Here is a 144,179-nt window from a genome sequence, read left to right on the forward strand (position 1 = left end):
CTTTTCCACAAACTGTAACTTAGTTTTTGTTACTCAAAGACCCTTTTTCCCTAGAAAGTTTAATAGCTGAATGGTGGCAGATCAAACTTCTGTTTCCTTTTCCCCTGATACTAACAGATCATCTACATACTGCAGCAGTTTGATTCTGGGAGAAAGGGTAATTTCCTCAGGGACTTGTTCCAAGACCTGTCCGAAAAAGTTGGGGGATTCTGTGAATCCTTGGGGCAGAGTAGTCCAGTGAAACTGTTGCTTTCTCCCTGTCATAGGATCCTCCCATTCAAAAGCAAACAGGTCTCGGCTTTCTAATGCCAAAGGGCAAGTCCAAAAGGCATCTTTAAGATCTACTACACTGAACCATTTACGGTCATAGGGAATTTTACTTAACAGTGTGTAAGGATTGGGCACAACCGGGTGATGAGCTTGCACTATCTTGTTTAATTCCCTTAAATCCTGTACTAATCTCCAATTTCCATCTTTCTTTCTGACTGTTAAGATAGGGGTATTATAACAGGACATACGTGGCTCCAAGAGGCCATCCTTCAATAGCCCTTCAATTAGAGGCTGGAGTCCCTTTCTCCCTTCTAGTGATATGGGGTATTGCTTTACACACACAGGCTGACTTTCCTTCCTTAATTCCACCTTCAAAGGGGGTATATTTAACCCTCCCCTGTTTCCCTCCGCAACCCAAACTATCGGGTCTCTCTCTTCCTCATCTTGAATTGTTAATTTGAACAATCGAACTGCCATTCTATTATCCTGTGGGACTATCCCGATCCCTAATGAAATTTGCAAGTCTCTCCCTAGCAAATTCACTTCTGCCTCTGGTACCACTACTAAATCAGCCATAACTTCTCTGTCATTTCCTTGGACCGTTACTTGTTCTACAACAGGAACTGGGAATCCTTCCCCTTTTATTCCGACTATATTAGTTGTAAGTCTTCCTGTTTTACATCCTTGTGGGATCTTTATAACACTTGTCCTTTCCACTCCCAAGTCTACTAAAAATACGTATTCTCCTTTCTGGGGTCCTAATTTTAAATTTATCAAGGGCTCAATATGATGGTTAGACCCCAGAAAATAGAGCCCCTGACACCCCTAGTCTTGAAAATTATCATCCCACACCATCATTTGGAATGCTCTGTTTTCTCTTTGTTGCGCTGGGCACTCCCTCTTGAAATGTCCTTCCCTCCCACAGTAATAACACTGCCTGGGGCCTCCTGTCCAGCCGGAAGAGGCTTCTCTTTGCCCTGGTGTGGTCCTGGCCCCCCCATACCTTGATTTATAATGGGGCATTCGACCTTGATCAGATAACCTTTCCTTCTTTTTCTCAACTTCAGGCTGTCTCTTTATTAACTCCTCAACAGTCACTACCATCAACTTAGCTTTTGCCTTCTGCTTTTCATCATCCCTCCTGACATACACTTTCTGAGCCTCCCGTAATAATTCATTCAAACCTCGATCATGCCAACCCTCCAGTTTTTCCAACTTCTTCTTTATATCTGGCCAAGCCTTTATCACAAAATTCACTTTTAACAATTCCTGCCCTGCATCACTCCCACAGTCTATTCCTGAGTATTGCTGCATATCTTTCCTTAGCCTCTCCAACCACTCTGCAGGTGGCTTCTCTTTTTGCTGTTTCCTTTCAAAAGCTTTTTCAAAATTCTGTCCATTAGGGACGGGTTCCCTTATTCTTCGGATAACCAGCCTTCTATAATCGGACATATTATTCCTCCCCTCCATATCATTTCGGTTCAAAACAGGTCTAACTACAGGAAATTTTTGCTCTACAGGAACTCCTCCTTGAGCATTTGGGGGATTCTCCTGCTCCCAGATCCTGATTCCAGCTGTCCGTATCATTTGTCTCTCCTCTGATGTAAATAGGGCCCCCCAAAGATAAACTGCATTTCATCCCAAGTATAGAGATTGGGGCCTAAAAACTGATCAAGCTGTTCTGACAGTCCCAATGGGTTTTCTAATAACCTCTTCATTTCCTTTTTAAATTCCCGGACCTCAGTGCTGGTCAGGGGCACATTCACAAATCCCACTCCTCCTGGGGCTTCTGGCATGGGTACTTCTCTTAAGGGAAACATTTCTCCTCTAGATGCCTCTTTCAAGGAAGGCAAAGGGAAATTCTGAACATCCCTTTTAATCTGATCCAAATCAGTGGCCTGAGACCTCCATACTTCCCCTGTCAAGGGGGCAGATGGTTCTGCAGGATCATCCTCCCCTCCTGCACTATTTTCTTCACTTCTCTCTTCTTTAGTTTCCCCCATTCCATTTTGATTATTGCATACTTCCCTAGGATTGTATGGGGGTGGTAAATGGTCTAGGGGTTCCCATTTATTCTCTTTGTCCTCTCCGAGGTCCCTTGTAACATACATAGCATGGGACCCCTTTGCGTGTGTACTATAAGCACTCTCCTCTTGACTTACAGGTTTTTTGTTATTTAAGTATAGATTCAAAGCCAGACAAATCCAATCATCTGTCGACCCAAACTTCAGACAGTAAAGTGGGTCAGGCCTAATGGGTTCCTTTACCCACTCAAACCTACAACATTGTCTTTTAATCTCAAAGTATATTGTCTCTGGCCCACTCCTTTCATTAGTATCTGTTAAATTAGTATCTGTTAAAATCCCATTCGCTATTGTCTGTGCCTGAGCCTAGCAGTTGCTGATCTGATAAGAGACACTGGAGCGCAGAGTGTTACTAAATCACTTTGCTATAAAAGGGGGGAGAAAAAAAAAAAAAAAGGAACCCAAACCCTTTTCTTGTAAGATCACACATATACTTTAAAACAACTTTCCCCAAAAAAATTCAAATATTTTCTCTAGGTTAGGGTCGACCAAAAAGTCCACCCCCTCAAACACATGTAAACTGTTGAACAATGAACAATCTCCCTTAAATCTCAGTGTTCTAAGAAGGTGATCAGAGTTTTAAAAGTTTACCAATCAGAGACATGTGCCTTTGTTGCTTAAACTTTTTACACACGACCAATGACCACTGCTACCTTTTCTCTCTCCTTCTCTTCATGTATCTTTTCCACCACTGATCACACTTTCTATTACACATAATACACACACACACACACACTGAGCCTGTGCGTATTGTTCCCAAGTTATACACACACAACAATAAAACTGCCTGCAGAAATAATCGCACAACAAATTTTGGATAAATCAATAGCTGGCACTCCATTAAATTTTTTAAGGATCATTTCCCTCATCTTGACATAATTTACCAGTTTCTGTTCTTGACATGCTGTCTGTGCAACAGGTGTTAGGTTAACAACAGTGTCATAAAAATTCTAAGACAAAACTTACACTCATTTCATTCATCTCCTCCCATCAACTTTAGTTCAAAACCACAATTGCTTCATAGCAGTGCTATGTCTCAGGCACACACATACAGAGTTACAAAGTATACCAAAGTTAAAATCAGTTATCAATATTCGATTTCTCATTATACCTTCCGAGTTCAAAACCAAAATGGCACACAATTCTTGTAACAATTATTAGTAGGGACTCAGAACCACCCCCTACCAAAACCAAGACAGTGGGAACTTTAACCCCTGCTACCAAAACCCAAGAAATGGTATGTTTTCAATCAGTAAGGCTCTTTGAATGATTCTTGAAGAGTCCCTACGGCACTGCAAATTCAAAATTTCCAAAGGCATACTCTGGGTTCCGGTACCCGGTATACCAGCACTGCACAGGACGTCTCCTGGCTAGCCCCAAATTTAATTCAGTTCAAGACTACCTTTATAATCTGCCATGGCCCTTGTCTTTTCCCTGGGTGCTACCTTGCCCCCATTCCCTGAGCGTCACCCCTAAAGGACTGTCGGGTGGAATGCTCAAAGAGGGATCCTCAGATTCCTCTCTCCTTTTTGAACCTCTCTTAGTGAGTCTGTTTCCCATCACACCATTTTCCCCCCCGCAGGACACCGTTCACCTGGAACCCTTTCGCTTTGTCCCTTCACCGGCCAGTCTCCTCGTGGAGATATGGAACCGCGGTTAGGACTCCACAATCGCTTCGCAGGAACCCTGCGTCTCACTCACACACACTTTCAGTCCCGCTCTCCCAGCCGCCCAGATAGTACTTAACAGTCACTTTTCTTACCTGGGCCCTGTGTACAGGATTACTCGGCTGCCGCGCGCAATTCAGATCCGTTAATTCATTAAATTACCTTCTCCCCTTCTTTGCTTCGAGAGTCCTCCGCCCAGACAAGGTTCGCTGCTCCTCTCGGGGCAGGACAGTAGATTGGAGACTGCTAGAAGCAGCAGGGCACGCCTCTCCGCTCCCTCTGTCCCATCCCGCAGAGACAGGATCACTTATCCCAGACGAGCCCCCAAATTGTGAGAAACACTGGTAAAATATTAAAAAGGACAAAGTCTTCGAAGCAAAGATAATAATATTTTTATTTTACAATTCAGCACTGAATTGGATGCCCTTCTAAAATAGGCATAAGGTCCTACAAAAAACAGCGAGCATATATACTAGTTTTAAACAAAGAATATATTCAATCACGTCCAGAGACTCCTGTATATCTTTTCAAGGTTGCTCATCGTATTTTTGGCGTATTCAACCATGTCCAGAGACTCCCATCAGGTTATTGTTGCCAACTGTATCTTGTTAGACAGCTAAGCATCATGTCTGGATATTGTCTACATATTATTTCTTGATACATGACAGATTTATATGACAAGATAATTAAACATGCACACCAGCTGCAGCAAAACTTATCAACTAATTCCCACACAGGCAATCTTGACTCCACTCCTATTACTTCCTAATATTTTCCTTGGCAGTCTATATACTTTGATTATGGTAAGCATCATTTAGGGGTGGAGTTAGAATAATTAACAGAGAGAAGAGAAACAGAGAGGTAGCACTTACAGTGTTGCATTTTGTTCCACACACTACTTGTCAGTAGTTCAACCACTGGGAGGCAAATACTTTATTAAGGGTTCCAAGGTGAAACTGTTTCTCCTTCAGGAGGCTGGGAAGCTGCTGGGCTGCATAGCCTTGTAGCAAGTGGCGATAGCTAGACTCATTCTGCATCTTGACCTCTCTACCTTTCAGGTAGTGCACCAGAGAACTTGTCATTGAGAGGAGTCTTTTCCTTTTGTGAACTGAGCAATCCTACCCATACTGTGGAAAAGAATGATGGAAATTAGATAAAGCAACTAGAACAATCTTAAAACATAACCCTTATAAATTCAAAGACAATCTCAGCAAAACATTGAAGACTTCCAAACTACCCACAGAACACTAGACACAAAGATTAACTTGTAAACGCTGATACAGCCTTCAGAAACATAAAATTAAATATAAATATTTGCTAGACAATTAACACTGCAATGGTATCAGAACCAGGCCTCACACCAGCTGGGCATCGCTGAGACACTAGATGCTCATAGACACAGGGAAAACTGAGGAGCGCTTTTAAGAGAGCGGCCCCGGGCCCCACCATAAGCCCAGCAGCTTCGGGGTGACCACGTGGGGCCGCCGGGACCTAGCACAGCGTCCACGGGCCACCACCGGCCGGCCCGAAGGCAACGGGGAGCAGGAAAACCGGAGGAGGCATTGGGACGGGAAAGTGAGGGAGCTGCCTACTGTATCACACCGAGACACTCCCCGCCACCAGAGCTGGGGCTACTTCTCCCCACCCCTCCATGGATGCATCCTCCAGGCACTGGGACTCCTCTACCCTTCTTCCCCACCAGGACATAGCCACTCCCGGTCAGGATTACCCCTACCCCCGGGCACCGGCACGTTCCACCCCACCGGAGACAAGGGCTTCCCCCCCGCCATACACCCGTTCCCGCTCCCAGTAGCCTACCTGCTCCCCCTGGAGCCCCCCGGGACCCGCAACGGCAGCCGCCACCGCTTTTCGCTTCCTGCTAACTGTTTTCCGCGACATAGTAGAAGGAAACAGAAAAATAAGAGAAAAAGGAGAAAGACGAGTAAAGGAAACCGAGAGCCCAGACAGGGCCCCACATAGAGCAAGACAAAGAGACAGCCGCCCAAGAACACGGCATATAAGCACAGGGAAGCCGAGCCGGGCCGGGCCGGGACTGGCCACTCTCTCCGCCACGGACCCCGCCGACCGCACGTCACGACATTACCCCCAAGCTTGTTTGGGTTTTTTACGACAATCGCGTCGCACCTTTAGGGCGGCTCCCCGGCTGCGCCCGAGAGCCTCGTTTCCTAGCAACCGAAGGAGGCAGGGCGGCGAGCTTGCCCGCCCCTTCGGGGTTGTCACACCAACGGGCCCCGCCCCCCGTTCAATGGGCTTCACAACTGCGCGCTTTCCCTTGTGCCCCCGTCGCTCGTTTGCGGTTCCGTGTCTCACAGTGGCAAAAATTGGGGTAACCCAACCCCAGTTATGGCCGTTTTGCAAGTGACATCGCAGAAGAAAGAAAAAGGTCGAGGAGAAGAGAGGCAAACTGCAAAAAAAGCCAGCACTTGAAACCCTTGGGTGCCTCCAGCCACACAAAATCAGTAAACGTGCTGTTTTCATGATAACGGAAAAAAAATTGTTTTGTGTTTTCATCTAACAAAATGCCAAGACAAGGGTGCTGTGAAAAGCAAACTGAAAAAAACCCACAAACCACCTATAGAAGAACCTTACAGCCCTTCCAGCTTCCCCCAAGGGTGAAAAGCCCATGGGGTAATTGTACTTTGGCTGTTTTCAGCTATGATTTACATCTCCACATCCTCCCTCACGCACACCTGCCACCTGCATTTTGGATAAAACTCCTCCATTTTGGACCAAGGGCCTCTCCAAGGGCCAAAACCTTGTGCCAAAGCTGCTCTTGAGGGTCAGTGCCATGCTCCAGAACATTCATCCCAGTGGGAGGGCCCCCTCCACCATGCCCTAGCTCTGTCAAGGTGGCAGCTAAGGGAAGGGGCCAAGGTGTTCAAGATTAAACTGCCACCTTCACTCAGCGCCAGGGCAGCCTGTGGCTGTGCCCAGTGGGGAGAGGGGCAGGAGGTGGCTTTACTGGCTTTCTATCATGGGTAACCACATCAGTGGACACAGGAAACGCAATGGATGTTGTGAGAAACACTCATTCACTAGTAAAATATTGAAAAGGACAAAGTCTTCAAAGCAAAGGCAATAATAATTTTATTTTACAATCCAGCACTGAATTGGATGCCCTTCTAAAAAAGGCATAACATCTTACAAAAGCAGTGGGTATATATACTATGATGAGGGGATTAAGACACGGACTTCAATCTGATGGATCGAAGACCCCTTATTGAGTTAGCTGTTTCTTTATATACCCTTTTGGGTTATGTAACAGGCTGTCCACGAGGCTATCTACAGTGTATTATTGGCTAAAGGTAGCTGTCCATAAGGCTATTAGTAACATATTATTGGCTAAACAACTGCGCATGCTAAAAAAACAAGTTACACAAAAATTAACTATGTTGATATTTTTCTTCTTTTGTTTTTCTCTCAGTTGGTACTTGTTCCCACCGAACTAGCTCTTGCTTTTGTCTCAACTGTCTCTTCTTCCCACCGAACTGGCTCTTGCTTTCCTCTCAGCTCTCAGTTTCAAGGTCTTGTCAGAGTTGCTTGATATCAACAAGGCCTACAGGATCGAGTCGTTCTTCCCTGTAAAATGTCTCCACAATACTAGTTTTAGACAAAGAACCATATAAATCTTCAAAGAATGCTCATTATTTTTTTGGATTATCCAACCACATCCAGAGACTCACTTCATGTTATCTCCTACAACAGTTGCATCTTACAAGACAATTAAGCATATTAATAAATTCTCACATCCCTAAGAGAGGTTATCTCTTAACCTGAAACAGCTACATCTCACAAGACAGATTTATATGACGAGATAATTACACATACAAGCCAGATGCAGCAAAACTTATCAATTAATTCTCACAATGTCATTGATTTGGACTTCTGTAAAGCCTTTGACACAGTCCCCCACAACATCCTTTTCTTTGGAGGGATATGCATTTGATGGGTGGACTGTTCAGTGGATAAGAAATTGTTTGGATGGTTGTATTCACAGAGTAGTGTTCAACAGCTCAATGTCCAGATGGAGATCCATGACAAGTGGTGTCCCTCAGGGATCCATACTGGAACCAGTGCTGTTTAATATCTTCATCAATTATATTGACAGTGAGATCAAGTGCACCCTCAGCAAGTTTGCAGAGGACACTAAGCTGAGTGGTGTAGTTGCCACACCAGAAGGACGGAATGTCATCCAGAGGGACCTGAACAGGCTGGAGAAGTGGGCCTGTGAGAACCTCATGAGGTTCAACAAGGCCAAGTGCAAGGTCCTACATCTGGACTGGGGAAATCCCCAAATTCAGTACACGATGGGGGATGATGTGACTGAGAGCAGCCCTGCAGAGAAGGACTTGGGGGTGCTGGTCAATGAGAAGCTCAAGATGAGCCGGCAATGTGCACTTGCAGCCCAGAAGGCCAACGGTATCCTGGGCTGCATCAAAAGAAGCATGGCCAGCAGGTTGAGGGAGGTGATTCTGCCCCTGTATTCCTCTCTTGTGAGACCTCACCTGGAGTATTGTGTCCATTTCTGGAATCCTCAACATAAGAGGGATATGTGAAAGAAGACATAAGTCTGAATGTTAACTAAAATATAGAGTTCAGGCAATAAGGAATTTTAATGGGTCTGTGACTATATCTGGCTAAGCCAAGATAACAAGGACTGGTACAACGATAAGAGAAAAAAGAACCAGCTGGGCCAGATATGGCCTTGAAGAGGACCCAGAGAGCCTAAGAGCATGTGCAAGGAAGAAAGATGAAAAGTTCAAATGTGATGATGACTAGTTGCCTTCATCCTCAAAGACCCTATTGACCACTACCACGAGAAAACGCACAAGCACTAAGAGGAGGAGACCTATGATAATGAGTTCCTGTGACTAATCTTACTAATCCTACCTACTTCTCAGAAAAGTCATGACTATGTATGTTAACCCAATGCATATGTATATCACAGCACAATAAATATGTGTCTGCTCTGACTCACGGTGTGCAAGTTTGGAGGAAGCATCCCCCTTGCACCCTGTGCACAGCCACATACCTGCACCTAAATCTGTGTTTGGTGTTGTTATTCTGCAAGTCATATGGAGCTGTTAGAACAGGTCCAGAGGAGGGCCATGGAGGTGATCAGAGGGCTGGAGCACCTCCCATATGAGGACAGGCTGAGAGAGTTGGGCTTGTTCAGCCTGGAGAAGGCTCCGAGGGGATCTTATAGTGGCCTTCCCGTACCTGAAGGGGGCCTACAAGAAAGCTGGGGAGGGACTTTTTACAAGGGCATGTAGTGATAGGATGAGAGGGAATGGCTTCAAGCTGGAGAAAGGTAGATTTAGACTAGACATAAGGAGGAATTTCTTCACCATGAGAGTGGTGAGACACTGGAACAGGTTACCCAGGGAAGCTGTGGCTGCCCCCTCCCTACAAGTGTTCAAGGCCACGGTGGATGGGGCTTTGAGCAGCTTGGTCTGGTGGGAGGCGTCCCTACCCATGGCAGGGGGGTTGGAACTGGATGATCTTTAAGGTCCCTTCCAACACAAACCATTCTATGATTCTATGACAGGGTCTGGGAGAAGGGCAGGGACAAGCCCCGTGACCTCAGCCCCACCCCTCGAGGAAAGAAGCGAGGCTCCCCTCGCTGTTGCGCTGCCCCTCTCCTCGCCGAGGTGACGTCACTGCAAGCACCTTCCGATTGGGCCGGTGGGGGCAAGTGACTTCGCGGCGTGACGCCAGTGCGTCGCCTGGCGAGTAGGAAGGCGGGTAGACAAGATGGCGTTGCCCGGTGGCGGGGCGGCGCCGGTTTCGTAGGGGTGCGCGGTGGGCAGTGACTGCAGGGACAGCCGGTGCCACCGCGCAGGTAATGAGTGGGCCGGGAGGGGCTGGGGGTTTTCGGTCCCCATGGTAGAGGGGCCTATGCAGGGGGGCACAGCCGGCCGCTTCCCGGGCCCTCTTCGCTGCCGCCGGGCCCAAACCTCGCCGCCGCTTCTCCACGTCCTGGGCGAGGGTACCTTCGCAGGCCCGTGGTGATTCACAGTAGGTGTGAGGTGCCGGCGGGGCGGCTGCGGGGCCGCTGGCCTCCCCGCGGGGGAGCTCCGCCGGCCGCGGAGGGGGCGAGCCTGCAGGCCTTGCCTTGGCATGTGGCCTTGCTCCGCCCTGATGGCGTCTCGCTGTTGCTGGTGAGGATGCGTTTAATGGAGGTGAGAACCTACACCAAAAGCTTGGAGGGACGGGTCCCTGGACCCGTGGAGCAGAGGGAGATCAGGCAGGAAAGGTGATGCTCCTTTCTCGATGTTTTGCTTTCTGGCGGCTTTAGGGACTGCCTGTGAGAAACGCACACGATTCAAATAGGTAAAATGAGGCGCTCATTTTGTGAAGCAGCGTTATTTATTTATTTGTGATTGCAATCGCTGGAGCGCCCCCTTTTGGCAAGAAGGAAAGTGCTCAACCTTTGTCGAAAACCAAAGACGTTTATATACCGTTTCTTTTCAATGCAAGACCACCCTCTCCCCAAATTTACAACCCATCGCAAAGCTATTACAAGGCACTTAATAGGCTACTTTTTTCATATTAAATTTTTTTACCCAATGTGTTGTTTATAAGTTCTCACATTCCTGAGCATACCTTGTACTGTACCAGAAAGGTACCAGGAGATAACACTTCTCTTCTCCAAATTACTTGTTCAGCCATTTCTTAGCGAAAAAAGCTTATGCAATCATATTTTGCAAGATTTATAAGTTCAGTTCAGCAATTACAATAGGATGGAACATCTTATTGAAGAGCCCTGTAGCAGTAGGCAACCATCCAAAAAGAGTATTCCACCACTGGTGTTCTCCGTCTTTCTTCATCCGCTCCAAAACACGATGTATTTCTTCTGCATCATGATGTACAGTAATCAGAGTTCTTTGTCCATTTTCTCTGGCCTTCTTCAGCAACTGCTCCAAATCCTTGTGTTCTAATAATTTCTTCACCAGCATAAGATTCATTCTGACATTCAGAGGTAATAAATTTTGAATTAGCGTGTAATTAGATCGTAGTAGCTGATATGATGCAACAGGAGTCACATCCTACTATGTTAGTGAAATTGTAAATGCAGAGATTAGCATGATTACTAGTATTCACAGCAATGTCATCTACAATAATAAAATCACAAAGTGTTCTCATACAAGCACAACCCTTGCCTGTATAAACCAGCACAGTTTCAGGATGTTTGTTAGGGTATATTTCAAAGTGATACACCTTTTGTTCAGTGTCAAGGCAGATGTCTTGAGCTTTGATGGTGTTACTTTCACAAAGGAATCCTTGCTGTTCTCTTACTGTGCAAGTACTTATGTCAATTGTCTGCCATTTCCCTGCCTCACGATAGACCCATGCCCGATGTTCAATTGGATAAAGAACACATCCATTATGGTTTAGGCCTAAAGCAATTATTGGATATATTATATACCCCGAGGCTTGGGTTATGGTCATCACAAAGGCAGTGGTTATATCATTAACCAGGTCATAGGTGAAATTAACCAAATTCCACCAAGATTGGAATTTTCTTTCAAAATCATTTGCATTATCCCAGATGATTTTTCAAATTTCTTTGTGTAGGGTGCCTCCATCCCCTTCCCTTATTATTGCCAATTTCATAGTCTGCATCCATAATTGAGACTGTACACAATTTGGAGCCATAGAAATGTTAGTCTGGAGTGTGTCAAGTGCATTTGCCAGCAACTGATGATCCTTTTCATGAAATTCCTCCCATTGAGGTAATATATCTGAAAATAGCCATTGGTTATTCCTCAACGCTAAAAGAGAAGAGAGTAAGGGATATTCTAACTCGTTCAAGTCTGTAGTCATTGTGGACATCTTATTTCAGAATCAGTACTGTTTAGAACACGCAGTCCTGTTCCTAAAATGCCAGTAGCATCCCTCTTTCTTCAACTTCTTGGAGAAAGAGTTTGCTTGTGTAACCAGGCTCTCTATCCTATATAGGAAGTTTTCAGGAATGGGGTACAAGCAGGCTGAATTACAGAAATACTGCCTTTTGTTAGTAATTCTATTTGCTTAAGAGACCATACGGAGTTAAGCAACATCTGTTGTTGCCCTGTATTCTTGACTATGTAAAGATCTGTGTTAGACACATGGGGAGTCAATTGAATACAAGGTTGAGTGGGTGCCAATAGTTGCTCGAACTGACTTGAACACCAGGCAGAAATGGATGTTAGAATTGGTCCAGAAGCAAGTTATAAGCCTTGGGTGCAATAAGATAGAAGTATACTAACATTCATGTCCAAAAGGACAAGCCTGTACTTGATCCTTTAACTCGTCCCCAACATACTTTACAGTAATCTGTGAGGCTGCTGCACGTTCAGTGTGGTTTTTAATCTCGCATCTTATTGAAATAATGTCCCCATTGTTCCCTGTTAAAGAGGGAATTTGTTGGCCTTTATCCTCTTCTTCTATGTCCCATTCCTGTCTAGGAAAAGTGAAATTATTTCTCAATGCCACTATAGATAGACTTGGCATGTACCCAGTACAAATACATGGATCCACAGCCATCCTGTAATACACATATCCCATATGTCAATCATAAATTCAAATATCAACTCTGTATCTTTATAACCTTAATTGCAATATACAAGTATAGGTTTTGTGAAAGTGAAATTGTACCAGCAGTCTAGTTTCGATTCAGTTATTTTATAGCAATCAATATTAGGATTTTCTGGTTTATCACCCGTAATATATATAGTTTTAATTTCTGCAGGTCTATGGTAAGTGAGCCCATTAACTACTCAGTGTCCAACTTGTATTTTCTCTCCTGGCACAACACAGAGTTTAGCTGCTTGATAAGAGTTGTCCCATCCTCACTCTTGTTCTGTATACATTTCAGTCCTGTAAATAACTATGGTAGCCAATTCAGATCTTTGTACTCCCAAACGCCCGGAATGATTAATGTGAGCTTGGGACCATGGCCATTGAACAATCTCTTCAATTATATGTGTTTTGCTTCCTGGCAGTTGCAGAGTGAGAGTATTCTCAGGAATAGAGGTTGGTTCAGAAAGAGAAGGCACTGTGGTGGAGACAGATGTGTTTATGATCTGGTATGTTCTAAACATAAATGAAAGCCCAAAGTTTTGGTGGAACCAATGACAAATTACAAGAACAGGACTTGTTAGCATGAAATTATGCCAACAATCTGGTTCTTGATTGGCACAAAACACCTTGCACTTATTCATAAGTTCTTTTACAGGTGTAATAGATATCTGGGATGCATTTTTGTAGGTTGTTCCTTTTATCATTCTGCAACTTACTTGGATTTCCTCTCCAATTTTCCCCACTAGGGAGAATACTCTATTAAGTCCATCCCAGACCCACTCTTGTTTAGAGTATGCCTCATCTTCACACATAACCACAGTAATCAAATTCAAGTCCCAATATCCAGTATCAGCTGGACTAATCCCTGCAATTACAGTGTATTGAGTATGTGCATGCAGCCATGGCCACCTCAGGTCTTCCTGACTACAGGCTTTCCCTATTACAATCAACAGAAATATTATCTCCTTCATTACAAATTTTGTTTATCCCATTAAAATATATTTCTTAGTGCTGAGTCTAACCTGCACTTTGTCCTTCAATTTGGACTATAATAATTTGCACTCGTTTGCCAAATGCCTGATTCAATCTATAAACAATAGATTGGTTTACAATTTTAGCTCATTTAAGAAAACAAAAGCCACAAACCAACAAAAGCTTTTAACTGTTATTTCCTCATAAAAGCATTTGTATCCTTTTACTGGTCCTCTTGGCCAATTCCCAGTTTTCCAAAATTGGATTTACTGATTCACACTTTCCCCTAATGATAGATCCACCCAAATTTCCCTATGGCATCTTAATACTACCCCTAGGGGGAAGTATACTGCTGGAGAAGCCTTTGAATTCCCCAGCTAGACCAAAAACCTGGGAATTTAGGTTTGCAGATTATTATTCCAAGTACAATCACACAATTAAGAACACCAACAATGCCCCTTTGGGACACTTCAGGTGCATATATGCTAGTCCTTCTTTCCAGTCACAGGTTACATTCATTCTCCCCAGTTCTCCAGTGTGAAGGCTATTGATCTTTTTCCTCCTGTGGATCTTCTGTTCCCCAAGTACTGGGATCTGTCGAGGCTTTTACTTGTGTATAGTGAGTCCACCCCTTTTCTGCAGTTCTCATGGCCGTTTCAGTGGTTAACAGTACCTGAAATAGTCCTTTCCACTTGGGTTGAAGCTTTGACTCCTTTCAAGTGCATATCAGGACCCAGTTTCCCACCTGGAATGAGTGTACTGGAAATTCCAAAGGTGAGGTTTGGGCCAACAGTCCATGAACCTTAAGAGATGATAAGGAAGAAGACAACTCAAGTATATAGTTCTTAAGAAACTTATCTTTTGTTTCGAGAGTAGGCACCTCACCACTCACCCCTAGGTATAGTGATCCAAGCAGTATTTCATGTGGTGATACTCCTAGGTCCTTCCTAGGAGCAGTCCAAATCCTGAGGAGAGCTAAAGGCAAACATTTTGCCTATGGTAATTTGTTTCTAGTACCAATTTTGACAGTTTTTTTTTTAATGTCCGATTCATTCATTCTACTTTTCCTGAGGAGGGAGGATGCCATGGAGCATGAAACTCCCATTTTGTCCCTAAAATTGTAATTAATTCCTGTAGGATATGCAAAGTAAAGTGACTTCCCCTGTCTGAATTTATATTTTCCACAGTCCCATATCTAGGGATTATTTGTTCTAGAATTGTTTTCGTCATTACACTGGCTGGTACTGATACAGAAGGAAAAGCTTCCACCCATCCTGACAAATGATCTACTAATACTAACAGATATTTAAATCTTCCTATTTACGGCAATTCAGTAAAATCTACTTGAATGCTCTGAAAAGGTCCAAGTCCTGGTTCTTGTCCACCCAAAGGTTGTCTACTCATAGCTTTCTTATTTACTCACTGACATGTTACACAACTGTTACATATTTACTTAGCTATTGTATACAATCCTATACAGGCATATTTTCTCAAAGCATTGCACATTGCCTGAACTCCCCAGTGACTTCCTTGATGCAGAATAGCTAAAATTTCTCTCATCACTGGTTTGTTTACCAGTTCTCTTCCATCAGGGAGAATCCACTGTCCTTCCGACTCCTCTGCCCCTAACTCCTTGAAAGCTGTTATCTCCTTTTTGCTGAGTATTTATTTTTCAGGCAGAGATTTTATTTCCAGCACTAGAGACAACTTCATTATCGTTTCAGAGTACAAAGCAGCCTCCTTTGCTTTCTCATCAGCAACTCTATTTCCTTGTTCTACTAAAGAGTTTCCTCTTTGATCTCCCTTTACATGTATCACAGCAATTTCATCAGGTAGTAATAAGTTTTCTAAAACCTGTCTGATTAATTCCTCATGAGCCAATCCTTTTCCTCTGCTATTTATTGAACCCCTTTCTTCCCAAATTTTTCCAAATGTGTGTACCACCCCATATGCATATTGTGAATCTGTATACACATTCCCCTGTCTTCCTTGTAATAATTTCAATGCTTGATTCAAGGCATACAGTTCACAAATTTAAGCTGACCAGTTACTGGGTCAAGTTCCCATTTCTTCCACTTTCCTGTCTGTCCCATTGATAACTGCATAACTATTACATCTTTTTCCGCTTATGACTCTGGATGATCCATCTATAAACAATATTTCCCCTTCATCTAAGGGTACATCTTGCAGATCTAACCTTATTTTTGTTTAGTGATTTAGTCCATCTATATTGCTGTTTGCGTCCTGTTTCTGGGTCTTCCCATTCAAATGCAAAAAGATCCCTGCTATCTGTATCCAGGGGGCAAGTCTATTACACCGAACCATTTATGTTCATATGGAATTTTACTCATAAGAGTATAAGAATTAGGAACTACAGGGTGACACTTTATCACTATTTCATTAATCTTTCTCAGATCTTGCACTAACCGTACGAGCCATCTGATTTCCTTACTGGAAAAATCAGGGTATTGTATGGCAACATACATGGTTCTAAAAGACCATCCTTAATCAGTGTTTGTACCACGGGCTTAAAACCCATTTTTCTTTCTAAAGGGATGGGATATTGTTGCTGTTTCACTATTTCACTCCCCTCTTGAACAGTTATTTTTAAGGAAGTAATATTGAGAACTCTTCTATTTCCTTCCCTCACTCACACTTTTGGATTTATTTCTTTTTCATCATCCCTTGTTAATAAGTTCATCGACACTTTTATTCCCTTTTCACAAGTTCTCAATTGCAATCCTAATTTGACTATTAAATCTCTCCCTAACAAATTGGTCCCTGCCTCAGGCACATATAACAAATGTCTAGTAACAGTTTTAGTTTCCCATTTTAATTCAGCCATTTCAAAAAAGTGATACCACCATTCCCAATCCTTCTACCCCAGTTATTTTTAGAGTATCACTAGTCAAATTAAGTCCAGGTATTTTATAAGCTAAGGATGGTTTAGCTTCTCCTGTGTCCACTAAAAACACAATATCTTCCCCATAAGGCCCCACCTTCAAATGTATCAAGGCCTTTTGGTGGGACCCATCCTCAGAGAACCCCTGATCCCCCTATTCAGAATCTATAATCATGAGCAGCCAGTCTTCCCTTTTTACCTTGGGGCATTCTCTTTTAAGGTGGCCCGCTTGTCCGCATTGATAACATTTTTCCTGTATCTGGTTTTGTGGTGGTCCGGGAAAGGACCACCTTTTCTCATTCCTTACATTCCTGTCATTTCTATTCCCTCTCCCTTGGTTCCACCCCCCACCTTGCTTCCCTTGAATTCCCTTTTTCTGCTGGGGTTCTATTCCCTGTTTCACTATGTGATTTATGGTAGACATCATCATTTTTGCCTTCTGCTTTTGCTTTTCCTCTTCCCTTCTAACACACACTTTTTGTGTTTCCTGCAAAATATTTTCCAATGATTGCTCATTCCACTCTTCTGTTTTCTGAAGCTTTTTCTGCATATCTGGCCAGGATTTTGTGACAAAGTTAACTTTCAACAGCCCCTGAGCCACTGGTTCATTAGGATCTAGCCTTGAATACTTTTGCAGTTGAACTTTAAGCCTCCCCAAGAATTCAGTGGGAGTTTCATCCTTGCCTTGCTGAATTTCATAGAATCATAGAATAACCAGATTGGAAGAGACGCACCGGATCATCGAGTCCGGGACTGAGGTGTTGCCACCTTGATTCCTACAATAATTCTCTCTTGTAAATCCTTCATATGTTCTCTATATGCTGGATTGTTATTGTTCCAGTGTGGGTCTGCTATGGGGTACTTGTTTTCTGCTGGAATAACCCCTTGTCCTGGTGGATGCAGTCTCTCCCACTCCTGCATATCAGCTCGCCTTATCATCCCTCGTTCCTCTCTGTTAAACAAAATGCTCAGAATGGACATCATTTCAGCCCAGGAGTAAAAACTGGGTCCCAGGAATTGATCAAATTGCTCAGCTAACCCAATGGGATCTTCCATCAGGGATTTAATTTCCTTTTAAAATCTTCTCACCTCCCCACTAGTTAGGGGAGCAGTCATAAACCCTATCACTGTTGGGACTTTAAGGGGTACATGGAGGTGTTAGCAGGGTCAGTATGTCTGCGGTTAGTTTCAGAGAAAGGAACATTAACAATATCTCTCTGGCACTGCTCCAGTTCTCTCCTAAGTCTAGCATATTTTCTCCCTTCAGCAGCGGCACCAGGTTCTTGCTCAGTTCAGCTAGTAAAGGGGGACCCAGAACTCACCTCCCCTGTCCCCTCGGCAACCTCTGGCTCTTCTTCAGGGATGAGTATTGAGACTGCCTCAGATTCTGAGACTGCTGCTGGTGTTGAAGTTGCCATGGGTGGTGTCAGTAAAATTGAAGGATTATAAGGAGGGGGAGATAGTCAAGGAGGATTGAGTGCATACATAGGTAAATTATCTAAGGGATCCCATTTAGACTTTTTCTGCTCCTCTACTTCTGCAGCATTCTGGTGAGTTATGAGAAGCTGTTTAACCTCATATATCCAACAAGCTGTGTAAACCGATTCTTCTTCTGAAGGAAGGGGTTTACGGTTTACATAGAGATTTAAAGCCTGACATATCCAGTCTTCGTCAGACCCGTATTTTGGCCAAAATACTGATGGTCCTTTTATTGTTTCTTTGGACCACACAAGTACACAATACTGAATCATTTTCTTCTTATCCTTATCTTTTGGTTTTGGATTCCTTTTCCAATTTTTCAACATTCTTCCTAAAGGGCTATCTGCAGGCACTGCCCTAGGGACCTTCTCCCCATCCCTATTTCCCCTGGAACTCTTATTCCCCATTTCTTTTAGCAACCTTTAGTCATGCTGCTGCAGAAATCTGCCCCCTGTAGAGTACCACGTACCAAATTCTTGGTCCTAGCCAATGTGTTGCACTGTCAAGCTCTGTCCCCACACAAGACAATATAAGAGCATATAAGTGCAGCATAAGAGCCCAGTTCCCGAGACTCTCTTTCACTCTTTATCACACACTTCATCCATCTTCAGCCTTGCTCCTCACGGGACTAAGGAACCGCGGATCTGGATCTTGCACTTGCTTCGTACTACAGTACATCTCAGCCACACAATTTACACAAGTCTCAACCCAACCCCCCAAGGTAGTACATCATCACATTTGATTTTTCTTACCTTGGTCTGTGCACAGTTACCAGGTCAATGTGCAAAACCAGAGTGCCTACCACCACCCTTCTCTTCCCCAGCTGCTCACAGATCTTGCCTCTTTAAACAGCCTCGGGTCCTTCGTCAGCTCTCCGCAGGGCCACCACCGCCAGCCTACTGGATTGCTGAATCTGAGCGGTGGTGCACCTTCCTGTTCCACTGTGATGAGGGCCCTCTGCAGGCAACTTCGGTTCCCGGGTTTTGACACCACATTGCGAGAAACACTCACGATTCAAATAGGTAAACTGAGGCACACATCTTGTGAAGGAGCATTATTTATTATATTATTTGTGATTGCAGTTGCGGGAGCGCCTCCTTCTGGCAAGAAGGAAAGTGCTCAACCTTTGTCGAAAAACACAGCCTTTATACCTTTTCTTTCAAGGCAAGACCACCACCCTCTCCCAACATTTACAACCTATCCCAAAGCTATTACAAGGTGGTTACTAGGCTGTTTTACATATTAAATTTCTTACCCAATCTGTTGTTTATAAGTTCTTACATTCCTGAGCATATCTTGTACTGTACCAGAAGGGTACCAGAAGATAACTGGGAGGTAATATTTCTTATCTATTTTTTTTCTACAAACTACGTGCTCAGCCATTTCTTAGTGAAAAACAGCTTATGCAATCATATTTTGCAAGAGGGTTATAAATTCAGTTCAACAAGGCCATGCGTCTTAATGCTAAAACTTCCATTTTGTAAAAACACAAGTAGCTTAACTCACATGCCTGAATCAGGGGAGTGTCTTTCTGCTTCATAACCCTTGGTGAATTTGCCTTCTAAGAGCTGATTGCTGCTAAAGTCTGAGTAAGTGGTTAGTGTCCATGATATTTGGAAGTAAGTTCCTCCCCATGGTAACTAAATCTGTGAAGAATTGAAACGCCAATTTTTTTTCTGGGGGTGCATGCGTGTTTTTTCTCAAGCCTGCCTTCAGGTAATTTGTTAATTTTTTTGTCCCTGTGTGTTCACTCCTTGGTTGCATCTTTTTGTAGGCTGAAGGGCCATAACCTTCTTTACTTCATGGGCTGTAGCCCTCCACATATATGTTTATGCTTATTGCCTATTTCTGGATCTTTTCCAGTTAGCCATTCTGCTTTTCAACAGGGAAGATCATATCTTTCTCTGCATTTGAGATGCAGACATATCACAGGTGTATACACTGGTGTAAGAATGCTTCAGTTTTGTAGTTTCTAACTTCCTGATAATGCCTTGTGTTCTGTTTAACTCAGTGCTTACTAAAAGGAAAACGCTTAACACTTGTGAAGCTTTTTAGTATAATACAAGAACTAGCTTTCTGAGTTTTGATAGCTCAAAATCTGTCAATTTAAATGGAAAGTTAAGATTGCTTTGGTTTTTTTTATTACAAAGAGAAATTACATTAGATGGAAATGAGCAATCACCTTATCAAGTGTTTGTATTCCTCACATCATTTAAAAATTCTGAAGAAGCAAAAAAAAAAATTTAATATCTCATTAGAATAGAGATAAGTGGGTGGACTCTGGCACTTGGCTGTACAACTAATATAGCTGCCATCCTGGACTTAGTAAAAATCTATTCATGATGAATTTAAGCACTTTGAGGTGGATATTCTTAAATGGAGTGTTGCCAAATTAAGGAGAAACTGAGTTGTGACTGGTGATATAACTTCAGTGGCTGTGCTACTGATAGAGGGAATACTGCATCTTGCAGCCTGTTATGGGATTAAGAGGCTTTTGTGGGAGCTTTGTGAGGGAAATCTTGTTTCAACTGTGACCTAAGGTGTTAAGGAAAAAGAGGAACCGGTGGTACTGCAAGTAGCCAGACCTCTTCCTCACATTCCTTCCATTGTCCTTGGAGCATGGAACTTTGTGCCCCTGTGCAGGCACTCCTACAACTGATGGCTTCCTAGGGCTGACCCTGCATACCTGTTGGCTCTGCAACACCATTTTTCAGGGGTGAGGGAACCTGTTTGGGCCACCTCCTCTTCTCCAGGCAGAACAGAGCTATGTGTGTACCACTGTATTAGCCATGGGGAGAGGAATGGAGCTGAGACTGTACCGTGGTATCAGCATAGCAGAGTGGGACTGATTTATTCAAGGCCATGTGCAGGATGGTGTTAGGTTGTAGTACCGCAGTAGTACTGCTACTTAATGACTTTAGTTTTCTGTATGTGCAGAATTGTGATTCAAAAGTGCAGTGATGCAGTAGATGACCATTGCAGTTGGGTGGCTTAAACCTTTTAGGCAAAACCTTAATTATAATGATAGGGGGAGAGAAAACATGTAGTTATAAACTTAATGTTTGTGAGTTTAGTCACAGAAACAAAACTGAAACTGATTGCACAGCCCCCCCCTTCCCCGCCGTTGAGAGCACTGTGGAACAAAGGAGTCAGGGAAGACGTTGCTTCTACTAAGATCAGACACTCTGGAAGATATGTAAATGAATAAATGTTAGTTTCTCTTTAATGAACTGAATTTCAATTTTTAGAATATTTTAAGAGTATATTGATCAATATAGAGAATATAATTATCAGCTGAGAGAATTGTTGTATAGTATACGTTGATGGATAGATAAATCTTAATGATGAAAAAGCATCAAAAATGTAGAAGAGCTCTATTTCCAATGTTCACATGGTGTTTTGCAGTGTCCAATACTTGTTATCCTAGAGACAAAACTCTCAAACTAGCAGAATAGGTAGGAGTCAGGTTTCTGGACCAATCTAGCAGACCACTGAAACAAAGAAACTTATGCTTAATAGTTTAATTTAACCATTAAGGCAGGTACACTTTATACAGCACTGGATAAGACCTGGGATTTGTCCTCAGAGTGCTTCTACCCAACAGTGATTTCAGAGAACTTTATATACTCAGAATTGTTTTCATATTCATATTTGTCCCTGAAAAGACAAGCACACTTCATTCCTGGAACCTCATTGCATATCCAGGGGGGGTGAAATCAATCCCACACAGAGTTGTTAAGGTGGCCATATCTGAGTGGTCCTTATCCTTATCTTAGTCATTAATCTTGTTTTTTAACACATTGCAGTTGACATTCCATCTCACCATTTCCAAATCACCATTTCTATCCCCCCCTTTTCAAGGTTTTTGCAAAAGAGTCACAACAAGTCCTCTTGTTTAAAGTTCTCTTGAAATATTTTCCTGATTCTACTGTGTGTCTGATCTGTTTTCTTTTCCATGTCTCATAATCTTCTACTGTTCACTGACAACACCAAAATGCACATTGAAACACTATACGGGTTAACAAAACTAATAATCCCAATGCTACAACACAAAGAAAAAAAAAATTTAACCAGGGCAAGTTTAGGAGCCAGGAAATTAGCCAAGAAAAATCTATACCTTCCTGCTCTTGTATGGAGCTAAGAAGGCCATACAAATTTTTATAGAGGTTCCTACAGTCTGGGATTGATTGGTCAAATTGAAACAACCCATGCCCTCAAAATCAGAGCATCCTTTATGGTGTCTTAATAACAGGTAATCAATTGCGGCTCTATTTTCTAAGACTGCTACATGAAGTTGTCTAGTTTCAAGATTTAAGGCCTCCAAGGCTCGAGAGATATAATTGAGGCTCCTTGCATAGCTACAAATAAATCTCTTCAAAGTATTATAATTCATGGGCACGGCTACTCCTGGTGTTAAAAGGAAGCCAGCGTAATTTCAGCTTTATATGACAAAGTTTTATATGACAAAGGTTTGACAACCATGTGTAGTTTCACAAGGTTTGAATGCTTGCGGGGCTTCCCAATGCACACAAAGTAAATATAAATATGTTTTGTGCTGAAGAACCAGCATTTAAACATAAGGGCATACTATTGTATATTGTACAAGCCAGTTCTTCCCAAATGTTTATTTTATAGAGGCATCCCACTTACGGGAAATGATGCCATGAAAAAGGCCAAACTCAATAATCAGTGCCAATTTGATTATTAAGCAAGTATTGCTTTAATACATAATATGACGCCGGACACACAGGGAATCGTTTCACCTAATATGTGTCCATTGAGGCTGGTTACAGGACTTTTATACGGGTTAAACATACATATTCATATAGATTCCAAGAAACACTGGTTACATATTTGGGGAAATATTGGTTAAACATACATAGAACTCATTATCATATCTTGTCACCCACTCTGTGTCACACCCCGAGGTAGACAGAGTTGGACCCAGAATTGTATTTAAACATTTAGTTTATTAACTATAATGTTACAATTCTAAGTCAAGAATATAAGCTTACATCTAGGTCAATATTAGCATTCTATAAGGGTTGAAAAAAGACTGTACGACCTCTACGGAGTTCGGTGATAGTCTTTAGATGTTTCCTAGAAGCTGCTGTGAAGTTTCTGCAAACGCTCCGGCACGGTGCCCGTGGACTGTGGACGACGTCGATGGGGGGGTCTCAGGCCAGCTGAGAGGGAGCTCATATTTGTGCTTGCTCCTCTCCTTCTCTTATAGTCTGTTCTGGAGTGATAAGATCTGGGGTGCCAATCGGCCCAATCTCCTTTACCTTTTGTCGGTGGTTCTGATGATAAGGGGACAATGGATTCCAGTGCAACCTCCACCCATGTGTAGGAATCCAGAGAACTCCAGGGTCGTAGATCAGGACGCTTCAGTCACAAAACTCATAACATTTCTTATTAATACTTTTGTTTTGAGGACCACCTCTGAGTCTTTGTTTTTGTTTCTCATCTCCACATACCTGCTTGGTATGTGGGAGGAGGGGGGGTGGGTGTGTGACCATGGGCCAGTTTGGACATCCTGATAGGCAAAGTGGCAGAGACATAATCGCCCATTCTCCCCTTGCTGCACAGATGGGCTTTGTTATGGCCATTGACCTGGAGTGGCCACCAGACCTCTGCCTGGCTCCTCTCCTCATTATCTTATCTCCTTCCTCATTTCATCCGCTTGGTTAGTTCAGGTCTGTCCTTTGTTCCTGCTGGGGGACTGTTCTTGTTTCAACTAGTAAACAAGCTAAACTCCTGTTACAATCACATTCTTACTGCAAGCTGGCCAGGATTTGATTATTATCCTTATTATTCTTATTATTCTTATTATTCTTATTGATTTATTCCTTCCTTCAGAAAATAAAACTTCTCCTAATGGGTACATTAACAATTATATTAACAATTTTCCATCTTTACAGTTTACTTTATGTGTTCTGTAGTCCACTGGCTGGTAGGTGATTTTTTCACTGGAAAAAAAGTGGATCAAAGTCAGCTGCTCTTTAATCCTGACCGCTGTGAAGGCTATTAAAAATACTTGGTATGGTCCATTCCACTGTTCTCCCAATGGTTTTCCTGTAAAATCTTTAACATAAACCCCATCCCCAGATGTAACAGGATATACTGGTTGATCTAAACCTCTAGCCTGTGCAGCTAATACAGGTTGATTTTTTTGGGTTCTTTTTCTTTGTTGAGGGGCATGGTTTAATGGTTGATAGGGATGGTTGGACTCAATGATCCAGTGGGTCTTTTCCAACCTAGTGATTCTGTGATTCTTTTTGTTTTTCAAGCAAGTTCAGCTGTTTTTGCAAGGTGATTAAACATCCTTGTACACCAAACTGTGTAAGACCTTCTCCTGTATACTGCAATAGATATATGGAGCAAATGCCTTTCTTGCACCTTGGCTTGGTTCAATCCTAACCAAGGCCAAAGGCTCCTTGACAAATTTTAGCTCATTGCTGTTTTATCAGCAACAATCATATGATTCATTTTCTCCACCTGGCTACTAGCCTGTGGTCAGTATGGGGTATGTAACTGCCAATCAATTCCTAAAATTTCACTAACCTTTTTAGCACTTTAGCACAAATGAGTACCTCTATCTGACGATATTGCTGCAGGCACTCCAAAACAAGGTGTAATTTCATTCAACAATACTCTTGTGACTTCATTTGTCCTGCAAGAAAAAGTTCCTGGCCAACCTGAGAAAGTATCTGTTAAAACTAATAAATACCAGTACCCCCTTTTCTTGGGAGTTCAGAGAAATTTATTTGCATTCCTATTCACCAATTTCTTACTCAATTGTTTATACAGAATACCTGTGCCCCAATGGGTTTGGTTTTGTTTTTTTTATACTCATCTAAGACCAATTTCCATAGCACTCCTGATGGCATTATTATTTGTCCATCTGGAACATGGACATCATCTACACCCATCATCTACTTCCCTTTGTGCCATATTGTTAATCAGGTTTCCTTTTAATATTTCTCCAGTTTTAAATCAGAATCAGAGATTTGAAGCTTACCGTCTGCAATCAAAGCAGATATTACTTCTGCCTTTTTCTGCAGCCTTCCTGGCCTCAAAATTTCCTACCTATTTGTTACCAATTTCCTGGTCACTATTACCTCTCTGGTGACCTTTGTAGTGCATGATAATCACTTCTTCTGGAAGATTTACAGCTTTCAGCAATCTTAAGATTTCTGCTGCATGTTTAATGTGTTTTCCTTGGGCGCTAGGGAGTCCGTTCCAATGTTTGAGTGAGGGTGATTATTGCTGCTTCCATTGCTGTACCAGGAATCTTCTGCATCCATAAGCAGTTCTTCTTTTAGATCTGGACGGCTAGAATATACTGTCTCCATGATCTTCAGGCAGTCATGTATCACTGGTTTCAAAGTAACTCAGCTAAGGAAAGATGCTGGATTCACAGTGTTAGTGGTGAAAATAACCAGAATAGCTTTAAAACATCAGGGAGACCTAAAGCTGGGACCTTCATCAATTCCTTCTTTAATTATTCACATGCCCTTCTTGCCTACCCCAGTCCATGCCAATTTTCATGATCCCATTGGATAGTCTTTCAAAAGTTCATACAATGGTTTCACTAAGAGTCCATAGTTATATATCCATAAATGACACCAACCTGCCATTCCCAGAAAGATTCTGAGCTCCTTTACCATTCCTGGCATGAGTGTGCAGCAAATAGCTTCCTTTCGGGCTGTCTGTGTCCTCTGGAGATCTCGAATCCAAGGTAAGTAAGTTGTCGCTGCGTAGGCTGGGCCTTATGCTGAGAGACCTGATACCCACTCAGTCCAGAAGTTCAATAGACTTGCGGTCCGTTGCTCACAGTCGTCCTCTGTTTGTGTAACTATCAGGAAGTCACATACTGCAGCAGGGTTCCAGTCCCATGTTTCCAGGACAGCTGGTTCCCCAAAATAGTTGGGTTGTTCTTAATACCTTGAGGCAATACTGTTCAGGTTAGTTGTGTTTTTCAACCAGTTTCCGGGGGTTCTCATTCAAAGGCAAATAACTTTTTGATTTCTTCAGCCAAGATCAAGCAGAAGAAGGTATCCTTTAAATCCAGTATGGTAAACAACATTTGATTTTTTAATTTGGTGGTAAGGGATAGGGATTTGCCACCACTGGATGTAGTTCTATAGTTTTCACAGAATTATAGAATCATAGAATCACCAGGTTGGAAGAGACCCACCGGATCATTGAGTCCAACCATTCCCATCAAACACTAAACCATGCCCCTTAGCACCTCGTCCACCCGTGCCTTAAACACCTCCGGGGAAGGTGAATCAACCACCTCCCTGGGCAGCCTGTTCCAGTGCCCAATGACCCTTTCTGTGAAAAATTTTTTCCTAATGTCCAGCCTAAACCTCCCCTGGCGGAGCTTGAGGCCATTTCCTCTCCTCCTGCCGCCTGTCACTTGGGAGAAGAGCCCAGCTCCCTCCTCTCCACAACCTCCTTCTTTTAGGTAGCCAGGCGAGGGGGAGCGGTGCTTACTCCTGCACTTCCCCTCCATTGAAACTGGCGCCCCTGATGAGGCCCTCAGGCGATATCCCAAGGTCCATTCTTGGGGACGTCTGCTGCTGCACCACCTCCACTATTCGTTGCTGGCGCCACAAAACAAACACACAAATAGCCAGCCTTCAGAAAAAATGTTTAAGGCAAAGAAAGAAGCATAGTTGGGTTTTACACCTTTCCATAGTATTACCTGACACTCACAGGGGTCAGTTTTATCTTCACATGCTCCACATTTCTTGCCTTGCCAGATATTTCAAAAGCCCACACACCTGGGTAAACGTGTTCAAAAACTCTCTGCTTAAGTGGGAAAATCAGAAGAATATGAGTACTATCCAAGAGGCAGTCAGTTCTTCATCTGGAAAATGGTCTGAATATGAATATATTAAAGCTACTAAGCTGTTGGTAGTTGGTATAATGGAAACTAGTAATAAAGAGTTGTGAGCTCCTAGTTGGTCTGGTCTATGTTGCTGGAGATTAACAGATTTATTTAAGCACTTTATAGAATCATAGCATAGAATATAGAATCATTTGGTTGGAAAAAAACCTTTGAGAACATTGAATCCAACTGTACCTGTCCATTACTAAACCATATCCCCGAGCACTTAATCTACCTGTCTTTTAAACACCTCCAGGGATAGTGACTCAATCACCTCCCTGGGCAGCCTGTTCCAGTGCCAGATAACCCTTCCAGTGAAGAATTTTTTTAATGATGTCTAATCTGAACCTGCCCTGGTGCAACTTAAAGCCATTTCCTCTTGTCCCATCACCTATCACTTGGGAGAAGAGACCAACACCCACCTCTCTACAACCTCCTTTCAGGTAGTTGTAGACAGTGATGCGGTCTCCCCTCAGCTTCCTTTTCTCTAGGCTAAACAACCCCAGTTCCCTCAGCCACTCCTCATAAGACTTATTCTCCAGCCCCTTCACCAGCTTTGTTGCCCTTCTCTGGACACGCTCCAGTGCCTCAGTATCCTTCTGGTACTGAGGGGCCCAAAACTGAGCACAGGATTTGAGGTGTGGTCTCACCAATGTCGAGTACAGGGGCAGAATCACTTGGGACTGCCTCCCAAAGGGACTTTACCAACCAGCCTTCTGAACAGTCCAAAGTCTTCCCTCTAGAAGTCCAAGGTGGCCATTCTGCTGACCCCCTTCCTTACTTCTCCTAGAACTGAGAATTCTATCATCTTATGATCGCTGTGCCCCAGGCATCCTCCAGCCGTCACATCTCCCACAAGGCCTTCTCTGTTCACAAACAACAGGTCCAGCGGGCCATCTTCCCTAGTCGGCTCACTCATCAGTTGTGTCAGGGAGTTGTTGTCCGTGTACTCCAGGAACATCCTAGACTGTTTCCTCTCTGCTGTATTATATTTCCAGCAGACATCTGGTAAGTTGAAGTCTCCCGCGAGGGCTAGTGATCGTGAGACTTCTCCCAGTTGCTGGTAGAATATCTCATCAGCCTCTTCTTCCTGGCTGGGTGGTCTATAGCAGACTCCTACCACAACATCTGCCTTGTTAGGTGCTCCACTGATTTTTACCCATAGACACTCAACCCTATCATCACCACCATTGAGCTCAAGGCTATCAAAATGCTCTCTAAAATAGAGGGCTATCCCACTGCCTCTCCTTCCTTGCCTACGCCACCTGAAGAGTTTATAGTCAACCATGACAGAACTCCAGTTATGTGAGTCATCCCACCATGTTTCTGTGATGGCAATTATATCATAGATTTCTTGCCTTACAATGACTTCTAGTTCCTCCTGTTTGTTTCCCATGCTGTGTGCATTGGTGTAGATGCACTTCAGTTGCCCGTTGATCCCTTTACCTCCTGAGGGGAATAGTCTTAATTCCTAAGTGACTACTCGCTGTAGTCGCTAACCCATCCATAACCTTTGCATCTTTGCTGCCACTTGGAGTGCGATCCCTCACTTCCTCTGAGGTGGCAGACCAAAGGGTCTTGCTGGCACACAATCCCTCAGACACTGGTGTGCCATTTTTCGTGGTGTATTGGTTTGCGCTTGCAGCATTTGACATCTCTAGGTTAGCAGCAAATAAAGCCATGACTGAAATGACTTGACATAGCCTATTACCAGATGTGCTATGTCAAGATACAACAAAGTCACGCTGGGTTCCACCCTAATAACTAATACCATAATGTGGCATCTTTGCATAGTAACGTATAATAATTTCACGTAGAAATATAGGAGGCACATGTAGTAAGGAAAGGAGTTTATATGAGTAAAATCACCATTAATCATAGAATAGTTTCGGTTGGAAGGGACCTTAAAGATCATCTAGTTCCAACCCCACTGCCATGGGCAGGGACATCCCACTAGATCAGGTTACCCAAGGCCCCATCCAACCTGGCCTTGAACACCTCCAGGGATGGGGCAGCCACAACTTCCATGGGCAACCTGGGCCAGTGTCTCACCACTCTCATGGTGAAGAAATTCTTCCTAATGTCTAGTCTAAATCTGCCCTTTAAATCTCCAGTTTATACCCATTCCCCTTTGTCCTATCACCACAAGCCTTTATGAATAGTCCCTCTCCAGCTTTCTTGTAGGCCCCTTTCAGGTACTGGAAGGCCACTATAAGATCTCCTCGGAGCCTTCTCTTCTCCAGGATGAACAAGCCCAACTCTCTCAGCCTGTCCTCATATGGAAGGTGCTCCAGCCCTCGGATCATCCTTGTAGCCCTCCTCTGGACCTGTTCCAACAGCTCCATATCCTTCTTATGTTGAAGATTCCAGAACTGGACACAGTACTCCAGATGGGGTCTCACAAGAGAGGAACAGAGGGACAGAATCACTTCCCTCGACCTGCAGACCAGGATACAGTTGGCCTTCTGGGCTGCAAGAACACACTGCCGGCTCATCTTGAGCTTCTCATTGACCAGCACCCCCAAGTCCTTCTCTGCAGGGCTGCTCTCAATCACGTCATCCCCCATCCTGTACTGAAAACGGGGATTGCCTCGACCCAGGTGTAGGACCTTGCACTTGGTCCAGTTGAACCTTGTGAGGTTCTCAGAGGTCCATTTCTCCAGCTTGTCCAGGTCCCTCTGAATGACATCTCGTCCTTCCAGTGTGGCAACTGCACCACTCAGCTTGGTGTTACCTGCAAACATGCTGAGGGTGCACTCAGTCTCACTGTCAGTATAATTGATGCGGATATTAAACAGCACCAGTCCCAGTATGAACCCCTGAGGGACACCGCTAAACATGGATCTCCATCTGTATTTGAGCCATTGACCACTACTCTCTGAGTGCAACCATCCAACCAGTTTCTTATCCACCAAATAGTCCACCCATCAAATTCATATCTCTCCAATTTAGAGAGAAGGATGTTGTGTCAAAGGCTTTACTGAAGTCTAGATAGATCCCATCCGTCGGTTTACCCGTGTCCACTGCTGCAGTTACCCCATCATAGAAAGCCACTAAGTTGGTCATACAGTATTTGCCCCTGGTGAAGCCATGCTGGCTGCCATTAATCACCTCCATGTCCTCCATGTGCTTTAGCATGGCTTCTAGGAGGATCCATCCCATGATCTTCCCAGGCACAGAGGTGAGGCTGACAGGTCGGTAGTTCCCAGGGTCGTCTTTTCTGCCCTTTTAAAAAATGGGTGCAACATTACCCTTCTTCCAGTCACCAGGGGCTTCTCCTGATTCCCATGACTTTTCAAATATCATGGAGAGTGGTTTGGCAACCACATCAGCCAATTCCCTCAGGAGTCTGGGATGCATCTCATCAGGTCCCATAGACTTATAAATGTTCAGGTTCTTCAGGTGGTCATGAACCTGATCCTCCTCTACAGTGGGAGGGGGTTTATCCCCCTGGTCACCATCTTGTTGTCCCATAACCCAGGAGGGATGAGGAGAGCAGTTATCAGTGAAGACTGAGGCAAAAACGTTGTTGAGTACCTCAGCTTTCTCCTCATCTGTTGATACGTGATCACCATTTCCAACCATCAGTGGGGGTACGTTCTCTTTGACCTTCCTCTTTTGATTGACGTACCTGTAGAAGCCCTTCTTGTTAGTCTTCACTTCCCTTGCCAAGTTCAGCTCCAGCTGCTCCTTGGCCTTCCTGACTTCATCCCTACACAACCAGGCAGTATCCCTATACATGTCTCAGGTTACCCGTCCCTGCTTGCACTGCCTGTGTAGTTGCCTGTTCTTCTTCACTTTAACCAGCAGGTCTCGACTCAGCCGTGCCAGTCTCTTCCCTTCCCTGCCTGATTTTCTACATAGAGGGACTGAGAGCTCTTGTGCTTTATGGAAAGCATCCTTGAATATTTGCCAGCTCTGTTCTGTTCCCTTGTCTCAGAGGACCACGTCCCAGGGTATCCTACTGAGTAATACCTTGAAGGGATAGAAGTCTGCTTTCCTGAAATTTAGTGTCCTGACTATACTCTTCACCTGTCCCATATCCCTCAGGACCTTGAACTCCACCAGTGCGTGATCACTGCAACCCAGGCTGCCTCCGATCCTAATATCACTGATGAGTTCACTTGTACTGGTGACCATAAAGTCCAGTATTGCATCTCCTTGGGTGGGGGTCTCTATCAGCTGGACTAGGAAATTATCTTCAACGCACTCCAGGAGTCTCCTGGATTGCCTACAGCTTGCTGTGATAATTTTCCAGCATTTGTCGGGGTGGTTGAAGTCCCCAAGTAGGATGAGAGCTTGCAAGCCTGAAGCCTCCTGTAGTTGGAGGAAGAAGACTTCATCGGTCGGTTCCCCTTGATTGGATGGCCTGTAGTATACACCAACTACAAGGTTCCCATTGTTTTTTCTGTCCTTAATTTTGACCCACAAGCTCTCAACCTATTCGTGGCTACTCTTCAACGACAGCTCTTCACATTCTATCCCCTTCCTGAGATAGAGGGCAACACCTCCACCCCTCCTTCCAGGTCTGTGCCTTCTGAACAGCCTGTAGGCATCAATAGCCACACTCCAGTCATGGGATTCGTCCCATCACGTTTCCGTGATGGCAACTAGATCATAGCTTTCCAGTAGCATGGTAGCCTCCAGCTCTTCCTGCTTGTTACCTAAGCTTTGTGTGTTAGTGTAAAGGCAGTTCAGCTGGGCTGCCGATTGCATCACCTTCCCAGTGGACCCTTTATTACCTACAAGGTGTTTTAGGGAAGTGTCCTCCCTAACACCTGACCCCTGCCACCCGTCTTCCCACCATTTGTTACAGGCTGGCTTGATGTTATCCCTCTCTCCCTTCATATCTAGTTTAAAGCCCTGTCTACAAGCCCTGCAAGCTCCTGGGCAAAGACTCTCCCACCCCCCTCTGAGAAAGGTGGCTCCCATCTGAAGCCTGTAGTCCCGGTGCCGTGTAGGCCATCCTTTTATCAGAAAACGCAAAGTTGTTTTGGTGACACCAGCCACGGAGCCATATATTAAGTGACTGGACCCTTCTGAGCTGTGTTATGGCACCACCCGTCACTGGAAGGAGGGAAGAATAAGTCTCCTGGGCCCCAGATTCCCTCAGTATCTGTCTCAAGGCCCTAAAATCTCTTTTAATCCCCCTTGGGGTTTGTACTGCTGCTTCATCCCCTCCCACATGGAGCAGCAGTAACAGGTAATAGTCTGTAGATCTTACCAGGTTGGGAAGTTTCCTGGCCACATCCCTTACCCGGGCTCCTGGGAGGCAGCAGACTTCCCTGTGAGTGGGGTCTGCTTGACATATCAGACCCTCTGTCCCCTTCAGTAGAGACACTCCTACAACTATGACTCTTCTAATCATCTGGAATAAAATTGTAGATGGCAAAAGGAATAGAAAAGCTTTATGCTGCATACCCTCTGAGAAAAGAATGTGTTCTTAATCTTTTAATTAGGTCACTAGAAGCAGTTTGTTGCCAGTCTATTATTTGACTTCTTGGTAGAAAAAAAAGGAAAGATTATTGAGTTTCATTTTGCTTCCTGTGTTTGTAAAAGTGTAAAACAAAGGGATTTTATTGTGCTTTTCAGAAAGTACCTTTAGATTCTGTATTACGAAGAGGGGGAGTGAGTAAGTTAATGTATTGCCTTAACCAGACTTGTAAGTTCCTTATAAATCTGGATTTGTTATTAATCAAGCTGTAATTCTATCAGTGGTCATTGGCTGGCAGGACTCTGTACTGGCAATTACTTTTACAACTAAGCATATAACTGTTTGAGGTATTGTCCTCTAGATACTTTTTTGAGGAATAAAATAAAGAAAATCTTTGAGTAAGAAGATTCTTTATCAAGTTTTAATCAGCCACCTATTTGTGTTATCATTTTAATCTGAAGAACTGTCAGACTTTTCAAGGTGGAGGGGGAGATGCATTTCAGGACTCACACAGCTGATAAGGAAAGTATTGTGCTTGCACAAGCACAAAATGCAATTCCTTTAGGCCAGTGAATTTTCTGTGGAAGAACAATTACTAGATTCTGATTAGTGTCTCAGCAGGGGGCAGTTTTCAAAATATCTGTAGTTACAGGCTTCCTTCTTATTTCTTAGGGGCTTAATACATGATTTCTGTGGACTTACCTGGACATTTTTTGATAGCTGGTAAAAATCTCATAATCACTTCCTAGATCACTGAATGCCTGTGCTTAATAAAGTAATTTCTTTGCAAAGACAATGCAGATAAAGAGAGTAACAAGTTTGTTACTTTTAAGTAACACTATTTTTTTTTCCTAATTTGTATGCAAAGGGAAAGCTAGCAAATTCAAGTGTGGACATAAATGTAATACTGTTATGTTCTGTAATATCTTCTATATGAAAATCTTCAACTGCAAAATCCTTAATAAATACAGCTTTAAAAATCTATAAGTGTATTATGAGATGCAAGATAAATGAAGGTAGACAAATGTGAAGTAGTTAAATGTGGCATGCATGACTAGGTGTTCTGAGCGGATTTTGGAGCTGGGAGATGAACTCTAGAAATACACATTTGGTTGACAGAATGGCTGTCACATCTGTTTGTGTGACATGATAGTATCATCCTTTTAATACTGGAGCTTCCAGATTGCATGTGCAAGTAGTATGTGTTTCTGAAGGTCTAATTGTCTCTTGGGATGTTCTATACGTGTTATGATATTGGACTGATGAAATTCTGCCTTCTACCTCTCTGCCTTGTCTCCCCTGTCCCAAGGAGATGAACGCTTGAAATACATCAGTATTTAGTGTAGGAATCTAGCTATACTCTGGATAAATTAATTCTACCATGTAATGTAAAGGTTTTCTTTCCCAACTTGAAGGGAAAGAGAAGTTGTGTATCCATTTTACTACAAACCTCCTTCAAGGCATAGTTCTGTAATTTGACGTTACTGCAGGAATGTAAATGTGATTATTCTGTTCTGTCATTAGGTAGCACTGGATTTATTTGTTAAAGTAAGCTGTATTTAATCAGACAAGGGTTATAGAAGAGGCAGACTAGGACTGATTCTCAGGTTACAGGAAAAAATTTGGTATTGCTATTGAGGAAGGATCAACGCATAGTCTTTCCACTTTCAGTCTTTAAAAAAAATAATCTTGCTGTTTTGTCACAGTAATGATGGTCCACTGAGATAAATCTCTGTACTGTTAGCAGTCCCATTTTGTTGCCAATATGTTAAATGTTTGGAGAAAAGAAGCTGTGGGTATGACTGGATAGTCATGGGACAATCTCATCCAGTAACCTACTCTGGTCAAGTTATTAAATAGAAGTAAGGCTAGATTGCTGAAGCTGAGTCAGATCTGTCAAAACATCCTGAGGAAATGAAGCTAATATGTCTCTGAAGGCTGCTTTTGCACAGAAAATTAGTTGTTTCTGTTTAGTTATTCATTGCTTTAAATGTTTCAGGTGTTGCATTCGTTACTGTAGCTGCTGAAGAGATTTTTAATATGCAGGAAAAAAGCTTATACCACTGAGCGAAATTGGAGATACAGTGTATAACAAAACTGCAGACTTAAATGAATTTGAAGTAGTAACTTAGAAAAAAGTTTGGACTAAATCCAGACTAATTTGGACTAACCAGAAGAATGTCCTTAAGGCTTTCATAGTAAGATGAAAAGCTGAATAGCAGTGATTTGATAGTGAAAAACAGAGGGACAAAGATATTGGTCCAAACTTGAGAGAATGCAGTGAGATTCCTGAGGTAGCTGTGGATTTGTGATTCAGGAAATAAAAGTTCTGTTCTGGCTTTGTTGCTGGCTGAGCTGGATGATTGTGGGCCAACTTATTTGGCTTTGTTTTGTTCTGCACACCTGCAAAAGAGGTATAGTTTTACTGCTAGTTAAGTGCCTTGATGACTGTTTTGCAGTCTCATACAAGAACTAGGTGGTGCTAAGCGTATAAGGGAATTCTGGCAAAACTACTTTCTGCTCAGGGGAAAGGTAATCAATGAAAAGTGTGTGTGTGAGGATGTTCAGTTCCTGGTCATATGAATATCCTGTAGCCTAGATTTCATCCAAGAGCAGTGTCTTTCTGTGGCTATAGTCTCATTTTTGTTCCACTTGAGCATGAAACTCTAGTTCAGTCTTCATATGCTCCTTATTGTTGGGAGGCTTCTAATTGTGTAAGTCTGTCACTCCGAACCTTGCGAATTTCTGGATTTCACTCTGTACATTTGTGATAGGTCATTCTGTGTTTGTAGCACAGTGCAGGCTTCCAGTCTACACCAGTCCTTAAACTCATCTACTCCAAATATTAACTACAAGCATAGGATTGCAGTGCTGGGAGGGCAAATTGAATTGTTATCTTACATGGAGAGAAAGCAGTCCTTTTCAGGTTTTTCTTAAGTGAGGAAATGTGAATCTTGAAACTCATTTCATATGGAAACAATTGGAATTAAGGTAGATGGGGGTAGAGGTTATTTTATGATCCTTAGGGATCTACTGAATATCATGTCTGAATGTAGCTGGTGACCGCTGCATAGCAGGGCAGGAAGAATGACAACTGTGGTATGGAAAGGCTTTCTGATATATGTAAGTATGTAAAGATGAGTGCAGCAGCTGGAGCATCCTTGAAAGTTAGATCCTAGGGTTGGGTAGTTCCTCTGCTTTCCTTCTCAGGGGATAAGGATTGTCTGTGTATCTTCGCTGCTAGTAACCTCAACTGTGGCAATTCAACACGCAGAATGCGCCTTGTTTGACAGATGTACTGAATCTTTCTTTGATTTTTTTCCCTGTTAATTGTGGCTTCCATTCCCAAACTTTTCAATCCATTGTTGGACTATAGACCGAAACATATTTCATTGAAGCAGCCCTAAATAGAGGGGTCTTTGCCGTTCGATAACTCCAGAATCAAGAGATTGCAAGGAAGATGTTTCTTCTCAGGACTGGAATGTGCTACCTTCAGGTAGTGTAGGCCACCAGAGTTTTCCAATATGTGACACAGCCAGCAGCTCTTTTACTTATATTCTGTTTTTATAATATATCCATTATATATGAGGGCAACCTCAGTTTGACTTCTCTGCACAAAGATAGATTTCTACATTTTCACACTGGACAAGCTCACTCAAGACAACTTAACTTCATATGTTCCCAATGAATTAAATTCTAGAAGTGTACTCAGTGTGGGTACTGCCATTTTGCTGAACCAGTTCTGTTTTCTGCTGCTGTTTTCATGTCAGAGTATTTTTTTTGATAGCTGATAAAATTTCTGTTCCTGTATGCTTTTAAAGAGCAGAACTTAATCTTTGCTACCAGCTCTGGTCTTCTATAAAGCTAGCAAGCCTTTTCAAGAAATAATTAAGATGTTTAAAACTGTTTTAAACTGTTTGAAGTTTTAAATGTTAAAACTATTTCCTACTCTCTATGCTCCATTATGCACCCACTCCACATTTAATTAAAACAAATGGATCTCGCCCGTTTAAAATATGACTTCTGGTAGTGGAATTTAATTCAGTGTTGAATGTGACTGGGTGAAAAAACATGAAAGCAAACTTTAATTGGTACTACATCTGGAGATGAAACAAGATTGCTTCTTGTTTAGGCATTACTGCAATGGGACCATATTTTTATTAGCTTGATTGACTTTTTTATATTTCACTTTGATTCCTTTGTTCTGTTGAGTTAGTCTAGGAAGGAGCATGTCCCTGCTGAGACCTCAGCTCAGTGAACATATGAAAATAGCTGAAATGAGTGTTCACCTTGAACACTGAGGGGTGTTTTTTTTCCCCTTGTATATAAGTTTGTGTCCTTCAATGCAGCAAAACTCGAGATCTTTTCAGATGTGTATTTCTGTATATGCTTATTTTCTTGTCTCGGCTTCGGTAAGAAGGGTTGGATGAAGACAGATACCTTGGCTTAGTAGGAGTAACACATGAATTAAGGACAAAATGAGCTAGCATTGGAAGGTGAAACTGTACCAGTGACATGTTTGATGAGTGGAAGAAGATGCATACCGCCCCCCGCCAAAGTCAAGTAAGTTTGTGAAGAATGTCATATCTGTAGCACTAAAGATAGAATTCACATTTTTCACATTAGCGCTGTCAAGACAAAGGTAAATCCCAACCTTATGAGGTATGTTAAGGTTAAAAAAGGTTAAAAAAGCATACCCCTGCTGATGAACGAGAATGGTGACCTCATATCAACAGATGAGGATAAGGCTGAGGTACTCAACAAATTTTGCCTTAGTCTTCACTGACAACTGTTCTCCTCTCCCCTCCTGGGTCAATGGACAAAGAAATGAAGACCAGGGGGTAAAGCCCCTCCCACTGTAGGGGAAGATCAGGTTAGTGACCACCTGAGGAACCTGAACATATACAAGTATATGGGACCTGATGAGATGCATCCCAGAGTCCTAAGGGAATTGGCTGATGTGGTTGCCAAGCCCCTCTCCGTGATATTTGAAAAGTCATGGGAATCAGGAGAAGCCCCTGGTGACTGGAAGAAGGGTAATGTTGCGCCCATTTTTTAAAAGGGCAGAAAAGACGACCCTGGGAACTACCGACCTGTCAGCCTCACCTCTGTGCCTGGGAAGATCATAGATCAGATCCTCCTAGAAGCCATGCTAAAGCACATGGAGGACAGGGAGGTGATTTGAGACAGCCAGCATGGCTTCACCAAGGGCGAGTCCTGTCTGACCAACCTAGTAGCTTTCTATGATGGGGTAACCGCAGCAGTGGAACTGGGAAAAGCAATGGATGTGATCTATCTGAACTTCTGTAAAGCCTTTGACGCGGTCCCCCACAACATCCTTCTCTCTAAATTGGAGAGATATGAATTTGATTGGTAGACTGTTCAGTGGATAAGGAACTGGTTGGATGGTCACATTCAGAGAATAGTGGTCAATGGCTCGAAGTCCAGATGGAGATCTGTGACATGTCGTGTCCCTCAGGGGTCCGTACTGGGACCAGTGCTGTTTAATATCTTCATCAATGATATTGACAGTGAGACTGAGTGCACCCTCAGAAAGTTTGCAGAGGACACCAAGCTGAGTGGTGCAGTTGCCACACTGGAAGGACGAGATGTCATCCAGAGGGACTTGGACAGGCTGGAGAAGTGGGCCTGGGTGAACCTCATGAGGTTCAACAACACCAAGTGCAAGGTCCTACACTTGGGTCGTGTGAGAAACACTCTTGATTCAAATAAATAAACTGAGGCATGCATCTTGTGAAGCAGCATTATTTATTTATTCGTGATTGCAACTGGGGGAGCGGGGGTGCTATTTCTTTCAAGGCAAGACAACCCTCTCCTGAAATTTACAACCTATCCCAAAGCTATAACTATGCTGTTATCAGGCTAATTTTTCCATATTAGTTTTCTCTGGCCCAATCTGTTTTTTGTAAGTACTTCCTAAGCATATCTTGTACTGTACCAGAGGGTACCAGAAGATAATATTTCTTACATTATCTTATTGATTTCTTTCTCTGAACTATCTGTTCAGCCATTTCTTAGTGAAAAACAGCTTATGAAATCATATTTTGCAAGAGGGTTATAAGTTCACTTCAGTAAAGCCCTCCATCTTAATGCTAAAGCTTCCATTTTTGTAAAAACACAAGTAGCCTAACTCTCACAGTCAGGGCAATCCATGGTTTCAATCCATGGGGGATGACGTGGTTGAGAGCAGCCCTGTGGAGAAGGCCTTGGGGGTGCTGATTGATGAGAAGCTTGACATTAGCCAGCAATGTGCACTTGCAGGTCAGAAGGCCAACTGTATCCTGTGCTGCATCAAAAGAAGCATGGCCAGCAGGGCAAGGGAGGTGATTCTGCTCCTCTACTCGGCTCTTGTGGGACCCTACCTGGAGTACTGTGTCCAGTTCTGGAATCCTCAACATAAGAAGGATATGGAGCTGTTGGAATGGGTCCAGAGGAGGGCTACAAAGATGAGGACAGGCTGAGAGAGCTGGGGTTGCTAAGCCTGGAGAAGAGAAGGCTCTGAGGAGATCTTATAGTGGCCTTCCAGTACCTGAAAGGGGGCCTACAAGAAAGCCGTGGAGGGACTTTCTACAAGGGCATGTAGTGATAGGACAAGGGGGAATGGCTTTAAATTGGAGAGGGACAGATTTAGGCTAGACATTAGGAAGAATTTCTTCACCATGAGGGTGTTGAGGCACTGGAACAGGTTGCCCAGGGAAGTTTTGGATGCCTCCTTCCCGGGAGGTGTTCAAGGCCAGGTTGTATGGGGCCTTGAACAGCCTGATCTAATGGGAGGTGTCCCTGCCTATGGCAGGGGGATTGGAACTACATGGTCTTTAAGGTCCCTTCCATCCCAAACCATACCATGATTAATCTTCTATATTAAGTGAGTTTGCAGGGAACTTGCATTCTCAGAATGTGGCTCTTTTAGTTGAGCGAAATGAGGCATGTTAGTGGAAAATGGGGATGTTGGATGGCCGGAAATGTTCAGCAGTTTTAACCACATTTTCGGAGAGATCCTGTAGGGAGTGGGAGAAGTCTGTTGGTAGCCTCAGGTGTATTTAAACCACTAGGACTGTGGGTACAGTCAATATTTGAATCAGTGGCTCCCATACAGAGTTAGAGATTTCTGCCTGTTCTGCAGCATGCAGGCTAAGTTGTTTATAAGTAGAATAGTTAATTTTTCTGGTCTTTTTTCTGTCAGTACCATACTGAGTTTTGCTGGGAAAATATTAAATGTGGTGAGTGGGTAGCACATGTGACCCTAATATAAGATGAAAAAATGATGAATCTATAGTAGTCTAACATTGATCCCATTTATCTTGTACAGTGCAGTAGACATACATTGTGGCTGAGTTCAAATATGTGAAATGGCAAGTCATGTTTGACCTGTTGGCAGATTTTATTTTTCCATTATAAAACTTTTGTCCAACTTGATTTCTTCCTAAGTGTTTTTTGTCTGCTTTGTTAAAGAAATTCCATGAGCACTTTTATTTCACCAAATTTCTAACCAAAAACATAACTGTCAATAAATAGTACCAAAATTTCTCTCCTGAGCTTTAACAGGTAAAACGTGACTATTGTATGGATTAAAAAAATGGATTTTTTTTTTTAAATAGAGTAATTGCCATAGTGTGTTTTAAATGCACTAAATTTTGGTTAATTAATGTTTAGCAAAACAATACAAATTGCTTTCTGTAATAGAATAATTTAAGTTCTCTTGTCAGTATTGGGAGGAGGTCCTGGTATGGTCAACAGAGTGTAACTTGTTTCTGGATAATATAAGATCAGCTACCTGTACACCCCTCTTAGTCAAAGAGCATAAGAAGAAAAAGCTTGAAACTGCACAAACTCTGCTATTTTTGGATTAAAAAGGGTATGTTCTGATTGTAAAAAGGGTATGTTCTGATGGTAAAAGCTGATTTACTCATGTTGGCAGCATTTTGGAAATGTTTGCATTACTCTTCTCAGTCATAACTGGGACAAGTCTGAAATATTAATAATATTCAAGATACTTCAGATTCAGCTTGCTACATATTGAAGTATCACTGCAACAAATAGAGCAGCATTTTAATTAGCTTATGCTGCTCTGGGTTCCAGACATGCATTTTAAATGTGCAGGATATTCCACTGCTTTTTCATACATCTTTACCAAAAGAACAGAATAAGTGAGCTAGTTTGGACTCGATGATCCGGTGGGTCTCTTCCAACCTGGTTATTCTGTGATTCTGTGATTCTGAAGTGCTAGGATTAACTAGAAAAGTTAATGCATGTACCTGGCTCTGGCTAGTGCTAAGATTACTGTTAAATATTTGACTAATTTGTAGTAGTAGTATGAAGTCTTGTGCTAATTAAGCTAAAGTAACTAAATTTGTTAATAGTTACTAGATGCTTTCCATCTGACTATTTTAAGCTCTCTGACATGGTAGGTATTTGCTATCCAAGCTTTAGGCATAGGAAAATGGCAATTAAAAACAGTTGCTTTGCTCTTCAAATTTGGAACTTGTTTCATTACTGCATTGTGAGATGATTGTAGCCCTTATTAGTGGTATGAGTGCTGGATCATATTTTCTCACTTTTTGCACAGCATATTTATATTTTCCGTTATGGTTTATCATACAAATATCTGTCATGTTTCTGTTGTATCTCAAGGAGAGGAAGATGATCCTTCTATTTCTAGATTTCCACCCTTTTCTTGGTGATGGTTTAACTTCTAGATAGTGAAGCTGATCTCAAGAACAAGAGAGACGTAAAGCCATATAATTTTTTTTCCCATTGCTTTTCTGTTTAGATGATCTTTAAATAACTTGGGTAACGGAAACTAGTAGGAACTACACTCTAAAATCCTACTCTTGGAGTTAATAGAACCTAGGATATCCCCCTTGTTTGAGTTTGGAAGTCAGACCAACCTTAGGTGTTAGTTGCAGATAATTTTCTTTTGTGATAGGATTCTCCTTTTGGGAAGAGTCCATTTTAAATAGGTCACCCATTTGCTGCAACAGTTAAATGTGAATTTAGAATTGGTGCATCTTCTATACTTGTTTGGCATGTCAGTCTCTGGACAAGGAAAAAGCTTGTACTGATCTACCTTGACCACTGGGCTGTGTAAGTAACTTTCAGTTTTCTTATGCTCTTGCCTGTGAAACTTCTAGTTCTAGAGGCTTGTGTGATGTATAAGCTTCAACTTCGTTGGAAATTTGTATGGCTGCTGAGTGATTCAGTGACTGAAAAACCGATGCATTAGTGTGCTGCAATTCCTCAGCCATTGTAGGGTTTTCCCTTCTTTCTGAGTGAAATGTATGGCAAATTACCTTATGTCCCAAATACACAGTCAGGAACTTAAAGGAGGAATAGAGCTGTCTGTTATCATTTAGGAGCCTTACATCCTTAACCAGCTCAAATAGTATGTGCTTTTAACAAGTGCAGTGTCTTTAATGAATAAAATGGGACGTGACATGAGGATAGGTGCGTAACTGCAGTTGTTATATTAATGCAATATTAATGCAGTGAACCCATATGGAACAACTGAGCAAGAGATGTCATGCTTCTCTGAGAGCACGTGGAAGAGCTGTCTTCTGCTTTCACTTCCTGTTGACTGTTATGTACTGAACTAAAAGGTCTAATTGCCCACTATGTCACATTAAGCAACAGCACAATTCGAAGATCTGATTTTTCCTAATGTTTGTCTTCCTGTCTTCATGATAGCACTCAAGATCACCTGTTCCATGACTTTCCCTGGTACTGAGGTCAGACTGACAGGCCTCTAGTTCCCTGGATCCTCCCTATGACCCTTCTTGTAGATGGGCACAACATCAGCCAGCCTCCAGTCCAGTGGAACTTCCCCAGTCTTCCAGGGCTGCTGGAAGATGATGGAAAGGGGTTTGGCAAGCACATCCGCAAGCTCACTCAATACTCTTGGGTGGATCCCATCCAGCCCCATAGACTTGTGTGTGCCTAGCTGGGCAAGCAAGGCTCTAATCACCTCCTTACGAATCATGAGAGCTTTGTTCTGCTCCTCTAACTCCTGGGTGTGTACACAGAGGGAACACCTTTCCTTACTATTAAAGACTGAGGCAAAGAAGGCATTAAGTACCTCAGCCTTTGTCCTCATCCCCTGTCACTGTTGTTCCATTTGCATCCAATAGGGACTGAATATTCTCCCTAGTCCTCCATTTAACGTTAATGTATTTGTAGAAAGATTTTTTTGTTATCTTTCACAGACTTGGCAAACCTGAGTTCCAGTTGGGCCTTAGCCCTCCTGATTTTTTCCCTGCACGATCTCACTTCCTCCCTGTACTGCACCCAAGACGCCTGTCCTTTCTGCCAATGCTCATAGACATTCCTCTTTTTTTGATGTCCCTTAAGAGCTCAACCAAGCTGTTTTTTTTTTTTCTCCGTCAGCTCCTTTTCCAGAACATGGGGACGGGTTGCTCCTGATGTGCAAGGATTTCCTTTTTGAAGAGCACCCAGCCCTCATGGGCTCCCTTGCCTTTAAGGACTGTCTCCCATGGGACTCTGCCAACCAGCCTTCTGAACAGTCCCAAGTCTGCCCTCTGGAAGTTTAACGTGACTGTCCTGCTAACCACCCTCTTCACCTCACCTAGAACTGAAAACCCTATCATTGCGTGGTCGCTTTGTCCCAGGCATCCTCCAACCATGACATCCCCCACAAGGCCTTCTCTGTTCACAAACAGCAGGTCCAGGAGGGTGCTTTCCCTTCTCGGCTCACTCACCAGCTGTGTGAGGAAGTTGTCTTCCACGCACTCCAGGAACCTCCTCGACTGCTTCCTTTCTGCTGTATTGTACTTCCAGCAGACATCTGGAAGTTTGAAGTCTCCCACAAGGACAAGAGGTAGTGATCTTGAGACTTCTCCCAGTTGTTTATAGAAGAGCTCATCAGCTGCTTCTCCTTGGCTGGGTGGTCTGTAACAGACTCCCATCACAAAATCTGCCTTCTTTTGGGCTGCTCTGATTTTAACCCACAGGCACTCGATCTCCTCATCGCCACAATCCAGCTCAACGGTATCCAAGTCCTCTCTTACATATAGGGCTACCCCACCTCCTCTCCTACCCTTCCTGTCCCGCCTGAAGAGTTTATACCCCACCATAGCTGCACTCCAGTTATGCGAGTCATCACGTTTCCGTGATGGCAACTACATCGTAGCCTCCTTGCTCTACAACAGCTTCCAACTCCTCCTGCTTATTGCCCATGCTGCGTGCATTGGTGTAAATGCACTTCAGCTGGGCTGGCAAACCCTCAGCCCTCATAAAGGGAATAGCATTCATTCCCAATTGACTGGTCATTGGAATATCTAACCCCTCAGTGCCAGTTTCATCCTTTCCGTCACCAGATGTACTCGCCCCCACTTGCTCTGTGCTGACATACTGGTGGTCCTTGCCAGCACCCCATCTCTCAGGCACTGCAGTTCCACTTCCAGGCTCACTCCTGCCTAGCCTGGCTTTGTCCCCCTCCCCCTTCACACCTAGTTTAAAGCTCTATTTATGAGCCCTGCTAGATTTTTTAGTAAGGACTTTAGTCCCCCTAGTAGAAAAGCATGCCCCATCCCTAGTAAGGAATCCTAGGGGTGTGTGGGCCAGTCCATGATCAAAGAACCCAGTTTTTCTCCTCACACCAGGTTCAGAGCCAGGTATTAATCAAGTGATTCTTTTTTGACCTCTTGCTCCTCATTCCTTACTGTTGGAATGGAGCTAAACACTACTTGTGCCCCAGAGCCCTCCAGCGTTCTCCTTGGAGCCCTGAAGTCTCTCTTAATGGCTTTCAGCGCTGTGCGTCATCCTTGCTATTTTGAAATACTACCAGAGGCTAATAATCTTTCTCTTTCACCAAGGAGGGAAGTTTTCTAGTGACGTCCTGTCACAGCTGGGGTAATCCACGACACGTAGAAGTTGTGGGTAAAAGGACATCTTTATTGATTTTACAAGACTTTTTATACCCATTCTCGAGCTGCGCGTTCATGCACGCTTGGTTTAGCTAGAGACCAACAGTTCATAATTGGATGACTCCTTCTCAGTTGTAACTTCATAACTGGGTGATTCCACACACAGCCTGGCAGCTTCCTAATTTTGTTTACTCGGCTCTCCTTGGCGCCTTCCAGCTTCTCCAATGATACACGGGCATCTATTCAAGGCCAATGTTTAAGTTCACACACTCTGAGTCCCTGAACTAGGCGAGGCTTCCCACAACGTCCTTCACTGATGCCCCAGGTAAGCAGCAGACCTCCTTCTGGTGCGGGTCCGGTCTGCAGATGGGTCCCTCTGTTCCCTTTAGAAGGGAATCCCTCAAGACAATCACTCTCCTCTTCTTTTTCACAGAAGATGTTTTGATGGTCATTTGAGGATGGTGCAGCCTAGGGAATGTTTCTAGGCTGTGGGAGCCATCCTCCTCATCTGTGGGGATGGGCTCCACTTGCAGCGCTTCGTATTTATTCTTCAGGGGAATCTGGGGGTTTGTTGTCTGAGTGGGGACAGCAGGCTTCCTGCACCAGGCAGGAACTTGCTGCCATTCCCCATCTCTTCTTCCCCCAATCATGCAGTTGGCAGGTGGGTGGTGCTCAGCCGCACTAGCTCTGGCAGCCTGCTGAGTTTGTGAGAGGGCACTGCTCCACTGATCTTTCCCTCTCACACTCCCTGACAGTCCTTAGTCTAGTTACCTCCTCCCTCAGCTCTGCCACCAAGCGGGAGTTCCCCCACAAGCTTCCACAAGTGGAGCCAGTGCCAGCGGTGTGAGATGGTGTGGGAGGGGGCCACTGCCTGCAGCCCAGGGTCTGGGTAGCTGCATGTGCCCACTGAGGCTCTGTCTGGGTGACAACATCCATCCTTGCTGCTGCAGCACCCGGAGCAGCTTCAATTTTCTGTCGGGTGGCCACCATGGTCCGTGGTCCCTTTTGGCCGGCCTCCAGCCCCTCCCTGCTCGCTCGAACTGCCCCATTACACTAGCACACCAGTTTGCCACACTCCTGTTCACCGTGCTCCCTAGGGAGCGTTTAAATCTCCCGCGGTAGCCGCCGGGACCGCCCCCTCCCATCAGGCACCGCGCGGGACCGGCCGCTTCCGGGTGTCAGGCGCCCAGCGCCGCCCGCCCCGCTCTCGCCTGGGTTTTCCAGGGCTTTTCCAGGCCTCAAATGGCCACCCCGCCGCAGTACTCACCGTCCTGCCGCTGGATACCGCTGAAAAAGTGAAAAAATTATGCTATGAGTGTTGAGACATATCTTGTGATGTACTTCTAATCTAGCAAAAGAACCAGTTATGTCATTGAACACATCATAAGCATCCTGGAACAGAGGTTTAGCTGACAACTAATTTGAGAGCTAATTCTATCTCTAACAACTCTCATCAGGACAGGCCTGCTCTGTGTTAAAAGCTGACTAGGCACTTCTGTGTTTAACACCTTATCAATGTAGGATTTGCATCCAAACTTAATTTAAAAGTTGTTAGTAAAATTCTGTGGGCAGTGGATTAGGACTATTGTTATCATCGCTTTCTTGTATGTATCTGAAAATATCTTCCTAATGGTACTATTTTTTTTATACCTGTATTGTTATCTGTGCATTATCCAGTGTGTCCCGACAAGTGCCACGCTGGCTAACTGACTGCATGTCTAATGTGATAGTATCCCTTTGTAGAGCAGCAGGGATTATACTGAAGAGGATCAGTATGGTATTTCCAGTAGGAAGGGCTATTCCTAATGCCAAGGGAGGCAAGGTGTGCTCCATGGAGCTGGAATAGAGAAGTCTCTGAGTGCTGTGATCTATAACTCTCTGCCTTCCTGATCAACCTGGCTGCTGCTTGGCTGTGGTTTTTTTTCTTCATTTTGTCATTTGGATTGTCAGACTTTGGGCTAAGTTATTTGTATGTTCAGTCAATTCTTCAGACCTATAAAATAAGTTTACTTATCTGTCTTGAACAGAATAAACAACAAACAACTGCTTGCGATGTTTCCCGTAATCTAGACTCTGTAGAACTGCATAGACTTATGCTGTGCTACACGTATAAAGCTGTTAAAGCTGTTTTAAAATGTTTTTCAGGTTCTAAATGGCTTCTAAGAAGTTGGGGTCCGACTCTCATGGTAAGTGAAATTTGGTATGCTTGTCTTTTCAACAGGATGAAACCTACTATTGCTGCTGACTAATGTCCCAGCTTAGACAGTTCATGGAGACTAATCTGTTTAGCTTTCGAGTAGTTTTTCATTAGGAATGAAGTGTCTTGGCTTTTTTCTTGCATAGTTGATTGCTAATGCTGTGCCTATTCTGTGGTTAAACTGAAATTCAGCCTGTGACTATTCCCTACTCCTTCATGGCAGAATAAGACCTTCCCCTTCCTCCACTTCCTCCTTCAAAATCAAAGCTGAACTGCAGTTGTAATATTGATCTGATGTTTGCTGAAGTGGACACTTGTGGGAGTGGGATGCGGACCCTGAGTAACAATGAAATCTCAGTATGAGTATAGTCGTTCTCCTTTATTTATAAACACAACACTCCTTATATACTTATTCTAGCAGAGCACGAGCTAATAAACAACTTACAATTGGTCCTACTGTACTGTCCATGCACCTTAAGTAGTTACAAGATTGGTTAAAAGATGTTAAGCACGCGAAGGGGGCTGGTACAATGGTCTTGACGTTTTAGGGACTTTCCAGCACTGAGTTCCGTACTTTTGTTATGCACTTTCTTCTATCAACATACCAAGGTCAGCTTAAAGGGGAACACCAGGCTTAATCACAAGTGTTGATTGTTCATTGCTATCAAATCATGTCCTCAGTCATCGAGCCATCCTTCCACAGACACTAGATCTGTAGCTCCTTTCTGTGGAAGTCACATGAGAAGCTGGATTGAAAGTGAAGCTTTTAATATATCATTGAACTATGCTTACTTTTTGCTCAGCAGTGATCCCCCCCCCCCAAATTGGACTGATCTGGTTCAGCAGGCAAATGAAATGTCTAAGATATTCTCTTCTTGAGATGTATACTGTCATGTCGATGATTGGTATCATAAAAATTATTTGTCTATATATTTGCTTATCTCTTAGAAAATGGAGTATAATATGAGAGGGATTCATATTTCTGTGGAACATGAAAAATTCAGTTTGCTTCTTCAAATCAGTAATCATTCAGGGCATGACTGTGATGTTCATGGCAAATTTCTAACATGACTTTTCATGCTAGAGAAATTTCTGCTTCTAGAAACTCAACCTTCATCTTCCTGGAAAATCTTTCAGATAAGAGTTTCATAGGGAATTCCATTTTTCCTTGAGCTTTTTATTCAGTCTTGCAAGCGTAAAGTTGAAGTACAGAAAAAGAAATTCCTTGCTTAAATATGTTACTGAAAATGCTGGCAAATAAACTCTAAGACTCATTTTGGAGTTTTAGAAAGCAAGCATCCTTTATCGCAGCACTAGATGCATGAGGGTTAATTCCACCAATCATGCATAACAAGACAAGAGCTGGGTACAGAATATATTTCCCATCTGCATGCATATGTATAACATTTCCCAGAAATCTCATGCATATTCTGTTACTTCCAAGAACTAATTTTAATGTTATTATGAACTTCACAACAGCCAAATCTCCACTGATTTGTACCAGTTCCCTTGTCTGTTCAACCATGCATGCCTCAGATAAGTAGAAACTATAAAGAAATGGAAATGATTACAGAAGACGACACAGCATATAGCATCTGCTCAGCACATATTATATCTAACATAAGGTGTTATCATTTCTAGAGAGAATGCTGTCTGAAAAACACATTGTCAACTTCCAGAAAATTCATTACTTAGATGAGATTTAGCTGAAGTTAGAGAACTGATTCTACTTTAGCTCAAGCCAGAATATTCCACTTTTGCAATAGTAACTACTTCTTGCATCAAGTACATGGCTAAGGATTAATAAAAATGGCCTATCAAAACTTAATTTTTAAATGATCTTACTGTGGCCCAGTGATCCTGCAGTGAGACAATTAATTTCTTTGAGATAGCTGCTAGCTTTTCAGCAGTTGCTCTTGTATCTGTGAATGGTCTCTATGAATACTGAACTGTATTTGTCTTTTGAGTCTGTTTTTATTTCTCTCTTCTGCTTCTGAAACCAGACTAGTGAAGACACTGTTTGGAGCTAGAATTCAAGCTGTCTTAAATATTTTTCAAAACAGTATGGTGTGATGGAACATGCTTCTGGCTTCAAAAGAACAAAATCGAAACAAATGGTGCTGTAAGCTGTCTACCCTTTTGTGTACCCTCTGTTCCTAATGATCCAGCGACACTGTCACAGTACTGTTTCTGAGGAATAGTGGAGCATTTTCCTTGGCTTATTATGTCTTAAAATTGGCAGGACAATTGTTTCAGTCTTCTCTAGGGCTGTTAAGAATTAATCCCACTAAGTGAATATTGACTTACTGTAAACCATATAGCCCAACAGCTACCTTCAGCTCAGCATCTCTGGCAGGCTGAATGAAATTGGTCAACATAGTTGATGCATCTCATGTACTTCTTGTTGAGCTGCTTATTGGTGGTTAGAGGACTGTTGTTGAATCACAGAATGGTTGAAGTTGGAAGGGACCTCTGGATAGCATTATGTCCAAACTCCCTGCTCAAGCAGAACCACCTAGAGCGAGTTGCTCAGGACCATGTTCAGATGGAGATGAAGATAAGAACATGAGGTATGGGTGGAGAGGCAGGAACCCTTTTTCTGTCTTGAAGGGTGGTATTAGAACACACCTGTAACTGTGCCTAAGCATGCAACTTCAAATGCTTTCCTGTCATGTGAATAATTGGAAGTTCAAGTTTGAAGTTTGAGTAACTAGTGGCATCTATAAACACAGCTCTCATTTGTTGCACAGTGTCAGTTATACTAAGTGCAGTATGTTAATATTGCTATTGTATCATCACTGTCATTATACAACTTGAAAGCTTGTAACTCCACTTTCAGAAAATTATGGAAGTGTGGTTTGTGTGACCTCAAAAACCAAATTCTGCTTGGTTTCAAAACTGTTCCCCATTCATAATCAGTAACTGATTTTATCTGAAATGTTTCCATTTTGCTGACAAACTGGAGGACACTTCTATGAGTTGCCCAGTGATTTCCATATTACACTAAAGAGGAGAGAAATAATACTCTCGTAGTAGTTCCTTTGGCCAGGAATTGTCATATAGTGTACAGTGTCAGAGATCAGACTGACATGTACGATTTTGCCAGGGCTATTCTCAGAATTTCCTTTATATGCTTTTAAATGCTAAAAGGATGAAGTAGCTAACGTTGCGACCCAGCCTGGACAGTACAGGGGTTGCAGGGGTGAGACTCTGGGTCTCCCTATAAAATGTATGGGGCCAGTACCCACCAGGCTAAATGAAGGCAAACTGATGCCAAACTATTGGTCCAAAAAAGAATTTATTTGTACAGGCGTTCTTAGGAATAAGATTGGCATTGGCTGCTAAATCTGTGGCCAGGGAAAAGATAGAAGAGCAGAAAGGGAAGAAGAGAGGAGAGAGAGAGAGCGCACTGCCTCTGTTGCAGTCTCAACAGTGGTTTGAGGCAGCCAAAAAGAATCAGTCTCTTAAAGCTAACAGCCATATTTGTCGCAGTTTAGCCTCACCCAGCTAAATTTTAGCAGTTAAAAACTTTGCAGTTGAGCTTCCAAAATCCTTTCCCCCACCACCACCCCTCGATGAAAAAGGAGAGGGGAATGAGAGGAAAAAGACTTATGGGTTGGAAACTAGAACTACAGCTTTAATGAAATGATAATGATAATAGTGAAAATAATTAGAAAGTAATAAAATATATACAGATATCTGAGATCGCGCCCCCAGCCCACCCCCAATGACTCTACGTCACCACAGGTGCTGCAGAGCAGACATGAGGGAATGGGTCCATGGCTAGGAGAGAACTGAGCTCAGGAACTGGATTCAGGAACACACAGATCTGGGATCAGGAGCAACCAGACAAACAAGGTCCTCACTGAACATCGGCCATCACGGAAGAGCACGAGACCCTCATGATCTCTCAGTTTTATACAGACTATGATGTATATGGGATGGAATACACTGTTGGTCACTTTAGGGTCACCTGCCCTATTCACCCCTCCTCACAGGTGCAGCTCCTTTTCCACCAACTCAAGGATGGCCTTGGTTAAGTATAAGCATTGGCCTTTTTGCATACCAATGCCCTGTGTTATCACTTTAGAGAAGAAAACTGTCTCAAAAACATGCAGTTAGCTTTCAGAAAAATGGAAGTTACTTACAGCAACTGAGTTAGTCACAAAACTGACTCCAGTTTACCTCAAACTACAACAATATTAAATGACAGTTCAAAAAACCCTTTAATTGCTTCACTTGAACATGTGACTATTGAAACAGTGGCTTGTGTAGTACGTTCTATGTGTAGATTTTGCTTATTGCTTTAGAATTTGCTGCTTAAAACAATTTGCACCCTTACTCATCAGTGTGTTCAGACAGAAGGCTCATCTGTTTACAGAAAGGAAAGGATTCTTGACTTTCTGAATCAGTTTGTAACTTCACTAGGCTAGTACTGTTCTGATTGGGCTGGAGCAAAGTGAATACTACCTGCATCAGTGTTTTGCTTCAGAAAGACTTTGTACCATCAAATGTCATAAAACACTTAGTGTGTTTCTTAATGTATGCTTGCAGGTTTTGTAGCAGAGTTATATTCAAAATGAGTTTATAGCAGTGGTTGTTATTAAAAAATCTGTATACTGGGAAGAAAGTAGAAGGTTTTTATTCCTTAGTCTAGCTTCTGAGGTTAAGCTGGCAGCTGTCAATGAAGCCTGTCTAGTCTAGATGTGTTTAGGTTGTTTTATTGCACCAAAACAGTGTAAATACCACAGTGTGTGCTAGTACACTCTGTGCTAGTATCTATTTTGGGCAAAGGTGACAGCTGTGCAAGGGGAGGTGTCTACCACTTACTGTGTCAGTAGGTCTAATAAGACAAGTATTTATACACTGAGAAATTTGGGCTGTGGGATTGTGAGGGGATTGAGGAGTGGACTGTCTGATGTACAGAAGACCCTTTATTAGGCTTAATACCTCCTTTAGATATGTTAACTAGTAAAACATGTGCTGTTTGGTTTACAATGACTGGTTTTTGCTACTTGTTCACCCGCCTAAGCTAGGCATATGATTGGCCAAAATTAACGTTCATGCACCATCTTTGTGTTTCTTCTTGTTACTTTGTTTCTCATTCTCAGCCAAGGTCCTTCAAGGACAGCCTCCACTTCCCTGCGGCCTTTGGCCCACAAAAACTCCTCCACAATTCCCCCTTTTTGTTTTTCAACTAAAGCACCTAATAATGTCCACAAGGTTGGCATCCACCCCATCTTTGTCGGTCACTTTCGCTCTTGTCTCAATGTATGGATGTACCCACTTAGCCAGTACCCATCAAGGTCCTTCATCTGCAACGACAGAAGCATAACCTCTTCCCCATGTTAATAACTTGAAAGGGCCTTCCCATTTTTCTGTATCTATAGATTTGACTAGTACCTGAACATCATCGTGTTGACTTAATCTATCTGTCACTGCATGAAAGTGTTTAAATATTGGTGGTACTGACCCACTTAACCGTAAAAAATTCATAACATACAACACTTTATGGAGCCTATTTTGTGGAGATTCCCCAACTTCTCACCCTTTTTGTTTTTCTAAAATTGACTTCAATATCAAATGAGTGCGTTCAATGATAGCCTGACCAGTGGGAGAGTGGGGGATTCCAGTAAGATGGGTAATTACCCATTGTTGAAAAAAGCGTTGTGTGCTATGAGCAACATAACCTGGACCATTATCAGTTTTTAATTTGTGTGGAATTCCTAAAACAGCAAAAGCTTGTCAAAAGTGAGTTTGAACATGCCGACTTGTCTCTCCTGTGAGAGCTGTGGCCCATACGGCTTGCGAAAAAGTATCTATTGAAACATGAACATATTGTTGTTTTCCAAATACCTTAAAGTGAGTCACATCAGTTTGCCATATTTGCAAAGGGCTTAGACCTCGTGGATTTACAGCTGGTACAGGTCCTATCGCTGAGTGCTGACAGTCAGAACAACATTGAATGATTGCCTTTGCATTTCCTCTGGAGATTCCAAATTATTTTGCTAATGTTTTACCAGATTGATGAAGAAAATTGTGAGAGTCGCGCCTGCTGCAAACGGTCTGGCAGTGGCGCTGCCCACACAGGGCTGGTTAATTTGTCAGCGATAGCATTGCCACTTGTTAGCTCACCAGGCAAACTGTTGGGACTGCATATATGTACAACATAATAAACATATGATCTTGTTTGTAATAACCATAACAAACATTTAAACTGGTTAAATAACATCTCATTCTCTATATAGAATCATAGAATCATTAAGGTTGGAAAAGACCTCTAAGATCATCTAGTCCAAGCATCAGCCCAACCCCATCATGCCGACTAAACCACATCCTGAAGTGCCACATATGACGCAAGGTTGACCTTTCTATATGTTGAATGACCCTTACAATGTAATTTGAGTCTACTATAAGGTTGGCGGGTTCATTTTGGAACAATTTAAAGGCCTCTATTACTGCTTGTAACTCAACAACTTGAGGTGATCCTGGACAAATCACAATATGCTTTTTCCATTCCTGATCATCTTTCCACACTACCACTGCTTTCTGCCACTTCCATCTGTAAATACAGTTTTTCTTTCAATGGGATGTTCACATTTTTTTGGCTTGTGTTCTATTTGTATTCGTTTTAAAAAGTGATTAACCTACGTGCTGGATGTTGTATCTGTACTCTCCCCTCATATCCTTGTAAGGCAACTTGTATTGGTAGACTATTTTGGTAACACCATTGTAAATAACTGTCTGCCATAGGAATAATTATACTTTATGGCTCCTGATCACGAAGGTCTACAATTTGTTGCCGTCCCTTAATGACTAACTTTGCAAACATTTCAACTCATGTCAAAATAGTTTTTTGGGTTGGTGGGCTAAAAATATTCATTCTAAAATCATTAAAGAATCTTTTGCTGACTCGTCCCATTGGCAAATTATCCCTAAAGGCTGTTCCTTTTGATTACAAATGATGAATTGTATAACTAAATCATAATTGACCCGATGACACTGTACTAAACTAATACGCTCACTAATTTCCTGCAATGCTTGTTCAGCTTTTTTTGCCAAGGATCGAGGGGCATTTAAATCAACATCTCCTTTCAGTAATTCAAATAAGGGTGTCAACACCTGATTATTGAAACAAAGAAACTTACGCTTAACAGTTTAATTTAACCATTAAGGCAGGTACACTTTATTCAGCGCTGGAGAAGACTCGGGATTTGTCCTCAGAGTGCTTCTGCCAAGCAGTGATTTCACAGAAAATTTATACACAGAGTTGTTTTCAAATTCAAAGTGACAATTCGAGGCACACACAATTTGAGGTGTTCCGGGGTACCTCATTGCACATCCAGGGGGAATGAAATCAGATCAGCTCAGAGTTGTTAAGGTGTGGCCATATCTGAGTGGTCAATCTGAACGACTCTGGGGACAAGAAGATAAGGGTCCTTGTAATTATCTTTAGTTGTTAATCTTGTTTCTAACACATTACAATTGATGTTCCATGCCACCATTTCAATCCCCCCTTTTTCAAGGCCTTTGCAAATTCTTTTGCAAAAGAGTCACAAGAGGTCTTCTTGTTTAAAGTTCTCTTAAAAAACTTTCCTGGCTCTACTGATTTGATTTCTTTTCCATGTCTAATAACCTTGTACTGTTCACTGACGACACCAAAATGCACATTGAAACACTATCCGGGTTAACAAAACTGATAGTCCCAATGCTATGACACTGTTTTGCGGAATCAAACTCTATAACTCCATTAAGGGTTATAAAGTAGGTATGTGTTTATTCGCCGGCGGGTATGAGGGGGTAATCCTCCTAACTCGCACACAGTATGGTCTAACAAGCAGATAGTTATAGTGTAAAGACATGCCTATTCATAAGCGCCTATTACATACTCATGACCTTTCCCCGCTTCTTATTATAATTAGATTCGAGAAGCTTCTCCCATACTCGCGCAGGTGCGGTTTCGTGGTCTGGGGCTCAGGGCTGAAGTAGCCTTCATCTTCCTCATGAATTGTCCCTGAACCCAATCTGTGCGTAGGTGCAGTCTCATCCTGGTCGAGCCCCAAGACTGCAGAGACAGGTGCAGTCAGCTTTCTGCTGTTGTGCACCTTTCAGCTTTCCCTTATCAGTGAATGTCTGCGGATGAGCTCCTCCCTTATCAACATCCAGGGTCTTCAAGGCCTTTACTAGCAGACAATGCGTATTTCAGTGAGCTAAGCCTTCTAAGTTTTTCTAACTTTTCCCCTATATCATATGTCCGCACATAAATTCCCCCCTGTCTTTTAAACTCAGGCAAATTCGTTTGCCTCACACATGATCTACTTTTTGAAGGGGGACTGGATAGTATTTGCTTGAAAATTGTTAGTCGTTGTAGCATTCTCCAATTCCAAACAAACAACACAGTAAACAAAGCTAACTAAAACTAGCATGAACAGGACAATAATGGGGTGACAAAACTTATTTAGAATGCCAGTCACAGTGGGGGACCATCCAAATAGCATGTCCCACCAATGATGGTTCACATCTTCTCTTTACCCTTTTCAGGACCCTGTTCATTTCCTCCGTGTCATGGTGAGCTGTTTTCAGGGTCTTTCTCCCACTTTCTTGGACTTCATCCAAGATCTTGATCAGATCCTGATGTTTCATTAATTGTTTTATCAATATAAGGTTCATTACATAGCGTATCGACTGGTAAGATACGACTGGTGCTAAGTAAGAAAAGTCACACCCGACAATCTTAACAAAATTACAAATGCAAAAATTAGAATGATTCTTGCTATCTATAATTGTCTCATCTATTACTATAGAAATACAACCAGTTCTTAAACATATACAACCTAGGCCAATATGTACAAGTACAGTCTTCTGATGAGTGTCTGGATGGATCTCAAAGTGACCGATGGGTCACTGGAACCCCAAAACGGTGTATTATCTCTTGTATTAATGTTCTGGTTACCTCTCGAGCCTTGGCTGTTCTGGTAGGGAATGCCTCTGGCCAACCTGAAAAGGTATCGGTTAGTACTCACAAATATCAATACCCCCCTTTTCTTGGAAGTTCTAAAATAATCAATTTGCCATTGTCGTCCAGGCCTGTTGCCTTTCCTGATTTGGCCCATTTCCAGTGTGGGGGTATTTTTGAGATTAGTCTGGAGGCAAAGATCACACTGCCGAGTCACTTGTCTCACAGTAATGTATACATTTCTAGCTACAATTTCTCTAATTAGGCATTCCTACAGGGCCTCTGCTCCCCAATGCCTTTTTCTATGCTTCTCTTTTACTAAAACCCATATGATTAATTTACCTTGTAGGGTGAGAACTCATCCCTCCTCATTATATGACCCTTCCAAATGTGCAGTGAGCTTTTGATCTTCTTTGGTATATTGGGGCTCTCCTTCCAGGGAGATTCGCCCATCAGGGGTCAAAGCCCCTTCTGGTTTTACCTCCCCTTTGGCTGCCTGTTTTGCCTCTCTGTCCGCCAGCTCATTTCCTCTCCAGTTCCGAATTCTCTTTCTGTTGTGCTTTGATTTGCATGGTTTTTACCTTCTCAGGGAGCTGGACTGCTTCCAGTAGTTTCAGGATCTCCATGTTTGATGTATTTACCCTGTGAGTTCAATAAATCTTTTTCCTTCCAGTTTGCTCTGTGCGCATGTACAGCTCTGAATGCATACCTCGAATCTGTATAGATATTTCCAGCTTTGCCTTTATCCAATTCCAAGGCACGGGTCAGAGCAATTATCTCTGCCTTTTGTGCAGAGGTATTCATGGGTAAAGGTCCTAACTCTGTTATGTCTCGACTAGTGATAATGGCATATCCAGCATGTCTTTTACCGCTTAGGACATAACTGCTCCCATCCATGAACCAATCTTCAGCACTTCCCATAGGACTGTCCTTTAAGTCCGGATGGCTCAAGTATATCGCCTCAATAGTTTCCAGACAGTCATGATGTACTGGTTCCCCTGTGTTTCGGCTAAGAAAAGAGGCTGGATTGACAATGTTAGTAATTACAATTTTCTACCATTGCAGTCTGGTATTTCAAGAACCTTTGTAGGAAAAGCCAGTGTCCACCTTTCACTTCCAATACAGCAGATATTGTATGGGACACCAACATAATCATTCTCTGGCCCAGGGTGAATTTTCAGGCTTCCTGTGTACCTAGTATTACAGCCGTAACCGCTCGCAGGCATCCAGGCCAACCTTTTGCAGTTGCGGCCGATTGCTTGGAGAAGTATGCAACTGCTCGGCGATACGGGCCTGGATCCTGTGCCAATATTAGAGGAGAAAAAAAATGGCTTACTCACATCTGGGAGTCCCAAGGCCGAAGCCGACATCAGGGCCTTTTTCAGTAGCTCAGAGGCCTGTATAGCTTCTTTATTCCTTTGAAGGTGTTTCTGTTCAGTGGTTGTTAGTGTGTACGGGAGTTTAACAAGCAGTCCCTCCACAGTCAGCACCACCCAGTCATTCCCAGAAGAATTCGTAACTCTCTCACTGTTTGCAATCTCGGAGTCTGCATATTGCCTCTTTTCGGGCTTGTCCCCAAGTCCTCTGTCCAGCACTGACTTCGTAGCCCAGGTAAATCATCTTGCACTGCATTATCTGGGCCTCCTTTTTGGATTCCCGATATCCCTGGAGTCCTAGAATATTCAATAGACTCACCGTCCAGGTCATGCAAGTGTCCCTCATCCTGGTGGCAATCAGGATATCATCCACGTACTGTAACAGTTTTTCTTCCCCAAACAGGGCATCTCAGGACTCAAGATCTTTTGCAAGTTGATTGCCAGATATAGTAGGGTTGTTTTGATTTCTGCAGTAATACTGTCCAAGTGAGCTGATTTCTGCATCCACTTTTGAGATTCTCCCCTTCAAATGCAAATATTTTCTGGCTGGCCTCATGGAGAGGGAGGCAAAAGAAGGCATCCTTCAGGTCTAAAGTGGTAAACTAGGTTACTTCAGGTGTCAATAGAGTATATGGGTTTGCCACCACCGGATAGAGGTCTTTATTATTTTATTTACAGCTCATAAGTCCTGGACCACTTGGTATGATCCATCAGGCTTCCAGACAGGTATTGGCCGAATTTCTTCCCTGTCTTCTCTCTTTAGGGGATCTTATTTAATTCTTACTGACTGCCGCCCTTCTTTGATTTGACCTCAACAGGTGGAGCATTCTTTGCTTTTCCTGGCACATCAGTGGCCCATACCCCAGGGTATACCTGGTTCGTAATTTCCTCGTTGGCCTTTCCTCCTGTGGGAACACTAGCTAGAGATAAGCTCATTATTTGTATGTATTGTTGATCATTTACCTCCAGAGTAATTTCTCCTTTTACAAATTTAATCACAGCCCCTAATTGTTCTAGTAAATCTCTCCCCAAGAGTGCCTTCGGGGAATTGGGGCATGTACAGGAATTGGTGTATACCCCAATTTGTATTTCAAAGGTTTGCAAAAATATGCCTTTTCTCTTTGGCCAGTTGCTCCCTTTACCATCATGTAGACATTTCCCAGGGGTATCAAAGCTTGGTTTAAATCTGAATATGTTGCCCTGGCATCAATTAAAATTCTACCTTATTTTACTCTTTCCCTAGCTTCATTATAACCAGAGGGTCTGCTAGGGTGGATTTCCCAGATCTCCCTCAATCCTCCTTCACATGGGCCGCTATCTGTCCTTTCTGATTACTCTGCTCTCCTTCATTTCTTTTTTGCCTCGTTCAACAATACTTGCAGGTTCCTATCTCCTATGGAATGCAGCTTCAGGAATTTATGCCTGATATCCCCTGCTGAGTGACCCAAGAACAAAGAAACTAGTTGTTGTATTCCTACCTCTGACCCAGGATCCAGCGGTGTGCTGTGGGACATTGCGTCCCTTAATCAATCCAGGAATTCAGATGGTGACTCGGAAGGACCTTGCTTAACTGCATATAATACTGACCAATTTATTGTTTTGGGAATGGCTCTTTCCATCCCTTCTAGAATCCACCCCTGCTATGCTTGCAGCCTTTCTTTATGTGCATTCCTGTTCGTATCCCACTTTGGGTCTTGTAGAGGGAAATAATCTTTAACGTTCACCCCTTCTCATTTATAATAATCTTCGTCCAAATCCCCCCACAGTCTTTAAGACTGTTTAGTTGTTTCTCTGTCTCTGTCAAACACTCCAATAATAACTGTAGAACGCCCCCATTAGGGTTGTGCTGTCTTATAATAAACTGAAAATATTTGGCTGCACTTATCGGATCATTACGGTAGTCCCGGGCAACCCTTTCCATGCTTCTAAATCAACGGTGGAAAAGGTACCTTGATTAGCATTGGCTCTCCATCAGGTCCTACTGCCTCCCGGAGAGCTGCCTGCAGGACCATTGGAGCAGACTTTTTCTGATGTGGGAGGATACCAGGCTATCCAGAGGAGTGGGGGTCCTTTCCGAGTCGGCATCTTGTTCCTGTGATTGAGGGGGAGGCTTAAACAGATCAGTTAGATCCTGTTCTGGTGCCTGGCGAGTTTTGTTTAGCTTTGTGCACTTTTGTCCGATGCTGCACACTGAACAACAATTGCCTCAGTTTACCTCCAGATTCCTTGTTATGTTCTCGCTCAAGGGCGAGTGCCAGAGGGTCCTGTGGGGGCACAATTCCACAGTCCCTTTTTCACTCCGTATTGTTACGGAGGGTTAAAAACATATCCTCGTATGACACTTCATCCCACTTTCCTTCTCTCCTCAAAACCAATACTAATTGTAAGAGGGTGTTATAATCTATTGTCTCATTAAGTGGCCACTTTGCCCCATCATCAAATTTGTAAAGCAGCCACCACTGATTACAATATTTAATAAGGGTCTTTTTGTTTTCAGTGCTCCCAGTTCCAAACAACATCCTTCCAATGTGTTAATACACACCCCAGAGGGCTCTTTTTGTTTTCCGTTTTTAGTTTCTTTAGTTTGCCTTTTCCTTAGTTTCACCTCCTTCTTTCTCAGTTTTCACTAAAACCTTTCTTTGCACTGTTCTTTAACCCATTCCCGGTCTTTCCCCTCAAGGTCCTGGATTTCTGGAACCAAACTTTCTTTTCCACTACTGATCATGCTTTCCATTAAATTACATTAAGTTTTGTCCTTGCCAATTAGGCAGTAGTCCAACCTTTCTTACATTACTGATAAACATAATATATGCACACATATACCAAACCTGAATGTATTGTTCCCCAATTATACACAATAACACTGTCCGCAGAAATAATCACACAACAAATTTTGGATAAATCAATAGTTGGCGCTCTTAAAATTTTAAGGATAATTTCTCCCATCTTTTAATAAAGCCTGTTTAGGAATCCCTACAATAGCCGGTTTGCTCATTATTCTTATGCGAATAGAATTGTTCATAACCCAGTATCTCCCTGCAGAGATAGCATGTTTAACTCCCGCGGACTCAGCAAAGAAGCAGAAGGAGGGGGGCACCCATACACACACACAGACGCAAGGCTGGGTTTTTCCATTTTTTTTTCCCTTTTTGCTAGGTATTTTCAAAACTAATTTGTAAGTTTTATAAACGTTTGAAGCTTCAAGCGCTTTGTCTCTGGCAGCGCCCCTTGCTTTTCAGAGTGAGCAAGCTGTCCTGCCTAGTTTTACCTGCATAGTACTTGAAACTCCTTGGTGGCACAGGTCGGCTACCTGAGCCCACGCCGGCGTGCCCGCTTCTCTCCCCACCAATATCCAAAGTTTTAAATTCCTGCCGAACTCCAGCACTCTATCATACATTAAACAATTCACAGAGCACAGAACTAATTAACAACACACAACAGTCAGAACTCCTCACTCACTTTGCAGCGATGCTGCATCTCAAACACACAGCTATTCGTTTCAGGGCCAGCCCAACTCACACAGTGTTAGTTACGACCAGTTGAATTGGATCCACAATTTCCGATGTCATGGATATCCAAACCACACACGGTACCAGGCACATACAACACCTGAAATATGATGATAGCTATCCCCAGCCTTGAATGCCTTACAAGGTCTTGGCAAGCTATAGGGAATCCCTCCCCACAGCTACCTCACTACGCGTCCCGTTGGGCCCAACAATCCCAGGGGCGAGCAATCTAGCTCCTCGTCAATGCGTGTGGCGTCCCATGCACGCCTTACAGACTCATCCCCTGCCTCCCCTGCAGGTAGCCGTATCCCCAAGTCACATACCTTGTCCGCCCACTGATGGGCCGTCTCTCTCCCCGCAGCGATCGGATGGGGATGAGAGATTCTCCGGAGAAATAGTCCAGCGGCGCCTTGAACGTCCCGCTCCCCACTGGTCCTGCAGTCGGACAGAGAGGGCGTCCCATCTGGGGTGCCAAATTGTTTTGCAGAATCAAACTCTATAACTCCGTTAAGGGTTATAAAGTAGGTATGCATTTATTCGCTGGTGTGTGTGAGGGGGTAATCCTCCTAACCCACACACCGTATGGTCTAACAAGCAGATAGTTATAGTGTAAAGACATGCCTATTCATAAGCGCCTATTACATACTCATGACCTTTCCCCGCTTCTTATTATAATTAGATTCGAGAAGCTTCGCCCATACTCGCGCAGGTGCGGTTTCGTGGTCTGGGGCTCAGGGCTGAAGTAGCCTTCATCTTCCTCATGAATTGTCCCTGAACCCAATCTTGTGCGCAGTCGCATTCTCATCCTGGTCGAGCCCCAAGACTGCAGACAGGTGCAGTCAGCTTTCTGCTGTTGTGCACCTTTCAGCTTTCCCTTATCAGTGAATGTCTGCGGATGAGCTCCTCCCTTATCAACATCCAGGGTCTTCGAGGCCTTAACTAGCAGACAATGCGTATTTCAGTGAGCTAAGCCTTCTAAGTTTTTCTAACTTTTCCCCTATATCATATGCCCGCACATCAACACTGAGAAAAGATTGTTTCAACCAGGGCAAGTTTAGGAGCTAGTAATTTAAGAAATATCTGTACCCTCCCACTCTTGTATGGAGTTAAGAAGGCCATACTAGTTTTTTATAGAAGTTTCTACAGTCTGAGACTGGTCAAATTGGAACAACTCATGCCCTCGAAATCAGAGCGTCCTTTATGGTATCTTAATAACAGATAATCAATTGCAACTTTATTTTCTAAAACTGATTCTGAAGTTGTCTAGTTTCAAGATTTGAGGCCTCCAAGGCTCGGGGTATAATTGAGGTTCCTTGCATACCTACAAATAAATCTCTTTCAGGTATTATAATTCATGGGCACGGCTACTCCTGGTGTTAAAAGGAGGCCAGCGTAGTTTCAGCTTTATATAACAGGTTTGACAACCACCTAGAGTTTCCAAAGGTTTGAATGCTTGCGGGGATTCCCAAAATACATGGAATAAATATATGTTGTACTGAAAAAACAGCATTTAAACAAAAGGCCATGCTATTGTATATTGTACAAGCAAGTTTTCTTTTAAAGGTGTTAAGCGTTCTGTTGTCCACTGACTGGTAGGTGATTTTCTTCACTTGATCCAAGTTCTTTCATCTTGGTTGCTGCAAAGGCTGTTAGCGATACTTCGTAGGGTCCATTCCACTGTCCTCCCGGTGGTTTTCCTGTAAAATCTTTAATAGAAAAACTCATCCCCAGGTGTAAAAGGATGTACAGATTGCATTGCTCTAGGCCATGCAGCTTGTATTTTTAAATTTGTTTGTTGTTTGGTTGGTTGGTTTTTGTTGTTTTGCTTTTTGTTGGGTTTTTATTTGTTTCTCAAGCAAGTTCAGCTGGTTTTGTTAGCTGATTAGACAAATTCTCACCTAATTCTGTGAGATCTTCTCCTGTACACTGCAATTGGCATACAGGGCTAATACTTTTCTTTCCTTATTTCAAAACCTAAGCAAGGCCAAAGGAAGTGCTTGATGCCAATATAGATTGGCTTCTTGACAACTTTTAGCGTATGGCTGTTTTATCAGCAACAATGTGATGATTCATTTTCTCCACCTGGCCTCTAGCCTGTGGTCAGTATGGAGAATGTAACTGCCAATCAATTCTTAAAATTTCACTAATGTTTTTTCCAGTTTAGCACGAATGTGTACCTCTACCCGACAATATTACTGCAGGCACTCTAAATGCTCCTTTTTATTGGGAGTTCAGAGAGATCTATTTGCATTCCTATTATTTACACTCCATAGGGTTTGTTTTGTTTGTTTTGGTTTTCTTTGGGTATATGTTGTTTTATTTGTAACTCCTCTAAGACCAATTTCCATAGCGCTCCTGATGGCATTATTATTTGTCCATCTGGAACATAAAATCACCCATTATCTACTTCTCTTCTTCTATATTGATAATCAGTTTTCTATCTTCCCTTGAATATTTCTCCAATTTTAAATCAGAATCAGGGATTTGAAGTTTACCATCTGGAATCAAAGCAGATATTACTTCTGCCTTTTTCTGTGGCCATCCTGGCCTCAAAATCTCCTGCCAATTTGTTACCAATTTTCTGGCCAGTATTACCTCTCTGGTGACCTTTGTAGCATGTGACAGCTACTTCTTCTGGAAGATTTACAGCTTCCAGCAGCTTTGGGATTTCTGCTGCATGTTTAATGTGTTTTCCTTGGGCAGTAAGGAGTCCTCACTCTTTCCATATAGCACCGTGAGCATGCACCTCTCCAAAGACGTAGTTTGAATCTGTCCATATATTTATCTTCCTTCCTTTTGCTAATTCCAGTGCTTGACTTAAGGCGATTATTTCGGCTGATGTTCCTGGGGTAATGGTCTGGCCTCGATCACTTCTCTGGTGGTAGCCACTGCATATCCAGCCTTCCGATGTCCCTGCTTCACGAAGCTGCTTCCATCACTGTACCAGGAATCTTCCACATCCATGAGAGGTTTTTCCTTTAGATCCGGGCGGCTGGAGCATCTTCAGGCACTCATGTATCACTGGTTCTGAAGCAGCTCCACTAAGGAAAGATGCTGGATTTACAGTGTTAGTGGTGATTATATTCACATCATCTTGCTCTACCAATATGGCTTGATAGTTCAAAAATCTAGAGGGGGAAAGCCAGTGACCTCCTTTCTGCTCCAACACCGCTGAGACTGTGTGTGACACCATGACAGTCCTTTTTGGCCCATAGTGAATTTTCGGGCTTCTTGGATATTCAGAACTACAGTTGCAACTCCCCATAGGCATCCAGGCCATCCCTTGCTTACATCATCCAATTGTTTGGAGAAGTAGGCTGCAGCCCTTTTACAGGGGCCTAGCTGCTGTGTCAGCACCCCCAGGGCCATCCCCTGTCTTTCGTGAGAAAATAACCAGAAAGGGTTTGAAACATTGGGAAGGCCTAAAGCTGGGGCCTTCATCAATTCCTTCTTTAATTGTTCAAATGCCCTTTTTACCTCCCCAGTCCAAGCCAATTTCAATGATCCCATTGGACATTCTTTCAATGGTTCATACAATGGTTTCACTAAGAGTCCATAGTTATATATCCATAAATGACACCAACCTGTCATTCCCAGAAAGGTTCTGAGCTCCTTTACCATTCCTGGCATGAGAGTGCAGCAAATAGCTTCCTTTCGGGCTGTCCCGAACTCTCTGTGTCCTCTGGAGATCTCGAATCCAAGGTAAGTAAGTCATCGCTGCATAGGCTGGGCCTTCTGCTGAAAGACCTGATACCCGCTCAGTCCAAAAGTTCAATAGACTTGCAGTCCGTTGCTCACAGTCGTCCTCTGTTTGTGTAACTCTCAGGAGGTCACATACTGCAGCAGGGTTCCAGTCCCTTGTTTCCAGGTCTCAAGCCAGCTGGTTCCCAGAAATAGTTCAGCTGTTCTTAATACCTTGAGGCAATACTGTTCAGGTTAGTTGTGTTTTACTACCAGTTTCAGGGTTTTCCCATTCAAAGGCAAATCACCTTTTTGATTTCTTCAGCCAATATCAAGCAGAAGAAGGCATCCTTCAAATCCAGTACAGTAAACCACAATGGATCTTTTAATTGGTTGGCAAGGTACAGGGATTTGCCATCATTGGATGTAGTTCTTCTTACAATTTTATTTATGGCCCTTAAATCTTGCACTGACCTATAGCTTTTATCTAGTTTCTTTACAGGAAATATTGGAGTATTATATTCTGATTTACATTCTTTTAATAACCCATATTGTAAAAAATTGTCAATAATCATTTTTATCCCCTTGCAATCTTCTAATCACAGAGGGTATTACCTGACATTCACAGGGGGCAATTTTACCTTCGCATGCTTCACATTTCTGGCCTTCCAGATATCTCAGAAGCCAATATGCCTGGATAAACCTGTTCCAAAATCTCTGCTGTTAGCAGTGTTTATTTCCACCTGTTTTAAGGACAAACTCAATACTTGGATTAGTTTATGATCTCTCACTTTAAATTTTGTGCCTCCTGCTCCAAATATTATTTCTGTCTCTAACTGCTTTAGTAAATCTCCTCATTAATGGTCTAGGGGCTCCTAGCAAACAAATTCATGTGTACCCACTTGTTTTCCAATTCGTATTTAGCAGACTGCACAAAGAATGCTTTTTCGGTTTGGCCAGTAGCTCCTATTACAATCACAATATTTTATTTCTATCTGCAGGAATCGGTTGCTGGTTTACACAGAGGCTCCTGTATCTATCAAGAATATAACCTTTTCACTCGTATTCCCCAGCTTTATTTTAACCAGTGGATCCTCCAGTGTAATTTCCCCATGTCCCAGTCATTCAAGCTCAGCTACAACACCCGGTTCTGATTCCTCTACAGTATGCACATCGATTATTTCTTAATTCCAGACCCCATTCTCTTGCCACGTTCTCTTGCCTCTCCAGGTGATTTTGCAAACTGGAAAACACATCTGCACACATCTGCACCCAATTCTCCTCACACCTCAAGAACAACGTTAATTGCAACAAGGTGTTATGGCCGCTTTTCCCCATAATCGAGCTCATACACCAGCCACCACTGATTATCAAAAGCTTTTATCAGGGTTTATCTCTTTGTCCACCACTCGGTGGACCACTGATCCCCTTATGATCTAAGATCTTCATGATCTAAAATATATCCCAGCTGGCTTTTCTTTAAAGTGCAGCCACTCTGCCAGCCTCCCATCTTATGGGTTCTGTGTTCTGGCTCCCCAACCACAAATCACTTGCACTGCATAGGTGCATCTTTCCTTTTTGTCCTGGTTCTTACATTCAGGACAACTCAAATCCCAACCCTATGTTACCCACAATTTCTTGTTACACCACATGCATTATGTCAGGGTGCAATAAACACCCGTCAGCAATCCATATACAATCTGGATAAAATTCATCATTATTTCTACAACCAAACAAATACAATTTTGTACAAATATCTCATTTCACTGAAAGAAGGAATAAATCGTGTTAAGGAAATGAATTAGATAGTTTAGCTTGTTTGCTAATTGAAAACAAGGACAGTTCCACAGCAGGGACAAAGGACAGGCCTGAAGACACAAGAAGGGCGGGGGAGATAAGATGAAGACCATCAGAGGCAAACAGAAGACACAAAGAAACTGTGATGTGGGTATACTAATAAGTTCCGGAAAACAATGGGCATTTAACATGTAACTGTTTAACCAGTATTTCCTGGAACCCACACAAACATGTATGTTTAACCTGTATAGAAGTCATGCAGCCAGTGGGGACTCATTAGTGGGACACATTAGGTGCACTTAACCCATGTGTGCCCCGGCATTGTTTATTAAAATCATTCCTGCTTAATAATCGAATTGGTATTGGTAACTGGGATTGGCTTCTCACATTATCACCACAAAAATAACACACACACCCCCCAACATTAACTTATTCACTTCAAAACATACAGAGACCACACATTCACTTCAAATCGACATATAGTGCCATAGTTCCAGTTTCTGTGATTAATGTCACTCTACAGCCAAGACCTCCTGACCACACTGACAAAAATCAGAAACCAGGTATTAGTTAATACTCCTTTACAACCAAGGCCTACTTATAGTTTCAAGTTCATTTGGCTAATGTCAGTCTACAACCTGGACCTCCTGACCACACTGACAAAACCCAGAAGCCAAAATCAGTACCAAGACCAAATAAAAATACTCCTGTCACAACCAAGGCCTCCGCAACTTCAATGTATGCCTATAAGACGCTAGCAGTCCGGCATACGCTCTACTCAGCATTATGCAGTAACGACTTATGAGGAGCCAAACCAAATGGACCGATCCCCAAACTGAAGAAAAAAAAATTTCAAGTGTACCTTTTTATCTGATAGTCCTTGTCTGTCCCCACAGAGATCCAGTTGAGAAGAGGAGTCTCTCTGGAGAAATCCCCGGGGGTACCCAAGAGAGTCCTGAGCCCAAATGGGTCCTGCAACCGGGCAGAGAGGGTCCCATCTGGGTCGCCAAATCTGAAACAAAGAAACTTACGCTTAACAGTTTAATTTAACCATTAAGGCAGGTACACTTTATTCAGTGCTGGAGAAGACTCGGGATTTGTCCTCAGAGTGCTTCTGCTGAGCAGTGATTTCACAGAAAATTTATACACAGAGTTGTTTTCAAATTCAAAGTGACAATTATACTTGTTCCGGGCACCTCATTGCACATCCAGGGGGAATGAAATCAGATCAGCTCAGAGTCGTTAAGGTGTGGCCATATCTGAGTGGTCAATCTCAACGGCTCTGGGGACAAGAAGATAAGGGTCCTTGTAATTATCTTTAGTTGTTAATCTTGTTTCTAACACATTACAATTGATGTTCCATCCCACCATTTCATTATTAATCCCCAACAAGTTTTGAATCCAATTAATGTTACCCAACAATACCTGCACATCATTTAGTGTATTGATTTTTACTTTTAATTGCACCTTTTGAGGTTCTATTGCGTGCTGTAAAGTTTTCCATCCCAAATATTTCCATGGAGCTTCTCTATGGATTTTTTCAGTAGAAATTTATAATCCATATTGCTCTGAACAGTTTTGCAACTCCTTCAGTTCCATATTCAGATCTGCCTTTCCCGTTACAAAAATGTCATCCATATAATGATAGACTATCAATTCTTTATGATGATCTCTAAAACTGCATAGGGCACAATCTAGGTATATTTGGCACGTTGTTGGCGAGTTTTTCATTCCTTGTGGCAAAACAACCCAATGATATCTTTTCATGGGTTCCCTTTTATTAACACTTGGCATGGAAAAGGCAAATATTTGTGCATCTTGATCATGTAGAGGTATTGTGAAAAAACAATCCTTCAAATCTATGATTAAAATATTCCAGTTTATTGGTATCATTGCCAGTGAGGGGAGACCGGATTGTAGTGTTCCCATATTCTCTATAACTTCATAAATTTTTATTAAATCATGTAAAAGCCTCCATTTTCCAGTCTTTTTAGGTATGACAAAAACTGGAGTGTTCCATGGACTAGTAGTTGGTACAATACGATTTTTCTCTAACTGTTCTTGGACTAATTCTTGTAAAATGGCGACCTTCTCTTCTGTTAGCAGCCACTGATCTACCCAAACTGGCTTTTCTGTTTTCCACTTCAGTTTGAGTACTGGTCGCCCATTAGTGGTCGCCACTATAAATTTTTCTGATTAGTAGCCAATGTACATCCCATTTGCCCCCAAACATCCCTTCCCATTAAATTCATAGGAAGGGGGGCAATATATGGCCTGATTTGACAAGCAAACCTATCCTCTGTACTTATTTGAATTAGATATTTACTTTGCAGAGTTTCTGATACACCCCCAACTCCTATTAGGCCTCCATGGGGGTTAGTCAGTTCCCATGTTTTTGGCCAAAACGTTGAAGAAACGACTGTGACATCTGCACCTATATCTAACAGCATATTCACTAACAATTGCTGCTGTTGTTGCACATGTGTTACTGTTACTAACATTGTTGGGTTTTGAGCAGTTATTTGTGCCTCCCAAAAAATGTTTTTGTCATTCCCTGTAGAACCAAAACCTCCCTCTCCCCTGTCAACAATTTCTGCTTGATAAATTTGTGCCTTAAAAGGTATTAATTAGGCACTTTGGCTTCTCTTTTCAATAATTACTGGAGGGCTGGGGTTCCATATCATGGCTTGAATTTGCCCTTCATAATCTGCATCAATCACCCCCGGTAATACAAAAATCCCCTGTAATGTGGTACTTGACCACCTAAACAACAATGCACTCAGTCCAAATCCTAACGGCTTGTAGGCATCAACTGGAAGACTTTGTACACTGTTGTTCCACAGAGTCACTGCCTCTATTGTGGAGGCATCCACTCTGGCATTTCCAGTTGTCCTTGCTCGGAGGCGGGCCAGGCACCCTGGATTCTCGATCTTTATTCCGGAGGAATCTGTATCAGGAATCTGTATCAGGGTGCTGCTCTGGGTTGTGCTCTGTGATCATTTCCCTGCTGTTTTCTAGGTGTAAGGGTTTCAATGATTGTGTAAATGGAGCTCTTAAACCATTCATTTGTACTGTTTTTTGGACTTCCTTAATGAGCTCCCATTGAAAAGCTCCCCACTGTGGTGGTGCATTTTTGCGGAGCTGAACTGGGTAAGCAGCCTTAGGCACACTTTTCCCTTCAGCCGCAACATTTTTAAACACAGCATCCCATCTGTGTCCATAATCTTGCGATGAGTGATACTGTGACTCGGTCTCTTTCTCAAACAGGGGAGCAGATGGATGTACAATGATGTTTTCACAAGCAGCTTTCGGAGGTTTAGGAGAGGGTCTCTTGGGTCTCACTACACTTTTCTACCTCTGCTACTAATTTCTCCTCTTCGTCTTCCAATGAACTCGAGTAGCTTACTTCAAAAATCTCCTGACCTTCTTGTTCTTTCGAATCATCATTTTGCATTCCTTCGCCATCTAATGTTTGTTTTACTGCTCCAGCTACGGACTTCTCTGCTTTCAGTGCTTCTAAAGTCTCTAAGCACCACGTTGTTGCTACATGCACAGCAATATCATCTCCATGGGAGACATGTTTCTAAATTAAGTCCTCTGCATCCATCTCTACTATTATATCTTCAGCCACCCACCTGAATTCACGATTCGGTGATTGCCCAGGCATAGGGTTTGCCTGCTCAGTCCAGCTGGCGAGACAATCATTCGGCTTGAAGTTTCCGCCCCCCCAGCGCTGGTTCCACAGATCATGTCATGTCAGGGACACTATTTGAGGGGACTGAGGCACGGACTCCTGCCTGATGAACAGAAGACCCTTTATTAGGCTTAATGGCTCCTTTATATACATTAACTAGTAAAACAAGTGCTGTTTGGTTTGCAATAATTGGGTTTTGCTACTTGTTCACGTGCCTAAGCTAGGCATATGATTGGCTAAGATTAATGTTCACGTGCGTGTTTCTTCTTGTTACTTTGTTTCTCATTCTCTCAGCCAAGGTCCTTCAAGGACAGCCTCCACTTCCCTGCGTCCTTTGGCCTGCAAAAACTCCTCCATAAGATTGGTGCAGAGAGGTAATCCTGATTCACTTGGATCATCCTGCTTAGAGCAGGACTTGTGCCAGTGGGACTAAGCAGGGCATAGTAGCAGTAGTCACACCGGACTGTGAGCAGTCAGGAGATCTGGTTGTCTCTGACCTGGCCAAGTGCAAGGTCCTACACCTGTGTCGGGACAATCCGTGGTTTCAATACAGGCTGGGGGATGATGTGGTTGAGAGCAGCCCTGCAGAGAAGGACTTGGGGGTGCTGATTGCTGAGAAGCTTGACATGAGCCGGCAATGTGCACTCGCAGCCCAGAAGGCCAACGGTATCCTGTGCTGCATCAAAAGAAGCATGACCAGAAGGTCAAGGGAGGTGATTCTGCCCCTCTACTCCTCTCTTGTGAGACCCCATCTGGAGTACTGTGTCCAGTTCTGGAAACCCCAAGAAGGATATGGAACTGTTGGAATGGGTCCAGAGGAGGGCTACAAAGAAGATCAGAGGGCTGGAGCACCTCCCATATGAGGACAGGCTGAGAGAGTTGGGCTTGTTCATCCTGGAGAAGAGAAGGCTCCGAGGAGATCTTATAGTGGCCTTCCAATACCTGAAAGGGGCCTACAAGAAAGCTGTGGAGGGCCTTTTACAAGGGCATGTAGTGATAGGAAGAGGGGGAATGACTATAAATTGGAAGGGGGAAGATTTAGAATAGATATTTGGAAGAAATTATTCACAATGAGGGTGTTGAGGCACTGGAACAGGTTGCCCAGGGAAGTTTTGGATGCCCCCCTCCCTGGAGGTGTTCAAGGCCAGGTTGTATGGGGCCTTGAACAGCCTGATCTAATGGGAGGTGTCCCTGCCTATGGCAGGGGGATTGGAACTAGATGATCTTTAAGGTCCCTTCCAACCCAAACCATTCTATGATTTACCACTCTCAGTGCAAAAGCTGTCACGGTTGTTATTTATGTGTAAGCAAACGCTTTGACATATACAGGTTCTCAAACTGCCAGCTCAAATACTCCTTGGATGCCATGTTGCAAATAGTGGTTTTGGTGGACAGTGAGGTTCCATCTGGATGCTGTGCTGTATAATGCTTGAATGTGTGCTTTTCAGGAAGGATCAGTGATAGTACTATTGTATTCTGCCTGGAGCATTTTTTTTTTGGCTTGGTGGTGCAGGTGGGATGTAGGTTATTCAGACTGATGGTTTCAAAGCTGGAGGGAATACCACCTGTGTCCTAACAGGACTTTGGGTCCAGCCAATGTGGTGCATAGCATGAGAGCTCAAGTGATGACAGGATATAAACATTTTAACACCAAATTAGCAAGATGTTCATGTTCTCAAAAGTTGCTCCTCCTTTTGGAGCCTGTGACCGCATTGTTGTGGATGGAGTCATAGAATCATAGAATAACCAGGTTGGAAGAGACCCACTGGATCATCGAGTCCAACCATAAGTCAACAGTGAAAGTACGCAAAGGGTACTTAAACTGTCATCTGAGTATGTAAAGGCTCACTGAGCTAGCGGTTAGTCACTGAACTAGTGTCTTGGATGTTGCCACTAATGTCTTTTTGGATCTGCAACACTCAAGGCAAAGTTACAAATTAGTGCTAGAAGAATGCTTCAGATGATTGTTATTACACAGACAAAAACCTTGCCTGTAGTTTGAAAGGCTTAGACCAGTGGTAACTCCTTTTAGTTAATCAAGAAACTGAGTGCACTTTATACTGTGAGTTTTCTAGTACTTCTTCACAGGAGCTCAAGGAAAACATACCTATAGTCTGGCTTCATGGAGTTGATTGAGCTCTAAGTGATTCTGCCTCATGAGTGTTATAAACACACTCTGGAAACTGAAATTCCGAGAGTATGAAATATCTCTTTTATTGTGGAATAAAGTCAGCAGCACTGCACGCGTGGCTGAGGCAGGGCTGCATCTAGTAAGACATGTGCCTGGTCCTGGCTCCCCTCCCCTTTTATACATTTCTTTTTGGCACGAAAGCAGTTGCTCGTCCATCTCCCATCAGCACATGTTGGGGTGGTCTTGCCACGTGTCGGCGAGCAACGCCTGCTACTGCGCTGGCTGCCACCAAAGAAAGAAGACATTTCACCCCATGACTTAAGCATTTGTCCTAAAATAAGGTACAGCGATCAGGACCAATACATTTGGATTTCCACCCCCCCTTGACCCTCCCCCACGTTCCTTTATTCAAGCCAAAATGCTGAATAGCCTGTTTATTACATGAGCTTGCAGGATGCCTGAAGAAAGAGTTTTGTCCGATGTCATGCCCCGGATCCACAAGCCCCATGCTTACACCTGGGGCCTCTTTCAACCTGCACAGTCAAAAGACAGGGGTTCATTTATGTATGTAGCAATCCAGAGGCTGACCAGGTCACTCTCAGGGCGAAAATCAGAAGCAAATTTATTCTGGCTTTCAAACAAAATGAACAGACCAAAATACTCTGGTGCATAGCCGAGATATGGGGGTGCAACTTCCCAAAGTCACAGGAAACAAATTTCAATCTGTTCAGATCACAATCTGATCCCTGAACACAGCCAAGGTCACTTGGATCCAATCTAACACACACACTGTAAAGTAATGGAGGGGAGAGAGAGAGAGAAGTGAAAAGGAAAGAAATCGCCACATCGATGGACAGCAGCAGTTCCTCGGGAACACGTCGCTGCATCAGCTTCTTCCAGGCCGTGTTGTCCATGCTGGTCCCATCGAAGTGATGGGTGAGAGCGCGCTGCGTAGCTCCTTGCGAGTTCTTTTATAAGGCCAGTGTGTGCACCATCAGCACGTTTCGGGGGGTCTTGCCGCGTGTGTGCAGAAGCTTCTTTGGGAGGGTCCAGTCCAGTTGGTCCGGCGGGTGGAGGAAGGCGGTGGGGGGGCAGTGCCCACCACTGCATCACCTCCCCCTGAAGCGGCCGGCTCAGGACCGTGAGCTCAGCCGGGCAAGGGGGAGCGGTGCTTACTCCTGCACCTCCCCTCCACTGAACCCGGCACCACAGATGAGCCCCTCAGGCAATATCCTAAGATCCGTCTTTGGGGAGCGCCTGCTGCTGCACCCCCTCTGCTATTCATTGCTGGTGCCCGGAAACAAGGGCACAAATGGCCAGCCTTCAGATGAAGTTTAAGGCAAAGAAAGAAGTAAAGTCGGGCTTTACATCCTAAAACACATTTTAAATGCCACACATAAGTGATAGATATAAAGGACAGGTGGAGGATCATGAGATAAGTCTGAGGCCTCTCATTGGAGTGATCACAGATCAGACAGCTGATTTTAGATTGCCCTGTTTCAAAAATCAGAATTGCTATGCTAAGTAGTCTTGAGCTATTTCACTGTGTTTTGGTTAAACTGGAGTGTCTAGACTTTGAGCCACTTTGCCCTTGACTGAAACAAAGAAACTTATGCTTAATAGTTTAATTTAACTGTTAAGGCAGGTACACTTTATACAGCGCTGGAGAAGACCATTTACAAATCACCATTTCAGACTGCTTCTGTCCAAATGTTACTTCCTACTTGTGTGCCAAAACATGGATTTTGGTTTGCCTTAGCTGCTTTAAAGCTGGGTCATTGTAAAGCCTGTTTTGAATATGACAAAAAGTAATGGATCTTTTTATAGAGACATAACAGAATACAGTGTTCAGGAAAGCTCTGTCTTCCAGTTGTGTAGGCATAGTCTTGTCACAAGGGAAGCTAAGATGTTGGGTATATTGACTTCAAAATCTGTTCAGTTGTTAGATTGTTATGTTATGTGTTTGTGGGTTTATTTTTTAATAGTTATGGGCTAGAACATTTAAAAAGTCCATACAGATTCATTGTGTTTCCTTTGTATTTTGTCACCTGCTGTGGTTGGGGCAGCAGAGAGAAAATAGCTCCCAAATACAGAAATGTGAGTTAGAAATGTGCATTAAATTAATCAGATTTTTTGATACAATGTCTGCTTTTGATCTTAGGGCCTTTCAGTTATCTTGATGATGTCCCATTTAAGATAGGAGACAAATTCAAAACCCCAGTGAAAGTTGGATTACCCATTGGATTTTGCCTGCCTGATTCTTCTCAGCTTGTCAGAGAAGCCCAGGTAAGTGACGTGTTCTGCTTTTCCACGCTTTTCCCCCTCACCCCTGTTCCCCCAACAGAATCACAGAATTGTTTTGATTGGAGGAGACCTTTAAGATTGTCAAGTCCAAACGTAAGTGTGGTGCTGTAAATTGCAAGTAGTCACAGTTTGCAAATGTGTTCAAATGTTAGTCTTGTCGGTCCTGTAATGTCATTTTGTGTGCCAGGCAGTAGTTGCAGAAGATCTGTTAGAATGCATAGAAAGATAAAAATATGATAGGCCATGCAAAAAGCTTCTACTTATCACTTTAAAAAGCCTAATAGCATTTATCTTGAGTGGGAATTCTTTTCCAGCTGTAGGGCAAACAGGTTACAGTTTGGTACGGATGGCTTCCAGGTCTTTGAGGAGAATATCTCTTTTATCATAAACTCTTGGTAGCATAAAATCAATTGCTTTTGCATAACTTGAAAATTTAATCTCCAAATGCAGGTTGTATTACAGGAAGCTTAACTGAATTATGTTTCTCATTTGGATCCATGATTTTCCTTGGTCAGTCCAAACTGATAATTATTTTCACTTTAGCTGTGACAGACTGCTGTAGATGGTTCTGCTTTTTTTTCCCCCCTTTTTTCCTGCCTTTTTCATTATAACCATTAAATGATTACCTGATTGTCTTAATATACTTATTTCCATCCAGTTAAGCTGGTATGGGAGAGCTAAAGGAGACTGTAATGTCCTATTGCTGGATTCATTTTGCTATCTCTCCCATTTTCCTGCCAAGCTGAAGGTCAAGTATAGTATACCTGATTGGACTGCAACACCTTGCATAATATGATGTGACTGTGTAGACTATGCATCTCACAGTGCAGCTTGACATTTTACAGCTGTAGTAAGAGCTGTTAAAAGAAAAAAGTGCAGGGAAGCAAAATTGACCAAAGCCACATATTTTTATATAAATACCCTAATTTTTTTTTAATATAAAAAATATATGACCAAAATATATTGGTTTTGGTCAATTTTGGCCACATATGACAGTATACACATACGCACACAAAACTATGATATCTCTGCTCAGATAGCAAAGAATGTGTAATGAGTGGTGCCCAGCACTTCTACTAGTGAGTTGTTTTTCAAAGTCACCTTGCTGATAAATTGTGTATCCCACCTCTTGGAGTCTTAGGGCGAAGGGAAAGGAAAACTGTTACACAGTTGAGACAACTGTTCTCCAGGATCTCACTGCAGCCTGCTGTAGGATGGGATGTGACGCATCACATAGCGAGTTCCAGAAAAGCCTAGTAGAGACCTAGCAAGCCTTGCTGGTTTGTTGCTCTTTAGAGCTAGGAATTCGTATGACCCATGTCCCATGGCACAAGCACTCCTGTTTGGTTATGTGCCATTATCCTGGTAAGGATATCTTATGACTTCTTGTCTTGACTACACCCTGGACTTAGCTTGTAGGCTGTGTTCTCTGAACATATTGTGGTTATTTAAAGAGCATTTGAGGCTGTTTGTTCTTAAAATATTAAAGCTTTAAGTAGATTTAGCCTGTTCAGAGTTTTGTCCTCTCAACCAAGCCATTATGGTGGCCAGTAAACTGGTAGTGAGTAACTTACAAATGCCTTCCTGTGCTAACCTGGCCCTGAAGGAGCTTATGTTAAATGAGAAAAGCTTGTGGGATCCTGTTGTGCTATTAACTGCAGCAAAATTTGCTGCTGCAGGTAGTAGTCATTTTTAGTGTAGCCAGTATGTTCCCTTTGGCTGGTGAGATGTTGGCATTGGGGCAAAAATACCTCTTAAACCAGTGGAGTGGGTATAAAACTCTAATATCAAGTCCCTTAGGAATCTTTTAGCGGGGAGCTGAATAATACCATATCAGTCTTCAGATAGAAAAATACACTGCCATATTCTTGAATGACTTGTGTAGCTTGTGGGCAGGGATTAGTTCAGTGTTTCCAGATATGGGTATTATTGTCCTAGTAATGCATTAGACTTTTCCTTGCTACATTTGTTGTCTATGGGGGAGAGGGTGGGAGGGCTGTGAAACTGATCTTGGGATGATTAGTAGCTCTAAAGCAAAACTAAATGTAGGAAGGAGGCAAAATATGATGTTATAGTCTAGACTGTAGCCAGGTTTTGCTGCCAGAAGCAAAATGAACTATTTCTGGTGTCTTCTAGTTTTGCCAGTCTGTAGGTTACAAGAGATGCTAGGAAAAAAAAAAGAAATTATGCTTGTCCATGGTAATTCATGTAGCTCTTATTCTGCATTACTTATGTTGCTCTTAGAAGTAGTGTCTATGATCCTTATAATTTGTCTTTTTTTTTCTCTCCTTTCCCTCCACCCCTGGTCAGTATGACTTCTCACTGGAAAAGAAAACAATTAAGTGGGCTGATGATATAAGAAAAATTCAAGCTGCCCAGAGAGAAGCTGGACATGAGGCAGAAGAAGCATTAGCAAACTTGAAAGCAGCTCCAGAAGACAGCAATAAAATGGGGTACTCAGAGGGACCTTTACCTGAGACCATGCCTCCTCCTATTAACCCCATCCTTGCTAGCCTGCAGCACAATAATATTCTTACTCCCACACCAGCCAGCAGCAGTGCTGTGAAGCAAAAGGTTCTCAGTCCACCTCGTCTGAAAGCAGACTTCAACCCAGCTGATTTTGAACGTGAAGAAGACCCATTTGACAAACTGGAATTAAAAACTATCAATGATAAGGAAGAATTAAAAAATATTCTTGAAATTCATGTTGGTACTACTGGGCCAATTGTTGCACAGCTATTAGATAATACTTTGCCTAAAGGAGGATCTGAGTCTGTGTTGCAAGATGAGGAAGTTCTGGCATCCATAGAAAGGGCCACATTGGACTTCAAGCCCCTTCACAAACCCAATGGATTTATCACTTTACCGCAGTTGGGAAACTGTGAAAAGAGGTCCTTGTCTTCCAAAGTGTCCCTGTCTCCTATAACTTCAGTTAGCAATATCAAATCTCTATCCTTTCCTAAGCTTGACTCCAATGAGAGTGATCAAAAATCATCAAAGTTCACAAGCACTTTCCACAGCACTACTTGTCTCCACAATGGCACTTTGCTCAGCTCTTTGCAGACCTGTGCTCAGAGTAAAACTAGTGAACTGTATGGACACCATAGTCTTTCTACTCTAAATGAGGACAGTGGCATGGAGACAGCATTATCCTTTTCATCCAGGCTGCCTTCCCTGACTGTGTCCACAGTTTATAAAGAAGAAAAATCATCTCAAAGCACAACAACTATGGTAAACATGTAGTAGATTAGAATTGGGGTTGCTGGGAAGATGTGGAGGTGCGGAGGCAAATGTTGCTTCTAAAATGTCCTGTGGCTTTGGTTTTAGTTTCATTTGATGGGAGTGATGTGTAGGTCCTCTTAACTTATGCAGCAAATTGATCAGTCCAACAGGTCTTCATGCTGGCAGTTCTGAACCTCAGATCATTACTCTGCAGGTTTCCCTGAAATCTGGTATTTTTAGACCAATTCTGGTGATTTTACCTTTGGGTTTTCAGCTCTTGTTATTTGTAGTTGCACACCTTTGAGCTAAGCATATAAGATATCTTCTTTATATGGTCCTGCATTCTGTCTTATCCAACTGAGATATATCAGATTCTGAAGTGCTATTAGGTTATGAGTCAAATCTCTTCTAGATTTGTTCCTCTGCTTGCTGCTTTATTTGCTGGAAATAATGGGAAATGCAGGCTTTTCAAGGAATGCAAGCAATAATAGATTAAAAACTACAGATGTGCTGTGTTATTTAGGAAAGAAAAAAGTGCTTGCAGTTGACATGCAGTGACGTAAAATATCTTTTTTGGGTTTTTTTCTTTCTCCTTCCTTGAGATCCTTTTAAAATCTAATCTTTAAAAGGAGGAAAATGATGGTCTGAAAGCTGGTATTTACCCCCTTCCTTGTGAAGGAGGGTGGAAGGATTTCTTGGTGGATACCAAACCAGTCTTGAAGATGACCTCAGACTGCTAATGTTACAGCCATTTGCCTCACAGCTCTGAGACAGGAGTTTGACGATTCATTTCCTCAGACTTTGAGCAAGTTGTAAAATTACTTTGGAGATTAAAAAGAAAATAGACTTACAAGGAGAGGTAATAAAGATCTTAATTTGAATCTATTTCTGTTTTGGAAGTAGCAAGAAATAGGTATGCTGACAGATCTAGTACTTTGTGTTTAAATTTTAAGACTTCAAGACTTGGTTTATGTTGTCACAATATGGTCCCAGTGGCTGGAAAATGACAGCTGAATTGCAAGAAACTGAAATAAATGCAGCAAAAGTATTGAAGTAAATGTAACAATCCTTGGAGTATGAAAATGATAGAAAGAAGTCAGTCATCCCCGTGACTGGGAACAGAATGGTCATGTGTCCTTTTTCTGCAAGGTTACACAAGAAGCCTGTCCTTTTTAGAAAGCCTCAGGACGATTGTATGTTCTGGTGTATTACACAGTGAATTAATTTTTTTATTTTTCTAAAAAGACTGGTAATTGTAACTTTGGATTTGGAGTTGCCACTGGAGTTTATGCTTTACCAGTGAATTGGATCTAGGATTTTTTGGATGGAAATAAACCTGTGACTTTTCTGAAGCCACAGTCTTTCTGTCCTGGGTGGTACCTTTTCCTCTTTTCTTGGAAGCTCACTGCTTTTTTTGCAGCATTGGTAGAGGGTGAAATGACTAGTGAAGACAACAGGTTGGAATTAAACAAAGCTGATCAGAGACCTGATTAATATGCTGCATTTTATTTACAGAAATTTCTGGTTACAGGAGGATGAGGCACTTCTGGTGAACCATTCATATACTGCCACACTAGTGTGATGCGTGCAGACACACCAGCTGCAGGCAGGGATGAAGTCCCTAAAAGTAGGCACAGTGTGTAAGCACATACTGAAAGTACTGCATGTCTGCTTCTTGAAGAGTACTAAAACGCAAGTTTGAGATGTAAGGGAGCATAACTGCTGAGTGACCAGTCCTGACTTTGTCCCCTGTGATTCCTTTAGATGTTTCCCTCCTCCACTGGAAGTCACTGACCACATGCACAGGTTGTCAAGCTCAAGTAGGTTGAGGAGGAGGAGTTGGTTTTCCCAGACTCTTGAGTCTCTGGTGTCAGAAGCAGTTTTGGTTTTCCTGGCTGCAGCATCAATAACAAAGCATCATCCTTCAACTTGATAACTGGCTGATTTCAGGGCTACTCCAGACCCCCATTTCAGTGTATCCTGTGTTCTAGTGCTTTTTGCTCCAGGAAAAGTGTCTGGAGAGGATGTACGCAAAGAGCTTTCAACCTCTCCCCCACCATGAGGAGAGGTTCTTGGGTAAATCAGTCCATCGGACTGAATATGATTTCTCAGGCTACATTGTTACCCTGGAAATGAAAATGGTCAGAAATGCAGAACTAAATCTCTTTGGTGGTGTTTTGTTTGGGTTTTTTTAAATAAACAAAATTTGTCAAAATCCTAATAGATTTTCCCAGAATTTGTTTTCTATAAACAGTTTTTTGTTCTTTAATTTGGGCCCAAAGAATGCTTTTCTGAAAGAAGGGGACAGCTATCTATGTTGGCATAATAAGTATTAAGAAATGTGAAAAACTGAGGCTCTTGATCCACAGTGATTTTCTTGCAGTGTTTTCTAATTCTATTTAAAATGCAGGAAGACTTTTAAATGGATTAACTGAAATGTGCAGATTTGGTGGGGCAAAGTTCTGAATTTGCACTGCTGTTATCTTGGGCAAAGTAGTATAAAGTGGTGGGTCAGTTCTGCCCTCTGGCAGCCTGGTTCTGCAGAAAATGGAGCAGGTATACAGCAGGGAACATTACCCAGCCTTGTTGGCATCCTGGGAATAGGATCAAGTGTTGGGGATTAGTAGAAAAATCACATATTCCTTTTTAGCCAGTGTGCCATATTGCTCATATCTAGCATAAGAAATGCAGTCCTTTGAGTATAGAAAAAGAGTATATGTTTCTGTTACCCCTTCTCATGGTGAAAAAGTCAAGAGAAGTCTCTAGGCAATGACTTCAAAACTATCATTGTCATTCAGACAGCGTAGCACTGGATCAAGAGCTGAACAGGAGACAGCATGTTACACTGAGCTGTATGAACATGTAGCTGTTACAGTGACAGAATAAACAAACTTACAATTATTATGAGGAGGGACACATCCTTCTTAGAGTATAATCTGTTTATAGAATGCTGAGAGAAGAAATTAGCCTTGTGATGGCTATTCTATAACTATACACAACTGTGTAATGTCTGCATCTCACTTGTGGAAGCTTGATAAGACTCCCTGGTGTGGCAGACATTCCCAGATCTCTCCTGTAAAGTCCTTCTTCCCCAGCCGTAGCAAATTCTGCTCACTGGTGCATAATGTTTATAGTCATCTTATTTGTGTGTTGTCCAACAGGTACACTCAGACTATAAGGAAACAGACATCCCTGTGGTAAGTTCCCAAATGCCTGTGTGCTTGCACTGATCTGCGTTTTTGAGAATCTCCAGAAGTTGTGTTCCTTTGAATACAGAAAATCGTAGGTGATGAGTAAACTTGGGGCGAATGAAGCAATCTCCACGCTTCCTCTGAGGTACAGGGTTTGGCTATATCATAAGGACCTTTACTGTTGCAAAGGTTGGGTATTTAAAGGCTTTGGCCCCACTGATAGGAGAGGGTATATTGTGAAGAATTTGGGTTGTTGATTGTTGTTTTAAGGGTAAAAAGAGTATGGTGGTAATCAGACTATGTGCAACGTTTGGTTTCATCCTAACAGTGAGTAACTTCCCAAGGGCAGTTTGGAAAGCCTCTCAGATTAATTACATGGAGTATTCTGGTTCTGCACTAGCCAGAAACAGGATGTGGGGATGCAGATGAACGTTGTCTCAGCCTCCGGGTTTTCCCCTTTAGGTAACACACGAAAATTTCCCAGTGTCTAAAGTGCCCAATAACACCAGCTGCACACAGAAGGGTGGCCCCACTCCTGAGCTACAGCAGGTCCTCTCCACTAGCGAGAGGCAGTGCGTAGAGATGGTCGTCAACATGGGATACTCGCCTGAGAACGTCCTGAAAGCCATGGAGAAGAAGGGACAGAACATAGACCAGGTAAGAGCTTGTGCACTGGGAAAGAAACCTTTGGTTGGATGCTGATTCTGCTGAGAAACAACCTTGGGCTTACAAAATCTATAGGGGGAAATACTTTTATTTTAATAGGGTTGCAGCCTGTAGCTACTGTGGTATTAACCACTAGAAAAGCTGTCACCTTGCAGTAAAGGCTCCCAAAACCAAAGAAAAGAGTATCTGTGCCCGTTTCTGACGAGTGTCTGTTTGAGCCAGCCACACCTGTGGGTGCTGGGTTAGAGGTGTGCTGAGCTTGATATGGGCTCTTAGCTCCACGTGAAAATGGGAGAGGTACTGGGTCTTCCCAGGAGCCACAAAACCATTCAAAGGAAGCTTAGCATGGCTCTACACCATGTGTAGTGCCATGTGAGGAAAAAAAGCAGCCAACTTCACTTGTTCTGAGCATAAGAGGTTACAAAGCTGATATCTTGTAGAGAGATTGGCTCCTGCAGGCTTATGACAGCCCTGAAAGGCTCTACCAAGGCACCACTGATCGACTCGTGCACTCTAGTTGTGGTGCTTCCTGCATCGTGTGTTGCCTCAAACACTTGCTTAAAACAGGTCTTAGAGCATAAAGCGCCTCAGGGTGAAGCATGGTTCTGGGTCTTGGATCTGCTACAAACAAACATTTGAAAGCAGGGAGAGCATGGCTGTGGTGTATTGGGCATGGACTCCTAGTCAGGATCGAAGACCTTTATTAAGCAAAAGCAGTCCCGTTTATAGAATCATAGAATCACCAGGTTGGAAAAGACCCATTGGATCATCGAGTCCAATCATTCCCATCAAACACTAAACCATGCCCCTTAGCACCTCATCCACCCGTCCCTTAAACACCTCCAGGGAAGGTGACTCAACCACCTCCCTGGGCAGCCTGTTCCAGTGCCCAATGACCCTTTCTGTGAAAATTTTTTTTCTGATGTCTAGCCTGAACCTCCCCTGGCAGAGCTTGAGGCCATTTCCTCTCATCCTGTCCCCTGTCACTTAGGAGAAGAGGCCAGCACCCTCCTCTCCACAACCTCCTTTCAGGTAGTTGTAGAGAGCAATGAGGTCTCCCCTCAGCCTCCTCTTCTCCAGGCTAAACAACCCCAGCTCTCTCAGCTGTTCCTCATAAGGCCTCTTCTCCAGCCCCTTCACCAGCTTTGTTGCTCTTCTCTGGACTCGCTCCAGAGCCTCAACATCCTTCTTGTGGTGAGGAGCGATTCCCCACAGGATTCGAGGAGCGGCCTCACCAGTGCCAAGCACAGAGGGAGAATAACCTCCCTGGAACTGCTGGTCACACCGTTTCTGGTACAAGCCAAGATGCCATTGGCCTTCTTGGCCACCTGGGCACACTGCTGGCTCATGTTCAGTCGGCTGTCAACCAACACCCCCAGGTCCCTCTCCTCCAGGCAGCTTTCTAGACAGACTTCTCCTAGTCTGTAGCACTGCATAGGGTTGTTGTGCCCCAAGTGCAGGACCCGGCATTTGGCCTTGTTTAACCTCATGCCATTGGACTCTGCCCAGCGGTCCAGCCTGTTCAGATCCCTTTGCAGAGCCTCCCGACCCTCCAGCAGATCAACACTTCCACCCAGCTTAGTGTCGTCCGCAAACTTGCTAAGGGTGCACTCCATGCCTTCATCCAGGTTATTGATAAAGACATTGAACAGGGCTGGACCCAGCACTGAGCCCTGGGGAACCCCACTTGTCACTGGCCTCCAGCTGGATTTCACACCATTTCCCACCACTCTCTGGGCCCGGCCATCCATCCAGTTTTCCACCCAGGAGAGTGTGCGCCTGTCTAGGCCAGAGGCTGACAGTTTCCTAGGCAGAATGCTGTGAGAAACTGTGTCAAAGGCTTTACTGAGGTCTTTACTGCTTCCAGCTCTTCCTTCTTATTCCCCATGCTGTGTGCATTGATGTAAATGCACTTCAGCTGGGCTGGCGAACCTTCAGCCCTCATAGAGGGAATAGAGTTCATTCCCAATTGCCTGGTCACTGGAGTAGCTAGCTCCAGAGTGCCAGTATCTTCCTTACGGTCATGAGGTGTAATTGCCCCCACTTGTTCTGTGGTGATGTACTGGTGGTCCTCACCAGCACACCCTCTCCGAGTCACTGGTGTCCCACTTCCAGGCTCACTCCCGACCAGCCTGGTCTCATCCCCCTACCCCTTCACATCTATTTTAAAGCTCTGTTAATGAGCCTAGCTAGATTTTCAGCAAGGGCTTTAGCCCCACTAGGAGACACACGTGTCCCATCCCTAGTAAGAAAGCCTGGGGGTGCATGGGCCACCCCATGATCAAAGAAACCGAAGCCCCTCTCCTCACACCAGGCTCAGAGCCAGGCATTAATTGAATTCTTCTTCCTGACTTCCTGCTCCTCTGTATTTAGCATTGGAATGGAGCAAAACACTATTTGAGCCCCAGAGCCCTCCATCATTTTCCCTAGAGCCCTGAAGTCTCTCTTAATGGCTTTGGGCTTTCGGTTCTCTGTGTCATCACCACCATTTCAGAATACTATCAGAGGATAATAGTCCATGTCTTGGACCAGGGAAGGAAGTTTTCTAGTTACCTCCTTCACTGATGCCCCCGGTAAGCAGCAGACCTCTCTGTGGAGCGGGTCCGGTCTGCAGATGGGTCTCTCCATTCCTTTTAGAAGGGAGTCCCCTACAACAATCACTCTCCTCTTCTTCTTAATGGAGGATGTTTTTATCTCTTTCTGAGGATGGTGCAGCCTAGGGAAAGATTCTAGGCTGTGGGAACCATCATCCTCATGCTCAGGATTGGATTCCACCTGGAGCACCTGGTACTTGTTCAGCAGGGGGATCTGGGGTTTTGCTGTCTGGGTGAGGGGAGCAGGTTTCCTTCATCTGGCAGGAACTTGCTGCCATTCCCCATCCCTTGTTCCCCCAACCTTGCAGTTTGCAGGTGGATGGTGTTTGGACACACCAACTCCAGCAGGCTGCTGAGTTAGTGAGAGGGCACTGCTCCACTGGTTTATCTCCCTCTCACACTCCCTGATGGTCCTCAGCCTCTTTACCTCCTTCCTTAGCTCCTCCACCATACAAAGGAGTTCCCCCACTCGAGTGCAGCTTTCACAAGTGGAGCCAGTACCAGAGGCACGAGCTGGTGTGGGAGGGGGCACTGCCTGCAGCCCAGGGTCTGGGGAGCTGCCTGCACCCACTGTGGCTCTGGCTAGGTGGCAGCATCCATCCTGCCTGCTGCAGCACATGGAGCAGCTTTAATCATCTGACAGGGGGCCACCATGGTCCTCGGTGTCTTCTAGCTAGTCTCTAACCGCTCTCTGCGCCCTGCCCGCTCAAACTGCCTCATAACAATAACAAACCCAACACCAGTTTGCCACACTCCTGTTCACCGTGCTCCCTAGGGAGCGTTTAAATCTCCCGCGGTAGCCGCCGGGACCGCCCTCTCCCGTCAGGCACCGCGCGGGACCGGCTGTTTCCGGGTGTCAGGCGCCCAGCGCCGCCCGCCCCGCTCTCGCCTGGGTTTTCCTGGGCTTTTCCCGGCTCAGGGAAGTGCCCCACCGCCTCAAATGGCCACCCCGCCGCAGTACTCACCGTCCTGCCGCTGGATGCTGCCTCACTGAGGCAGTGCTTTTCCACTTGCACAAATAGCTTGGTTATGCTTTCTTGTTTTCCAACATTGCATAGTCTGTTTTTAGCACAATTATCTACAGCTCTTAGCAACAACTGGTGGCCTTAAGTCCTGAGTTACTGATATGGAGGTGGCCAGGTCCACTCCGGTGCTGCCACTTGTCCAGCGGTAATGTTTTGTGGCATTGCTGGGGTCACTGAATGTGGCGTATTAAACACACACAGACTCTGCTTTCATTTCAAGCTAAGACCAAGTTTATTGTTACAAGCCCATATTTATACCTTAGTGAAATGTCAACAACAGCCCTGCAAGTCCTTCATAAAAATTTCCACAGCTGTTCTTCTCCTTCCCAGCTCCTCGTGACCACTGTTATTGTTTCTATGCCTTCTTGTTTTTGCCACTGATGTTGAATTTTCTCAGGCTGGAGGCTGGCTGGTTATCAAAGCTCTCTGCACTCTTATCTGCAGAGGCTCAGCAGCATTCATGGTCATTCTTGCTCAGCATCTCTTCTGACATCTCCCCCTTTTTTGTTTTCATGAACTACTAATATTTGTCTTAACACTCTATCAATCAAGCTTTGCACTAGTTTGATTAAACAAGGCACACAAATCAATATGCTAGAAAAAACCCAAGTAAAATCTTAAAACCTATCATGGCCAATTTTATAATCCAAGGTCCAATTCCAACAAAAAGTCCTGCACATGTATTCTGTTCATTCTATATTTGCAATTTTTCTGTTAAATCTTCTAAGGTGTTAATACTTTAATGTATAAATTCTGAATGATCTGATAAATTCATCAAAACACTAGATAAAGCTGCCAATGAGGCATTTGTTTGATGACGGTGAGCCAAAGTGTGGTTTAAAATCGTAGAAACATTCGGAGTTAATAATGCGAATTTGCCTAATGTACGTGGGCCTCCTGAAATACAGGAAGGAATACCTGCCCATGCTCTATCTCCTCAAATAAAATACAGTTCTCTTGGTGATTGCAGGGAGATGTTGTTGGATGTGGATATATCTGCAGATATGTAATTACATCATGTAAAATCATTTCAACACACACTAAGTAAGGAATTAACATTTTATATAAGTGTTACATTTTTGCTATATAACTAAAATACTTACTAAAATCTACTTTTATCACACCTAATAAGGAACATCATCTGTTGGCAAACTTACTAAACAGGTGCTAAATAAATTGGTCAAGAGTTGCTACCGACAAATTATTTGGGGAATAAGAAGGAAGAGCTGGAAGCTGTCGTAGGGCAAGGAGCCTATGATGTCGTTGCCATCACGGAAACATGGTGGGACGACTCATATAACTGGAGTGCAGCTATGGTGGGGTACAAACTCTTCAGGCGGGATAGGAAGGGTAGGAGAGGAGGTGGGGTAGCCCTCTGTGTAAGGGAGGACTTGGACACTGTTGAGATGGATTGTGGTGAAGAGGAGATTGAGTGCCTGTGGGTTAAAATCAGAGGAGCCCACCAGAAGGTAGATTTTGTGATGGGAGTCTGTTACAGACCACCCAGCCAAGGAGAAGCAGCTGATGAGCTCTTCTATAAACAGCTGGGGTTAATCTCTAGATTGATGCCTCTTGTTCTTGTGGGAGACTTCAATCTGCCTGATATCTGCTGGAAGTACAATACAGCAGAAAGGAAGCAGTCGAGGAGGTTCCTGGAGTGCGTGGAAGACAACTTCCTTGCACAGCTGGTGAATGACCCAACAAGGGAAGGTGCCCTCCTGGACCTGCTGTTTGTGAACAGAGAAGGCCTTGTGGGGGATGTGGCAGTAGGTGGACGTCTAGGACAAAGTGATCGTGAGATGATAAGGTTTTCTGTTCTAGGTGAAGTGAAGAGGGTGGTTAGTAGGACAGTAGCATTAAATTTCTGGAGGGCAGACTTTGAACTCTTCAGAAGGCTGGTTGGCAAAGTCCCATGGGAGACAGTCCTTAAGGGCAAGGGAGCCCATGAGTGCTGGGAGCTCTTTAAAAAGGAAATCCTAGCAGCTCAGGAGAAAGCCATCCCCATGTTCTGGAAAAAAAGCCGGCAGGGGAGAAATCCAGCTTGGTTGAACAGAGAGATCTTGAGTGATATCAAGAAGAAGAGAAATGTTTATGGGCTCTGGAAGAAGGGACAGGCCTCTTGTGTGGACTACAGGAGGGAAGTGAGATTGTGTAGAGAAAAAATCAGGAGGGCTAAGGCTCAGCTAGAAATCAGATTGGCCAAGTCTGTGAAAGATAACAAAAAATCCTTCTATAAATATATAAATAATAAAAGGAGGACTAGGGAGACCATACAGTCCCTATTGGATGCAGAAGGAACAACAGTGACAGGGGATGAGGAAAAGGCTGAGGTACTTAATGCCTTCTTTGTCTCAGTCTTTACTTGTAAGGAGGGTCGTTCCGTCTGTGTACAAACCCAGGAGCTAGAGGAGCAAAATGAGGCTCCCATGATCCATGAGGAGGTGGTCAGAGCATTGCTAGCCCGACTAGACACCCACAAGTCTATGGGGCCAGATGGGATTCATCCTAGGGTATTGAAGGAGCTGGCGGATGTGCTGGCCAAACCCCTTTCCATCATCTTCCAACAGTCCTGGAAGACTGGGGAAGTCCCACTGGACTGGAGGCTGGCTGATGTTGTGCCCATCTACAAGAAGGGTCGCAGGGAGGACCCAGGAAACTACAGGCCTGTCAGTCTGACCTCAGTACCAGGGAAAGTCATGGAGCAGGTGATCTTGAGTGCTATCATGAAGCACATGCAAGAGAACCGGGTGATCAGGCCCAGTCAACATGGGTTCACAAAAGGCAGGTCTTGCCAAACTAACCTGATCGCCTTCTATGACAAAGTGACTCGGCTGCTGGATGAGGGAAAGGCTGTGGATGTGGTCTTCCTGGACTTCAGTAAAGCCTTTGACACGGTTTCTCACAGCATTCTGCTTGAGAAACTGTCAGCCTCTGGCCTGGACAGGCGCACACTCTCCTGGGTGGAAAACTGGTTGGATGGCCGGGCCCAGAGAGTGGTGGGAAAGGGTGTGAAATCCAGCTGGAGGCCAGTGACAAGTGGGGTTCCCCAGGGCTCAGTGCTGGGTCCAGCCCTGTTCAATGTCTTTATCAATAACCTGGATGAAGGCATGGAGTGCACCCTTAGCAAGTTTGCGGACGACACTAAGCTGGGTGGAAGTGTTGATCTGCTGGAGGGTAGGGAGGCTCTGCAAAGGGATCTGAACAGGCTGGACCACTGGGCAGAGTCCAATGGCATGAGGTTAAACAAGGCCAAATGCCGGGTCCTGCACTTGGGGCACAACAACCCTATGCAGTGCTACAGACTAGGAGAAGTCTGTCTAGAAAGCTGCCTGGAGGAGAGGGACCTGGGGGTGTTGGTTGACAGCCGACTGAACATGAGCCAGCAGTGTGCCCAGGTGGCCCTGAAGGCCAATGGCATCTTGGCTTGTATCAGAAATGGTGTGACCAGCAGGTCCAGGGGGGTTATTCTCCCTCTGTACTCGGCACTGGTGAGACCACTCCTTGAATACTGTGTTCACTTCTGGGCCCCTCACCACAAGAAGGATGTTGAGGCTCTGGAGCGAGTCCAGAGAAGAGCAACAAAGCTGGTGAGGGGGCTGGAGAGCAGGTCTTACAAGGAGCGGCTGAGAGAGCTGGGGTTGTTTAGCCTGGAGAAGAGGAGGCTGAGGGGAGACCTCATTGCTCTCTATAACTTCCTGAAAGTGTTAGCAGAGTGACAAACACATAACCACACTAGGAGGTTATATGTGGTGCTTTATTTCGAGGCCCCGGGAACCAGGGGTACGCACCCAGATCTGGTTCCAAAGACCGTCACATCGCATCCGCTTTTTATTCTCTAAAAGTTTCGCAATCTATTGTATATTCAACAGGTTACTTCATTATCTAATACATATGCATAGGTAGGTTACTTCATCGCCTTATTGCGACATCAGTCTCTATTGCGCCTGCGTAGCCCCCTCTGGGGGTCATCCTGATGAAGTAAGTAGTCTTCCTCAGATGAAGTAAGTAGTCTTCCTCGCATTGTCCTTTTCACTTCTTGTTCTTTTGGCAAACTCGTCGATTTTTCTTGGCTGGACCCGCACTTATCTCCACTTGACCGCTCAGGTATATCTTTCTTGCCTCCTGAAACCTATTCTTCTGTCTTTCACAAGATTTATGATGGTCTTTTGGCTGTTGCAGGTGTATGTTCTACTTGGGTAGGGTAGCTAGTACGTACTTTTCCTAAGCACACCTGGATCCTATTTGTCACATGAGGTCTTTTGAGCAAGTACCTTGGGGTCTGTTGCTAGGATACGTTAAGAATCAACAGAATCATGCAGTTTTTACATTCAGTCTTAGTTCTTGATTAGTCGATGATCCGTGTTTATCCTACTTTAAGTGTAACTTTCCTAACAAAAGGAGGTTGTAGAGAGGAGGGTGCTAACCTCTTCTCCCAAGTGATGGGGGACAGGACGAGAGGGAATGGCCTCAAGCTCCACCAGGGGAGATTTAGGCTGGACATTAGGAAAAAATTTTTCACGGAAAGGGTCATTGGGCACTGGAACAGGCTGCCCAGGGAGGTGCTTGAGTCACCTTCCCTGGAGGTGTTTAAGGCACGGGTGGACGAGGTGCTAAGGGGCATGGTTTAGTGTTTGATAGGAATGGTTGGACTCGATGATTCGGTGGGTCTCTTCCAACCTGGTTATTCTATGATTCTATGAAACACAATAAATCTTGCTGTGCTGCATTGGCTAGGGTTACCCAGATGTTTTCTTGGGATTGTGCGGGGATCCATGGAATGGTGGTTGCTCAACACGAAATTCCCACAATTATTGCAATGCAGGTCGCACACATCTTGCTGGCATCCATTGCGGTCCATGATCTGTAGAGACACAAGCATACCCTCCCCCCCACGTTATTAATGGCCATGGGCCTTTTTGTTTTAACAACGTATTTTTTAATGTACCATGAGCTTGTTCAACTGTGGCTTGCCCTGTTGGTGAGTGAGGAATGCCAGTGACATGTGTGATTCCCCATTGTTGAAAAAAGTATTTTATTATATTAGAAACATATCCTGGGCCATTGTCTGTTTTTAGTGTTTTTGGCATCCCCAAAATTGCAATTGCATATAATAAATTTTTTTTTTACGCCTTTTGCTTCTTCCCCTGTATGTGTGGAGGCAACAATGCAGGTAGAAAAGGTGTCAATTGATACATGTGCATATTTTATATGTCCAAACTCAGGGATATGTGTTACATCAGTTTGCCATATTTCAAATGGACCTACTCCACGAGAATTTACACCGTCACAAGTAGTGTTTGGGATTAATTGACAATCAGGGCACTTCTGTACAATTTGCCGAGCTTGCTCATGAGTACCTGAAACATTTTCCTAAGGGCTGTACTACCTTGGTGATAAAAATCCTGTGACGTGTGCTTGTTTTAATGTATCTGGAATGATTACAGGGGCTGCCAGAGCATCAGCTTGGCGATTGTCTTCAGCCAAATATCCTGGTAAATTTGTATGAGAACGTACATGCATTATTAAGTAAGGTTCCTGTCGATTGTCTAACAGATGTTTCAGTTCCTTTAAAAAAGCATATAGCTGTCCATTGTCTACATACGTTAAATAGGCATTCTCCAAGCGTGAAACAATGCCAACAACATAGGCTGAATCAGTAACAATGTTTATGGGTTGTGAAAACAGCTTAAAGCATCTAACAACTGCAGCCAATTCCACAATTTGAGGTGACCCTGACACGTGACAAATGTCTGATTTCCACGTGCCTTGTTTGGTCCTCCAAACAATCACTGATTTTCCAGTTTTCCCTGATCCATCTGTAAAAAGTGTCAATGCCTCCTTAAGAGGGATATGACTTGATTTTGTAGCAGGAATTAAGCTTATGCACTCAAACAAACTCAAAAGGGGGCTCGGAGGATAATGAACACTAATTTGTCCTTTAAAGTCTGCTAATGCAATTTGCATGGAAAAGGAATGTTGCAAAAGCCAGTCTACTTGTTGTTGAGTCATGGGAACATAGATGGTTGAGTGATCTATCCCATCCAATTCTAATAAACAATTGGGACCCTTTTGAATTAACATAGCTAACATTTCATGCTGTGTTGTTATTGTTTTAGAAAACTGATGTGGTAAAAATATCCATTCTAATGACACACGGCATCAAGACTCTATAACTTATAATGTTATAAAGTAGATATGCTTATTCAGCGCTGAGACGCACGGGAGAATTATTTCTCCAAAACAACGTGCGTACCCATCATGGCAACTTGTCTTGGCTTCATACAGTGAACTGTTACATATTCCAAAAATGCCTATACATATTCATAACCTTTCCCCGCTTCTTATTATAATGAGTTTGAGAAGTCTTCTTCCTTTTTTGTGCCTGTGCAGGGTTTTCTCAGGGATGGAGTCAGTTGTTTTAACTTCCTTTAACTTCAATCTGCGTGCGTGTTCTCCAGATCCTTGCCATCCTTATCAGTGTTGTTTTCGCTCTTATCACAGGTCCAGATGACTTGTCCTGCTTATCAGAAATCTTCTAGCAAAAGACCCCCTTCCTACATAAAGGCTTATAGAAATATGTTGCTTTAGCTAAACAACTGTCGTCCTGTGTATTCTTTAAGTGTGAGCAGCTTCTATTCTGCTATTCTTTAAGTGTCAGTTGCTTCGGCTAAATTATTACTATTCTGTTTACCCTTAAGTGTTAGTCCTTTCTTTGTGTTTATCTCGAGCTGCTAAACAATGGTTATCCTCTTCATCAATGGTTAATTCACCTAGCCCTGTATCACTAAAGGTCTAAATTTATCAGACACACCTTCTACCCATTGGGCTAAAACTCCAAACGGTTGGAATTTGGCTGAAATAATATATAATTCCATTGGAGTATTGAAACATTTGCAAAATACTTGTTTCTGACTAAGCTTTTTAGCGACCTTGTCTAATGCAACCAATGAATCTTTGTCTAATTGCCTGGGAGAGGTTAAATCTGAATCCCCTTTTAACAACATAAACAAAGGATGTAATTCTTCTGTAGTGATGCCTATCAAGGGGTGTACCCAATTTATGACTCCTAACAATTTTTGCACATCGTTCCATGTCTTTACAGAATATACAAGTTTAACTTGCTGTGGTTGAATAGTTTGTTCTTGGATTTTCCACTCCTCGGAGAAGTTTTTTGGATTTTTTCTGGTGCAACACAAAGACCTACTTGAGTAACTGCTGCTGTTACAGCTGCTACAGCCTTAGCCGTCTGTTCTGGTGTCGAGGCTGCAGCTAAAATATCATCCATGTAATGATAAATCAGGGCTCGAGGATATAATTCACGAAGTGGCGATAAAGCTTTTGCTACAAACCACTGACAAATTGTTGGACTGTGGCACATGCCTTGAGGCAATACAGTCCAGTGATACTGTTGGCTCGGTTCTGCCCTATTAATGGAAGGAATAGAAAAAGCAAAACGGATTGCATCCTTTGGATGTAACGGAATGGTAAAAAACCAGTCTTTCAAACCTGTAACGGTTAAGTCCTAGTTTTGTGGTAACATTGTTGGTGAGGGCATTCCTGGCTGCAATGCTCCCATAGGCCAATAATCGCATTTATTTTTCTCAAGTCCTGTAATAAACGCCACTTTCCGCTTTTCTTCCGTATTACAAACACCGGTGTGTTCCACGGGCTGGTAGTTGGTACCATGTGTCCAGCTTGTAATTGTTCTTGCACTAGAGCTTCTTGGTGGTGCAGTTCCTCGGTGCTGAGGGGCCACTTTTCCACCCAGACCGGCTGAGCAATTCTAGTTGCCCTTTGGTATAAAGCAGGGAGGCAGAGACGTCCAAGCCATTACTTGTATTGTTCCCGTAGAATCGGTATCAATTATTCCCGGTAAAACAAACAATCCTTGCTTTGTGATAAATGATCGTCCAATTAACAGTGCTCTAAGTCTGCTTCCTAAGGGACCCTTAATTGCCGTAGGGGTGTGATGTGTTTCTGCTCTTGGCAGGCAGTTAAACTTTCTGATTCTCGCAGCCCTTCGGTCCCAAAGGACCGTCCTGTGGGCGCTGTAAATGCCCCGGGGCTGCTGCAGCCGCTCCAGTCGGGGCCGCGGGAGCTGGGCTGGGGGCGGCTCCCCCTCGGCCGGGCGGCTCGGCTCCGGAGCAGTTAGTACGTTCTCTTTTGCAGCTTTTGGAATCTCCTTTATCGCTTCGTAACTAATTAGTTCCCAGCGCGGACCAGTCCCGCGCACAGATCACAGGCAAAGCTTGCAACATTTCAACTTCTCCCCGCCGCTGCGCCTCCCTCCTGGCTTGTGCCCCTCGGTCTGAGGGACAGGGGGGAGGTGGGTCAGGCTCCTTCTCGGGGTCTCTCCCAAGTCTCTCGGGGTCTTTCCCAAGTGACAGGGGACAGGACAAGAGGAAATGGCCTCAAGCTCCACCAGGGGAGGTTCAGGCTGGACATTAGGAAAAAATTATTCACGGAAAGGGTCATTGGGCACTGGAACAGGCTGCCCAGGGAGGTGGTTGATTCACCTTCCCTGGAGGTGTTTAAGGCTCGGGTGGACGAGGTGCTGAGGGACATGGTTTAGTGATTGATAGGAATGGTTGGACTCGATGATCCGGTGGGTCTCTTCCAACCTGGTTATTCTATGATTCTATGAATCTATGATTCTCTTGGACCCGGATCAAAGGTAGGTTACTTCATCGCCTTATTGCGACATCAGTCTCTATTGCGCCTGCGTAGCCCCCTCTGGTGGTCGTCCTGATGAAGTAAGTAGTCTTCCTCAGATGAAGTAAGTAGTCTTCCTCGCATTGTCTTTATTACATCTTGTTCTTTTGGCAAACTCGTCGGTTTTTCTTGGCTGGACCCGCACTTATCTCCACTTGACCGCTCAGGTATATCTTTCTTGCCTCCTGAAACCTATTCTTCTGTCCTTCACAAGATTTATGACGGTCTTTTGGCTGTTGCAGGTGTATGTTCTACTTGGGTAGGGTAGCTAGTACGTACTTTTCCTAAGCACACCTGGATCCTATTTGTTACATGAGGTCCTTTGAGCAAGTACCTCGGGTCTGTTGCTAGGATACGTTAAGAATCAACAGAATCATGAAATTTTACATTCAGTCTTAGTTCCTGATTAGTCGATGATCAGTGTTTTATCCTACTTTAAGTGTAACTTTCCTAGCATTTCCCCCCTTTGAAAATACTTCACCTTAGCAAGTATTTTCATTTTATGTAACTGTTTCTTGGTAAGTTGATGGGGGTATTGGGTGCTGTGGATATTCTCGTGTCACTGCTCCAATAATTTTGTGTGTCCAGTTTTGTTTGCGAGTAATTTCTCTCCGGATACACAAATACACCAGATAGATTGTAAGGAATATAAGCAAAAGTGTGAATAACGTTTGAATGAGAGAGTGTATCCAGCCAGTAAGATGGATGCCTAATCTATCAAATAATGCCCCAACCCAATTTTGACCAATTTCTTCTTTCTCTTTTTCAGCTGCTTCTTCTATTTTTCCCAATTGCGAGATATCATATTCCACATCGGCTGTGACATTAGGTATATGCACACAGCAGTGATCAGTTTGATCTCCACAGACACCATGTTCTTTTAACAAGAGCATGTCTAATGCCATTCTGTTCTGCAAAGTCATTTTCGTTGTCGCCTGTAGTTGCAAGTTTAAATCTCGAAATCCCTTCTTTGTTATCTTTGCCAATCTTTCAGTTTGTCCAATTAGTTTGTAAATCATTTCTCTATTACGATACGTCGCTATTTGGGCAAAAAGGGATTCTAATGCCCATCCCACTTTAACTCCTGTCTCAGGCTCCTGCCAAGTGTCATCTATGTCTTTAATATCATTTTCTATGTCTCTTTTAGCACGAATTTGTAAAGTTTCCAATTTACCTCTGAAGGGGGATCGCTTACAAATTGGGCACAGGGTAGGCAACCCCAGAGTTATTTCTTTAACTGGACCCTCCATTGATAAATGTGTAGTCCAAGTTCCATCATTAGATGCCCAAACAAAATTACCCATACTGCGTACTGTCGAATATTTACAGTCTATTCCATTAACTGGTACTTGTATTACCTTTCCCCCGACCTTAAATCCCCGACAGGCACACCCTACTATTAGAGCCATTTTAACTGGAGGTATGGTGATCTCTTCAGGGTCTAGGTCACAATCTAAAATTTTAGAACAATTCCACCATGGAACGCTATCAATAGGATCTCTACTGATCTGGCCATTTACTGGTAATTTGTCACTACTTTGTTTTCCTGTCCATTTAAAACACCAAGATGTTTCTCCTCCGTATTGGAATTTTTGTAAAATACTTGTTGACCAAACTGTGTCCCAATTTTGTTCTGTATCATTTCTTTTCTGGCACACCCATTCCATTGTATTTCTTTCCCTCATTATTTCTTTTATTTCATCATATGAACACCATCCTACATCTTTAAATCGTCGATACGTGTGAACTTATAGTTTGGTAATTTTTCACAATCGCTTCGACTTCCTGCAGTTCTCCACTCCCTTCTTATACTTATTTTCTGTTTTTCCTGTATGGGTGTTATTATTTGTTTACATTCGGTTTTATTTTCTTTTACCTCTGGGAGTGGGAAAGTCAATATTCCCCAGCTTATCGGTTCTCCAGCCGTTTTTGGTAAAGGCAAGCATGCTGTAATCTTACTTGTATTTTGCATTCTAGCAAAATCCTTGATTAACCCAATCATCAAATTTTCTTCAGAATCTTTCTTTTGAACATAAATCTCCTGGGGTGCCTGGGTCAGTTCTATGGCTCGTTTCACTCTGGCTTCAGTAATATTGATTTCGCTATATCCAAAGGTAGTAGCATTTTGATACTGGCATCTGTAAGTTCCCAAGTCGGATCTTTTTATCCCTTTAATAATCTGGACTAATATTCCTCCCAGTCTCAATTCTATTGAGTGTCTTTTATCACTTAGAACTGCTTTTCCTTCCTTTATCCATCCAAATTCCTCAGGCTGGGGGTCCTCTAGGAGGCAGTAAATAAGTGCCTCACTACCCAGAGGAGCCGGATAATGTGTATGCCCTGCTTTTATTCCATGGTCTTGAAGGGGATTTATTATCAGTGTTCTTTCTCCATAGTCTACATTACTTCCTGCTCCCACAAAACACCTATATTTTCCTTGGTCAGTCAAAGTTAAATTTGTCAGCTCCAGTTTTGTCTCACCTCGTATGGGATTTCGCGGATAAAACTTGTTCGATACTTTCCCTTTAAGTTTCCATGTCCCTTGTAGTTCTTGTTTGTAACCATCTAACCCCAAATTTTTGCTATCATAGATTGTTTCAGGTGCTCCACAAGTTCCAGACACCTTTTCCCAAAAAATCTGAATTAATTCCCTTTTCATTGGGACATGACTTTGAAACCTGCAAGACAGAATGGCATTTTGTCCAATGGTATACTTGCTTGTTTCTCTCTTACATGGAATTTCTAGAGATGTGACACCTATTATAGGTATCAAGGACCAAACTATAATCAAAGTCCCGTACTCGAAGTACGACATTTTACTTGCTTTTCAGCTTCAGTCTCGTTGGTCCGACTACTTCGACTCTCCAGTCCTTGGGTGCCTTCTTCACTCGTGTGTAGTGGATCCAAGAGTCTATTCCTTTTACCTTTACCGCAGTGAAAGTTGTTAGCAGCACCAGGTACGGTCCATTCCACCGTTCCTTCAGTGGCTCTTCACTCCAATCGCGGACGTAGACCTGGTCTCCCGGTTCAATTTCATGTACTGAATTCTCTAATGACACCGGACGGTTCCAGATCAAGGCCCTTCGTAGCTGTGTCAAAGTTCTACCAAGAGATAACACATAGTTGTACACATCTTGGTGTCCTTTAATATGCATGTTTGGGTTTGGTTGTGGCGACTCATATGGTTTCCCAAAGAGGATTTCATAAGGACTCAGTCCCATCCCACTCCTAGGCTTTATCCTTATTCTTAGAAGGGCTATTGGTAATGCCTGGGGCCATTGAATTTTAGCTTCTTGGCATATTTTACTGACCTGTCTTTTTATCGTCTGATTCATCTTTTCTACTTGTCCACTAGATTGTGGTCTCCATGGGGTATGGAGACTCCAGGAAATTCCCAATGCCTTACTTACTTCTTGTACAATTGTGGCTACAAAGTGTGGTCCCCTATCAGACGATAGACCTAAGGGAACCCCAAACCTAGGGATAATTTCCCTCAACAACCATTTCACTGTTTCTTTGGCTTGATTGGTGCGACAGGGAAAGGCTTCTGGCCATCCAGAAAAAGTGTCGACCCCAACTAACAAATATTTGTACCCTTGAGCTTTAGGTAATTCTACAAAGTCTATTTGCCAATAATCTCCTGGTTCCATGCCTACTCTGATGTGTCCCATTTCTACTCTCCTCCTAACCACAGGATTATTCCTCAAGCAAAGTTCACATTTTGAATTTACAGATTTTGCCATTGTTAACATCTGTGCCGAAATTATGCTTCGTTTCAGATAAGTCACTAATGCTTCTGCTCCCCAATGGCACTTTTGATGTTCTGCCTGTAGAATTGCCCGCATAATGACAGGAGGTACAATTATTTGTCCAGTTGTAGTTACGTACCATCCTTCAGAATTTAGGTTTGCCTTCATTAAATTGGCCAATTTCTTGTCCTCTTCCGAGTATTTCGGTTTCTGTGTCAGGTAATCTTGTAGAGGGCTTACCTTGGTAGGTATCAAGGCCATCACAGTCTGTACCTGTCGTGCTATCCGCCAAGCCGTTCGATCTGCCAATGCGTTTCCTTCGGCCACCTTAGAGTCTCCTCCTTGATGTGCCTTGCAATGCATGATCGCTACCTGCTCCGGTAATTGCACAGCAGATATCAAGTTTAAAATTTCCTTTTGGTATTTTATATTGGTTCCCTGCGAGGATAATAATCCTCGTTCTTTCCATAAAGCTCCGTGTACATGAACTACTCCAAAGGCATATTTTGAATCTGTCCATATGTTTACTCGTTTATCTTTGCTTAATTCCAATGCCTTTGTGAGGGCTATTATTTCTGCCCGTTGTGCTGAGGTCCCCACCGGTAGGGCCTGTGCTTCTATTACCGTGCTCTGTGTGGTCACGGCATATCCTGCATACCGCGTCCCATTCTCCACGAAGCTACTCCCGTCTGTGAAGAGCTCTTGATCAGGCTGTTCGATTGGAGTATCTTTCAAGTCCGCTCTCGTTGCATATGTGTGTTCTATGACTTCTATGCAATCATGTTCCAAAGGACCATCTTCTGTTGCTGCACCTAAAAAGGCTGCTGGGTTTAACAGGTTAGTTGTTTTCAAACTTACATCATCCTGTTCAGTGAGTATGGCTTGGAACTTCATCATTCGGCTAGGGGAAAGCCAATGCCCCCCTTTTTGTTCTAAGACTGTTAACACCATGTGAGGTATATAAACTTCAATGTTTTTTCCTAGAGTCAATTTTCTGGCTTCTTGTATCAGAATTACAGTTGCTGCTACGGCTCTCAGGCAGGATGGCCAACCTGCACTAACGGGGTCCAACTGTTTAGAGAAGTATCCCACTGGTCGTTTCCAGCTTCCTAATTTCTGTGTTAAGACACCCAGTGCTAATCGTTGTCTTTCGTGAACAAACAACTGGAAAGTCTTTGTTAAATCCGGTAAGCCCAATGCTGGTGCCTTAGTCAAGGCCTCTTTTAGTTTCCTAAAGGCCTCCTTTTGAGGTCCCTCCCAAATGAGATTAGGCAATTTTTGTGCCTCATACAGAGGTTTTGCTATAAGTCCATAGTCCATTATCCACAGCCTACACCACCCTGCCATTCCCAAGAATGTCCTCAGTTCATGCAAGTTCCGGGGTTCTGGAATCGCACAAATTGCTCTAACACGATCCGTTCCTAACCTTCGTTGTCCCTGTGTTATCTCACATCCAAGATACAATACAGTTGTGCATGCAATTTGAGCTTTTTCTCTTGAAACCTTGTATCCATTTAGGCCCAGTTGGTTTAAAATCTCAATAGTTACTTGTATGCATAATGATTCTTGTTCTGTTGCAAGGAATATGTCATCTACATATTGTAACAAAAGATACTGTGTTCTTGGTACCTGAATTTTTCCTTGCGTAGTCCAGATCTCCAATTCTTTCGCCAGTTGGTTTCCAAAAAGAGTTGGGCTATTCTTGAATCCTTGTGGGAGCCTCGTCCACGTGAGTTGCGTTTTTCGTCCATTATATGGGTTTTCCCACTCAAAAGCAAAAAGTTTCCTACTATCTTTGTCAAGGGGAATGCAGAAGAAGGCATCTTTTAAATCAATTACTGTAAACCATTTATATTTTTCCTTCACAGATGTCAACAATGTATATGGGTTAGCTACGACTGGATGTATATCTTTCGTAATATTGTTGATGGCCCTCAGATCTTGTACTAACCTATACTCCCCATTTGGTTTCTTTACTGGAAAGATCGGAGTGTTATATTCTGACTCACATTCCTCCAATATTCCAAATTTTAAAAATTTTTCAATGATTTCTACTATTCCGTATCGGGCTTCCATTTTTATGGGATACTGTTTTATTCGTACTGGCCTTGCTCCCTCTTTTAACTCCACTATTACCGGTTGAGCAGTCTTTGATTTTCCTGGTATACTTGTTTCCCAAACTGTAGGGATTACTGCCTCTTCTACCTTCTTGGGTATCTGAGGTTTGGGATTTTCCTTTACTACTAAAATCTTTCCTACGTTCGATTCTGGGACTTGCATAATCAATTCTCCATTTTCAAAGCTGATTTTTGCATTTAGTTTAGATAACAAGTCCCGTCCCAGAAGAGGAACCGGGCAGTCGGGTACATATAAGAATTCATGTGTTAATTCCTTTCCCCCAAATCGTAACTCTAAGGGTCGCATGAATGGCCGTATTTCCTCTTTCCCTGTGGCCCCCACTATTGTAGTAGTTTTGTTTCCTATTTTTCCATATAAATCATTTAAAACTGAATATGTTGCACCAGTATCCACCAAAAATTGCACCTCTTCCCCTCCTAATTTTATTTTCACTTGGGGTTCACTGCTTTCTAAATCTAGTCAGCTTTGGTTTCCATAATTTCCCAGAACCATCATTTTTGCTGCCTCTGCATTTCTAAATGAACTCCCTGTCTGTCTTATGCTTTGTGGACATTCATTTTTCCAGTGTCCTTCCTGCTTGCAGTACGCGCACTGGTTGAGCCCTAATCTGGCCGGATAATTGAGCCCAAATCCTCTTCCCCGTCTGCGCACCATTCCTCTTCCCCTACCTCGGTTCCCAAATTCATTCTGACCTCTACTTTGCATCACCGCCAATAGGTGCCGTTGCTGCCTTTGTGCACTTTTTCACGATTGTTGTACACCTTCCAGGCAACTTCCAGTAATCTATCTAAGTCTCGCAACTCCGCACCCTCTAATTTTTGCAGTTTCTTTCTAATATCATCTTGCGACTGTCCTAAGAAAATCAAAGCTAACTGGGCTTTAGCCTGTTCTGTCTCCACGTCCAAATCAGTGAATTTCCTAGCCACTTCTTTCAACCGCTCTAAAAATGCAGAGGGAGACTCCGTCTTCTCCTGTCTAACACTATACAGCTTTGACCAATTAATTGTTTTGGGCATAGCATTCTGTATTCCAACAACTACCCATTCCTGGTACCTTCTCAAATTCCTCATTCCTCCCATAATATTATAATCCCACATGGGATCTTCAAGAGGAAAGTTCTGATCAACCGTCCCAGTGACAACACCCTGTCTAATATCTTCCCTGACCCACTCACGGGCAGTTCTCAACACCATCTCCTTTTCTGTGGAATCCATCAAAGTGTCTAATAACACCTGAATATCATCCCAATCAGGATTCTGAGTCTTTAGAATCATTTTTACTACCCTTGCTACCTTATCTGGGTTTTCTCGATAAACTCCAGCAGACTGTTTCCAAAGCATCAAATCTCCTGGCGTAAAAGGCACTTTAACATATACCGGACCCTCCGCTCCGACCCCCTGACGCAGTGGTGCTAGTAATGCCTTAGATGGCTGACGTTCAGCCTCCCTCCCCTGGATTTCTCTTTGCCGCGTTCGATGAGAGTACCTGGATAAACCTGTTCCTCCTCATATTCGCATTTTCTATCCCCCCCTTTTCTGTCCCTCCCCTCATTACCCGATCCCCCCTCCCTGGGGTCTGGGGCTGAGGGGGTTATCAATAAATCAAAATCATCATCTTGCTGATGTCGTGAAGCATTTTCTACTGCTAAACATTTTATGCACTTTTTCTCAGCCACACAACCATCACATTGCCCATTTGATTTTACACTGACAACCATTAGTCCGCATGCTCTTTTCCATTCATCATTCCGCCTTAAAATAAAAAACAGTTCTACATATGGTACTTCATCCCATTTTCCCTCTCGTCTACAAAACAACATTAACTGAAAAATCGTATTATAATCTAGAGTCCCATTTTCTGGCCAACGAACCTGGTCTTCTAATTCATATTGTGTCCACCAGACATTACAATATTCAATCAACTTTCCTTTTTGCATATCCTGCCCAAATCTTCCCTCCTTCCAGTGGCTCAAAATACATCCTAATGGAGATGACTTAGGTATTGACATTGTGGTTGAGTTTTTGTTGGTTTTTTTTGTTTGTTTGGTTGGTTTTTTCTCTTTTTTTTTTTTTTTTAGTTTTTCTTCCTTTTTCTCTTTTTTTCTCTTTTTACCACAAACAGCTTAAAATGGATTAACTAGACAGGAAAGTATAAATTACTGAAAGCAGAACAAAACTACAAAATACCAGAAATACCAGAATTCCGGAATTACCAGACCAGACCACTGATGCCGAACCTGCAGAGCTTTCGCCGCTGTCTTACGGACGGCGCCTAGGCTTCCCGTCGGAGCTCCTGAGCCCAACCAAGCGCAGCTTTCGCCGCGTCTGACAGGCAGGCTTTACCAGACCCCAAATGGTACCATTCCAGATAAAGCACCGTGTCTTACCAATATCCCTGGTCCGTCGGGAGCAGCGGAGGTCGGTTGCGGTCGATGGCTCCCCGAGAATCACTCGGTGCCGGCTGGAGCAGAATCGATGCGCGAGCCGCCTCAGCAATGCCCGCGAGGTCCCACCTGGGTCGCCAAAAACTGTTAGCAGAATGACAAACACATAACCACACTAGGAGGTTATATGTGGTGCTTTATTTCGAGGCCCCGGGAACCAGGGGTACGCACCCAGATCTGGTTCCCAAGACCGTCACATCGCGTCCGCTTTTATTCTCTAAAAGTTTCGCAATCTAATGTATATTCAACAGGTTACTTCATTATCTAATACATATGCATAGGTAGGTTACTTCATCGCCTTATTGTGACTTCAGTCTCTATTGCGCCTGCGTAGCCCCCTCTGGTGGTCGTCCTGATGAAGTAAGTAGTCTTCCTCAGATGAAGTAAGTAGTCTTCCTCGCATTGTCTTTATTACATCTTGTTCTTTTGGCAAACTCGTCGGTTTTTCTTGGCTGGACCCGCACTTATCTCCACTTGACCGCTCAGGTATATCTTTCTTGCCTCCTGAAACCTATTCTTCTGTCCTTCACAAGATTTATGATGGTCTTTTGGCTGTTGCAGGTGTATGTTCTACTTGGGTAGGGTAGCTAGTACGTACTTTTCCTAAGCACACCTGGATCCTATTTGTTACATGAGGTCCTTTGAGCAAGTACCTCGGGTCTGTTGCTAGGATACGTTAAGAATCAACAGAATCATGAAATTTTACATTCAGTCTTAGTTCCTGATTAGTCGATGATCAGTGTTTTATCCTACTTTAAGTGTAACTTTCCTAGCAGCAGTAATGTCTACCTCCTTATTTAGAGCTCCTTAGCTCCTTGTCGAATATTAATGAAAGACCGTACATGAGCCCCAGCATCAGGGACATTTCTAAATGCTCTCAATACAATAGTCTTTAGTTGTTGCAGCCCTTTAGTCCCAAAGGACTGTCCTGTGGGCGCTGCAAATGATCCGAGGCTTCTCTAGCCTCACTCCGGGTGGGTCTGTCAGCTGCCACATTAGCTGCGGTGGGGGGACGGCCCCCCCTCAGCCAGGCGCGGGCAGCAGGGCAGTTAGTGCCTTCACTTTTACAGCATTTTTTATTTTCTTTATCGCTTCATAACTAATTGATTCCCAGTGAGGACCAGTGTCCTGTGAACAAATCACAGGAAAAGCTTGTAACAGTTCAAGGTCTCCCCACTGCTGCACCTCCCTCCTGACCAGTGCCGGTCTGTCTGAGGGACAAGGTGGAAATGTATCAGGCTCTTTCTCGGGGTCTATTGGACCCGGATCAAAGGGGTTGTCAGCAGTTGCTGTTTTACTACCCGTGTGGGTTTTCAAAGTCTCAAACAGCGCTCACCACAGTCCTAAAAGACCAGCCGCGAGTTCATCATAACAAGTGGCAGCATCCCACAATTGAACACTCACGTCATCCCACCTTTCAGGGTCATAGACCGTGATAGATGTCATTGTAGGGCATTCTTTAGATGCCCAAATCAAAAGACGCTTAAATCGTCTGTTTTGATCTTGGTGTTATGTTTCGCCAGGCTTTTAGTCATCAAATTCAGTACAGTTCATGGGAAATATCACTTCCCATCGTTCCCCACTGCTCACCTTCCCTCGATCCAGAGAAGGCGCCTGTTGCTGCACAGCTTCTGCTTCCTTTCAGCAGTCTGAAGTTCAGCAGGGCTATGCCACCGGTAGGCCAAATAAGCCGCTTCTTGTCCCTGATTCAGGGTGCCATTTGTGGCGTATTGGTCATGGACTCCAAGTGATGATTGAAGACCTTTATTAAGCAAAAGCAATCCCTTTTCTACCCCTGCCTCGTTGAGGCAGTGCTTTTCCACTTGCCCAAATAGCTCAGTTATGCTTTCTTGTTTTCCAACCTTGCATAGTCTGTTTTTAGCACAAATATCTACAGCTCTTAGCAACAATCAGGGGCCTGCAGTCTCCTCCCTTCTGTATCCCAGGGTCTCTTGCCTACCAAGGCAATAATATCTTTATTGATTTCAATTAACCACCTGGCCCCACACATGGCCAAACTTTCCATGCTGACCCTAGGCAGGCTGTATGCTGTGCAGAGCATCGCCTGGTGGGACTGTTCCTGTTGCCTGGAGAGAAGTGTCCCAGTGACTTCTGCTTGTGGAGCTCATCTGCTTGCCCACTACCTACCAGTTGAGAGCAGTTTAAGCTGTGCACCACAGTGAACTGTATTATCAAATGGAAAAAATGTCCCTTAGGAGGCCGATTTTAAATCCTATTGTATTTGCAGGCAGTGTTCTTTCTCATACTTAGCATTACCTATCTGACCTTCCCCCATACCTCAAAGCTGAGGAGGGATAAGAAATTTGGTGGTGGTTTCTGGGTGTGTGAGCTGGGATTTGCAGCTTGCTCACCAGTATGCTGAGTTAATCTTAAAATGCTTACTGCTTTCGGATTACATCAGCTCTTGCAGCTGTCTGAGAGGAAGCTAAAAGTTAACTCATCTTGACTGCTGGACCTACAGTTTCATTTTCAGAACTTGTATTATAAAAAGCATAGTTAAACTTCTGCCTTCTGCTCGGTAATCAGGCACAGAAGGCTAAAGATAGACTTCTGAGGCTTTTTTGACCAGAGTGGCAGATGATATTCAGAGCTGGTGGGAGAACAGGAGAGCTCATCTGTTTTCTCTGAACAAGCTCTTGCATAGAGTGTCTCGACTCTCCTAGGAAGAACTTTATCTTGGTTCCTGGTGAAGCCTGGGGTAGGGTCATGCTCAACCCCTCTGCAAGTACAGAGATGGTATTTCAACCGTGTGCTGTGAATGCTGCTCTGCAAACTTAGTTTCATTTCTTCACTCCCCACAGGTTTTGGATTACCTGTTTGCACATGGACAACTTTGTGAGAAGGGCTTTGATCCACTTCTTGTTGAAGCAGCTTTGGAAATGCATCAATGTTCAGAGAAGAAGGTGAGAGTGCAACATGCTAAGCAATAGAGAGAATGTGCCATGATGGAGGATTCCAGCAGCAGTACCTCTGGCTGGTGTAATTCTGGCTTTCATGGTAGTGCTGCCTTGTTTCCATAAACTGGCTGCCAAAGGATAACTTTATGGTGATAAAACAAATATGTGTTAAAGCATTAGAATTATTCTGCATTGTTTTATTCCTCATTTGCATGCATTTTTATGGGGATAGGATTTTTTAAAGACCGTGCTTATTATGGTTGCAATGTTTTGAACCCAGAGTTTTTTTGTGGACGAGGTGCTTGGTACAGAGACAGTTCATTTCAGAAGCAGGAAATTATTTTTCAAACTCTGCCAGCCTGCCCCTGGCCATGGATTTTCTCCCTTGTACAAACACATCTGTCTGGCTACTCATCAAATTGAGTCAGAGCTTGCTGGAATCTGAAAAATGTTTTTTGGGCTCTAGTTCATTGTCTCGCTGCTTTATCAGCACCAGAGGTACAGAGGCAGGAGCAGGTAGCCAGGGCAGAGGACTGAAGGATCTTTTAAAGTCTGCCAGCCTGTTGTGTCTCAAGTTATTATATAGAATTATAGAATAGAATCATAGAATCACTAGGTTGGAAAGGACCCACTGGTTCATCAAGTCCAACCATTCCCATCAATCACTAAACCATGTCCCACAGCACCTCATCCACCCGAGCCTTAAACACCTCCAGGGAAGGTGAATCAACCACCTCCCTGGGCAGCCTGTTCCAGTGCCCAATGACCCTTTCCGTGAAATATTTTTTCCTGATGTCAAGACTGAACCTCCCCTGGCAGAGCTTGAGGCCATTCCCTCTCATCCTGTCCCCTGGCACTTGGAAGAAGAGGCCAGCACCCTCCTCTCCACAACCTCCTTTCAGGTAGTTGTAGAGAGCAATAAGGTCTCCCCTCAGCCTCCTCTTCTCCAGGCTAAACAATCCCAGCTTTCTCAGCCGCTCCTCATAAGACTTGTTCTCCAACCCCCTCACCAGCTTTGTTGCTCTTCTCTGGACACTCTCCAGAGCCTCAACTCAAATATGAAATCTTTAGAGGTGCAACCTAACCCACTTCAGACATATATATGCCTTCCTGCCTTTCTTGGACTTAGTGATGAGCTTGCAAACAGAGGAACAACAGTGTGAAGATGAGAGAGGCGAACGAGTTCAGGAAACACATTTGCTACCGGCTTAACCCCAAAATTGGAGATGGTCAATCTCCTGATTGCATGTTTCAACCTGCTTGCTTGGCTTTGGGTCTTTCTTTCCTCTGGAGTGGAGCAGAGTCACTGTAAATGGCAGAGGATCAGATGATTCACTTCTTGTCACTTTATTTTTTTTCAAAGATTGGGGAGGATTCCTGGTTGATGTTGGTAATATTGTACACAGTATGCCCAATAGGGTTTGTGCTAATACCCCCAGCGTGCCCTACATCTGAAGAGCCAGTTAATAGCAAGGGCTATTCTACTGTTCCCAAAGTCAAAGTAACTTAAAAAAAAAATCAGATGCAGTAGGAGCTGCTGGATGGGGGAGCAGGATGCCATTAATCAGCATTTTTGGAACCCCAAATTGGACCAGGGGCTGATAAATTTCCTACTGGGAGAGACACCTCCACAGACTAAGCTTTGGTGCCCTTGCTGAAGAGGATTTTGGAAATGCAGAAGTGCAAACACAGGAGACTGAAGGTGGGGCTCGGTGGGCTACTGCAGTGAGCTCTGCCAGTTCTGGTGTGAGTGGACTTTCTCTAAATGGAGTTGGAACAGGCTCTACTTGGGGAGGAAGAATCCACCCCATGGGATGCCCAGTCGAAGATTGGCTCTGTGCTAAACCTCCTCAAGCACTGATGCTCTTTTTTTTTTTTCTTTGCAAATAATGGACTGTCTTTGTCTTTCAGATCACAGAACTTCTCCAACTAATGAGTCAATTTAAAGAAATGGGCTTTGAACTAAAGGACATTAAGGAGGTCTTATTATTACATAACAATGACCAACACAATGCTTTGGAAGATCTAATGGCCCGTGCAGGAGCCAGCTGAAAGCACATTCCTCAGTACTTAGCCTACAGTGGAGCAGGACCAGCCCTGCCACCTTCACATCCAGTGTGACTTGTTCTCAGCAGGAAGGAGCCTGGCTTTCTGCATTACATGGGAGAGTGACCAAGCAAGCCCACCTGCATGCATCACTCAGCATTTCTCTTTCCACTGAGAGCCAACTTTCTTAAATTATTTTTTCCTAAGTTTCCTTTTTCCAGCTTGGCCATGGAGAGTTTAGACTGCCCAGACTCTACTGGAATTCTACATAGATGGAGACAGAAATGTTTTTTTCTGGCCTCACTGTTGCACTGGAGTTGGACAGAAGAATACTAAGTTGGATCTGAAACTAGGATACTTTGGTTCTTTGAAGCTGCTTTCATGATATCTGTCCTGAATTACTTGACTGTGTCACAGTCCTGATTAACTAGTTCAATTTTACTTTTAGGGCAATGGAGTTTTTTGGTTGAAAGTTAGTCTGTAACTTAGTAAAACACTGGTTCAGAAACTGTCGCTATGCATAAACAGAGAAGCTGTTCCTCTTTTTTTTTTCTTCCTTCCCCCATGCATCCAACACTTCTGCCAGACATGAGTGTCCAATGCTGAGTGATGTTTAAGTTCTCTTGAAACAGGTAAGCTGTGAACTCTACCTGGACCTGCAACTTGTGTTGGTTCTTCAACCTGAGAGCAGAGAGCTGGGGCTCAGTATTCTTAATCCCCCAGACTTGTAGGATACTTAAGACAATGCTCTGCTAAGAAATCAGTTACCTTTTTGTTTTAAATAAACCTCCTGCATCACACTGAGTATTCTTTCAAGCACTGTCTTTAAACAAATATACTCATTGCATTAGTTCAATTTTTCACACTGCTATAGAATTATATAATAACATCTAGTACTAGAAATCAGGTTTTGGGTTGGTTTTGATAGTTCAAAGTATTATGTTGTACATTGTTCAAGTTCTAAATACATAAAATATCAGGAGTCTTGAGGAATCTTTAAAGTAACTTGGTAAATATTTTGATTCTGCAGAAGAACAACTAATAAAACCCTCAAATATAACTTCCAGTGTCATGGTTCCCATCTCTCATGCTCTTTGGCTTCAGCAGATGAAGTTGCTGGATCCTGCCTGCCCAGGTGCTGCCTACTCCTGTAGGCACACATGAACACTGTGTTGGGCAAAATGGCCAGAGGTCTCCAGACAGGTGGCTGCAGTGGTGGAACGTGCTGCTTTTTCTCTTTTTTGTTGCAGAAAACAAGCTTAGGGATCCAGAATCATGTTAGAGTATGGAGCTAGGAGCATTGGATTTTGGGAGGGGTAAACTGCTCAGCTCATTCCCTCAGCTTAGGTTTTTCGGTAGGAGGTTTTAGCTCATCAGGACCCCAAAGGAGATGGCATGTTTCCATTATGTTATTAACTTTATGTGACCAAAACATCCAATTTGAGCCCAGTGTTAATTCTTGAAATTCTCTGTGAGATGCACAATTATGTTAATTACATACCTTTACTTAGAACAAAATGATGCTGAGGGGAGATATATCTGGCAAGCATCTAGGAGATGTGGAGATGGATGATGAATAGAACCAGGGCACACTACCTTGCACTGAGCTTCACCAGCTTCCAGTGGCAGGGCTGAAATTAAAGCTTGTCTAAGAAGGACATTCAGCAGCTAGTGTGTAAGCAGCCACTGCTTCTGTGGGTGCAGGTAAGGCAGTTGCCCAGCTTTCCTTCCCAGGTGAGAAATGTGACAATTTGAAATGAGGAAATGGGGTTTCTCATCAGTCAGAAAAGCTGGAAAACAAAACTCAAACTGCTGTACTGTCACTGCTGAGAGTGTTGGTTTGCGTTACTTGTTTCAGTTTTCTCAGAGTTAATATCTAAACAAGTCCCTGTCTGGTAATATAGAGTCCTGAAGGGGCAAGAAGTCTTCTTGCCAGCAAAGAAACAACTATTTATACCAAACCTCTGAATAAAATAGCTCTTTGCTTGTGTTAAGTTTTTTCACAGTCCCTGTGCAGGGGCTGGCTTTTAACTCCACTACAATAACCACTCTGCTTATGGAGACAGCTGTAGAGGTGAGAGTGATACCTGTGAAGCTAGTAGTCTCCTTCCAAAGAGATATACCTGTCTGTATCTTCCCCTGGTGACATTACTCTTGCTTCAGCAGTGAGGTTTCTAGATTTACATCACTGGGTGGCTGAAGGCTGAAAATGTGTTTCTAGGGTGGCTTCTCACAGAAAGACCACGGGGTGAGGAAATTGACCTGGTGCCTTCAGGGAGAGGCACTCCCACAGAAACATGTAACAAGGGACACCATGTGATGAGATGCGAATGTTGTTTTGGATGCTGTGTGAGCTGAATGCAGGCAGAATGCAGGAACAAGAACAAAGCCACAGATAAAATGAAAATAATAAATTTATCTCTGTTACCTCACAGTCTGGGGCAACTCTGAAACAGCACCCGGGCAAAGGGAACGTAAGCGGGAACACAGGCACTGTGGAGCTTGATCCCTGCTAGAAAGTGTGTGTCAAACCTGCTGCTTTGCCTGTATATTATCAGGGAAAGGCAGAGAAATTTTCTACTGTGCTTTGGGCTTTCTCACAGCAGGGCAGAAATCTCAAGCATGTTTTCTTGGATGGCCCTGAGTTTATCACAGGCCTGTGTTACCTGAAAACAAAAGGTTCTGCTTGTCAAGCACACAAGGCTAGGCAACGATTAGCATGATTTATGTGTTTTTCTACAACCCGGCTGCAAGGTCACTCAAGTGTGTTTTACAATTCCTCCTTGCCAATCTTCCATTATATTCCCATCGAGGTCTGGGTGCTTTGGTGAAGAGGCAGAGCCAAAACTGGCAGCTCTGCTTTGAGCCAGAGACCCCCTGAGCTGCCTCCTTATGGTTCTGGACAGCAGCAACCTAGTAAGGGCTGTGACACTGAAGAGCTGTCAGTCACCCACACGTCAGCCAAGGGCTCCCACTCTGCCTGCAGATGGCTGGAGACCTGATTGGATGAGTGTCGTTGTGGTTGCTGCCTTGTCTTGAGGATGACTTCTTTCTGGGATCCTACAGTCTGTCAGGCAGCAGGAGCTGCAGATGCCCCTGTGTCCCAGGGCTGCAGTGTGCCCCAAGCCTTTCTTTGACCGGCCTCATGGCTCCTGCAGTGTCTTGGGTCTGCTGGAGCACCCCTGGGTGCACTGCATCAGCAGCTTTTCTACATGCTGCGTGGCTGGGCAGCTCTCCATGCTGGGGAGACTGCTGGCTTCTGCCAGAGGTGCAGCAGAGCCTGGTGCAAAGGTGGTTGTGCTGCTGCTGGTGCAGGCTGTTCAAGTCAACTGTGCACGGCTGGTGGGTGGAGGACAGTTATGTTAACAGGACAAGTGTGAATCAGAATGGTTTGATTTGAAAGTGACTTTAAAGATCATCCAGTTCCAACCCTCTGCCATAGGCAGGGACACCTCCCACTAGATCGGGCTGCTCAAGGCCCCATCCAACCTGGCCTTGAACACCTCCAGGGATGGAACAGCCACAACTTCCCCAGGCAACCTGTGCCAGTGCCTCACCACTCTCATGGTGAAGAAATTCCTCCTTATGTCTAGTCTAAATCTGCCCCTCTCCAGTTTATACCCAGTGCCCCTAGTCCTGTCACTGCATGCCTTTTTAAAAAGTCTCTCCCCAGTTTTCTTCTAGGTCCCCTTCAGATACTGGAAGGCCGCTATAAGGTCTTCCCAGAGCCTTCTCTTCTCCAGGCTGAACTGTTCTGCGGAATCAAACTCTACAACTCAATACACGTTATAAAGCAGGTATGTGTTTATTCGCCGGTGGGTGCGAGGGGGTAATCCACCTAACTCGCACACTGTATTGTCTAACAAGCAGCTACTTATAGTGTAAAGACATACATATTCATAAACGCCTACTACATATTCATAATCTTGCCCCGTTTCTTATTATAATTAGTTCTAGAAGGATCTCTTCAGGCTTGCGCCTGCGCAGTGCCTCCCTGGTGGTGGTGGGCCAGGGTCTCAGGGATGAAGAAAGATGTCTTCCTCATTGTGAACTTTAGTGACCTCGTTCCTTGCGCATGCTCCGTGGGTCCTTGGCGTTTCCCCCTACCCCAAGGCCATTCTTGACCAGTTCGAGTTGCTTCAGGCAGCAAGTTTTGCTCCTTATCAGGGGCTGGAGCTGTGTTACCAGGAGCTTCTCTGCTAACAGGCACAGGGCTTGTCCTCGAGCTAAATAGCTGCTAAAAACTTAAAGCTAAATAATTGTTATTCCATTCAACTTTAAATGTTAAAACTTAAATATCATCGACTGTTATTCCCCCTGCCCTCTACCCCTGCATCAGAACAACCCCAACTCTCTCAGCCTGTCCTCCTATGGGAGGTGCTCCAGCCCTCTGATCATCTTTGTACTATTAAAACAAAGAAACTTACACTTAACAGTTTAATTTAACCATTAAGGCAGGTACACTTTATTCAGCCCTGGAGAAGACTCGGGATTTGTCCTCAGAGTGCTTCTGCTGAGCAGTGATTTCACAGAAAATTTATACACAGAATTGTTTTCAAATTCATACCTTTCCCGGAAATGACAATTATACTTGTTCCCGGAACCTCATTGCATATCCAGGGGGAATGCAATCAGATCAGCTCAGAGTCGTTAAGGTGTGGCCATATCTGAGTGGTCAATCTCAACGACTCTGGGACAAGAAGATAAGGGTCATTATAGTTATCTTAGTGTTTATCTTGTTTCTAACACATTGCAGTTGATGTTCCATCCCACCATTTACAAATCACCATTTCAATCCCCCCTTTTTCAAGGCCTTTGCAAATTCTTTTGCAAAAGAGTCACAAGAGGTCTTATTGTTTAAAGTTCTCTTAAAATATTTTCCTGATTCTACTGCGTGTCTGATCTGATTTCTTTTCCATGTCTGATAACCTTCTACTATTCACTGACAACACCAAAATGCACATTGGAACACTATACGGGTTAACAAAACTGATAGTCCCAATGCTACAACACTGAGAAAAGATTGTTTCAACCAGGGCAAGTTTAGAAGCAAGGAACCTAAGAAAAATCTATACCCTCCCACTCTTGTATGGAGTTAAGGCCATACTAATTTTTTATAGAAGTTCCTACAGTCTGAGACTGATTGGTTAAATTGGAACAACTCATGCCCATAAAATCAGAGCATCCTTTATGGTATCTTAATAACAGATAATCAATTGCAATTTTATTTTCTAAAACTGATGCTGAAGTTGTCTAGTTTCAAGATTTGAGGCCTCCAAGGCTCGGGGTATAATTGAGGTTCCTTGCATACCTACAAATAAATCTCTTTCAGGTATTATAATTCATGGGCACGGCTACTCCTGGTGTTAAAAGGAAGCCAGCGTAGTTTCAGCTTTATATAACAGGTTTGACAACCACCTAGAGTTTCCAGAGGTTTGAATGCTTGCGGGGATTCCCAAAATACATGGAATAAATATATGTTGTACTGAAAAAACAGCATTTAAACAAAAGGCTGTGCTATTGTATGTTATACAAGCCAGTTTTTCCCAAATGTTTATAGAGGCATCCAACCTATGGGAAAATAAGGCTTCTCCTAATGGACACATTAACAATAATGTTAACAATTTTCCATATTTACAGTTCACTTTAGTTAGCCTTAATTTTTAAAGGTGTTAAGCATTCTGTTGTCCACTGTCTGGTAGGTGATTTCTTCACTCGATTCAAGTTCTTTCATCTTGATTGCTGCAAAGGCTGTTAACAATACTTGGTATGGTCCATTTCACTGTTCTCCCAGTGGTTTTCCTGTAAAATCTTAAACAGAAAACTCATCCCCAGGTGTAAAAGGATGTATAGGTTGATCTTAAACCTCTAGGCAGTGCAGCTTGTATTTTTTGTTTGTTTGGGATTTTTTTGTTTGTTTGTTGTTTTGACACACAGAATCAAGACTCTATAACTTATAATGTTATAAAGTAGATATGTTTTTTCAGCGCTGAGATGCACGGGAGAATTATTTCTCCAAAACAACGTGGGTACCCATCGTGGCAACTTGTCTTGACTTTATACAGCAAACTGTTCCAAAAACGCCTATACATATTCATAACCTTTCCCTGCTTCTTATTATAATGAGTTTGAGAAGTCTTCTTCCTGTTTGTGCCTGTGCAGTGTCTTCTCAGGGATGAAGTCGATTGTCCTAACTTCCTTAAACTTCAATCTGCCTGCCGTGTTCTCCGGATCATTGCCATCCTTATCAGTGTTGCTTTCCACTCTTATCACAGGTCCAGATGACTTGTCCTGCTTATCAGAAATCTTCTAGCAAGAGACCCCCTTCCTACATAAAGGCTTATAGAAATATGTTGCTTTAGCTAAACAACTGTCATCCTGTGTATTCTTTAAGTGTGAGCAGCTTCTATTCTGCTATTCTTTAAGTGTCAGTTGCTTCGGCTAAATTATTACTATTCTGTTTACCCTTAAGTGTTAGTCCTTTCTTTGTGTTTATCTTGAGCTGCTAAACAATGGTTATCCTCTTCATCAATGGTTAATTCACCTAGCCCTGTATCAGTTTGGTTGGTTGGTTGGGTTTTTTTTCAGTTTTGCCTTTTGTTGGGTTTTTTGTTTGTTTCTCAAGAAAGTTCAGCTGGTTTTGTTAGCTGATTAGACAAATTCTCACCTAATTCTGTGAGATCTCCTGTATACTGCAATTGGCATACAGGGCTAATGCTTTCCTTGGACCTTTGTTCAAAACGCTTGATGCCAATATAGATTGGCTTCTTGACAAATTTTAGCTCATTGCTGTTTTATCAGCAACAATCTGATGATTCATTTTCTCCACCTGGCCTCTAGCCTGTGGTCAGTATGGAGAATGTAACTGCCAATCAATTCTTAAAATTTCACTAACCTTTTTACCACTTTAGCACAAAAGTGTACCTCTACCTGATGATATTACTGCAGGCACTCCAAAACGAGGTATAATTTCCTTCAACAATACTCTTGTGACTTCTGCTTTATTTGTCCTGCAAGGAAAAGCTTCTGGCCAACCTGGGAAAGTATCTGTTAATGCTAATGAATAACAGTAACCCCGCTTTTTATTGGGAGTTCAGAGAGATCTATTTGCATTCCTATTATTTATACAAAATATCTGTGCCTCAATGGGTTTGTATTGTTTGTTTTGGTTTTCTTTGGGTATATTTTGTTTTATTTGTACCTTCTCTAAGACCAATTTCCATAGCACTCCTGATGGCATTATTATTTGTCCATCTGGAACATAAAATCACCCATTATATACTTCCCTTCCTGCCATATTGATAATCAATTTTCCATCTTCCCTTGAATGTTTCTCCAATTTTAAGTCAGAATCAGGGATTTGAAGTTTACCGCCTGGAATCAAAGCAGATATTTCTTCTGCCTTTTTCTGCGGCCATCCTGGCCTCAAAATCTCCTACCAATTTGTTACCAATTTTCTGGCCAGTATTACCTCTCTGGTGACCTTTGTAGTGTGTGATAGCCACCTCTTCTGGAAGATTTATAGCTTCCAGCAATCTTAAGATTTCTGCTGCATGTCTAATGTGTCTTCCTTGGGTGGTAAGGAGTCCATTCCAATGCTCGAGTTAGGGTGATCATCAATGCTTTCTGGGCTGATGTTCGTGGGGGCAATGGTTTTGCCCGATCACTTCCCTAGTGGTGGTCACAGCATACCCAGTCTTGTGACGTCCTTGCTTCACAAAGCTGCTTCCATCGGTGTACCAGGAATCTTCCACATCCATAACAGTTCTTCTTTTAGATCTGGACGGCTGGAGTATACTGTCTCCATCATCTTCAGTCAGTCACGTATTACTGGTTCCAAAGTGACTCAGCTAAGGAAAGATGCTGGATTCACAATGTTAGTGGTGAAAATAACCAGAATGTTTGGTTTTGAAACATCAGGGAGACCTAAAGACCTTCATCAACTCCTTCTTTAATTATTCACATGGCCTTCGTGCCTCCCCAGTCCATGCCAATTTCAATAATCCCATTGGACATTCTTTCAATGGTTCATACAATGGCTTCACTAAGAGTCCATAGTTATATATCCATAAATGACAACAACCTGCAATTCCCAGAAAGGTTCTGAGTTCCTTTACCATTCCTGGCATGAAAGTGCAGCAAATAGCTTCCTTTCGGGCTGTCCTGAGCTCGCTCTATCCTCTGGAGATTTCTAATCCAATGTAAGTAAGTCATCGCTGCATAGGCTGGGCCTTATGCTGAAAGACCTGATACCCACTCAGTCCAAAAGTTCAATAGACTTGCGGTCCGTTGCTCACAGTCGTCCTCTGTTTGTGTAACTCTCAGGAGGTCACATACTGCAGCAGGGTTCCAGTCCCTTGTTTCCAGGTCTCAAGCCAGCTGGTTCCCAGAAATAGTTCAGCTGTTCTTAATACCTTGAGGCAATACTGTTCAGGTTAGTTGTGTTTTACTACCAGTTTCAGGGTTTTCCCATTCAAAGGCAACTTACCTTTTTGCTTTATTCAGCCAATATCAAGCAGAAGAAACCACAATGGATTTGGGATTTGCCATCATTGGATGTAGTTCTTCTTACAATTTTATTTATGGCCCTTAAATCTTGCACTAACCTATAGCTTTTATCTAGTTTCTTTACAGGAAATATTGGAGTATTATATTCTGATTTACATTCTTTTAATAACCCATATTGTAAAAAATTGTCAATTATCATTTTTATCCCCTCGCAAACTTCTAATTGCAGAGGGTATTACCTGACATTCACAGGGTCAATTTTACCTTCGCATGCTTCACATTTCTGGCCTTCCAGATATCTCAGAAGCCAACATGCCTGGATAAACCTGTTCCAAAATCTCTGCTGTTACTGGTGTTTCTTTTCCACCTGTTTTAAAGACAAACTAAATACTTTGATTAGCTGATGATCTCTCACTTAAATTTTGTACCTTCTGCTCCAAATATTATTTCTAACTGCTTTAATAAATCTCCCCTCAATAATGGTCAAGGGGCTCCTAGCAAACAAATTCATGTGTACCCACTTGTTTTCCAATTCATATTTAGCAGACTGCACAAAGAATGCTTTTTTGGTTTGGCCAGTAGCTCCTATTACAATCACAATATTTTATTTTGATCTGCAGGAATCAGTTGCTGGTTTACACAGAGGGTCCCGTACCTATCAAGAATATAACCTTTTCACTCGTATTCCCCAACTTTATTTTAAACAGTGGATCTTCCAGGGTAATTTCCCCAGGTCCCCACAATTCAAGCTCAGCTACAACACCTGGTCCTGATTCCTCTACAGTATGCACATTGATCATTTCTTAATCCCAGACCCCATTCTTTTGCCATATTCTCTTGCCTCTCCAGGTGATTTTGCAAACTGGAAAACATATTACTTCACCCAGTTCTCCTCACACCTCAAGAACAACGTTAATTGCAACAAGGTGTTATGGCCGCTTTTCCCCATAATCGAGCTCATACACCAGCCACCACTGATTATCAAAAGCTTTTATCAGGGTTTATCTCTTTGTCCACCACTCGGTGGACCACTGATCCCCTTATGATCTAAGATCTTCATGATCTAAAATATATCCCAGCTGGCTTTTCTTTAAAGTGCAGCCACTCTGCCAGCCTCCCATCTTATGGGTTCTGTGTTCTGGCTCCCCAACCACAAATCACTTGCACTGCATAGGTGGATCTTGCCTTGTTGTCCCCGTCCTCACATTCAGGACAACTCAAATCCCAACCCTATGTTACCCACAATTTCTTGTTACACCACATGCATTATGTCAGGGTGCAATAAACACCCGTCAGTAATCCATATACAATCTGGATAAAATTCATCATTATTTCTACAACCAAACAAATACAATTTTGTACAAATATCCCATTTCACTGAAAGAAGGAATAAATCATGTTAAGGAAATGAATTAGCTAGTTTAGCTTGTTTACTAATTGAAACAAGGACAGTTCCACAGCAGGGACAAAGGACAGGCCTGAAGACACAAGAAGAGGGGGAGATAAGATAAAGACCATCAGAGGCAAACAGGAGACACAAAGAAACTGTGATATGCATACAAGAGTGGGTATGCTAATAACTTCCGGAAAACAATGGACATGTAACATGTAACATGAGCCAGCAGTGTGCCCAGGTGGCCAAGAAGGCCAATGGCATCTTGGCTTGTATCAGAAACAGCGTGACCAGCAGGTCCAGGGAGGTTATTCTCCCTCTGTACTCAGCACTGGTGAGACCGCACCTCAAATCCTGTGTTCATTTCTGGGCCCCTCACCACAAGAAGGATGTTGAGGCTCTGGAGTGAGTCCAGAGAAGATCAACAAAGCTGGTGAAGGGGCTGGAGAACAGGCCTTATGAGGAGCGGCTGAGAGAGCTGGGGGTGTTTAGCCTGGAGAAGAGGAGGCTGAGGGGAGACCTCATTGCTCTCTACAACTACCTGAAAGGAGGTTGTGGAGAGGAGGGTGCTGGCCTCTTCTTCCAAGTGCCAGGGGACAGGACAAGAGGGAATGGCCTCAAGCTCCGCCAGGGGAGGTTCAGGCTGGACATTAGGAAAAAAAATTTCACTGAAAGTGTTATTGGGCACTGGCACAGGCTGCCCAGGGAGGTGGTGGAGTCACCTTCCCTGGAGGTGTTTAAGGGACATGTGGACGAGGTGCTGAGGGACATGGTTTAGTATTTGAGAGGAATGGTTGGTCTCAATGATCCGATGGGTCTTTTCCAACCTGGTGATTCTATGATTCTATGAGTGAAAGAAGAACCAATTCTCTACCTTTTCAGCTAAGCATCTTCTATGTAACTTCATTTTCTGAAAGTTAACTACATGTTTTTCAGACAGTGTCTGTCTCTTTGAATGATGATTCCAGATAGCTTTAGTAATCATTAAAGTAATGGAGCACTGGTATACAGAAAGGCCATTGGTTATAGTTTTTTTTAGAGAAATAAAGGCTATTACTGAAGTTGGTGGAATGCTGTAAGTCAAAAGGGCAAAAAAGGGTCGCAGCTGCAGGAAGGAATGCACAGGACAGGTGACCTAAAACGGACCAACAGAGTATTCCATTCCATATACATCATACTAACTACAAAGCTGAGGGATCATGAGGGTCAAAGTCCTCTTCTTGGCTTCACCAAGCGCAAGTCCTGTATTATCAACCTAGTAGCTTTCTGTGATGGGGTAACCACAGCAGTGGACATGGGAAAACCAATGGATGTGATCTACCCAGACTTCTGTAAAGCCTGGACCTGCTGGTCACGCCGTTTCTGATACAAGCCAAGATGCCATTGGCCTTCTTGGCCACCTGGGCACAGTGCTGGCTCATGTTCAGTCGGCTGTCAATCAACACACCTAGGGCCTTCTCCTCCAGGCAGCTTTCCAGCCAGACTTCTCCCAGTCTGTAGCACTGCATAGGGTTGTTGTGCCCCAAGTGCAGGACCCGGCATTTGGCCTTGTTAAACCTCATGCCATTGGTCTCAGCCCAGACGTCCAGCCTGTTCAGATCCCTTTGCAGAGCCTCCCTACCCTCCAGCAGATCCATGATTCCACCCAGCTTAGTGCCATCCGCAAACTTGCTAAGGGTGCACTCAATGCCTTCATCCAGGTCATTGATAAAGACATTGAACAGGGCTGGACCCAGCACTGAGCCCTGGGGAACCCCACTTGTCACTGGCCTCCAGTTGGAGTAAACTCCATTTCCCACCACTCTCTGGGCCCAGCCATCCAACCAGTTTTCCACCCAGGAGAGTGTGCGCCTGTCCAGTCCAGAGGCTGACAGTTTCTGAAGCAAAATGCTGTGAGAAACCGTGTCAAAGGCTTTACTGAAGTCCAGGAAGACCACATCCACAGCCTTTCCCTCATCCAGCAGCCGAGTCACTTTGTCATAGAAGGTGATGATGAACCCATGTTGACTGGGCCTGATCACCCGGTTCTCTTGCATGTGCTTCATGACAGCACTCAAGATCACCTCTTCCATGACTTTCCCTGGCACTGAGGTCAGACTGACAGGCCTGTAGTTTCCTGGGTCCTCCCTGCGACCCTTCTTGTAGATGGGCACAACATCAGCCAGCCTCCAGTCCAGTGGGACTTCCCCAGTCTTCCGGGACTGTTGGAAGATGATGGAAAGGGGTTTGGCCAGCACATCCGCCAGCTCCTTTAATACTCTTGGGTGGATCCCATCCAGCCCCATAGACTTTTGTGTGTCTAGCTGAGCAAGCAAGTCTCTAACCACCTTCTCTTGGATCATGGGAGCCTCATTCTGCTCCTCTGACTCCTGAGTTTGTACACAGAGGGAACAACTTTCCTTACAATTGAAGACTGAGGCAAAGAAGGCATTAAGTACCTCAGCCTTTTCCTCATCCCCTGTCACTGTTGTTCCTTCTGCATCCAATAGGGACTGTATGGTCTCCCTAGTCCTCCTTTGATTGGTAATATATTTGTAGAAAGATTTTTTATTATCTTTCACCGACTTCACCAATCTGATTTCTAGTTGGGCCTTATCCCTCCTGATTTTTTCTCTACACAATCTCGCTTCCCTCCTGTAGTCCACCCAAGATGCCTGTCCCTTCTTCCAAAGCTCATAAACATTTCTTTTTGATGTCTCTCAATATCTCCCTGCTCAACCAAGCTGTTTTTCTCCCCTGACGGCTTTTTTTCCAGAACATGGGGATGGCTTTCTCCTGAGCTGCTAGGATTTCCTTTTTGAAGAGCTCCCAGCCCTCGTGGGCTCCCTTGCCCTTAAGGACTGTCTCCCATGGGACTCTGCCAACCAGCCTTCTGAACAGTCCAGAGTCTGCCCTCTGGAAGTTTAATGCGACTGTCCTGCAAACCCCCCTCTTCACTTCACCTAGAACAGAAAACCCTATCATCTCATGGTCACTTTGTCCTAGGCGTCCACCTACTGCCACATCCCCCACAAGGCCTTCTCTGTTCACAAACAGCAGGTCCAGGAGGGCACCCTCCCTTGTTGGTTCATTCACCAGCTGTGCAAGGAAGTTGTCTTCCACGCACTCCAGGAACCTCCTAGACTGCTTCCTTTCTGCTCTATTGTACTTCCAGCAGATCTCAGGAAGATTGAAGTCTCCCACAAGAACAAGAGGCATTGATCTAGAGATCAAAGCTCAAACAGGAGAAACAAACCAGAACGCTATTGGCCTTCTTGGCCACCTGGGCACACTGCTGGCCCATATTCAGCTGGCTGTTGATCAGCACCCCTAGGTCCTTTTCTGCTGGACAACTTTCCAACCACACTTCCTGAAGCAACAGGGCCTGATCAACAGGCTTAAAACAATGTAGGTGATCCATGGGTGATTTGTATTACATTGACATGTGTACTGTTCAGTCTGTAACCTCTCACATTGCCATTATCAGTAGAATTGTGCTGTGCTATTCTTAATACAGAGAGTGTGAGAAAGTGTATCAAACTTGGCATTATCAGTAGAATTGGGCTGTGCCACTTTAATTGTAGCTTCTCCAGCATACATAGGATGAGAAAAAGACCATCAACATCCTGGCTGACCAATCAGCACAAGCATGAGCACTGTGTGAAAAGAGAACAGCTATGTAGGAATGCTGCACCTCAACAACCCCCTTAGTTTAAATGTAAGAGATATACAGCTGCTTCCTTATCTCCTCTCTTGTGGCCTTGGCCACACTCCAGGAGGAGGTGCAATGAGGAAGTGGGACCAGAAACTCCGCGTTTTTAGAGTTATGCAAGTTGTTTGTTTAATGGTATAAAAGCTGGACACTTTGCAATGATCTTTGGAGACCCCACCTATGAGTGGACACACTGCATAGGACTCCCGATTTGTCCAGAGCAGGCTCTTCAACTCTTCACTGCAAAAGGGGTTCCCATGGTGACTGCTGATCCCACAGTCTGAGTTCCTATTTTATTATAACATTCAGTTTCATCTCCCACAAAAATGACATCATTTAGACAATCTGTTTTTCCTGTTCCTTGAGGTGGATTACACCCCTGACTACATTTTACATGCTCCCCCATATTTAGGGCAGTAATGTCCCATTCATATCCTTCAATCTTTGTATCATACTGAAATGTATTATCCTTCCAAAAATTTCTCCATGTTTTGTTTGCCTCTATAGAGATCCCAAATATAGGGAAACCTTTGTTTGAATGCTCAGGAAAGTGGGTACATACCCAACAGATTTGTTTGCTATTTTCATTGTTTCCTGAATCAAAGTGAAATTCACATTTTGATCCCACAGATCTTCTTGATTTCTCAGAGGTAGACCTAAATCTCTTATAACCAAAAGAATCTAAGTGGGCCTTTGGTAGAGCAGCTGTAGAGACAGAGAATATTAAACAGCTGTCTACCTTGCCTGGTCTTACAGAGAACCCTTCTGCTGTGGGATTGCTGAAGGTTGAAGACCAACAGGTGCCAATTGCTAACACCACAGTGCATCAATGACCATATTGTACTGAGACTCTGTGATTTCCATATGGAAACTGATCTGACAATTTGTGTCCTGGTTTGAGCTAAAGTAGAATCAGTTCTCTAAATTTTCAGCCTAGCCTCACCTAAGTAACTGCATTTTCTGAAAGTTAACTGCACGTTTTTCAGACAGTGTTTCTCTCTAGAAGTGATAACACAGGGCATTGGTATGCAGAAGCATTTTGGTGGGAGCAGAGGGGAGTACATTGGAACAAGGGGAAAAGCTCCCTCTACTGGTGCCCTTTCGAGTCTCAGTCCCAATAAACATATGAAGCTACACATCGCCACACAAATGGGACAGCAAGGAGGCCAGATATCTATCCCCTTCCATGAGCCTTCTCTCCAGGAGGAGCCACGTGCTGTACCTTGGACTACCACACCCTCGTGCACTCAGCTGCATCTTGTGCAAACTTCCTAAATCAGCAACACACTTCCCATAGCATGCAGGAACAGAGATTTTCACTGACAAGTTTACTTTGGTCAGTTATTTTTTTCATTGGTGCTTTCACAGATCTGAAGTTACGGATTTATATTTTTGTCCTGTCAAGTGCAGTGACCCATATTAATCCTCTTCATACAAATAAATCATCTACTTATTTCCCTCCACGTGCTCTGCTTTCAACAACACATTGATAACTAGGACAGTTAGACAGTCAGAAACTATATTAGGCCTTCACCTCAGAGGGCACTGGTCCACTACCCTTTATCTCTGTGTTTAAGGATTGCCTTTCTCAAGGATAAAGAAAAAGGAAAGGAGAGGGAGGGAAAAAGAAAGAGGACTGCCTTCTTGAAATCTGGCCCATTGCAAAGTTTTTATGCTTAGGCACAGCTGTAGAAGTAGTTTCTGGTACTTGTACCCAAGACCACTGTTGCAGATAATTGCTTGCTTTAGGCTTGGCTACTACGTCTTAATGATCTCCCAAACCGTGTTGTGCCATGAGGCCTCAGTGACTTGCATCTTTTGGCTGGACATGCTTGAGAACACACAGTTTGAGAGCGTCATATTTTAAATACACCTTTCTCTCCAGAAAGGGAAAAAGTAAATTGCCTGATCCTCAGAAAGGAAATTCTTGGAGGCATAAGTGTCAGAGGGCAGAGGGCAGGTTAATTAAATGTGAGGCAAGAGAAAATTTTCTAATTTTCCCCAATGATAGCTGGCCATTTGTACTGACGCAATCAAAAAAAATTCAAAATTAACAAAACATTAGATATCAGTCATTAAGTTGGAATTACAGTTGGAGAAGAGTTGACTGGAGAATGAAATATAAGATAAGTTAACCATCTGATTGCTATTAGGGCAGAACACTGATTCCTCACAAGATTTCCATCTGCAGCACTGCCACTTTTGTTCATGTGTTGTCTAATTCAGCACTTCTATCAGTGGGAAAACAGTCTTATACTCTCATTATTGTTATTTTAATGCATAGACTTGCACCTCTCTGGCAAAGGTGGGGGAAAGGGCAAAGAAAGCACACCTATTGGCATAATCAGACATGATGTCTTTGTGCCAGCATAGGTGATGCATTGCCCAAACGGTCCTTCTTGCTGCTCATGGCTCATGTCTCTAGTAGTGCCTACTGAAGGCAGGTGTTGGCCAGGGAATAGCACCTACACTAAATGTTTGGGGATGGGCCAAGCTGCACCAGGGTACAGGAGCTGCTGCCTACCCAATGTGGACGATACAAGACATCTCTTCTCCTGCCACTCATTGCTGTAGCCACACCATGAGCCTCTGCTTTTACTGACTGGCAGCGGCACCCACAGCGCAGATCCCACAGCCAAACACTATGTGAGGCATATATTTAAGCACTTCACTGAACCAAGATCTGAACCAAATGATATTCATTTGAATGACATTTCTTTACAGGTAAAATTGTGGTATTATACTCTGACTGACATTCTTGCAATAGTTCATAAGTCAAGAAATTTTCAATTAAGGGTTCTAACCCTATATTAGCTTCCAAAACAATCGGACATTGTTTTTGCCTTACCAGTCGTACTCCAGGTTTCAGTGTTTTTGTTGCTGCTTCTGCAGCTCTCGAATGTCCAGGTACTCCAGAGATCCATGCCAAGGGAATAATAACATAACTTTGATCACAGTATATTTCAGTATAAGCTTCCACTGAATTCCAAGAGCAATTCATATGCTTTTAGGTTTCAATCTTAACTGCAACAGATTATTAGATTGTGGTTCCACTTCTCAGTTCTCAGGCGCGATGCTCTCTTGATTCTGATATAACGAACCCAGGACCCAACTCCACTCAGTTTGACAGCAGTGTATGTTGTCAGGACTTGAAAAGGTCCTTTCCAGCATTCTTTCAAAGGTTCTTCATGCCAGGTTTTCACATTAAACCCAGTCTCCAGGATGGAGTTGATGAACTGCTCTGTCCAGTCCTAGAGGGGCTTTCAATTGCAAATACCTTCTGAGGGAAGATAAAACTTTTCCTAAAACAATCATATATTCTTTAACACATTGCCTTCCCATTATTTCTGTCATTCCTGGTTCTTTAATTAAAGAGCCGCCCTTATAGAATGTCAAAAGGGCTGACTTCCTCATTAGACTTTGGTGTCTTTGCTAGAGGCAAAACATCTGGCTGCTTCAAATGGATTTCTTGGCATATTTGTCTTTTAATAGTCTGATTTATTCTTTCCAAGGGTCTCCATAGAGTATATAAGTCCCAACTAATTCCTAGTGCCTTTGCTAACTGTTGTATCATTTTAGCAATAAATTGAGGCTCTCTGTCTGATGACATCCCAATTGGGATTCCAGAATGGGGAATTATCTCATTTAACAGTACCCTAACCACTTCCCTAGCTTGATTGGTGCAACAAGGGAAGACTTTGGGCCATCCTGAAAAAGTATCTACCAAAACAATCAAGTATCTGTTCCTGTTCTGCCTGGGAAGTCCAGAGAAGTCTATTTGCCAATAATCACCTGGTGTGTTTCCTCTTTTTCTCTTTCCGGGTGGAGGCCTTGGCTGAGCATGAGGATTATTCCATTGGCAGATTTCACATTTCTTCACTATACTTTTTGAAATTCCTGCCATTCCTACACTCAAGGCATATAATTTGGTATTGTCCAATAGAGCTTCTATTGTCTGGTGTGTTTCCTTATGCTGTTTTCCCACTGTCTCCTTCATTAGATTCACAGGGATGATTATTTTTTCATCTTCAGTAATCCACTATCATTCTGAACTTTGTTCTGCTTCTAATAGTTCTTCATCTCAGGATTTTTCTCAAGTCACATGCCTAAAATTGATTCTTCCACTGACTTTTTGGCAGCCAAATCTGCTCGCCAATTTCCCACCACTTCAAGGGTATTTCCGCTTTGATGAACCTTATAGTGCATAATAGCCACTTGTTTTGGCAAATTGATAACCTGTAATCATTTCTTTATCAATTCTCCATACTTTACTGGTGAACCTTGCGCTGATAATAACCCTCTTTCTCTCCAGAGAGCACCATGCACATGTACCACACCACTCTTATTAGGGTTATTAATGCTGCTTTTTAGGAAGAAGTATTTGCAGGAAGTGCCTTTGCCTCAACCTCACCCTCACTAGAGACCAGCACATATCCAGCTCTTTGGGTTCCACTGATTATCTGGCTACTTCCGTCCACATACAAATTTAATTCAGTCGACTCTAAAGGTGTATCTTTCAGATCGGCTCTACTTGCATACACCTGTTCAGTTGTTTCTAGACAGTCATGTTGCCCCAGGTAACAGCAACAGTTGCTGGATTTAAAATGGTTGTCACTTTTAATTCCACATCATCTAACGTGTTGAAAAAACACACAGTGTGTATCCTGTATCATAGATAGGACAGAAGGTATTAACAAGGCAGGGAGGATCAGAAGGGTTTTATTTTTTTATTTATTTGTGTTTGCTTGCTTGTGGATAAGAAAATACTAAATGCACACTCAGTCCAGCACTATCATTTTCATGTCCCATTTCAGTCAGGTCAATGCTTGGATTTTTGCTTTTGCTAGCATAACTATCTGACAACATTACATGTTAAACATGCAACACATACAAAGCCAAGAAAAAAAGAAATCAAGCCAATGAATCCTCTCTTCTAAACCAAAAGAAAAATACAGTATTTTTTTTCCTTAGAGAGTAGATGACAGAAAAATGTCTGTCTAGAAGGTATTCAGCAAATGCACTGAAGAGCACATAGAAAAAAACAAAGTAATGAGGAACAGAAAAGACTAGGTACCATTTCTAGCTATTACATACCTTAAATAGGACTAGACATAAAAGTCTTTCAATTCACTTTCCCAGAGTGCTTGCTTACAGAGCTTTATGAAAAGGCATTTTACTCTGAAGAACTTAATTGCAACCACACTTGCACTGGCTGAATGGCCTCTTAATTTTCTTAACTATTGTACTCTGAGAAGAAGAAAGTCTCAAGGCAGGAGAAATTAATAGCACGGAAAAGAAGAAGAAAGGGGTTAGTCTCTACATAACGTCTGTTTTTTACCTCCTCCTTTAAATAAATAATTTTACCAAACAATTAAAGCCTAAGCTTCTCTTGAAATGCCCTCTCATCTACCCAGTTTGTTCACTGGAGAGGCTTCTCTCTGTAGCCCCAGACTCTCTCAAAAGGTGTAGACAGGGCTTTAAACTAGATATGAAGGGAGAGGGGGGATAACATCAAGCCAGCCTGTAACAAATGGTGGGAAGACGGGTGGCAGGGGTCAGGTGTTAGGGAGGACACTTCCCTAAAACACCTTGTAGGTAATAAAGGGTCCACTGGGAAGGTGATGCAATCGGCAGCCCAGCTGAACTGCCTTTACACTAACACACAAAGCTTAGGTAACAAGCAGGAAGAGCTGGAGGCTACCATGCTACTGGAAAGCTATGATCTAGTTGCCATCACGGAAACGTGATGGGACGAATCCCATGACTGGAGTGTGGCTATTGATGCCTACAGGCTGTTCAGAAGGCACAGACCTGGAAGGAGGGGTGGAGGTGTTGCCCTCTATCTCAGGAAGGGGATAGAATGTGAAGAGCTGTCGTTGAAGAGTAGCCACGAATAGGTTGAGAGCTTGTGGGTCAAAATTAAGGACAGAAAAAACAATGGGAACCTTGTAGTTGGTGTATACTACAGGCCATCCAATCAAGGGGAACCGACCGATGAAGTCTTCTTCCTCCAACTACAGGAGGCTTCAGGCTTGCAAGCTCTCATCCTACTTGGGGACTTCAACCACCCCGACAAATGCTGGAAAATTATCACAGCAAGCTGTAGGCAATCCAGGAGACTCCTGGAGTGCGTTGAAGATAATTTCCTAGTCCAGCTGATAGAGACCCCCACCCAAGGAGATGCAATACTGGACTTTATGGTCACCAGTACAAGTGAACTCATCAGTGATATTAGGATCGGAGGCAGCCTGGGTTGCAGTGATCACGCACTGGTGGAGTTCAAGGTCCTGAGGGATATGGGACAGGTGAAGAGTATAGTCAGGACACTAAATTTCAGGAAAGCAGACTTCTATCCCTTCAAGGTATTACTCAGTAGGATACCCTGGGACGTGGTCCTCTGAGACAAGGGAACAGAACAGAGCTGGCAAATATTCAAGGATGCTTTCCATAAAGCACAAGAGCTCTCAGTCCCTCTATGTAGAAAATCAGGCAGGGAAGGGAAGAGACTGGCACGGCTGAGTCGAGACCTGCTGGTTAAAGTGAAGAAGAACAGGCAACTACACAGGCAGTGCAAGCAGGGACGGGTAACCTGAGACATGTATAGGGATACTGCCTGGTTGTGTAGGGATGAAGTCAGGAAGGCCAAGGAGCAGCTGGAGCTGAACTTGGCAAGGGAAGTGAAGACTAACAAGAAGGGCTTCTACAGGTACGTCAATCAAAAGAGGAAGGTCAAAGAGAACGTACCCCCACTGATGGTTGGAAATGGTGATCACGTATCAACAGATGAGGAGAAAGCTGAGGTACTCAACAACGTTTTTGCCTCAGTCTTCACTGATAACTGCTCTCCTCATCCCTCCTGGGTTATGGGACAACAAGATGGTGACCAGGGGGATAAACCCCCTCCCACTGTAGAGGAGGATCAGGTTCATGACCACCTGAAGAACCTGAACATTTATAAGTCTATGGGACCTGATGAGATGCATCCCAGACTCCTGAGGGAATTGGCTGATGTGGTTGCCAAACCACTCTCCATGATATTTGAAAAGTCATGGGAATCAGGAGAAGCCCCTGGTGACTGGAAGAAGGGTAATGTTGCACCCATTTTTTAAAAGGGCAGAAAAGACGACCCTGGGAACTACCGACCTGTCAGCCTCACCTCTGTGCCTGGGAAGATCATGGGATGGATCCTCCTAGAAGCCATGCTAAAGCACATGGAGGACATGGAGGTGATTAATGGCAGCCAGCATGGCTTCACCAGGGGCAAATACTGTATGACCAACTTAGTGGCTTTCTATGATGGGGTAACTGCAGCAGTGGACACGGGTAAACCGACGGATGGGATCTATCTAGACTTCAGTAAAGCCTTTGACACAACATCCTTCTCTCTAAATTGGAGAGATATGAATTTGATGGGTGGACTATTTGGTGGATAAGAAACTGGTTGGATGGTTGCACTCAGAGAGTAGTGGTCAATGGCTCAAATACAGATGGAGATCCATGTTTAGCGGTGTCCCTCAGGGGTTCATACTGGGACTGGTGCTGTTTAATATCCGCATCAATTATACTGACAGTGAGACTGAGTGCACCCTCAGCATGTTTGCAGGTAACACCAAGCTGAGTGGTGCAGTTGCCACACTGGAAGGACGAGATGTCATTCAGAGGGACCTGGACAAGCTGGAGAAATGGACCTCTGAGAACCTCACGAGGTTCAACTGGACCAAGTGCAAGGTCCTACACCTGGGTCGAGGCAATCCCCGTTTTCAGTACAGGATGGGGGATGACATGATTGAGAGCAGCCCTGCAGAGAAGGACTTGGGGGTGCTGGTCAATGAGAAGCTCAAGATGAGCCGGCAGTGTGTTCTCGCAGCCCAGAAGGCCAACTGTATCCTGGTCTGCAGGTCGAGGGAAGTGATTCTGTCCCTCTGTTCCTCTCTTGTGAGACCCCACCTGGAGTACTGTGTCCAGTTCTGGAATCTTCAACATAAGAAGGATATGGAGCTGTTGGAATGGGTCCAGAGGAGGGCTACAAGGATGATCCAAGGGCTGGAGCACCTTCCATACGAGGACAGGCTGAGAGAGTTGGGCTTGTTTAGCCTGGAGAAGAGAAGGCTCTAAGGAAGTTCATACCTCAATCCTGCCAGTAGAGAGAGCAAGAAGACCATTAAAGACCCCCAAAGACCCCAGATTCATTTACAGAACTTCCAGAGCTTTCCAGAAGGGGCACTGTGCAAGTGCACCAAAATCTCCTCCCTTAGTCTATAAATAACACTCTCAAGATAGTGCACCTGTGCATCTGTCTTTCTGGGATCCTGGAAGACAACGCTGGAACCTGGGGTGGTGGTATCATAGTCTTTTCTCTCTTACCTTTTCTCCCCTCCTTTCTTTCTTTTTTCCTTGCTACAGATTTAACAAGATCTCACCTGTGTAAATAAATTTATTTTAAATTGATGACTTGGTGTCACTTCACCTTAATTTTTGCCCAAGGGGAATCCACAAATTTTAAAGGGAGGTATAGGGTCTCCCTGGCAACCCCTGGACAGCCCAGTATGAGTCACAACATCAACAGAGTCATTCATTAGTAAATGAAGACATTTACTAATGTCTTCAGATGTTTCACTTGATATCTCTATGAATGGCTAAAGAACACTGTAGAGGCTATTAGCTTTTCAAAATATGGAACAGTAAATATTTCCAATGTATGTGATTTGTGGAATATTCGAAGTACATTGGAACAATTCATCAAAATGGTTTTCAACAAAAAAGGCAACAACCCTACACCACTTTATATATGCATTTGTATACTAGTATAAGCACAGTTTGGAAAGAAGAAAGAGAAGTTGAGAGACTTTCATGGATAAGACCAGAATGGGATGAGCCATGTGAGGCTAGACTGCTACAATAGGTGTAGATCTGCTGCTGAAGGAGATTTATAGCAAGCAGAGTCAGAAACCTGAATCACTGCTTTTGTAGGTGATAAGAATAGGGGAGGTATTGATACAGCTGAGAAATACTCTTCTTGTTAAATATAATCTAAGATTATTTGACTTTTATAACAATGCATTTCTAAGTTTGCGATCAAATGATCTAAAATATTTAATTAAATAAACTTTTCCACAGATCCCCACAATGCATGCCTACTGCTGTGGGAGGAAAGCTGTCATGGGTTAAGCGTGGTAGGTAGCTAAGCACTACAAAGCCTCTTGCTCACTCTCCCACAGTGGGATGGAGGAGAGAATCAGAAGGGTAAAAGTGAGAAAAATCATGGGTTGAGATAAAGATAGTTTATTACGGAAAGCAAAAGCCGTGGACACATGAAAAGCAAAATAACGACTTAATTCACTACTTCCCATCAGCAGGCAGATGTTTAGCCATTTCCAGCAGAACAGTGTTTCATCATGTGCAGCAGTTACTTGGGAAGAAAAATGCCATAACTCTGAATGCCACCCCCACCTTCCTTCTAGCTTTCATTGCTGAACATGACATCATATGGTATAGAATATCCCTTTGGTTGGTTGGGGTCAGCTGTCCTAACTGTGTCCCCTCCCAACTTCTTGTTCACTCCCAGCCTACTCACTGGTGGGGTGGTGTGAAAAACAGGAAAGGCCTTGACTCTGTGTAAGCACTGTTCAGCAAAGCTAAAACATATCTGCATTATCAACACTGTTTTCAGCACAAATCACAGAATCAATAGGTTGGAAATGACCTACAGGATCATCGAGTCCAACCATTCCTATCAAACACTAAACCATGCCTCTCAGCACCTCGTCCACCTGTCATTTAAATACCTCCAGGGAAGGTGACTCAACCACCTCCCTGGGCAGCCAGTTCCAGTGCCCAATGACCCTTTCTGTGAAGAATTTTTTCCTAATGTCCAGCCTAAATCTCCCCTGGCAGAGCTTGAGGCCATTCCTTCTAGTCCTGTCCCCTGTCACTTGGGAGAAAAGGCCAGCACCCTCCTCTCTACAACCTCCTTTCAGGCAGTTATAGAGAGCAATGAGGTCTCCCCTCAGCCTCCTCTTCTCCAGGCTAAACAACCCCAGCTCTCTCAGCCGCTCCTCATAAGACTAGTTCTCCAGCCCCTTCACCAGCTTTGTTGCTCTTCTCTGGACTCGCTCCAGAGCCTCAACATCCTTCTTGTGGTGAGGGGCCCAGAAATGAACACAGTATTTGAGGTGCGGTCTCACCAGTGCTGAGTACAGAGGGAGAATAACCTCTCTGGACCTGCTGGTCACGTAGTTTCTGATACAAGCCAAGATGCCATTGGCCTTCTTGGCCACCTGAGCACACTGCTGGCTCATGTTCAGATGGCTGACAACCAACACCTCCAGGGCCTTCTCCTCCAGGCAGCTTTCTGGACAGACTTACCCTAGTCTGTAGCACTGAACAGGGTTGTTGTACCCCAAGTGCAGGACCTTTGCATTTGGCCTTGTTAAACCTCATGCCATTGGTCTCAGCCCAGCGGTCCAGCCTGTTCAGATCCCTTTGCAGAGCCTCCCTACCCTCCAGCAGGTCAACACTTTTAGGTAAGGATCTGTAGAAAACATATCAGTCTCAAGTCGGGAGTTTGGCCATAAACTAGTTATTTCAAAATCTCAAAGCTTATTTCAAACTTAGAAGTGTGGTGATAAAAATATAATAACCAGTATGTCATTATTCTAAGTATATAAGAATAGTCCCCCACAAGTATGAAGACCAATCTTCCTGATGGCAAATACAAATTCCCTATTGGTCTTTGCAATGATGGCATCACGTAGCAAAAGGAGAAGAAATAGCTTCTAAAAAATATTATAATTCCAGTAGTTGTAAATTGGCTGAAATTTTTTTAAAGTATACTTCTATCTGACTCTTTGCACAACTGGTTTAAACTAAATTTAATCAGTGTCTTTTACTGAGTGCATAGACTCACTCTTGAGCTGGTAGATATTGTTTTGGTTTAGTCATTTTAGAGCTGTGGTACAAACAAAATGATGTAAGCTATGAAGCTTTCTGCTACAAGTTCTGATCATCTGCTGTATAAAGTATCAAAACTATGAATGATAACTTTAGGCCATGGGAAATTTTCTTTTAATTCATATAGAGGAAAACAGTTGTCTTCCACTGTCTCATAATATTTAAAATCTTTGTCTTAGCTTGATGAGAAGGAAAGTAGACATCTATTCCAGCAAATCCTTTCTGGTGTGGATTACTGTCACAGGCATATGGCAGTACATAAAGATCTGAAGCCTGAAAATGTGCTGCTTGATGCACACATGAATGCCAAGATAGCTGATTTCGGTAAGCATTACTGTTTTATATCTGATCACGTTTGTGGTTATATTTAGATCCTGTTAATTACTATGGGGAGTATTTAAAAAAAAGTGTATACTTGAATATCCTGATGGTGGGGCATAATACAAGAAAACCTGAAGAGTATGAATGTAAAACAAAATGGTGTTCTTGCACATGTATAGAATTTGTTATGCTCTAAAGCTTCCCCTTCAAGTCAGGTATTTTCCATGACTCGGTGAAATTGTGAATTGCCCTGTTTGGTCTTGCTTAGCAATATTTTCTCTGAAATGCTAAGTAGACTTAGTTCCCCACCTTGTCACTTCAAAATTGACTCTCTTATTGACTATTTCTCCATCTGTAAAATGCAGACGCTTAGCTCTCTTGGAAGTACAGTGCAAGGACAGTTCATCATACTTAAGAACCACATAGCTTCAGTAAAATAGACTACTCTTCCTATGAAGCTACTATAAATTCATTTGAACTCTAAAGATATGGTTGAAAAAAAGTGATTAAAGCATAAAAGGTAAGATAAGAACAGTTAATTCTGTAAACTCCTGTGCTTTTTGCCGTATGGCTGCCTAACAAATAGTTTATATTAGGTTGGTGCAAAAATAAGTGCTGTTTTTACCCATCAACTTTAAAGCAGCATATCTCAGCTTAGAATGAAATTTATTGATTGAAATAAGAACCGTTAGAATCTATGCATTTTTGCCAATAAGAAACAAGTCTGTGTGTTCCAGTAGCATAGAATTCTGGAGTCCTGGATCTGATGAATTCTTCAAAGGCGTTTTGTGTTGTAGCTTGGTTGTGGCAAACCTTCTCTTGCAGGAAGTTGTTGAGGTGCTTGAAAATGTGGTAATCGGTGGGAGAGAGGTCTGGTGAGGAAGCTGGGTGAGGTAGTTTTTAGCTCAGTTTGTGCAGCTTCTGCTGAGTCATTTGAGAGGCACGCGGTTGGGCATTGTTATGGAAAATAATTGGTCCTTTTTGATTGACCAATGTTGGATGTAAATGTTACAGTTCTTGGTGTGCTTTGTCAATTTCCTGGCAATGCTTCTCTGCTGTGGTGGCTTCACCAGGATTCAAGAAGTTGTAGTGGATTCCACATGCCAACCACCAAACAGTGACCATAACCTTCTTTTGATGCAGCTTCAGTTTGGGGAAGTGCTTGGTGCTTCACCTTGGTCCAGCCACTGCATGGAACACCATCCAATCTTGTATAGAATCCATTTTTTATCACGTCACAATGCAATCAAGAAATGGATTGGTTTTGTTGAGCAGAAGCAGCGCAGAGCAGACTTCATAATGGGTTTGTTTGTATTTTTATTTTCGTTCAGCTCATGCGGCACCCATTTGTTGAGCTTTTCTGATTTTTCTAATTTGCTGCAAATGTTGAACAACTGTTGAATGGTCAACATTTAGTTCTTCTGCAACCTCTCAAGTTGTTTTGTGTTGGTCTGCTTCAATATTGGACCTCAACTGGTTGTAGTCTAACCAGTGAAGTCTGAGGCAAAGAAGTTGTTGAGTTACCTCAGCTTTCTCCATTTCCTGGGCAACCAGATCTTCCATTTCCTTCTAGAGAAGGCCCACATTCTCCCTGGTCTTCCTTTTATCACCAATGTATCTGAAGAAGCTTTTCTTGTCCTTGACATCCTTGGCCAGATTTAATTCTATCTGGGCTTTAGCTTTCCTAACCTGATCCGTAGCTGCTCGGGCAATTTCTCTGTATTCCTCACAGGGTTTTTGCACCAACCTAATACTAGCTGTTTAATACAGCTGCTGAGAAGGCTGGTAACTAGTTCTCGGAACTATCTGAATTGGGAAACCTGACCATATAAGCATGGTAAGATATCCATACTGCTATATCAACACGATATCTCTTGTAAGTGTTGTAGATACCACCTGCCCTTGTTTATAAAGCACTTGGAGGTCTCTGAAAGATGCTAGGTAATGATGAGTATTCTAAGTAAATATTAAAAGTATGGTGTTCAAGTATGTGGATGCTGGGATTCATAGCCATTTCTCAAGTGTAGAAATAGAAAATGCTTTGGGTGAAATGGCTTACCTGATGAAGAAATGAAGTACAGTAACTTATAAAATATCTTCCTGTAACTTGAGTATCATGACAGTCTTATTAAACAAGAACTTTAAAACTTTTGTATATTACAGTATGAAAAATAGCCAAACTGTATTCTTTCATATTCTTCCCCTCTCTACCCCTCCAGTAGAAGGACATAATTCCATCTCAGAGACTGAGTTCTCTGACCTGTAGTAATCTTGATTATGCAGCCTTCACTGAGAAAACTAGAAGAGATTTTCCACAGCTATTCTAAAAGTGGTAATTCTTTACTGATCATAGGGTATGTTGAGGGATGGTGAATGAAGATGGCCTAGTTCTAAAGTACATTTTAATCACCAACAGTATTTAAAAATCGAGCTGTACTAAACTGCAGTGATTCAGGAACCAGTTGAAGCAGTATAGGTGTCTAAATTGTTGCAAAGCTGCATGTGATCCTCAGTTCCCTTATTCTATATAACCTCTTAAAGAATTTAGGCAATTCTGTGGTAGCATCTTCCATTTTGGTGTTTAGAAGTGAATATGGTTTTTAAGATACTTTTTTATTAATGACCAAAATCCCAACTTGCTATGCTGCTCTCTTAGAGCAAATTTGTTTTCTGTCATGCCTGTGTAATCAAAAATGGACTGTTTTTTGTCTTGGACTTATGTTATTCAAATTTCTGGTAAACTAAATGCAGGATCATGTGGCATTCTCATAAAAATTTCAATAATTTCAAATTATGTTGCTTGCTTACTGAGATAAATTAGTGAACTTCCTAATTTGAATTACTAGTGATTTGTTCTGGGTGGTAGATGCAGTGTGAAATCATTTTACTGTCTGAATCTTTAGTAGTTATTCTTACACACTTTCAGGTCTGTCAAATACGATGTCAGATGGAGAATTTTTAAGAACAAGCTGTGGTTCCCCTAACTATGCTGCACCAGTAGTAATTTCAGGAAGGTAGGGGTTTTTTCTATTGGATACGTGTATGTATGTACTTTAGTCATTTTGCTGCGTAATTCTAAGGGCTACTTAAACTAGTGCTATTGACAGGCTTGATGCTGAGAAACTGTGGGCTGTGAACTCTTAATCGCCTTGATAATTTTTCATAAGTGTTTAAGGCTTTGAACTAGCTTTGAACACCTCCTATAAGGTAGAGGTGATGTCTGATGTCTCAAATCAAGTAGGTACAGTGTGCCTGAATTGGTTTAAAAAAATCTTACTCACAGCTCAGATCTTGGAAGTAGAGGTACAGATAGAAATATGGGCAAAGTCTGCTGTGGAGTTGAGTAGCAGTAAAATATCTGCTGCAGAATAGATATTCAGTCTGAACTTAACTCCTCCCTCCTCTTTTTTGGGCTCTGTGATCGTCAGATCTGCTGCTTTTAGCTACCTACCCTAGTATCTCTTGTTGACTGGAGACCAAGTGTATGATTTATTCAGACATTAGCATAGAAGTTCAGCTATATGGACTTGTCTTAAACTTCTCAGCCTCCAAGATCTGGAGGATAGACAATTGCATAGATTCTACTCAAATACTGACAACAATGTATGACATGGGTTTTCTTGGTAGTAGGTACAAGTTTCTTGCAGTTTACCGCTGTCTTAAATTGTATCTGTGGATTATTTTTATACAACAGAGAAGAAAATTTGTGCCCTAGCTTTTGTTACATATTTGAAAGGGAGAGATGCTAGAGTTCAAGGGAAGCATAGCACTGAAATGATATAGTAATTGCAGATTAGTTGTCCCAAGTTCATACACTCTTAATTAATGCGATGCAATATAAGAAAGTAGAAAAAAAAATCTATGCAAATGTATTAAGCACAAACTGCTACTAGCTAATTTTTTACCAGATTATATGCAGGTCCAGAAGTAGATATTTGGAGCAGTGGGGTTATTCTCTATGTTTTGTTATGTGGAACACTTCCATTTGATGATGATCACGTGCCAACCTTTCTAAAGAAGATATGCAATGGTATCTTTTACACCCCTCAGTACCTGAACCCATCTGTAATTAGTCTTTTGAAACATATGCTACAAGTAGATCCAATGAAGAGAGCAGCAATCAGAAACATTAGGTAAAACATTAACCAATGTCTCATCACAGGATGTGGAATGGCAATGTAAACATAGAATCATAGAATAGTTAGGGTTGGAAGGGACCTTAAAGATCATCTAGTTCTAACCCTCCTGCCATGGGCAGGGGCAGCCCACTAGATCGAGTTACCCAAGGCCCCATCCAACCTGTCCTTAAAAACCTCCAGGGATGAGGCATCCACAACCTCCCTGGGCAACCTGTAACAGTGCCTCACCACTCTCATGATGAAGAAATTCTTCCTAATGTCTAGTCTAAACCTGCCCTTCTCCAGTTTATACCCCTTCCCCCTTGTCCTATCATCACAAGCCTTTATGAATAGTCCCTCTCCAGCTTTCTTGTAGGCTCCTTTCTGGTATTGGAAGGGCGCTATAACATCTCCTTGGAGCCTTCTCTTCTCCAGGCTGAACAAGCCCAACTCTCTCAGCCTGTCTTCATAGCAAAGGTGCTCCAGCCATTGGATCATCTTTGTAGCCCTCCCCTGGACCCATTCCAACAGCTCCATATCCTTCTTATGCTGAGGATTCCAGAACTGGACACAGTACTCCAGGTGAAGTCTCACAAGAGAGGAGTAGAGAGGCAGAATCACCTCCCTCGACCTGCTGGCCATGCTTCTTTTGATGCAGCCAAGGACATGGTTGGCCTTCTGGGCTGCAAGCGCATGCTGCCGGCTCATGTCGAGCTTCTCATCGACCAGCACCCCCAAGTTCTTCTCTGCAGGGCTGCTCTCAATCATGTTAACCCCCATCGTGTACTGAAAATGGGGATTGTCCTGACCCAGTTGTAGGACCTTGCACTTGCCCTTGTTGAACCTCATGAAGTTCTGACAAACCCACTTCTCCAGCCTGTCCAGGTCCTTCTGTGTAGTGATTGAGGCACGGACCCCGTCCTGAGGTGACAAATGAGATCACTTTATTGTGCGGATATAAAGCCTTATATAGTGTTTCTCTACCCAGCTAGCAGCTACCTCAGTGAATTTCCACTTCTAAGAATCCCACAGCTAGAGTGAGAGTCCAACCACCGATGTGCCCCTTATCTTCATGTTTTCCGTCTAATGCATTTTTTTCTTATTAACTCACAGGTCTTAGTAAAGATTCCAAGGTCTCAATAAGCTAGCAAGCATGAGAACATCGGCCGTTTGCTCGGTGCTTGCTGCTAATATCTCAGGTATGCCAAGGCATCAGTTGCTTGTCCCGGCATACGCGCGACAGTGGAATCTTTTATGCCCGCATCTCCCCCTTCTTTGTTTACAATCATCACAGCCTTCGAAGGACTATCAATTACTCATTGTACCTTTGATGGAAAACGTGATAAACACATGATTAGGCATAGAAATATCTTACTGCAGATACACAGAAATATACTAATGCAAAGAAAAGCGATTTTGATTAAAGCCTTTAGCTAGCTCGTCAATCCTTATCCACTAAACAAGTTTTCCAACCTAAAAATCCTTATAAGAAGTTTTTCAACCATCCTTCATCTTCAAACTTCTTGTCCCATCCATGAGTGCCAATAAAGACTCAGCATTATTGCTCTCCATGTTAGTATCGCTGTCATTTTCGTCATAATTACCATCTCTGCTTAAATACGGACAGACACACCGTGCTGGCATCCACTTGGGTCCTTGACCTATAGAAACACAAGCATATCCTCAACCTCATGTTATTAACTGATATGGTCCTTCCCATTGGCCTGATTCCAAAGATTTTAATTATACCTTGGCTCCTTCTTTGTTGAGCTGCTGACCCTCTGTTTGTAAAGATGAAAAAATGCTTTACTATAGGTGATTGTTCTGTTCCCTGATCTTCTTGCACATTTAAGTAATTCAGTACATACAGTGCCTTCCCTAATCTGTTCTGTGGTGTTTCACCATTCATTCCCCCTTTTTGCTTTTAATAATATACTTTTCAGCATCTGATAAGCTCGCTCTACTATCTCCTGTCCTTGTGCATGTGTTACTCCCCAGGTTTGAAAAAACTTCTTAAGTGGGTCACTTACATGTCCTGGCCCATTGTCTGTTTTCACCTGTGTGAGAATTCCCAAGGCTGTAAATGCCTTGACAAAATGCTTCACTATTTCCTTTGAAGATTCCCCTGTATATGCTCTTCCCCATATCACATTTGAATACCTGTCAAACGAAACAAGTCCATATCTCAATCTTCCAAATTTGGGTATGTGTGTAATATCTATTTTCCAAATCTGTCAAGTGCTTAATCCCCTTGGGTTGGCTCCTCCAGGCTGTAATGGTGTTATTTGTTGACAATCTGGGCACATTTTTATTATGTTCCGGGCTAATTCTAATGAAATGTTAAATTGCCTTGGCAGACTGGTGATAAAAATTATGTGACATTAGTACTTATTGAATAATGTTTGGTAGTGGGCCTTGGATCGCCCCTGCTGTCAGCCTGTCTGCTATTCTGTTCCCTTCGAATATAAATCCTGGAAGTGATGTGTGACTCCGAATGTGCATCATGTAAAATTCTGCTTTTCTAGTTGTGACTTGAAACCATAACTGCTTTAACATTAAAAACAAGCGCTCGTTGGTTACCTGTTTTAACCATCCTCTTCCTATACACTGCACTACTCTGGCTACATTTTGTGAATCTGTAACTAAATTAAAGGGACCATGATGCCATTCAAAGGCTTTAGCACTGCATATAATTCCACTATTAGTTCTATGCTGTAAAAAAGGTTATTAATTGGGCATTCTATTCCTTTGCGGTCTCTTAATCTCAGAGGGTATAGTGGATGTGGTCTTCCTGGACTTCAGTAAAGCCTTTGACACAGTTTCTCACAGTATTCTGCTTGAGAAACTGTCAGCCTCTGGCCTGGACAGGCGCACACTCTCCTGGGTGGAAAACTGGTTGAATGGCCGGGCCCAGAGAGTGGTGGGAAATGGTGTGAAATCCAGCTGGAGGCCAGTGACAAGTGGGGTTCCCCAGGGCTCAGTGCTGGGTCCAGCCCTGTTCAATGTCTTTGACGATGACCCGGATGAAGGCATTGAGTACATCCCAAGTAAGTTTGCAGACGACACTAAGCTGGGTGGAAGTGTTGATCTGCTGGAGGGTAGGGAGGCTCTGCAAAGGGATCTGAACAGGCTGGACGTCTGGGCTGAGACTAATGGCATGAGGTTTAACAAGGCCAAATGCCGGGTCCTGCACTTGGGGCACAACAACCCTGTGCAGTGCTACAGACTAGGAGAAGTCTGTCTAGAAAGCTGCCTGGAGGAGAGGGACCTGGGGGTGTTGGTTGACAGCCGACTGGACATGAGCCAGCAGTGTGCCCAGGTGGCCAAGTAGGCCAATGGCATCTTGGCTTGTATCAGAAACAGTGTGGCCAGCAGGTCCAGGGAGGTTATTCTCCCTCTGTACTTGGCACTGGTGAGACCACACCTTCAGTTCTGGGCCCCTCACCACAAGAAGGATGTTGAGGTTCTGGAGTGAGTCCAGAGAAGAGCAACGAAGCTGGTGAGGGGGCTGGAGAACAGGCCTTATGAGGAATGGCTGAGAGAGCTGGGGTTGTTTAGCCTGGAGAAGAGGAGGCTGAGGGGAGATCTCATGGCTCTCTACAACTACATGGAAGGAGGTTGTGGAGAGGAGGGTGCTGGCCTCTTCTCCCAAGTGACAGGGGACAGGACAAGATGAAATGGCCTCAAGCTCCACCAGGGGAGGTTTAGGCTGGACATGAGGAAAAATTTTTTCACAGAAAGGGTCATTGGGCACTGGCACAGGCTGCCCAGGGAGGTGGTGGAGTCACCTTCCCTGGAGGTGTTTAAGGCACGGGTGGACGAGGTAAGAAGGGGCATGGTTTAGTGTTTGATAAGAATGGTTGGACTCTATGATCCAGTGGGTCTTTTCCAACCTGGTTATTCTATGATTCTATGATTGGCATACTCCTTTTTGGGCCCTTAAAACTATACTTTCATTAGTATCTGGCTAAAACCCCATTCACTTTTTCTGTGCCAGGGTCCAGCAGTTGCTGATCTGATAAGGGACGCTGGAATGCAGAGTGTTCTCACAAATTGGCATTCCCCTTGAGAGATAACACGGTTAACTCCTCTGGACTTTGGCAAAGAAGCTGAAAAGGGATAATAAACCTTCACATTCAGGGAGAAAGGGAGGAGAAGAGGGAGGCGCTCACACACACAGCTGCAAGGCTGGGTTTTTTTCATTTTTTTTTTCTCTCTCTCTTTTTCCCTTTTTTTTTTTTTAGCTAGGTATTTTAAAATTTTACCCTCTGCAGCATTTCACTTCAAAAGGTCCCAGGTAAATCTATCTGTTTGCTGGCTTAGTGGACATTTGAAATTGAAAGGTCCCAGAGATGTATTTCTAAGATTTATCAAAACCAATTTGTAAGCCTTACAAATGTTTGAAGCGCTTCAAACACACACACACGACCACTCATTTCAAAGCTAGCTCAATACACTCATACAATGTTGGTTATGACTACTCGATAATAACAGCATGAATTGTTCACTATTGGATCCACAATTTTTCAGTGTTATGGATACTTAAACTATATACGGTACCAGGCACATCCAACACTTAAAATATGCACATGCATTATCTAATAAGGCTTGTATCGATTATCTAACAGGTATTTCAATTCTGGTAAAATACTGTTCTTCATTGCTCTGTGAGTGTTGTACTTTGCAGGTTAACGTCGGTCATGATTTTTTTAGTTTCTGCATCTATAGAATCATGGACTGGTCAGTCGAGCCAAAGCCTTCGTCTCCCCATATGCGATTTGCTGCATGGGGTACAATTGCTGAAAAACAAATCAGCTGAGTAATTCTAGTGCCCTTTGGTACAAACCAAGGAGGCACAGGCATCCAAGCCATTACTTGTATTGCTCTCGTAAAGTTGGCATCAGTCAATTCTGGTAAAACAAACAATCTTTGTGGCAGGTGATCATGCAATTAACATTGCACTAAGTCCGTTTTTGCAATTGCTAAAGCTAATTGTTTAAGCAAAGCTTCTCTAGTGGCAATATTGCCTGGCTGCTTATTTAAGGCCTCTTGTAGTTTGTCTAGAAGAGTCATGTAATAAACACCATTTTCCAGATATCTTTTTTATCACAAATACGGGTGTGTTCCAAGGACTATTAAATGGGACTATATGCCCTTGATCTATTTGCTCCTCCACTAACTTTTGCAATGCACCCAATTTTTCACTAGATGGGGGCGACTGTTCAACCCATACCGAAGTATCTGATTTCAATGTTAAAGGTATGGTTGGGTGCTTTCCTGCGGTGCCCCTGACAAAAAATGCCCATCGTTCATGGTTCCAATGCCTATTCCCATTGCACTTAACACATCTCTCCCCCACAAGATTAGTGGAACGTGCACAACAAAGGGTTGCACTACAGCCATTTTAAGATGTTCTGGCTTTCCCCTTTTTTAAACTTAATGTGCACTTCAACATAGGACGCTGAGTTTGTAAGGATTGAATCTGATGTATTTCAGGGACTCAAAACCTTGTGAGCCACGCTCTATAGAGTCAGCTTGGAACACAGCTGCTTTGAACAAAATTAATTGTGCTATCTGGCTATCCTTTGGTATTAACACCGGTGGGGATGGTGTCCATACCATTGCTTGAATTATTCCAGTAATGTATGCATCTATGACCCTAGGTAAAATAAAGATTCCCAACTGAGTTACTGATGATCGTCCTAATAACAAGGCATTAAAGTCACCCCCCAATGGTCTTTTTACATTCAGTGGTATTGTGTGGACTGTGGACAATTGCAGCACTACTGCGATGGTGGTGGCCATGTCCATCCTGGCACTGCCTCTGGTTCTTGCTCTGAGGTGAGAACCGCTGCTTGCCTGCCTTTCTGTCGGCACGCACCTCCGAACCACACTCTGCTGCTGGTTTCCCGACAATACTGTCCCGTTCTTATCCCATTTTGATCTACGCCAACTGACAAAATGTTTACCCTTTCCACACCGAGGGCAGGTTTTAGGCCCTCTATCCTGGCACTGAATGTGGCAGTCTCATTTAAAATGTTCCTCCTTGCCACATCTGAACAGAACGTCTTTCTGTCCCGGTTTGTGGGTAGGGCGGCAGCCATTAGCTGTGCTTGATAGGTGAATGACCCCACCTGCTGGCATGCTGCAATCATATCTACTATTGTAGGATTTTTCAGACTGCGCAGTATCTTTCTACATTCGTCATCAGTGTTTTCTACCGCTAATTGTAAAATTAAGGCCTCTTTAGCTGCCCAGTTGTCTACCTGCTTGTCGAGTGCATCCTTCAGTCTGTCTATAAATGCCATATACAGTTCACTGGGATGCTGTTTGATGCTTACAAATGCCTGTTTCGGCTTTCTGACATCTGGTATCTTTACAAATGTTTGATAAGCCAAAAGCTGCACCTGTTGTAAAATCGCATTATTTAAATGGGCTTGTAAATGCAGTTGAGCCAGAGGATCTGTTCCCATTAATTGTGGAACACCCACCTTGAAAAGCAAATCCTCTTGAGGGCAGTCAAGATTTCTACTGCTTTATACCAGCTACTTTCAAACAAAACCAACTGAGTGGGTGTTAACAACAAGCCAAGTATCTGGTTAATATCATATGGAACCAATTCCATTCCCAAGAAAACCGTTTGTAACATGCTGTGAACGTATGGTGAACCTATGCCATAAACCATTATATTTTTTTCGCAATTGTTTTATCAGGGTAAAGGACAACACCTCCCCTTCCGGTCTCCCAGCAGCATTTCTACTAACTGGGCAAGCTATAACTTCAGCCAGATTGTGTTCCCCTTCAGCCACGGCTTGGTTCTTGAACTGCTGCCAGCGTTGTTTAATCGGGTCATTTGTTATTGTGATCTGTTGTAGTCCCTTCTGTAATGTCGAAACTGCCTGAATTACAGAAAGTGAGCCTCTGGTTTCCGATTTCCCAGTTTCCGCTGTCTGTGCCTGCACTCTTTCTTCTGTTCGAACTACTGCCTCGCTTTTCTGGGATCTTAACCATTATGTCTCTGGAGGGGAGGGGGGCAGGCAGTCCAAAGCCCCGGGGCTTGCAAAACCCCTTTATCCTCCAAGAAGGGAATGTCATTTGGAGGTGCAGAAGGCACTGACCTGAAGGCACAAACCTGGAAAGAACTTAGAGAAGGGCTTAGCTCACTGGAATTCACCCTGTTTGCTAGTAAAGGCCTTGAAGACCCTGAGTGTTGATAAGGAAGGAGCTTGTTTGCAGACATTCACTGATAAGGGGGAAGCTGGCATGTGAGCAACAGCAGAAAGCCGACTGCATCCTGCTCTGCGGTTTTGGAACTCAACCAGGATGAGACTGCGCCTGCACACAGATAAAGTTCAGGGACGATTCATGAGGAAGATGAAGGTTTCTTCATCTCCGAGACTCTGGCCCACGACCACCAGAAGGCACTGCGCAAGCATGAGACTGGAAAGATCCTTCTAGGACTAATTATAATACAAAGCTGAGAAGGTCATTAATATGGAGTAGGCGTTTATGAATAGGCATGTCTTTACACTATAAGTAGCTGTTGTTAAACAAAACAGTGTGCGACTTAGGAGGATTAACCCCCTCGCACCCGCCGGCGAATCCACACATACCTACTTTATAACCCTTAATTGAGTTATAGAGTTTGATTCCGCAAAACAATTTTGCACCCTAGATGGGACACCCTCTCTTTCTGGCTGCAGGACCGGGGTGGGGGGAGTGGGATGTTCTAGGCGCCACCGGGTTATTTTTCTGGAGAATCTCCCATCCCCATCTGATCGCTGCGGGGAGACATGGCGTTGCTGCAGGGCGCGTGAGGAATTTTGATTGTTGTGTTGTTAATTTGTTCTGTGCTCCGTGAATTGTTTAATGTATGATAGAGTGCTGGAGTTTGGCCGGAATTTGAGACTTTGGATACTAGTAAGGAGAAAAGATGGGGACGGGCGGGCGCGCCGGGGGAACTCGGGTCGCCGACCTTCGGGTTGACGGCCGGTTGCGCCACCAGGTGGTTTCAAGTACTGCGCACATAAAACTAGGACAGCCTAATCACTCTGAAAAGGGGAGGGGGCGCGTTGTTCCTTCTCAGACGGGGGGGGGGTCGGGTTTCTGCAAGTTGCGGGAGCGGATCAAGCTTCGATGTTTAGATTATCATAGGGTTTTATTGTTTTATTCGGATAGACTAGGATCACTTTGTTGCACTGAGTGCTTATAATCTGTGGATGGGAATTGCTGTTGTTGGTTTTGTGGGAAGTCCCTGAGAACCTGAGAGCAAGCTATTTGTAGGTGATTGAAACGGTTTGTGTGAAAATTAGAAAGAGGGAAAATCAGAAAGTAATATAATGGGGTCAAAACCAAGTAAGGAATTTCCTTGAGCAAGCGCCTTAGGATGTATATTGAAGCACTGGAAGGAATTGGGGTGGGGGGGGGGCAGGAGGCTCAATGAGCAAGAAGAAGCTAATGATGTTCTGCAATCAGTGGTGGCCCCCCTATATATTAGATAATCAGGACAAGTGGCCAATAAATGGCATCCTGAATTACGACACCCTTTTACAATTGTCTGGCATTATTTTTAAGGAGGGAATGGAAGTGGGAAGAATATTCATATGCTGATGTATTCTTCGCTCTTCGAAATCATCCAGAGTGTCAACAGGATTG

General features: G+C 43.4%; 1 protein-coding gene and 1 long non-coding RNA gene across 3 annotated transcripts; one reads left to right on the forward strand and one right to left on the reverse strand.

The window, feature by feature from the left end:
- Positions 1 to 4,294: 4,294 nt before the first annotated feature.
- LOC138733839 (uncharacterized) lies at positions 4,295 to 6,106 on the reverse strand. Its single transcript, XR_011339474.1, has 3 exons — positions 5,840 to 6,106; positions 4,894 to 5,148; positions 4,295 to 4,362 (listed from the first exon to the last, which is right to left on the reverse strand). It is a non-coding gene; the product is annotated as an uncharacterized lncRNA (long non-coding RNA).
- Positions 6,107 to 9,781: 3,675 nt separating this feature from the next.
- Positions 9,782 to 107,603, forward strand: LOC138733829 (ubiquitin-associated protein 1-like). 2 transcript variants are annotated; one of them, XM_069881326.1, is made up of 8 exons: positions 9,782 to 9,884; positions 46,339 to 46,379; positions 73,696 to 73,820; positions 76,149 to 77,069; positions 80,222 to 80,257; positions 80,714 to 80,908; positions 104,402 to 104,503; positions 106,409 to 107,603. In XM_069881326.1, exons 2-8 carry the CDS (start codon positions 46,346 to 46,348, stop codon positions 106,547 to 106,549), a joined length of 1,554 nt encoding a protein of 517 aa, XP_069737427.1. In that variant the 5' UTR covers positions 9,782 to 9,884; positions 46,339 to 46,345; the 3' UTR covers positions 106,550 to 107,603. The 2 variants fall into 2 exon arrangements, with proteins under 2 accessions (XP_069737427.1, XP_069737428.1); XM_069881327.1 differs by lacking the exon at positions 9,782 to 9,884 and adding an exon at positions 19,478 to 19,549.
- The last annotated feature ends 36,576 nt before the right edge of the window (positions 107,604 to 144,179 follow it).

Source organism: Phaenicophaeus curvirostris (assembly GCF_032191515.1).
Source record: "Phaenicophaeus curvirostris isolate KB17595 chromosome W unlocalized genomic scaffold, BPBGC_Pcur_1.0 scaffold_35, whole genome shotgun sequence".
In the NCBI taxonomy this organism is placed as follows: Eukaryota; Metazoa; Chordata; class Aves; order Cuculiformes; family Cuculidae; genus Phaenicophaeus; species Phaenicophaeus curvirostris.

Excerpts from the sequence above, each read along its gene's own strand:
- LOC138733829 (XM_069881326.1), top strand. The coding sequence starts at position 46,346 with ATGGCTTCTAAGAAGTTGGGGTCCGACTCTCATG. Across the intron at positions 77,070-80,221 it reads CTCAAAGCACAACAACTATG|GTACACTCAGACTATAAGGA; the intron begins GTAAACATGTAG and ends GTTGTCCAACAG. Across the intron at positions 104,504-106,408 it reads ATCAATGTTCAGAGAAGAAG|ATCACAGAACTTCTCCAACT; the intron begins GTGAGAGTGCAA and ends TTTGTCTTTCAG.